This window comes from Argiope bruennichi, chromosome 9 (genome assembly GCF_947563725.1).
Source record: "Argiope bruennichi chromosome 9, qqArgBrue1.1, whole genome shotgun sequence".
Classification (NCBI taxonomy): Eukaryota; Metazoa; Arthropoda; class Arachnida; order Araneae; family Araneidae; genus Argiope; species Argiope bruennichi.
This window is the reverse complement of record NC_079159.1, coordinates 38,412,542-38,526,407: the sequence shown is the minus strand read 5'-3', so window position 1 is coordinate 38,526,407 and position 113,866 is coordinate 38,412,542. Positions and strand designations below refer to the sequence as shown.

Sequence of the window (113,866 nt, the reverse complement as noted above, 5' to 3'; positions counted from 1 at the left end):
AACGACACTCTAGCAACGACAGGACTGGAATCGTCATTTGTTGAAGGATTAGTCGTTAGAGAAACATCTTTATGCTCGCTAGTCATCTTGATGCGTTAAAGTTTCTTCTATCCGGGTGACCCCTTTGTGGATTAGTGCTAGTTTCAATTACCTAACCTACAAATTTGCCTGCCTAATTAAAATATGCTAGAGCTAAGAAAACAAGGTTTAAGTTAAAGAAAATTTAATTACAATATATTTACAAGACTTTGTACAACTGCGAGATTAGTGAAAAAACGCTTAAAGATTCAGTCAAAATCGTTCCGTTCGCGGCAGCGTTTTTTTTTTTTTTTTTTTTTTTTTCTTGCTTCGCGAGCTTAAGCGTGTAGAGAGCGTGCGCATGAGACTGAAGAAGTCGTTCATTTGCATACTTGCCGAGATCAAAAATAACCACAAAGCGGCCCTATCAATTTGATTTGAACCTCGTGGCAAATGTCAGTTTTTAGTTGCACGTTGTAGTACCGCTACACTTTCTTTAGAGACGATTCGAAAATGTGCCTCAATTTTACATGAATAAATATTTCAATTTTAAAACTGTGCTAATCTAATTTTATGCTTTTGTTTTAATTTGTTATTTGCCGATGACAGCTCATAAATGATATAAATTGTGTTCTAAAACCATTTTATTTTTATGTTCTTCAAGAATTACGCTGTCCGTTATGTCAAGTAGAAAAAAAATTAAGTTTACAAAACTATTTATGAACAATTTTTTTTTGTAATTTCATTTATTTATGCAGTGTTTTGAACAAATATTTAGTTTATGTATTTTTCCAATTTTTTAGTATTTTTAAGTTTTAATATGTTCTTTTAGCATTTTAAGTTCGTTTTTTTAGGAACGTTTAAAGTTTTTTTAATTAAAATATTTTGAATTATGTATATTTTAAATATTTTTCCAATTGATTAGGCACCATCTGCAACTAGTAAACTACTTTTATTAAAAAAAGGAGTTTACAAATTACTTTTTTTTAATAAAAACCCTGTAAATAAAAAATATATATATTGTTCTACCATTTTTAGAAAATCTCAGTACGTCGATTCTAAAAAAACTTATGATTAACTTTATTTTAAGTTTTATCCATAAATTTTAGCGGATTTTTAAAAAAATTGAAAAAACAAAATTCCTTTGAGCATTTCTGAAAGGAAAAGCCTCAAATGGACGAAGCCTCAAAGCTATTCTAAACTTGATGTGAATTCAAGTAGTGTTTATCTGTTACACGTGGAAACGCGTATTTTGTCATTTTTGCATAAATCTCGATGTTTCTAAGCATTGCAGAATGCTATTCTCGATATGTGAATTCCCCTCTTGTGAGAAAACACGCTAAGTGATTGGATAGATAAATTTTGTGAAAAAAAAGTTATAATTTTCACTTACATTATATTGTATATTATTTCATAAAAATGCGATATAATATAGGATTATTCAAAAAATTTGCTCCGATTGCAATTGACAATAAGTTGCAAGTAAATAAAAATAAAAGAAAAAAACAAGTAAAACGTCGATTTAGCTTATCCAAACAGTGTAAAGCTGATCACGAATCGGAAAGTAAAAATATAGTATATATTGCACCCATTTTGAGTGGGAAATTAAGTTTAAAAACAAATATATTATTATGAACCTTAAATATGCTTTGCCGTAACAATAATATCATCACTGAAAAAAAAGGTATACAGATTGAAAATTGAAAATTTTTGCCTAATCCATATGCTTGATTAATCTTTTAATCCGTCTGCTAATTCTGAATCATCAAAATTAATCAATATTTTTTTCTGGTCTAATCTAATATTTCTTTTCATTCTGAATTTGATATAAAAAAATAAAGAACCTGAATGTCCATTTCTTCTCCTGTAATGGTCATTATTTTGACGCAGTAGTAATAGTCATTATTTTGGCACACGATCATTACTCATGTTGTCCAGGTATATTTTGACGCAGTAGAAATAGTCATTATTTTGGCACACGATCATTACTCATGTTGTCCAGGTATATTTTGACGCAGTAGAAATAGTCATTATTTTGGCACACGATCATTACTCATGTTGTCCAGGTATATTTTGACGCAGTAGAAATAGTCATTATTTTGGCACACGATCATTACTCATGTTGTCCAGGTATATTTTGACGCAGTAGAAATAGTCATTATTTTGGCACACGATCATTACTCATGTTGTCCAGGTATATTTTGACGCAGTAGAAATAGTCATTATTTTGGCACACGATCATTACTCATGTTGTCCAGGTATATTTTGACGCAGTAGAAATAGTCATTATTTTGGCACACGATCATTACTCATGTTGTCCAGGTATATTTTGACGCAGTAGAAATAGTCATTATTTTGGCACACGATCATTACTCATGTTGTCCAGGTATATTTTCCAGCCACCACGTCAATATTACTTTAAATTTTTTAAACATATAAAATTTAAATACGACTTATAATATTTATAAGTCAGATTTTAGCCTAACACTTATCTGGTGATTATCGGTAAAAAAAAATATTTATTTTAGATTTATTTTTCTAGAATCAGCTGGCAACTAAGCTCATTGCTGAAAATTTAGGTAAAAACAATATATATTTTTTTCAAAAAAATGGTATTATGCTTGAAATTGAAGACAGAAAACCTAATATCGCTATTGATTCCAGACATGTCTGTGTGTGCATCAAATGGATTGCTTGCGAATATGGGATTAGAATTGAATATTCTATCATCGATTGGTATTTAATGGTATTTATTTATTATTTTATTTATTTATTTATTTTGAAAATTTCTTAAAACTGCTTGAGCAGCGCCTATGTCTGATAGTCCATTTGAATTGATTTAGCTGTTAAATATAGTAAAGAATTCCATATAATAGTTAACTATAGTTAAATAGAGTAAAAAATTTAGAACATCATATGAAATAGTTTGATAGAATTTCCAGAATTTTAATAAAAAAAATATTCCATAGACTGAATGGAGCCACTTTGTTCATCTTTCTCAGCCCAGACGCTGGCGTCTCAAAGTAATACTCCTTTAGTCCTCTTTGAATATACCAAAATTTCATATATTTATTTACCTATTTTGCAATTCGTTTTGATTTTTCCACTAAAATTACTTTTATATATAAAAGCTTTTGAATATAATGATAAAATATGAGGGGGCTTTCTCATTCAGTGTTGAATACATAAATTGTCCAATTTTTTTTATCAGAACTAATTTTTATCATTCCATTAAAATCCTTTGTATGACTAAAGGTTTTTGAATATCAAAATAAAATATGAAGACATTATATGTAAAGACAGAAAACATTTAAAATCATTTCTAATTTTAATATTAAAATTACTAATTTTATAATATTGAATTTCGTTTAAGAGTCGTTTTATTTTTCTTGGAAAATATACATGTAATTATTAATCTAAAAATAATTTTTGAAGCATTTCCTATAATAGATTTTTTTTAATTTAACCTAATAAAAAAAATTTGACAAAATTGGGTTACTATTTTCCTTTTTGTCGTTCCTGGTTCTGCCATGTGTAATTAGTGTCAAATAGTCAGCAAAAGTATGGATTAAAGAAACCAGCATTGAACGCAACAACTTATTCTTTCAGACAACTTTCAAAATATTTATATTCGATATCCAAATAGTTATCTATATATATAAATCAAATAATAATAAATAAAATTATAGTAAGATTTAGTAACATTATATTTATTAAATAGATGGAATAATATCGACTAGTTGATGTTATTAAATGTTTATTTATTGCCCAATGACATAGAGCTATATATTGTTACGAACCTGTGAGGCGGCTTCCCAGCATAGTCAGTTCCATAGGGGGTCCCAGAGCTTGGCGACGAGTTTGGCGAATTTGGCGCCAAAATAGATTATAAACGAAACATCGAGAATTTTCCCGATCCGTCCAGTAGGGACCGAGTTAGGCCTCGAACGTTCCTGATTGGTTGAGAGGCTTCTAGCCCCTTCTCCTAAGACCTATAAAAGGAGCTGCAGCTGCCGGGGAGTAGACGGTGAGTCGAGTGGTGAACCAGCGGTGGATTGAGTCGTGACCCAGAAGTGGTGAACCGGTGGTGAATTGAGTCGTGGACCAGTGGAGTCGAAGAGTAGTCGGAACCGACCTTCCAGAGATAAGCGGAGCAGCGACGGAGTGAAGCGAGTGCTGAACTAAGCTGTGCGCTACTGTCTGTCTGTCTTGTTATATGCTGCTGTGTATGCTGTTGTTGCTGCACGTCTCGGCTGAAGATAATCGTCTTATGTGCTGTATATAGTTGTCGTCTTTGTGCTGTCCTGTGTGTCTTCGTGTAAATAAACGTCGTTGTTTTATTTTCTACTGCCGCCTGTTGATTGAGCGTTCTCCACACCATATAACTCCCACTATCCAATTTCGTGACACTGCAAATAAAAGTGATGATAAAATTGAGAATACTTGGATCAATGATTTCGATGTTTATGTGATATAATTCACCTTGAAATACTTCGATTCTATATCATTTAGGAGATCCCGGAATGAAAAGTTAAGAGTGAATTTTTTCTTACATTTCGATAAATTTGAATTTGGGGCTTAGAAATTCCAAAAATATTAAACACTATTCGAAATATTGTTCGATATTGAATAATATAATATCACAAGATATTGCACACTATTGTACAACAAGCTGTGCTACCTGGCAAATAATCGCGACTCGAAAGTGACTTTCTTTGGTCACATCCCTGCGACGATCCATTTCACTCCAAACATCGTGAATTATTTTCACAATCATTGATACGCATTTTATAGCCGTCTACATCTAGCGTTCTATCGTGTAACGCTCTGTTTTTACTAAACCTATACTATCAGCTGTCAAATGCTTTTTTAATACGATTGCCAACACTTTACTGTACGAATGGTGGCAAATTCACTTATTGCTTGATTTTGGGACACCCTTTAGATGGCTGGTTCTTGTTGTAGATTTTTTCTTAAAGTCTCCTTTCTCTACAGAATATTTGAAAATTTCTGGAAATATTACAATATTATGCCAAAGAATAATTACGAATAATTCCGTTTATTCTATGCCACAAGTGAGTAGCATGGCTCATAAAATTTTATTTTACAACTTTTTTGTTTCACATCATCCGATAGATGGCGTTATGGAAATTTAAAATGATTCATTATGATTAATGTTTTAATGATAAAATTACTATTATGACTCAATGCAAACTCTCCTTTCATTTTAAATATATTTATTTTCACAACATGACACAAAGATAATGAGGCTATTTACAGTAGAGAAAGTTATCCTGCGTAGAATACTTACATAATATTGATGAAAACTTATATAAACACTATTAAAAAGCGTAAGTTAACGTAATCACATCAAAAGCCAAATTTTATTTTTATTTTTTCGTAACCTAAACTAAAAAGAAGTTACCAGATTCCAAGTTGGAATAAGCTAAGAGTAGAATTAAAGAAACAAGAAATACAAAAATTAATGGTGAGTGGCAACAATTACATTTAGTAGTCATATCGTGCTATTTTCAAAATTAAGTTCCTTAATTTTTTTTATTATTATTATTATGGCTTATAGAAAGATTGTGTATAAGTTGGCTTACAGTAATTTCCAGAATTTAAAGCAGCATATCAAAATGCTTTCTGTAAGCGTCATACCAGTTGCAACTCAACTCCACATGATATAATTCATTCAGATTTCGTTTCCTCGATGTAAATATGCTTTCGAAACTTTTTTATGTAAATATTCGCAATTAAAGTGTTCTCTCATATCACATCCATAGTAATTATTGAAGATTTTTTACAAATTGGTGCCCGCGACAGGACCATGGATTATCTAAAATAAGAAAGAACACAACTCAGGCGATTATTTACGAACTCGTTAAAAGAAGTTGAAAATGCTGTGAAAGCGGAACCAGTAAGTAAGATTGAATTGATACCGGTATTTAATATTTTAAGTGATAAAGCTGGCAGGTTATTTGAATTAGATGAAAAAAGAGTAATATGGTCCGAAATGGAAAATATTGAAGAAGAAGAATTTTCTAATGACACTAATTTAACGGAAAATTATCGCTATCAGTGGATTGCGCGAGTTCGCAAATTGTACAGACTAAGTCTATGGCAAAAGATACCGACGTGCTCTGATTGGTTTAAGCCTTGGCATCTTTTTGGCAATGTTTAGCACTCAAAATAGTGTAGTTTTCGCTTATTTGGCTCAAACCTTGCACCTTTCATTAGTATTATGGAAGATACGAGTGAACATCAAAACGATCTAATTTTTATTAATATAATTGATTTCTCTAAATATTACTAGTAATACTACTAATACTAATTAATAATAATAATAATGAAGATTACTAATAATACTAGTAATACAAGTAACTAATGTTGTTTATGCACAGAAGTATAAAAACAATATGAAAGTAATTATTCAACATATGATGCGGCAATTAAATAATTCTTGTTTTTCTATGATTTTCGTGCCTTTATTAGATAATTTATGCAGTCATTGAAACTTGTTGCTGAATGTTTGTTACTTTCCCATCAACTACATATGGGTAGATGATTACTTAATACCCAAAACGTATAAATATGTAAGCTTTAATGGAATATGCGATTTCGTAGCTAATTTTTTTAGTTATATCAAAATAATATTAAGACAAAGCACAAAAATATTTTTAATAAATTGAAATTTTTATATTTCCTTAATTTAGATTTCATAATTTGATCTTTTCTTCTGTATATGTGTTCCAGATTAATATTACATGTAAGCCGTAAAAAATAGGGAGGGGGGGGGGATAAATTCACAAATTTTTATTTTTATAAAAATAGATTTCGGTATGGCAATTTTTTTGGCAAAACATTGCCAAAAAGATGCCAAGGCTTAAACCAATCGGAGCACGTCGGTATGCTTTGTCATAGACTTAGTCTGTACAATTTGCGATAACGAAAGTTGATATAATTTTAGCTACGAAAGAAGAAAATAGCGATACTTCCGGTATATTAAATGAAACAAAACGAACTTTTCTCCTTTCCAAGTTATAATTAAAATGTTTTGACGGCGATATAAAGAATTGGCTCGAATTCTGGGGACAATTAAAAAAAATTCACGGTGATGATAGTATTGATTCGGATGATAAATTTCAATATCTTTTGCAAGCAACGGAAATTGATTCATCGGCAAGAAATTTAGTTGAAAGTTTTCCTCCGTCGGGCGGAAATTATAATAAAACTATTGAACAATTGAAATCTCGTTTTGCTAAAGAATGATTTGTTGATCCAAATTTATGTTCGTGAACTTTTGAATCTTGTTTTAATGCAAGCAAAAGAAGGAGAAAATTTCACTTTACGTGCTCTTTTTGACAAATTAGATACCCAATTAAGAGCATTGGAGACATTAGGAGTGACATCTGAAAAGTACGAACTAATGCTGTATCCATTAGTAGAGTCAGCTCTTCCAGAAAATCTTATAAAAGAGTGGGAACGAACAGGTAGCAGAGTTGTTTGCTAAAGCTAATTCAAAAGGAAAGTTTTGCAGGAAACAAAATGAAAGCATTGAAAAATATGCAAAATTTCAAAGATGATTCCGACGTTCTGAAAGTTAGAATTAAACTCATACTGGAAGATGACGATAAGAATTTTAAGTGTCCAATATTTTTGCCGTAACCATGAAATTATTCGTCGATTGATACAACAGCATGTGAGTTGCAGCATGCCGGACTTCGAACTCTCATTTCCAATTTGAGGGAAAATTACTGGATCATTTCTGTCAGTAAAATAGCAAAACAAGTGAGCTCTCATTGTATTACTTGTAAAAGATTTAAAGCCAAACCTACTGAGTCGCCTTTATCATCTCTTCCTAAAAATAGAATAAAAGTTGCTGCAGCATTTGACGTCACAGGGATTGATTTGGCAAGCCCATTGTTTTTGCGTTATGGAGAAAAGACATGGATTGTCCGTTTTACCTGTGCTATTTATAGAGCTATTCATCTTGAGTTAGTCAATTCTTTGTCCTCGGAAACCTTTATAATGGCTTTAAAAAGATGTTTTGTTAGGAGAGGTCGGGTTATATAATCTACTCTGATAACGGTACAAACTTCGTTGGTTCAAATAATGCCTTGGAAAAATTAGATTGGGAAAAGATAATGTCATTTTCCACTATCAAGAAAATTAAATGGAATTTCAACAGTTGCATGGTTTAATGGATGGTGAGAGTGGATGATCCGCATGCTAAAAGAAATGGTAAGGAGAATTTTGGGCCGAAAGAGTGTTGATTATGAAGAATTGAAAACTCTTATAGGTGACTGTGAAGTTATAATAAATTCCAGGCCACTCACATACATTGATGATAATTCAGAGGGTCTAATGCCATTGACGCCTGCTTGTTTCTTGCAAGGCATTCCTAGTAGTGATACAACTGATTTAGACGAAATCAGCAGTAAAAGCCTAAATAGAAAATTACGTTTTATTCAAAAACTACGGCATGGTTTAAGAACGAGATTTCGCAACGAATACTCAGTAATGTTAGTGCATAAAGATCATCACAACCGAGAGGAATCTTTGAATGTCGGAGATATATTTCTCCTTCAAACTGATGGAAAACGCCTTCACAGACCATTAGGAATTGTAACTGAAGTCTTCCCTGGAGCAGATGGATATTCAAGAGTCGCCAAAGTATGAACAGCTCAAGGGAGAAAATGAAGACCATTCCAGAGACTTTATTCCTTGGAAATCAGTAGTTCCGAAAAATTACCATTTACTGGTCAGCAAAAGGATAAAGTACAGATACTCAACTTCCTGCAACTCCAGTTGTTCCAGATCAAAATCCCAGTGAAGATGATGATTATATAACCAAAGTAGCTCCCGATGTTGTCTCTAAATCTGGTCAACGTATTAAAATTCCAAATAGACTCAATTTATAACTTTTGTTGCAATTTCAGGTACTCCATAAAATTGCAAGGTGGGAGATTGTGTAAGCGTCATACTAGTTGCAACTCAACTCCACATGGTTATAATTCATTCAGATTTCGTTTTCTCGATGTAAATATTCGTAATTAAAGTGTTCTCTCATATCACACCCATAGTAATCATTGAAAATTTTCCTCTTTTTCCTCTTTTTTACCCTTCCCTATTTATAAAGATAAATGTTATGTTTTTTTATGCAAATCTACAGCTAGCGCTCGATCATGATAATACTTGGTATGCGTCCTATTCATGACAAGAATAACGTGACTATATGTTTTTAAGTCCAAAATTTAATTAAAATTTTAGTTAATTAAAAACTGAGGAAATATTCAATATTCTTTAGCTACCACAAATATAGTCTCACAAACAAATAACTTCTACACTATCGTAAAACAAAAACTACAGTTATGAAAAAAAATCTAAAAATGTATCCTTTATATTTATGATTCATTTAAAGCTAATTTCATGGTTCCATTAAACCATTCCCCTGCATGCTTTTTCCAATTAGAAAATTAAGAAAAAAAATGTCACATTATGTCAAAACGTTATCATCGAAGTAGAATTGTTACTTCGATTTTAATTCGTAATACATACACTTCTTAATTTGAATGCGTAGTCATTTGTAATAGGCTGGTTCCATTAAATTCCCATTTTTTTAGTCTTGCATAATAATTGTGAAATTTTAAATAAATGTATTTGGTGTAAATAGTCACCATTTGAATTGAACAGGCTAGCTGCCAAAGCGGAAAGTTTTAAAGATAAAAACTTGTTTTTATCTTACCAAATTCTATCCTTGTGTTACCTAACGTGTTAGAATTATTGTGCTCAAATGGTCAAATAAATTAGAAACCAAATGTTGATGAATTTAAACAAAAAAAAATTCTGAGAAATAATATCTTTAAAAAAAATTTCAATTTTAAAATAGTGCAAAAACCTCTTTTGTAAGATAATATTTTAGGAAGATATAGCTAAAAAAAAATCAAAAATTTAATATTTAATTAGTTTATATTTTAATTAACTCTTGCAACTTGGAAATGTTGGCAATGACCTCCATCTTGTTTTGAAGGTCACATGTGCCACATTTCATCCAGATTGGGCAAAACTTTGTTGATTTGTATAAAAAAATTATTTTTAAAGATTTCACTTACAATGTACTGTTCGTTTCAGTATCCCGAGACGACCAATTATTCTAAGTGGTGAGACTGAAGGATAAGCCATTTTCAAAATTCTTCGTTATTCTTTAACCTTGACATTTGCCCCATTAGATATTTTTTCATTCAGGGGTTGTTGTTTTGTTCTATACGTATGTGAGAATCGTGTTATTTATGACCTTCTATTTTATTTTAATTTAACATTGTACAATGTTAAATTAAAATAAAATTTACAATGTACATTGATTGATTATATATTTAATATAAGAGGCTAAAAAGGTTTCAGTAGTGGCACGAAGAATATTTTATATTATATCATTAAATGTGACAGATTATTTGTTAATCTCCGAATGTTATCAAAAAATTCAATAACAAATAAAAAATTATTATTTTATAAAAAATTAATCTGCCAAATTTTAAGAACAAAAATTGTTCATCTATTCTTTATAATTTAATATTTATACGCCTTACAGTAAATAAAAATTGCCTTAAAATATTTTTTTGCGAATTAGTATTTATTGCGAACCGCAGTTATTATGTCTCCCATTTCACCTTAAATATCTCCTCCTCTCATATCTATTTTGAATTAATAAAGGCATTCTGACGCATGCGTAAAAGTGAGATGGGTTTTCGAATCCGAGAACGAAAATTAAAGAGTGGAATTTAAACTGTGAGGCCTCCGGCAGTTCCAAAACACATTCAAAATTTTATTTGGTTTCTCAGAATTTCAAGCTAGAGATCAACAAAACAGAAAAATTTCTATACAAGTTACTCGAATTTAAAAGGCCCGTTTCTTGTCTAGAACTTACGTTCTTACAGAATTTTGCGTTCTAACCCAATCTAAATTTCAGAAACTGTAGATCGGGTTAGAACAGTTTGTGTGCAGCATGAGTATGGTGGAGCATGCCATGAACGATGTCATACTTCATTGCTTAAATTTGATGTACACTCTTATTAGATTTGCTTCAAACGCAGGCAGTTTAAGTTTTAAAGAAATTCGATATAGAGTAGAATAGAATTTATATCGGAACTGTTTTATTTAGAGGGGTTATTTGATTTTTCGTAACACAGCTATCATACGAATGGGATTCACGGAAGCAAAAAATTCGGTGATCATCGAATGGAACGGAGGATGATTTCAAAGTCTTGTGAAACTTTAAAAATCAACAATTCTCACTAGAAAAAAAATATAAAAAGATGACATTTTTACAGCAAACGTGGAAATAGAGTTGCTACTATTTTTAATAACAAACAATATTTTCTTGGTTGCTTAGTGCGCAATTTAAACCATCTGTTACTTCCACATTTGTTAAAATGGTAGCCTAAATAGGATATAGCATAAAATATAATGATGGCTTACAAATGTTCGCACATTACAGAGGTAGGCCGCGGTGCCCTGATGATAATAGGAAACCATAGGGATCCAACTTCGGGACCTTATTTTACGGAGGCACTATATATATATGGTGATACCAAATTTCATCTATCTAGCTTTTGCGCCTTCTTTTTATTATCAATCTCTTAAATGCACTAATAGATAAGCTAATAAATAGTAGATTAGTTAAAAGATTTTCTCAAAAAAATGAGAATATCCAAAATAAAATGACAAATCTAAATATTGAATTCATTATGAGTGGATTATGAGACTGACGAGCAGCCTACTGTGCTACCGAGGCTTCAAATATTGAATTCACTCTATCTTGTTGTAATTTTAAATTACGTTGTTCATATGCACTCTAACACGCATGCGCACACAATTCATGTAGATGGAATTCGTTTAAAATTTGACAAGTTCTGCAATTTCACATGCCAGATTTTATGCACCTAATTCTTTCCTCTACTCCTTTATATATATATATATAATAATGTACAAAGAAAAGCATATATTGAAAAGTTAATTTTGGATATAATTTTTTTCTGAACAAGGATCACCATCAAAATCTCGAAATTGAATATTTTGTCAATTAAAATACTTCCTTTTTATTATCCTATTATATAAAAAAGTATTCAAAAAAATTATTTTACTACAAAGGTTTAATTAAAGAATAGTAAAAAAGCTTCAAAAGTTGAGATAGGTATGAAAAAAAATCAAAATATAAAAATATAAAAAATTTGTCATTATAATTAAAAAATTGAAACATTTTAACTACAGTTGAAATTTTGAAGTAATTTCACTGAGATAATAAAAAAAATAGTCGTGAAAATATTGAAAAAAAATCCCTTCTTTTCAGCAAATAAATAAAAGAATACATATGCAAATAATTTTTAATTAAAAAATATTACTATATCATAATCGAGTTGGAACTGATATTTTAATCATAATCTTTAATTCATTACAATATTCTTAAGTAAAGTCTGGCATCCTTTTATTTGAGAATTAATAAATTATAGAAAGCAAAATAAATATACGTTAACCAGTTTAATTTAAAGTAGTAAAAATTTTTATAACTAAACTGCTTCTCAAAATCGATAGATTATTCATGGATCTATTGGAAAAAGCTCCTTTGAAATTAAGATATCTGAAAATATTGAATGGAGAAATAAATTTTTAATTGATTTTTTTTTATTTTAAAACTGCGCATGGAAATTGGATGCATCAGTAAGTATCATTTAATCAGTTGAATTTTAAATCACTTGAAGGAGAATATATGCTACACAAGAACTATAAGTCAGTGCATTTTGATTTTTAATTTTATTGATTTTTATTTAATTTCAAGTCATTAGAAGGAAATGCAAAGTGGACAGAACAATATTTTCGACGAAGACAGACACATTTAATTTCAAATATTTTTTTTCTGAATAACGGAGTTTTCTAATATGGAGATTCAAGTGAATCTGGAATGTTTTGACTTTTACAATTCTTTCTTAAACTTTCCCTTGTATGCAAGAAAGTAAAAACTAACAAACGCATCAACAATAACAATTTTGATGAACAGCGCTGGTTGCTTATTTAAAAAAGACTTATTCAGCTTGAATATCTTTTTGGTTTCACAGTTTTGAAAACAAATATAATTCGAAATGTATGATGTTCCGCCTGGAAAATTTTTACTACGTTCTTTGTTTTAGTCATTAATGTCAATTGTTTTGGAATATTTGAAGGAAGAAAGATAAATTAAAAAATGTCACAAATAAAATGAAATTAAATGGAAATTTCCATTTTTTGTAAGAGTAAATAAACCATTTAAAAATAAAGCATTCTGAATAATTAGCTGACCGTATACTTTTAAGAAACTTTTATTTCTAACATATATTTCTAATGTGAAAAAGTTATGCAGGGCATCGACTAAAGTCCATTTATTCCACATTGACAATGGCGATAACTATAGCCACGAACTCGACGTATGATGCAGTGAAGTGACCATGCGCTACAGGGTGAGATCAATTACAGTGCCACATGGTGGTAAACAGCGGAGGCAGCATTCCTATCGCTAAAATATAGGTAGAAATGTAAACGCAAATTTAAATGAAAATTTCCATTTCTGTAAGAGTAAAAAAACTATTTAAAAAATAAATCATTCTGAATCATTAGCTATCTGCTTGCATTTAAGAAAGATTTTTTCTCTAACATATACTTCTAATGTAAAGGATTATACAGGATGTGTACTAAAGTCTGCCTGCTCCACATTAGCTTGAGACTGGAGGCAGCTACAGCCATAAACTCGATGTCTGGTGCAGTAAAGTGACCATGCGAGATCAATTACTACACTACATAATATCAAACACTAAAGTCTGTCTACTCCACATTAGCTTGAGACTGGAGGCAGCTACAGCCATAAACTCGATGTCTGGTGCAGTAGAGTGACTATGCGAGATCAATTACTACACTACATAATATCAAACACTAAAGTCTGTCTACTCCACATTAGCTTGAGACTGGAGGCAGCTATAGCCATAAACTCGATGTCTGGTGCAGTAGAGTGACTATGCGAGATCAATTACTACACTACATAATATCAAACACTAAAGTCTGTCTACTCCACATTAGCTTGAGACTGGAGGCAGCTACAGCCATAAACTCGATGTCTGGTGCAGTAGAGTGACTATGCGAGATCAATTACTACACTACATAATATCAAACACTAAAGTCTGTCTACTCCACATTAGCTTGAGACTGGAGGCAGCTATAGCCATAAACTCAATGTCTGGTGCAGTAAAGTGACTATGCGAGATCAATTACTACACTACATAATATCAAACACTAAAGTCTGTCTACTCCACATTAGCTTGAGACTGGAAGCAGCTACCGCCATAAACTCGATGTCTGGGGCAGTAAAGTGACTATGCGAGATCAATTACTACACTACATAATATCAAACACTAAAGTCTGTCTACTCCACATTAGCTTGAGACTGGAAGCAGCTACCGCCATAAACTCGATGTCTGGTGCAGTAGAGTGACTATGCGATATCAATTACTACACTACATAATATCAAACACTAAAGTCTATCTACTCCACATTAGCTTGAGACTGGAGGCAGCTATAGCCATAAACTCGATGTCTGGTGCAGTAGAGTGACTATGCGAGATCAATTACTACACTACATAATATCAAACACTAAAGTCTGTCTACTCCACATTAGCTTGAGACTGGAGGCAGCTATAGCCATAAACTCGATGTCTGGTGCAGTAAAGTGACTATGCGAGATCAATTACTACACTACATAATATCAAACACTAAAGTCTGTCTACTCCACATTAGCTTGAGACTGGAGGCAGCTACAGCCATAAACTCGATGTCTGCTGCAGTAAAGTAACCATGCGAGATCAATTACTACACTACATAATATCTAACAATAGAGTCAGAATTCCTATTTTGAAAATAGTACAAGATACGGGGAGAATCAATTACAAAACTGTAGAACGCCGATTTAGTATGAAAAGACACCTTCAGGCGCAATAATGTTAAAAAACAAATGTATAAAAAAACACATTGGTTTAGTTGCGATTTTCCAAATCTCTGACTTAACAACAAGAGATATTCAAGATCCACAATTTTAATGCAAGGGAAAGAATAACTCCATTTTTAGGATATGCGAGAAAGCTTCAGAAAGATAATTTCCGCTTATTTTAAATTTTAATATTTACCAGCTTGGAAACGTATCTGAGCATGAATAAACGCATTTGGTTTGGTAAAACGCAAAAATATCCTAAAATTAAGGAATATTTAAAGAATATTAGTCTCCGATTACTTTTGCTGGTGATCCTCAATTCCCCTTTGCAAATTAAATAATCATTCTTTATATAAGGTTTTTGTATCTTATAACCACATACAAAATAATTATTCTTTATACAATGAGTTTGTACCTTATATTAAATGCAAAATCAAAATAAATAATCATTCTTTATATAAGGTTTTTGTATTTTATAACCACATACAAAATAATTATTCTTTATACAAGGAGTTTGTACCTTATATTAAATGCAAAATCAAAATAAATAATCATTCTTTATATAAGGTTTTTGTATTTTATAACCACATACAAAATAATTATTCTTTATACAAGGAGTTTGTACCTTATATTAAATGCAAAATCAAAATAAATAATCATTCTTTATATAAGGTTTTTGTATTTTATAACCACATACAAAATAATTATTCTTTATACAAGGAGTTTGTACCTTATATTAAATGCAAAATCAAAATAAATAATCATTCTTTATATAAGGTTTTTGTATTTTATAACCACATACAAAATAATTATTCTTTATACAAGGAGTTTGTACCTTATATTAAATGCAAAATCAAAATAAATAATCATTCTTTATATAAGGTTTTTGTATTTTATAACCACATACAAAATAATTATTCTTTATACAAGGAGTTTGTACCTTAAATGCAAAATCAAAATAAATAATCATTCTTTATATAAGGTTTTTGTATCTTATAACCACATACAAAATAATTATTCTTTATACAAGGAGTTTGTACCTTATATTAAATGCAAAATCAAAATAAATAATCATTCTTTATATAAGGTTTTTGTATTTTATAACCACATACAAAATAATTATTCTTTATACAAGGAGTTTGTACCTTATATTAAATGCAAAATCAAAATAAATAATCATTCTTTATATAAGGTTTTTGTATTTTATATCCACATACAAAATAATTATTCTTTATACAAGGAGTTTGTACCTTATATTAAATACAAAATCAAATTAAATAATCATTTTTTATACAAATAGTTTGTACCTTATACTACATACAAAATCAAAATGAATAAAGTTAGTTAAAACTTTATACCAGGAGTTTGTACCTTACACAAAATACAAAATCGAATGGAATAATCATTATTTATACAAGGAGTTTGTACCTTATACTACATACAAAATCAAATTAAATAATCATTTTTTATACAAGAAGTTTGTACCTTATAATACATACAAAATCAGATTAAATCATTCTTTATGCAAGGAATTTATACCTTATACTACATACAAAATCAAATTAAATATATTAATAATCATTCTTTATATAAGGAGTTTGTAACCTATAACTGAATCCAAAATTAAGCACACCAATCAAATAATAATATGTTTAGCGCAACTTTTGCAAAAGTTCCAACGAATAACAAAAGTAATCTACTTAAAATTAACGAAGTAAAATATAATAAAGTCAATCAAATTATTTTTTTAACCAGCTGCGATCAGCACCTGATGACACTGATTGCATGCAATCAGTTATTAATCAGACTCAGAAAAGTTAAGAAAGTATCAAAGGAAATGAAATAATTGATTCAGCGAAGATTTCAGAAGATTAAAATTTCAGGGGGAAAGTAATAGCGAATTATTCATTTATTGAGGAAAATTACAAAAGAAGGAATTTGGAATTCGTTGGAAACTGTAATGAGCTATCTGTGAAAGGAATTCAATCCATGAAATTAAAAAAAGGACATTAAAAGGTAATGCATTTCAATTGGAGAAGAAGATAGAAAGGTTCGAGAAATTAGAAAATAAAACAGTATAAGATTATTATAAAAGAACATTTTTTTTTTTTTTACCAATTTTTCATTTTTGTGAGAATAAAAATTTGAGTAAAATTTTTTTTATAGTATGCTTTTTATTTCTTCTGAGAATGGTTCTCCCTGATCTTTCTTGCATACTCTTTAATTAATGAACTTCTGTGTTTAGTGACCATGTCCACAGTTAGAAAAAAAAATTCTTTTATTGCTACCTTTGACGATTTATTTTGGCGATTAATCGACGGAATTAAGCCTGGTGACGCGGTGGTAGCGCTTAGTGCTCCCAACGCAAGGTGTCCTCCCGCTGGTGTGGTGTGGAGAGGGGGCTGCCAGCTCAGGTGTCATCCGCGTCATCTGACCGTGGTTCAAAATTACGAGGTCCGTCCCAAAATATCCCTAGCGTTGCTTTAAAACGGGACGTTAATATAATTAAACTAAACTAAACCCAACGCAAGGTCCGAGGTTCGATCCCCGGCCTGGGCAAGGTCGACTCAGCCTTTCATCCCTTCAGTGGGTCAATAAACTGTGGACCAAGCATGCTTGGAAACTAAACACTGGGTGTCCCGCGTTAAGCCGCGGTCCAACTGCCGGATGATCTTCACAGATGTGGTCATAAAACTGTCACCCTTCCTTCGTGGTTCCACCCCCGCCTGTGGCAGCGGACCCACGACCAGAGAAATCTTCAGACGGCATGCGTTCCCCTTTCGACCGCTCAAAACCCTCAGTTTCTTTGACTCCCTTCCCCCCCCCCTCATAGCCCAAACAAATTTTCCGGTTCTTTGATGTTTATCCATCTACCGACATTTTGCGGGAAGCTACAGGCGTACCACTGGCGACGGGGGAGTGTGGTCCCCCAGTGGGTTGGATGTCCGATTTATGACCAAATCCATGAGGTGGCAGGTCGTTGGACAGCCGCTTTAGGCTGACCACCTAACCGGGACATATGCCTTGCACCCCAAGGCCCTCGGTCAAGAAAGCAGATATGTGCACTGTACACCTTGGCTCACATGTGCTGTCATGCCACTGAGTTTAGCTTAGAATCGCTGGAATGCTATTAATGCAAAATTACCAAAAAACCAAATATGTATTTTGGATGTCTTTTTACCCGATAGATTGAAACTACAGAACTACAATTGCACTAATTTCATTCAATTAAGTCGTCACATTTTTTAATTATTTGGTAATTTTTTTGTCGATGAATCCCTGGCATGCCTTTATACACCCGAAATTCCAATTTGTGCTTTTCTAAAAATATAGACCGACAACCCATATCATAGTTGGTTGATAAGTGTCTATTTTAAATCCATGTACCGAATCTTATTTATCTAGATCTCTTCGTTTTGTAGTTATTGTGTTAACTTATATTCGAACAGACGGACAGACGAACTTTCAATGAACAGATTTTATTTAAAATTTGATAAAAATTTCAAATTTTATGTAAAGACAGTATACAAAATTTCAACAGTCTGGCTCAAAGCGTTTTTGAGTTATCTTTGTCACAAACAAACAGACAGACGGACTTTTTCCAAAAATGTGTTTTTCGAATTCTGGAAGGTCTGAAACGTGGAGATGTGTCAAAATCTCAAGCTCGAATTTTTTGACGATTATTACATTTTCTCTATATTACGTATACGAAAAAGTTAAAAAAAATCAGTTATATAAATGCTGAATTTATATTCGCCACACTTTTATTTTTTCACTATCTATTACTACACTGTCCAATAAAAATACTTCAAACTTAAAATTACTTCTGAGAAAAGGAATCATCAAATTATGTTTGAAAAAAAACACCGTATTTCTTTATGTAGACATTTACAGATCAGGAATACTATGCAAATCATTTGCCTAAATCTATTCAGCTATTTTACAATTTTTTTTCAACAGCACCTCAAATTTCTGTTTTATATTTAATTCCTTCCCTACTCAAAACCTCTTCAAAATCAAATTTTCTCATTTTCAGCTGTCAATAGATCATCGATTTTGATTAAAATATCTTGACTCTTTTTTTAATACTTGCCTACTTCAACTCGCTTGCAACACGAATGAGTTTTCTAAAAATAGAAACCCGAATGACTCTTCCCAAACGATTGAATGAATTCCATAAAAAAGGGATAAAAGGACCGAAAGAATTCCATTACTTAAATTTCCTGGAACCCGAAAGTAGGATTGGAAATTTCCCTAACTTCATCTTAGGGGCAGCATCTTTGAAGGAAGATACTTGTATCCGCTTGACAGGTAATCAGTTTTTCTTTTCTTTCTTTTTTTTTAAGAGAAGTAACCTGCATGGAACATCGCCATGGCAGTGGAGTATTTAGATGCGCAAGAACTGATTGAAGATTTTTCAATGTGTGAATGATCGTTTCTTATTATCATGTGGAAAATGGTACTGTTTGGTTTGAAGTTTTTGAAGCCTCAAAATGCGCGGGCAGAATACTGGCAATTTATCACTTTTGTGGCATAAATTTTTCACTTTTAGGGTTACTAGAAAGGAGATTGTCACATTTGGCGCCATATCACCAACAAAAAGTTACAACTTCACGACAATGCCAGCCACGAACTTAATCCTCATGTCTGGCCAATAAAAGGCAGGTCGTAAGAAATTATCACCCGAAGAAGCACAGAGAAGAAAATCAGAATGAACGCGAAACAGAGCGGCAATTTATCGAAAGTTATATATATAATATATATATATATATATATATATATATATATAAATTTTACATCTCTCCCTTTATATATAACGAAATATATATATATATATATATATATATATACTTTATTTTAAAATGTTCTCTTATTTCCTGATCAAATTCTCGCTTTCTTTTTTATCTCATTAATTCTAACACGCGAGTAGCTGATTTCGTCCTTCCTACACCAAGAACGAAGGGATAAAGATCCCTAGTATTCACTCATACTTTTCAAAGATACCTAAGATTCACTTGCTTGAATCGAAAGGTGACAAGAAATCCCTATCAGAATCTTATAGTAAAATCGCTGAAGGGAAAAATGTCTGCGTTTTTGCTTTTCATCGCGATTTAGGTTGACGTATCGCTTATCATTTTTTTTCTCTACATAATATGATTCCCCTGGTGAAATAAATAAATAAATTGAAGTTAAAATTTCAAAACTTTTTTTTTTTTGGCCACGAATCTTCAAAATTATGTTTACACACATACACTAATATTTCAGACTGTATTATAATGATTAACTTTCTGAAAAAGATGATGATAATCTTGAGGACAATTCAGCTGGGCAAATCAATGGATGTTCGGAGTATAATTCCATTTTACTCCAGATAATAATACGAAAACAACGCCACACTAAACATTTTTCATTACCAATCAACGAAAAAAACACACAAGTTAATGGAAAAAAGACGGGCATACCTAACTAAAAAAATTTCCACTGTTTTCAAATATCAGAGCATTAGAACATCATTTGTTACAAAGTACTGACAGTTAACCAGTTTATAACGATTCAGAAAATGGAACGTCGAAATCAACAGCAGCCGTGCGTGATGATTTACGTCATGCAAAGGTATATTGGACATATTTTTTGATATTCTCCATCGTAACTTCAACCATGATCGATCAACAGCGAATGATGCATAATATCCATAATGCATCATGCGCCATTTGATCAAAGTTGATCCACCAGACTTTCGGACAAGATATTCTAATTATTTAAATGACAACAGCATGACGAAATCTTGTCTGTCTGATGCATGTCTGGACATAATTAATGTCGCTTTAACGTTATTTATGAGATGACAATAATTCAACGGAACGGCGTGCTCGTATCCGAAGGTAAACACGGAGATAAAATGCAGCTTAAAGATGACATTCATTTCAAAGATAGGAAAGAAATAAAAAGTCAAAGGAGGAAAATCCGAAGATTAGATAAATAGATTTAGAGATTATATAAATAAATTACATTCATCCAAGCTAATGAGATAAAAAAAATGTTAGATGTGATGGTTGTCTTTATTAAACACTGTTATCTAATTTGACTTCTTAACAACGCCAAGTAAAAGATAACAAAAGATTTCTAAAGTTTAATCTTATCCTTAATAAAATGATTTTCTGCAAGCAAATATTTTTAATGAAATCATATAATGAATTAATAACTGCTTTTCATTTCTCATATACGAAATATAGGATATAATCCTCTAAAATATTCGAATTTGAGATTTTGATAAATCTTTACGTTTCAGATCTTTACGTTTCAGACTTCCCAGAATTCAAAAAACACATTTTTGGAATGAAGTCTGTCTGTGAACATGATCAATCAAAAATGCTTTGATCTAGTAGGATGAAATTTGGTATATAATATTTGACCAACCAATAGAATTCTATGAAACTTTAAACGAAATGTATTCAGAGGGAGTTTGTCTTGCTGTTCAAGTGAACTCGTTTACTACCAAATGGAAGGGGATGGATAAATAAAATTTGGCATATAGATTTAGCATCTAAAATGTAGATTCTTATCATATCTTAACCAAATATGCCAAAGGATTGATTGTCGTCTGTACTTTCTCATGTATGTAAACACAATAACTCTTAAATGCCAAGAATTATATCAATGAAATTCGGTAAATGATCTTGTGCTTACAAAAGTAATTCCGTGACGGATTTTGTTTTTAATCGATATTATCAGGGATCTGGATAGACTGTATCAGGGGTGATCTTTCTGTGATTCAGGTCTAAATTAAGATCTGCGGGTGAGTAAATGAAATGCATGAATGAAGTCCGTCCAGTAAAAAGAGTTATGAAGTGTGTGTAGCTAAGTCGCACTCCTGGCCCTAGATGGTGCTTCTGAACAAATAAGAGACTCACTTTTGGCTTAAAATCACTGACTCCTAAAGTCAGTGGGCTTGTCTACGACAAGTGCCATTAGAAACAACAACAACAAAAATCAATATTTCGTAAATATTGTCCACCGATGGCAATCACGCTCTTTCCCAAGGTTCAATATTTTACGCGGGGTGAAGGGGGGGATAACATCTTAGTTAGAAAGTAGGAGATAAGAATTTGGGAAGATTACTCCCGCTTTCTTAAATTTTAATTTAGTGTTTGGATAAGCAGTTTTTATATAAGAATTTGGGAAGATTACTCTCGCTTTCTTAAATTTTAATTTAGTGTTTGGATAAGCAGTTTTTATATAAGAATTTGGGAAGATTACTCTCGCTTTCTTAAATTTTAATTTAGTGTTTGGATAAGCAGTTTTTATATAAGAATTTGGGAAGATTACTCTCGCTTTCTTAATCTTTAATTTAGCGTTTTTATAAGAAGTTTTTATATAGCAAATACTATGATGGGCTTAAATAACAAGACATTTAAGTGCAAGCCATAAGCAAGAGAGTTGATTTCAGTGTCTCGCACATGAAAAGAATCTTAAATGTAAAAGTAATCTCAAGCAAAACGCTAAAAATAATGATAAAGTTTAAAAAAAATATATTTATTTTTAATTCAAACTTTGCCGGAGTTGTTGAACGCAACATTGTGGAATCTTAAAAAATAAATAAATAATATCATGAATAATATTCTAAACTTTAAACGATGATTTTAACTTAAATAAGTGGGAGTACATGACTTTGTAAATTAATTAAATGTACAAAATTAAATTGCCCTAAAAATAATAAAAAAAAAATCTTTGTCCACCTCCCACCAAAGTAGTGAATAGGTGGCATTTGCATTTATGTCGGTATTGTGTATGTTTGTTTGTTTTTTTTTTTTGATACTTGCTAACTGTTTGAGTTTTTTTTATATATCGTTTAGGGCTTAGTAATTTTTTTTTCTTACTGTTCGTTTCAATTTTTCTTGTGTTTTAATTTTCTTTGTGGCTTTTGTTGCTTGCATGTTTTCGATTAATACACTCTATAAATGGAGTCAATTTCTGTAATGTGCTTATTTCAAGTAAATAAATATACATTGCACATTGCCTGAGAGAAACCTTGACATGAGAGAAATGGAAAGAAGTGAATGCTATAGACATCTGTCTAGGATGTGCCTGAAAGACAATATCTTGGGGTTTGGTTGACACTTTCAGAAGAGAAACTGAAGAATTAGATTTTGAAATGGACGAAATGAAACATTATGAATTGCATACTTTTAAATTTAACTACGCCACTACTCTCATGTTATCATAGCAATATCACTTGAAGCCCTCTTTAACAAGATTGGCATTATAACCCTGCATTCACAATCATATACTTCGATTTGCATATGATTTTAAGGGATGGTCATGGAATACATTGATATTTATTGTTTGCCAACGGATTCTAAAACCCTCCGCGCTTTTGAGCATGCGTTAGGATGGATTTAATTCGTCAAAATTAAGAAAAAAATTAGAAAAATGTAATTCGTTGGATGATAAGAAAGATGAAAGGAGGAGTCGTTCACATTTAACAATAAAGTTGTGGCGGTTTGAATTGAGCGAGGATAGAACCTGGGACCTTGTGGTTTGCAGCCCCGTAACATGACCACAATACAAAAGCAATTGCTCGTGTAGCGTATCTGTTAACTGGCTTATAAGCTATTCACTACAGACTCTCCCTCCAGTGAGTCGGAGTGAGACGAACGATATGGCTGTTGAGTCTAATGTGCCTGTACCCATTTGAGTAGCGCCAAGTGTTATGGCGAGCGTGTGTGAGTGAGTGATTGCTGATGCCGCGTTAAGTGAATCTGACGACTTTGGGTTACTGCGTCAAGTGAGTCTGATGACTTTGGTTGCGGGTAGACGGCGCCACGACAGCTGTACGACGGTTGAAGGTTCATCGCCCGAGGTCACCAATGTGGCGGTTTGGTATGAGCGAGGATAGAACCTGGGACCTTGTGGTTCGCAGCCCAGTAACATGACCACAATACAAAAGCAATTGCTCGTGTAGCGTAGCTGTTAACTGGCTTATAAGCTATTCACTACAAAGTAAACTCTCTTCCCGGCGATCTTCAAGGTCTTACACCCTTTCGGGTAGGCGGATCGTCGTGGGGTAAGCCAAGACCAATAAAGTAAACTTGAATTACTCGCGGACTGAATTTAAATAAAATAATACGGTCAGAAACACGTGAAATCCCATACACGTGAAATCTAATAGGGTGGAAATCAAGGTCAAAGGATGAAGAATTCCGGAAATGCACTCACCCTTCCGCGTCAGTGAGATAGAATCGTCGAAAAGTGGTCGTTCTTAGCATTCCCTCTTCACTTACTGAAATGAACAATAAGAGAAGGGGGAAATGCATAACAGAAATTTTTATGGTAAAATGTACTGAAAAGAAAAACTCATTCAAATGAAAAAAAGGAGCAGAGAAGACACAAAAAGAGATAATATGTCATAAAAATTCCATGCTTCATTGAAAAGTTGCACCACATGATTTGTAAGATCAATTTAATGATCATTAAGTCTGCTTTCATTGTTTCCAGTTCAGTAAATTACAAATCCTCTGCCCCGATGGATTCTGACTCTGAAGCTAATGGAAATCGGTCCGGCATCCTTAAGATGAGTCAATGATTCTCCTTTAATGACAAAATATTTTTTATTGGAAGCATATTCTTACATAATATTTATCATGTGTCTTTATTGATATCGCAGTTTCGTTTCAACAGACTTTATAAGATAGCGGAACTAAACACTCGATGTGTTGATATTGATTCCAGAGGACACTAATAATAAAATAGGATGAAAAAATGAAATATGCCTCAGATTTCCCGTAGAGCAATATTGAGACATATTAATTTATTAAATAAGTTTGTTGTCAAAATTGACTTCTGCGCTGTCTGAATAATGTTCCAGATATTTTTACTGCGTGAACGTATTATATAAACAAAGAGCACGGTATAAAATATTGCATAACTTGGTATAAATGAAGGGAATCATGCATTCATTCAATAAATTTCGATTATCTTCTTATTTTCTTATATTTATCTTTGCTTGTCTAATGATTGAAAGAGATGTTTACATTGTGGTTTCCAAATATTTAAACTATTCTCCATTTTTAAAAGAATCAAAACTGCCAACAACAAAAAATTTTAAAAGACAATCTTCGTTTAAAATTTATGAGGTTGTTTTTTCAAGAATATATCTACTAATAGTAAATAAAAGCATATATGCTTACTTATTACATTTTTCAGACGAAATGGCTTTTGCATTATCTTTAAAATTTTAGAAATTACCATTCTAATATATCTATTTCATTGCTATTCATTTTTTTTCTCGTTTATACATTTTTAATTTATTTTTAACCTAGAAATGATAATTTGCATACAAATTAATATATTATTACGAATTTCTAACATTGTATGGTAAAAAAGAGAACTCTACAGATAACACTGTTTCCCTATGTATGGTAAGAACGAGAGTTCAACAGCAAAACTAGCACTAACGGATACTGAATGAATATCAACTCAATAAGCCCCGGCTTTGACGACAAATTTGGCGACAGAGTCAGAAACTGCAAGAATCTTAATGATAACTCTGTTAGTTCTTGAATTTCAAATGTCTTTCTCGAAGCTTAGAATACCCTGTCAGGCAATTTAGCATTTTCATTGAATCTATCATGTGATCCTTGGCGAGAGTTTCGACGATTATTCCTTGGCATGCATTTATTAGTATCCAAAAATCGAATTTGTGCTTTAGACATATTTTTCACAACCGACAGAAAAAAAATTGACACAAAACTACAATTGTAATCATAAAATCACATACCAAATTTGATATATTCAAGTCGTTGCATTTTTAAGTTAACATGTTTATAAGCTTCCAAAATTACAGATGCGCAAACATTCAACCTCTGGTTGGATTTGGCTCAAAATGTCTACAGTGTAGGTATCAAATCTGTGTACCGAATTTTATCACCTAGCTCTCTTCGTTTTGTAGTTATCGCTGTAAACTTATATTCGAACAAATAGATAGACAGATTATTTCTGAATAGAGTTGGAAAACCAACTTAGTACAATTATTGTCATCTGATGATGATTCAAATTACAAAATCCATCCTAAAATAACTCTCGTTAACTTCACAACGGGATATTGTTAAAACTAAATTTATTCTCCTGTAATTTCATATTACAATAACAAAAATTCCAAGTTGTATATCTAGTAAAAGTACTTCTTACTGTTGTTGGATTTGCCGCGGTGGCATAATGGTAAGGTTTCGACTTCCAGGATTGAGACCTAACTTCCTTAAAAACCTTTCTTGTGTGGGAACGAAATACACATAATATTTGAGGGAGTAGGTCAAACGTCCTCTTATTGGTATAGTGCGGAAGTTTCGTCAGATGATGCCATCTTAAGCATCATCCTAATCATCTCACCGCGTTTCAAATTTACGAAGTTTATTCTAAGATAATTCTCTTGTTCCTTTAAAAAGGGGCTATAATATACAAACTAACAATACTTCCATAGTAGGATTTAGTCTAAAATTGGAAATAAATCGAATTCTAAAATGTCTAATAATTCTTAACGGCAACCAATTTCAAAAATTCATGATAAAAAAGCAATGCTGGCCTTATTCTGTGTCCAAAGTGATTCACTATTATGTAACAAATAAAAAAAGACTTTTAGGATAAACAGGTCCTCATTTGTGTTTTACTTAAATGAAATCTGATTCAGCTATCAAAACCTGATTCCATATTAAACACATATTAGTTTACCAGTTTCTGAATAATGATTGTTAAAGAATAATTGATAGATCGAGCCTACTTCTCTTGATTCTTGTTCATTTAAGTATACGAACCCCAAATACTTGTATACTTGATATACGAACCCCAAACCAAATGTTATAGATGCTTTTTCATTTGTCACGATTTATCTTGTTCACAAATATACGGAAAGACAGATGCACAGATATTATTTCATAAATCGCTCTCTCTCTCTATCTATCTATCTATCTATCTCTATCTCTATCACTATCTATCTATCTATCTATCTCTATCACTATCTATCTATCTATCTATTTATCTATCTCTATCACTATCTCTCTCTATCTATCTATCTCTATCTCTATCTCTATCTATCTATCTATCTCTATCACTATCTCTATCTATCTATCTTTTATAGATAACAAATCAGAATTTCCGATGTTAAATTTCTTGACTGTAACAGTACTGTTCTGCCTCTGTCACTGTCTCTACATTTTCTTTTTCGAAAATGTAGAAAAACATGCTTCTAATGAGTTCAAAATTTCCTTTGTCTTAATCATTAAGATAATTAGCGAAAATTCATAAAATACAACAATTTCCTAAAATGAAAAATATATATATTTATGACAATAGAAAGTAATTTTTGTAATTATTAAATAGTAAAATCCTTTGTTTATTTACGTTAAGTTCTCACTTTTACATTATATACCTATATGTACTTGGGAACATACAACGAAATAGTTCAAATGAAAGAAGATTGCGATAAACTTATCAAAACAATGGAAGAAACTCAAAGTGAGATTGTTTAGTTATTAATGATATATTCCGGAAAAATTATACGTTTAATTAACTGGTTGTGCAACGAGATCATTAAAACAGTCTTAATGATCTGGAAAACAGATTTAACTATTTTTAAATCACTGAATAATAAATCTTGTCTCCCTGCAGATCTATCTACTTTTGAACGAAATGGAGTTCGACTTCGCCATTTGTATCACGATCTTCACGTCCTTTTAACTATCTTTAAAGGTCTGACTATTAATTAAAATATACATAAATTTAAAATTGCAAAAGGAAAAACCAAGTTTTTCCAAATAATACACTATTTTACATCATCTATACATTTAAATGATTTAAAAAATAGTCCCCAAACGCAACTACTGGTCTGATTTTGCTAATTTTCTTTTATTTGAAAAGTCATGACATGTTGATAAGTCAAAAAATGTCGCCTTCCAGTTCTGAGCACTCATTGTCAAGAGAAATCTCAAAAATACTAATTCATTGTATATTCACGGAAAAAAAATGAGCCAGATACGATAGATACGGATGAAATTCGGTATGCTGTCTTTACATCCAATATTTATATTTCTATCAAATCTAGAACGAAATCCTTACACAAAAAAAATTGTATATCTATCTGTTCAAGTACAAATGAACGTGGTAAATGCAAAGTGTAAAGAGCTAAACGGATAAAATTTGGTGTACAGTTTCAACATCTGATGTAAAAATTTGTACCAAAATTTGGACCAAATCCGTCAAATGGTTACCCATTCTTCGATCTGCCCATTCTCATACATATAAAAGCAATGACTAAAAAACGCAGCGATTTAAATAAATGAAATCCAATATGTGAGTTCGTTGCTTGTAATTCTGTATGAAATTTTGGAAAATTTGGTCGATTAATAAAAAAAGTTGTGAAAAATACCTATTTAATTTTCTTCCCAATATTACGACGAAGAAAATGCTCATGTATTAGATACTGAAAATAAAAATCCGACAACTCATGGCGTTCATCACTTTCGGCAAGGTTCACAATTTTTACGCAGAAAATGACACTTGTAGCACCTCTTTTTCCCCTTGAGCAGAGAGCGCCCTCTTGTGGCGTTTTACAGAAGCCTCTTGTGGCGTTTACAGACAAGTAGTTGAACGGGAGACCTGCATCCTGCGGTCGGGTTTTTTTCTATGCGCAACCCTTGCGCTAACACCGAATGCTTTCGGTTGAAAAGGGTGGAATCCCGCCACTATACTGTTTAATTTAACTTATTTGTCTTTGTGTTTTTTTTTTTTTTTTTTTTTTTTTGTAAATTTTGTAGTGTAGCTGTGTTTGTGCCGATTAAAAATATTGTATTTAAAAACCGGGCTGTTCAGTAGAAAGTCGCAACACACTCACTATACATTTTTATTAAGAAGTATACAGGAAAATCTACTCCTACTCGTTCTTACTATTAAGGGGCAACAAACTAGCAATATTTCAAATCTAAAGAATTCGGAAGAAAGCAGAGAAGGCCTTCTGTTCAAAGGGACCTAAATGCAAGAAGTCATTTGAGGCCCTAATTTTTTTTGGAATGCAAAAAAAAAAAGAATACAAATCTGAGCATATATTATAAATGTATATTTATTTTATGCGTGGTTTTTTTTTTTTTTTTTTTCTTGTTAATACATCAAATATTTCAGAAAAATTACAATTTTTTTGTAATTTCTTTTTCGAGGCTTAGAACAGAAAGTGCATTTAAGCGTTCTGAACACATGCTTGACCGAAGATAAGTCTTTTTTAATTTTAATTTGCTGAAAGAGCGCTCAACACTTGCTGTAGTAACTAGCAACGTAAAGAAAAGTTTTAACACAGTTAATACATTTAGAAATAACTCATTATAATTGTCATTTAGTACGCATCGCAATATGTATGGAGCGTTATTTACATCTCTTTCATTCAAAATCAAATCCCATTGCAAACAAATTTCTTGGATTAGGTTTTCATCTACGTCTGTGTTATAAAGCTTTACAAAGTTTTTGGAACATTTCTCTAATTCATATTTTATGTCTTATGACAAAGCCTGACCTACAGCTACGCAAACACCTTTAATAGCTCTTAATCTCTCACTTAGAATAAATTTCTATTTTCTGGCGTTTTTGTGGTTTCTAGGGGTTTAAGACTGAAATCATGTATAAAGCTTAAAGGAAAAATGTCGGAAGAAGGCATATAAATTATATCATCATTTTTTAAAATATTAAGTTTTTTAATGTATAAAACAGATTCCTAATTAAAGATGTTTAACAGAAAATGAAAAAAGCTACAAAATTCTAATTATGTTTAATAAATTCCTTAGTATTAAATTTTAACAAAGTGAATGATAGCATTTTGCTTTCCAGGTTTTGAGCATTATTTGTGCCATTTGAAGCTTCAATTCCGTTTCTGGATACTTTTTATAGTAAGACACAGTAATTAAAGTTCGGTAAGACTTCAGATCAATGTCCAGTTACTTGCAAAACATGACAAAATCATGCCAACTTTCTGAAAACTCATCAATAGTCAATCAAATAAGAATGGATTCACGGCATGCCTAGCCAGGACTTATAATAGTTAAAAAATATAGTTTATACACAATAGTTTAACTATAGTTTTAGAGTTTGCACTTATAATAGTTTTTAAAAAATTCGAACTATATATTTTGATGAATCAGCACGTTTTAGATCTCCCAGAATCTCAGAAATTTATTTTTTTTAATAAAATCACTCCTATGAGTGAACACAATTATTCAAAAGCATTTTCAGCTTGATGGATGAAATTTTGTATATGGTCTCAACTTCAGAAATTTAAATTTCTATCAAATTTTGAACGAAGTGCATTCAGAAGAAATTTGTCAATTCGATGGTCCGAAAGTAATTTAACACGATAGCAACAAAATGAAGAACGCTAAATGAGTAATATTTGATGTACAGATTTACATCTGATGATGTCTTGTCCGAGTTACAATGGAAAGAGGGGGTCCAGTAGCTTCTGAGGATAAAGACCCCTGAACACCCGAGAGCAGGCTCATATGAAGATGGCACTCACACACTCGCTTGCACAACCCCTTTTTACAGGGGAGCTCTTTCACACACGTCACAGATAGAACACAAGGGGAAGAACAACCATGCCCGAGCAAGAACTCGAACCTGGGACACGCGCTGTCCCTAGACCAGCATACCAGCGACTTAGAAACTAAAGTATTTCATATTTGGATTGACCGTCTGTCGATCTGCTCGTTCACAAGCGTGTAAACGTAATAATAGCGACTTTATCTGATAATTGATCTTATCATTAAAATTGTTTGGTATGGAATTTTGTGTTTCATTTGGTTGACAAAGCGTCTAAAATGCATATTCGGTTTTCTTCATTATTCTACGAAGCACTAAACGCTCATGTAAGGGATTTTGAAAATTGGTGCTTCTTGAATTGATGTTTTTTTCTGAATTAGTTTCGCGTGAATTTTATCTTTCAGCATATTTTTGCGCGTTTCTTCTCTTTTTCTTTCACTTTTCTTTTATCTTTCACTTCCTTTGTTTAACTAATTATTACACTAATATGAGATGACAATTTACCTCAAACACAGCACAGACCAAAAACTTATTTCTTAACATATTAAATAAAAAGGAAATTTGTTCTCAAATTTTACTCAACACATTTTTTACAAATTTTAATCAATTTCAATCTCAATCGAAAATATTCGTTTTAAATCTCTCATGAAAAATCTAGTCAATGTTCGAAAAAATATGTAAATTAAAACCCATATAATTTAATTAAATATTAACTCCTCTCTTTTCCCTCCCCTAGTATTCTATGCTTGATTATTAGATTTATTCCACTGTTAACTTAGTAATAATCGATGGTTATATTTCAGTTGTTATTGGATGCAGAAGGTTTCAACAATCACTCTTATTATTGTTGTTAGCAGAAATATGACTGTTTAATGTTAAACAAACGCACAAAATACAAACAATATAATAGATGAAACAATGAATCCATCTTTTCCTGCTCTGTTAAGAATCATTTCTTATTTTGCAACTGATCGTTGTGTGACTTTTTATTGCTGAGCTATGCTTGGTGCGTTTTGTGAACATTTCAATGAGGCTACGGCCATCATTGGATGGATCGCCCTATGGACGATCTTGGAACTGTTGAAATATTACATGTTCCCTCACTTACCCTCAATCGGAGATCTATTTTTTGATCCCGCTTTGGATCAAGATGTTGATACACCATCTGATCCACCTGCGAGTAGAGTGGAATCCGTCCCAGTGGTTCGCTCCTACACGGTATTTAGGATTTGCCAGGCTTTAGAACTTCCAGCGAAACTGGCTCCATCTGCAATCCAGAAGTCAGATATCCCTGTTGTAGAATCCTATATGGTCTACAAGCTGTGTTCTGCTCTGGATTTGCCTGCACGGATGGCTCCTGTCGGAGTGCCAGTTGTAGAATCGTTTGCGATCTACCAGTTCTGCTTAGCCTTGGATATTCCAGTGTGATACCGGTCGCAGAAGGACGCAGTTTAACATCAAAACTGTCGTCGGCTGCCCGATGCAGTTTTCAGATCAGAACTGTCTTCGGATGCAGCGATGGAGGGTGGGTGGGCGGGGAACAAAAGTAGCCCACCTCCACGTGGTGTTCCCTGGGCAACGGTGCAGTTCTCTGGAATTGCACCGGCTAAGAGGCTACTCAAGTGTGAAACAAATAAACAAAGAACATTGTATTTAGGTTGACAAAATTACACACCTAATTTTGGATTTTAATGCCACAAAATTTGAATACAAGCATCAAATTCAGAACATGCAGGATATGTTTTTATGGTAGCAATATCTGCAATATTCTTTAGATATACGTTAGAATTATATATTTTTTTATCACAAAAATTAAAAAAGAATTTAAAATATGTATTTGACAAATAATTGTTGTATAACTCACACATACAGAAAATCAGTAGCGTTGACAATCATAAATCTGATGGAGGAATCTTATAATGACTTAAATTTGAAAAATTATAGGGACACAAATTTATAAATTGATAACATAATTCGTCACCATATATTTTCAGCCGGTTATGACAAAATAGATTAAAGGCCTTATGGTCAGAGCCGGCCTTCTCTTTAAAGAGGCTTAGGTGCAAAAAGTCATTTGGAACCCTAATTTATAAAGCAAGAAAAAAAAATCTGAACATATATTATTAATGCATGATTTTTTTATCTATTTTTATTCTATTTTCTTATTTGCTAATCCACCAATTACTTCAGAAAAATTACAATTTTTTGCAATTTCTTTTTCGATATTTAATAGAGCAACTGCATTTAAGCGTTCTGAACACAAGCTTGACCGAAGATAATTTTTTATTAATTTTAATTTGCTGAAAGAGCGCTCAGCACTTGATGTAGTAACTGGCAACGTAAAGAAACGTTTTAAGACAGTTAATACATTTTGAAATAATTTATTATAATTATTAATTAGTATGCATTACAATATGTCTTGTGCGTTATTTACACCTCTTTCATTCAAAATCAAATTCCGTCGCAAACAAATTTCCTGGATTAGGTTTTCATCTACATCTTTGTTATAAAACTTTACAAAGTTTTTGGAACATTTCTCTAATTTATATTTTTCTAAAGCTTTTATATTAGTAATTAATTTGAAATCAGAAATACTATTTAGTATACTTTTAAGCCCATCTTCTATTTGTACAATAATAGTACCAATTACAGTGTTAAAAAAATATCTAAATTCCTCTACTGGTTTTTTTTTATAACTTCGGAACATAATCTTTCCTTTTTCGAATCCGTTTTTCAGGAAAATATTCAAATTAAGTGCTAGCACTTTTGCTTCGTCGAAAAATGTGTTAAAGTTTGTTCTTAAATTTTGGATTGCAGTTTTAATTTTATTGACTAAATTGGAAGCCAAGTCAAGAACAATTGTTGCTGTTTGAAATAGTTTATTGATAATGTTAATTTTAGAAAATATTACAAACAATACTATTAATCATAAAATAAATGACATTTCTTCCACCTAATAAACTTTTAGCTTCGGATACCGCTGTATTATCGTTACTTACATCATCTAAACATCAATAAATTCTTCTAGTGCATTACAAGTTCCTACACTGCTTTCACCTAATCTATTTTGGCTTCCCAACGAGTGTCGCATAGTGGTTTAAGAGTAATGTTTACATGCTTTGCAGAATTTCCCCCATCTTTTTCCCATTACAGAAAATAAGCAATATAAACGTTGTAATATCCCCCAAAGTTTTTTTACTATAAATATTGCTGGAAGCGGCATCACAAATTAATAAATTAAAGAAATGTGATAGGCAAGAAACATAAATTGCATGCGGATTTAGAGAAAGTATTCTAGATTTAACTCCTTTATATTTCCCTTTCATGTTACTTCCATTGTCATATGCTTGCCCTCCACAATTCATAATATCTAAATCAAGCTCAGTAAATCTTTTCAATTGAGTTTTTGTTAGTGCTTCTCCAATCACATCAGTTACTTAAATAAACTCTATAAATGACTCGTTTATACTTAGCCTTTTCTCCTCAAATTTTACATATCTAATAATGATTGAAGTTTGTTCCTTATGGGAAATATCAGGAGTACAATCCCTTTGATTACTAAGTACTATAATTAGATTAAACTCTCGTGAGCTTGGATTATAGTTGACAGCTTTCTCCAGTTATTATAGCCACCTATAAATAGTGCAGTTTGGTCATCTTTTCTTCTTTTGAAAAATAGCATATAACAAAAACAAAACACGGGGTCTTGCGTTTTCAAATAAATTAACCATCTGCGAAGTTGGGTTTCACCATTTGGCATTTTTTAAAAGTAGTATGTAGTGGAAAATGATCTACCTTCAGCATTTTTAGCAAAAAAATCCCTTGTGTTCAACAGGTTTGCTTTAACAAAAACATTCTAAATTTATCGATTATGATATTTGACCATAAACCAGGATCATTTATACTCTCTTGATCGTATTTGTTATTGTCATTTCCGTCATTATTTTCCTATTTCGATCATATTTGTATAAACACACGGTTCTTCAACAAATTTCACCGTTTCAACATTTTCATTGCAAGACTGTGTAGTTGGAGTAGAAATGTGTTCTCCAGTTGAAGTTTGAATTGTAATTTCAGAAGTGAAGCAATTTCTTTTCCAGAATTACTTCGAAGCGAAGACAAGCGATCTACTTGTGAAGTATCAGCTTTTCTTCTTTTTTTTCTTTTCTGATAATTTTCTTTTTTGACATCCAGAACGATATTTCATTGGCATGGACACGGTTATATCTAACAGTATTAAGCAGTTTATAGAATGAATTATCAAATTAATATATGCTATACTATACGATATTGCCTAGTAAGTGAGATGAGTGACTGTAAATCTACTTACCTTATATTAATAATATTTGGACACTTGCACTAGACTATAATATATACTGTAAACTTCGTATATTTCCAAATCCGTCGACTGTCCTATTTAAATTTCTCCCTTCATTCTTCTTATTCGATCGTGTCCGGTGAAGAAGTAATGCAGTGTGCATGGCTAGGAGTTGATCGTTTAATTTATCTTCGTTTTACTTTTTGTTTCAACAACTTAATATGAACAAATATACACAGATGCACACATAAAATATATTACATTAGATGTAGAAAAAAATAGATAGTTTATGATTTACAAGTCCATTTAAACCCAACCTCATCCTCGAATTCTGGGAGACGCATTCCTTATTCAAAAATAAACTCCCCCCCCCCCCTCTGTTTTTTTTAGGTATCACTGCGATCGTTGCCCAATAACAGTGTAAGTCCAAGCTCAGCTAGCCATGTCGAAACAAACGTTACTTTCAGTATGTGTAAACGCTATTATTGTTCAGAACACTATTTTAATTCTTGATCATGGTGGGGCCCCTCAATCGTGGGACCCCGGTGCCTAGCATCCGCCCCCCCCCCCAGATGGCCGGTCCTGAAATAAAACTAGGTAGAAAAATCGAGATTATACTCTTGATTAAATATAGAACTCACTTCCTCCAATTCAAAATAGATGATCCAGATTAGATGACCTTCAAAAGTCTTCCATATCTGGGATACCTGATTATATTTTTAGTGATACTGAGTATTAAGATAAGCATTTTGGTAACTAAACTCTGATATTTTCTGTGATGGATATGGAGATATAAATATACCTCCCCATTTCTAAGTTTCCTTTAGAAGTATATTTCGCACAATATTAATTTTGAATCTATTACTGTAATCACATGTTCACTACTCTTTAAAGTCATTCCAAAAAAATACTGAACTAAAGATTCTTCCATGTCATGAAGCAAAGAAAACGCATTTATTCCAACAAATGCATTACAAAATATAATAATACAAAGAATGCCTTCCCTTCATGCCAGGTATAGAAACAGCAATCTATCCAATATTTTATTTAATATATTCATCGTCGGACATTATTTCAATATGTTTCAATGCTATCTAAATAATACTCTTTATCGAGCAAAGAACACAGTATCTTGAATCAGTTTGTAGCGCGGCATAATAGAATAGAAATATGGAGTCTTTTTCATCATATCATACGGAATTCGAAAATGTCCATTATCTTTGCCGAATAATCGATAAGTTTCAATAATTGTGTCCATTCACTGGTATCATTTATTATAGCCATGAATGCTGCAAAACTCAACAGATTGCGATGAAATAAAGCGCAAGAGCAATTGATATAAAAAACAATTTTTGAATTTTTTTTTTTTTTTTTTTTTCCTTCTCAACAATAGTGTAATTGATTTAATGCTACATTTTATCAATTCCACAATTTTTTGTATTCTCTTTCTTTTTATAACTTTTTTGCATATTGCAATCTTCCCAAAAATTCGAACTCGAAATTTTGATACATCTCACATTTTAGACAGCCAAAGTTCTAAAAACCCGTTTTTGGAATTATGTCTTTCCGTTCGTCTGTATGTGAACACGATAATTCAAAAATGCTTTGAGAAATTGCTTTGAGGAATTTTATATATATGTGTTTTTTATATATGTTTTTCTAGTTATATATGTTTTTTCTAGATTTTTATTAAATTTCCAATGAAATCCATCCAGAGGAAGCCTGTCTGTCCAATTACCCAAATATAAGTAAACACTATAACTACGAAACGAAGAAGCTAGGTGAATAAAATTTGTACACAGATTTAACATCCAAACAGTAGATATGTATCAAATTTGGAACCAAATCTGTCAGGGAGTGGCCATTCGTTGGTCTGTACTGTCATAAACATGACATATGAAAATACAATAACTTAAATAAATGTAACTTGTTATGTGACCCTGTTATTAAAAAAATATAGTTATGTCAAATTTTGGTTTTAATAGATGATAAAATAAGACATTGTGGCGGATTGAATAAGCGAGGATAGAACATGGGACCTTGTGGTTCGCAGCCCAGTAACATGACCACAATACAAAAGCAATTGCTCGTGTAGTGTAGCTGTTAACTAGCTTATAAGCTATTCACTACAACATCCAAAATACATATAAGGTGTTTTGGTTATTGTGTATTAACCGTATCCCATTGATTAATCAGCAAAAATATTGTCAAATACTGCACGCTAATAGGTTCTCTCAAAACTGTTGTTCGCCAATGGCATGCAGTCAATAATATACAAGTACATTTATTAGTTTTAATGCGAAAACGTTTCGGAAAAACCATTCTTGATTGTTCTCTTGTTAAACATATTGTTAGTGGTTTGGCAGCCACTAGAATCATTTCATATATAAAGATAAATTAGCTTCCTCGCGTTCAATGACAAAAAAATAAGACAAATTATTTAGTAATATTGAATAAGAAATTTCCCACGCCTGTACAGTAACTAAGCAATCAAAATGTTTAAAGAATTATTGGCTTCGCTATTTCGTGAAGTTAAACAAATAGTATTGCGAGTAATAGTAAATGCGAGTATTTTTGAATATTTTAACACCTTGATTAAATGGAAAAAAAGTAACATTGAAAATATTATTTGATTTGCTTAGCATTCTATTTTAATGATATAAAATTATGTAAAATTCGATAAAATTAGAAATCAAAATATACTAACTATCTTGTAGAATTTAAATTCTGTATCGAGTAACATTTTGCTATGTATAGTTTTAAATTTGAAAAAGAAAAAAATGTCGCTCGTAAATTATTTTTTTATTTGTTATTTCAGATATTATAGTCTCATCTGAGTGAAACATTTCCTTTAAAAAGGATATTCATTACATTTATAAGCTTATGGATTTCGTAAAGCAGTTTAATTATTAAAATTGTTACAATTTTAAATTAAGTTTCAAATAATGCCCCGCTTATATTTATTTTACTTTTTTTCAGTCAACGAAATAAAAAAAAAAAAAAGAATGTCAGATTTTATTTAAACGCAATGAAAATGAATAAAAAATTACAAATGAAATCTGCAATTTCAGCTTAATTATATTTTAATATATTTATTTGATTACATATCAATAAAATTTATTTGCACATGCTTCTTTTTTTATGAATGCATGAGAAGAATGATATCTTGGAAGATTCTAGCAACTAGTTCGTTGATTGCTAAATATTTATTAAAGCTTCTCTCTGACTATTAAGATATTCCAATTACAAGCCTACATACTTTTTTTTATTTATATATATATATATATATATATATATATATATATATATATATATATATATATATATTTACTCTTAAAACTTTTATTATTACTCTTCAATTAAGCACTTGATGCAAGCAAATTTTTTTAAAGCCATTTTCCATATCATGCATATACAGTACTTTATAAATCTGTACATAGTGTAAAATGCGAGTTCGCAAATTGTACAGACTAAGTCTATGGCAAAGGATACCGACGTGCTCTGATTGGTTTAAGCCTTGGCATCTTTTTGGCAATGTTTCGCCAAAAAGATGCCATACCAAAATATTTTTTTTTATAAAAATAAATAAAATATGTGGATTTATCCTCCGCCCCTATTTTTTACGGTTTACATGTAATATTAATCTGGAACACATATACAGCAGAAAAAATTAAATCCTGAAACCTAAATTCAGGAAATATAAAAATTACAATTTATTAAAACTATTTTCATGTGTGTTTCTTCTTAATATTATTTTGATATAACTAAAAAAATTAGCTACGAAATCACATATTCCGTTAAAGCTTACATATTTATACGTTTTTGGCATTAAGTAATCATCTCCCCATATGCAGTTGATGGTAAAGTAACAAACGTTCAGCAACAAGTTTTAATGACTGCATAAATTATCTAATAAAGGCACGAAAATCATAGAAAAATAAGAATTATTTCATTGCTGCATCATATGTTGAGTAATTATTTTCATTTAGTTTTTATACTTCTGTACATAAACAACATTAGTTACTTTTATTACTAGCATTATTAGTAATATTTATTATTATTAATTAGTATTAGTAGTATTACTAGTAATATTTAGATAAAACAATTATATTAATAAGAATTAGATCGTGTTGATTGTTACGTAAGCACGTTGCCCCGCCTCTCACTTGTAACGCCCTCTAGCGGTATGTGTAAAAAACCATCAGTCTTTATAACATCATCGACGTAGCAGCAACGCCGAAAGGCAAGGCTCAAAGTAACTCCCGAAAGCGGAGAAACAATAAAATCTTTAAAATACAAAAAAGGTCCGTCATCATTATCGAACCTCTCCATACAAAAAAGGTTCGTCATCATTATCGAACCTCTCCATTCTTGAATGGAGAGGTTCGATAATGATGACGGACGTTTTTTGTATTTTAAAGATTTTATTGTTTCTCCGCTTTCGGGAGTTACTTTGAGCCTTGCCTTGAATGGAGAGGTTCGATAATGATGACGGACCTTTTTTGTATTTTAAAGATTAAAGATTTTATTGTTTCTCCGCTTTCGGGAGTTACTTTGAGCCTTGCCTTTCGGCGTTGCTGCTACGTCGATGATGTTATAAAGACTGATGCTTTTTTACATATACCGCTAGAGGGCGTTACAAGTGAGAGGCGGGGCAACATGCTTACGTAACATACTCCCGCCTTGAAATTGCACAATTTCAACATTCAAACACTATATGAATTTCACACATTACAATAAATTCGACAGAATTATTATAAAATGAATAAATGTAAAAACAAATAAAAAATACTGAAATAATTCTTATATATAAATTTACACAAAATAATACTGAAATAATTCTTATATATAAATTTACACAAAATAATACTGAAATAATTCTTATATATAAATTTACACAAAATAATACTAAAATAATTCTTATATACACAAATTTATACAAATGAGTTAAAGTCTCTATATATTATGTACAATCATATACACATATACTGAATTACTACAATTACTGAACCAATTAATTTTTTGGGAGTAAACATATTTGACTAATACCTCTTTTAATAATACCATTCAAAACTCTTATTACAACAACTCTGACTAAACCATCTGAACCTTTTATTAATTCTTGAATTCTACCCAGTCTCCATTTATATGGAGGCAAATCTGGATCTTTGATTACAACCATATCATTAAGATTTACATTATTCTTAGCAAACTGCAATTTGTTTCCAAGATGTAAATTATTCAAATAATCACGTTTCCAATCAATACTTTCTGTAGTTAGATAATTATTTAAAGTATCATCAGGATTACTCATTAATTTTTTCAATCTTTTTAATTCTGAATTTGTTCCAACAAAATTTCCTGCGTTATCCGAAAATATACATGCACATTTACCGCGTCGGGCAAAGAAGCGTTTTAAAGTTGCAATTAAAGCATTAGACGTTAGATCGGTAACTAATTCCAAATGTATGGCTTTAGTTGAGAAACAAATGAAAACTGCAATATAAATCTTTTGAAAAATACCTTTTCGTTGGCCTTTGTATTTAATTAAGAATGGTCCACAAAAATCGATACCACAATTTAAAAATGGTGGGCTAGGAGTTACTCTTTCCGCTGGCAAATTTCCTAATAAATGATTGCAACTTACTGGTTTATTTTTGAAGCAAACAATGCATTCATTAACTATTTTTCTAGCCAAATTTCTTCCTCCAACTGGCCAAAATTCCTGTCTGACAAGATGGAGTAAGGTTTGGGGACCTACATGTAAATACCGTTTGTGAAAAGATTCCATAATTATTTTTGTAAGTCTATGATGAGCAGGAAGAAGCTTAGGATGCTTTTCATTTTGAGTTAATGTAGATTTTTGCAAACGACCACCTACACGAAGAATATTATCCTCATCTAGAAATGGTGCTAAATTTTTAATCTTACTTTGTTTAATATGAATACCCTTTGACAAATCTTTAATTTCCTCTGAAAATTCAGAAGATTGCACCTTGCTTACCATGAAGTTGGATGCTGCTTGCATTTCCTTTATTGTTATCTTACCCTTTTTGCGTTCAGCAGAACACTTCAAATTATTAATAAATCTGAAAAGATAACTTAAAATTCGGCAAATTTTAGTATAGTTGTTACTTAAATTTAAAATATCACAAATGAAATCATTAGAAATATTAGTTAGTAAATCAATTCACAAAAAGTTTTAACTTCTTTCATAAAGTCATTATTGATTGCACACACTCGCGATTTGCTGCACAAAAGACTTGTTTTCACTTCACTGGATTTATTTATTGAGCACACATAGATGACTGCAGCGTAGGCCTTATTTGAGGCATCACAGAAGCAATGTAGATCTATGGTGGGTGGGTGGAAACCCATTTGTGAAGTTGCATGCCTCCTTTACTTAAAGGTTCTATTAAATGCTGTTGTAAAGCCTTGGTTTCTGGTAAGTTATTTGAACCAGTTAAAATGTCGTCAACATAAACATCAGTAAGAAGTGCTGCAGATGCTTGAGGAAATTCACTTTTTTCTTTCTCAGCTAATGCCTTGAGTGTTCTAGTGGCTAAAAATGGAGCACATTTTGTTCCATATGTCACAGTCCGTAGTCTGTATGTTTCCACAGAAGCAAATCTACTAGTTTTCCACAGAATTTTTTGCAGGTCTCTATCTGCTTCTGCGACCAAATTTTGGCGATACGTTTTCTTTATATCTGCACTAAATGCAAACTGATATGTTAGAAATCTTGGAATGATGCAAAATACTTCCTGTTGAACTGTTCCGCCGTTCAATAAAATGGAATTAAGTGAAACTCCACTGCTAGAATTTGCAGATGCATCAAAAACGACACGCAAGGGTGTTGATGTGCTTTCTGGGCGAAACACAGCATGATGAGGAATATAATATTCACTGTTGGCAATTTCAGGAGAATCTAAAATTTTTTCCATATGATTCAACTGGAAATATTCATCCATGAAAGCCTTGTATTGTATTGCCATTGTTTTATTTTTATCTAATCTTTCCCAAAGTAAATTTAAACGTCTTTCCGCCATTTCTCTTGAATCGCCTAGAGTAGAACGTTTTTCTTCAATTATTGGTAATTTAACAACATACCTTCCGGTACTATCCCTCTTATGAGTGGAAAGAAAATGTTCCTCACAGTAAGTTTGTTCATATGTTTTTGATTCGACTGAATCATCTGTATTATCACCAGGATAAGATTCTAAGTTAAAGAAATTTTTAACAGAATTCTCAAGATTATCATTTTTAAAAATTAATCCAGAAAAGAAATGAGAATTTCTGCCGTTGATTGTTCCAGTTACTAAATATCCGAACACACTATTTTGTAACAAGAGTGAATTATCATATGATCTAAATTTTTCTGCCTTCAATAAATCAAAGAACAACTCGCATCCGAGTAATGCATTAATTTTACTAGGAATATGAAAAGTCTCATCCGCAAGTTTTATCTCACTTGGGAAGTTAACTTTTGAGATATCAATTTCATTAGAAGGAGTTAAATGTGTTATTTTAGGCATAATTAAAAATGATACAGTTCTGGAAAAATCATTGTCTTCATTAAAAATGGTAGTGGTTAATTTATTTTTAACGAAGAATTCTCCTCCGTTAATACCTGAGATGGATGCATTAACCTTTTGCCGCTTCAAATCTAAAGAATTGGCCAAATCTGCAGTTATTATGTTTACCGAACTCCCTGAATCCAACAGGGCTTTTATTTTTTGACCAAATGCGTCTTCAATAAATAACTGCGCGGTGCATAGAATGGTTGAAGATAGTGTCGAGTTACTTGTAAGCGCTGACTCAGCCTCAGGGGTTAGTTTTTGGGGGAACCTCGACGAGCCAGACGGTTCATTGTTTACATAAAGTTGCTCCCCCGCGTCTGGGGGCGTTACCTCTGCTAGGCGCGTACTTAAGAGTTTAGGATCCAGATGTATCAAAGAATTATGGCCTGATTTTTGACAGCTTCGGCAGAGGAATGTGGATTTGCAGGGTGGCTTATGCAATTTCAAACAGTTCTTGCAAAAGTTATATTTTTCTAAAAGCTCGATTCTTTTAGTAACACTCAATTTTAAAAATTCAGAGCATCTTTGTAAAGGATGCTCAAATTTACATAAAATACATGGCTTTACATTACTTAGTTTATTCGCATCATGAAGAAAGTTTTTCGGCTTATTTATTGAGCCTTGAAATTCCTTGTGGAATTTGTTACTTGTAGGGTATTTCCCTAATTGATCGAGTACCATCGCTCTTGATTCTAAAAATTGCAAGAGCTCCTTCAATGAAGGTATGTGTTTTGATTGGATGGACATTTCATATGCCTTTCTACTCTCTTTGTCAAGTCTTTCTAATATTATATTTACAAATATAACATTTGTTAAGTCATTACATTCTAAATTCAAACTTTTTAAACCTCTCAGACTTTTATTTATTGTGTCTGTGATATTTCGTAAGCCTTTTGCAGACACAAAATTTAATTTTTCTAGTTTTTGCATATTTCGAATGTAAATATCAACAACTGCTCGCTTATTTTCAAAGCGTTCTTCGAGAGCAGCAAACAGTGACTCAAATGTATCGTCACTTGTTTCTATAAATTTAGCTTCACCACGGAGGGCAGCTTTTAAATAAAATAACTTTTGATCATTCGTTAATTCGATATTATCGTTTATTAGACACATAAATTGATTTTTGAAATTACTGAATTCTTCCATTTTTCCGTAAAATAACGGTAAGGGAATTTCCGGAAGTTTCGTTTTTAATTGAATATGATTGATATAAGCGTTCAAATTTGAATTTTGATCATTTGTATTATGCATTACATTTTCCTTAACATTATAATTAGAGAGTAAGCATTTCAAACTTACCTCTAATTCGTTTCTTTCTTCTTCGATATCCAACATTTCTTGATCGCACTTCTGGCTTAACGTTTCATCTTCGTCGATTTCTAAATACTTCTTGAATAAAATTTCTAATTCATTTTTTATTTCTTTCACAATTGCCAGCTTTTGTTGACAGCTTAATATGAATTTATTTTCTTCTTCAACCGTTGAACTACTTTCAACAAACTTTTTAACACTTGTTAGTTTCGCCTTTATCCTTCCACGGATTCTATTTAACTCTTTGGCTTTTTGAGTTTTATTTTTCTCCATAGTTTCGCTAATTCGTCTCCGGATCGCTAGGACCAGAATGGAGAGGTTCGATAATGATGACGGACCTTTTTTGTATTTTAAAGATTTTATTGTTTCTCCGCTTTCGGGAGTTACTTTGAGCCTTGCCTTTCGGCGTTGCTGCTACGTCGATGATGTTATAAAAACTGATGGTTTTTTACATATACCGCTAGAGGGCGTTACAAGTGAGAGGCGGGGCAACATGTTTACGTAACATTGATATTCACTCGTATCTTCTATAAAACTAATGAAAGGTACAAGGTTTGAGCCAAATAAGCGAAAACTAGACTATTATGAGTGCAAAACATTGCCAAGACTTAAACCAATCAGAGCACGTCGGTATCCTTTGCCATAGACTTAGTCTGTATAATTTGCGAACTCGCGTGTAAAATGAAGTCTCCTGAACGCGTCTGTATGTTGAAACCCTAAAAACTCGAGAGATACTTAACCAATTTTGGAGATATTTGTACCATTTTGTAGGGCATTTATTGGGGACGGTTTTAGTATATTGAAGTCATATCAAAATTTAAAAAAAGGGAGTTTTATAATTGAGATTTTAATTATTTTCCTACTACGATTCGCTCATGCGCAAAACAACAGTATCTGTGCTTTGCACTTATCCGCCCGTGAGCGGAAATCTCAAACTTCGCATGCGCAAACAGCAAGAGCTGTGGTATTCATATGCGATACATTTCTTTGTTTACGTCTTATTTTAAACAGCGATTCAAAACTCATTATCCCCAAAAGAAGGAAATTCAACCTTGGCTAGAAGCACATTAAACATCAAAACGCTTCGTTTGTTGCGCAATAATGATAATGTAGAGGAAAGAAACGTTAGGTTAGCGAATATCAGAGAAAGAATGTCCACACTTTTTTCAAAGGAGAGTCTTCTGCTGAGCGAAGTAACCGTCTCTCTTTAAATCGCACTGCAATTAAATTACAGAGACAGAATGAATCTCGCCTGTCTGCTGACAGAGAAAGATTTAAATTTGAGGCCTAGGAGAAGAAGTGAAAAAACAAACGTTCCTGATATTTGGTCCAAAAAGGAGTACACCGCTCTGAATTTCGATCCATGTGTGGATTACAGAAACGATGCCCCGGTTTTAATAGGAACAAGGTATATAGTCTGTCCATATTGTTCAGCCTTAAGAACAGCCGTGATTTATAGTCATTTTCGCCAAAAAAATAATTTACCGCAATATTTTAGCAAAATGACTGAATGTGGCGAGAACGGTAGCAAAAGTGACACCGAAAAATTGCCAACCTCGCAAGGCGCAAAATGACTGTATATCAAAGCTTAGCCCAGCTTTAAAATGGAAAGATGAATCAAAAGGCATGTGTTGTTTATAAGGGAAAATTGAAACCATTGTAATAGGGATGGCGAATATTTTAAGAGCGGTTATTACGCAACCATTATCAAAAAGTCACAAATACCAATGATCAATACTTTTCAAAAAAGGGTGCGATTCAAATCCTTGACATGATCTTACCGGTGTTATTTCGATGAAATGTCATCAGTATTGGTGATACATGATCTGCCCAATGGAAATTCTTAAACAAGAATTCAATCATGCAATTTGTGAATGGGTTGAAAAGTGAATGGACCGGTTATTCTTAGAATTATCGTATTATTGAATCGCATATCACTGAAAGAGGAGCTATCACAGGAAAGTGTTCAAAATTGTGAAGTCACCGCTCCGCTTGACTTTCCGATATTCACATTTGACAATGTGTTATCCCATGAAGATCATTTCTAATTGCCTGTGACATGATTCTCTAATGGCATACATTCCTTTCAATCTCCAGACGCCATCTATTGACACAATATGGAACTAAAGTGAACATTTTAAAGAAATGACTTTTTTTTTTTTAATTCAACTTTTCAGAAAATGGTTTACTCCAATAAATAAAATTAATAGTTTTGAAAAAAATTTAAATTAAAAAGTAAATTGAAATAGATAAATTAATTCAATCACACGTTACTTAAAATAGTAAATTAAGTATTAATTAAATTAATAAATTTTATATTTAATAATAATTAATAATTTTTAATTAATAATATGATTGAAATAACAGATATTTTGGACAAATATTTAAAAATAACAATAGCAAAATTATTTTTTCTCCAAAAAAATCATGGATTATGCATCTCTACATTGTAACAGTATAAATATGGAACAGCATTGCAATACAGACATTTTCACCCAAAAAGTTTATCGCCAAATTTTAGCCAATAGCGGCAATAACGTTTCTAATCTAAAGGTTCCGAACTACGTTGCAGCAAATTAACGGAAATATAGAAAAAAAAAGTCAATAAATGCAGCAAAATGAAATGTATGCAAAAAAAAATGTAATCGAAAATAATGAAAGTAAGCAGAAGTATGTGCAGCAGGAAAAAATCAAGCGAAATGAACAGGAAAGGGTAAAAGTGAATTTTAATGTGCCCCTTGCTGCACCAACAATGCCAAGTCACCAATAAAGATGGCGGACAAAATAAACAAACACTTCAGCGGAACAATTACGGTTACCATTTCCCACCATATAATTAAGACGGATTACTGATAAGTATTGTTTTTTTTTTTTTTTTTTTTTTTTCCAGACTGCCCGGTGCCTAGAAGCTAGAAGGCACCTGGCAGAATTTTTTAACTTAAAAAAAACATCCTACGGCTTCGCTAGCAGCTGGAGCGGGAACCTAGTAGCTTCGTTAACACATTGAACATAAGGACTGTGTGGATAACAGAAACAGTATATAACCAAAAGAAAAGAAAGAACGGAGGAAAAAGCAATTGAAATATTCTCCATGCAAAATTTCAAACAAGCATTCTTTTCCCAACTTCATCAACTCGTAAAAAAATATATATTCCACTCACCCTTCATCCATTCTGCCATTTCGATATCAAACTATTCTTCATACAAAATTTCAAACAAGCATCCTTTTCTTAACTTCATGAACTCGTTAAAATATATATATATACATATTTCATTCACCCTTCATCCATTCCGCAGGTTCGAAATACTGTCTTCCATCCCATTTATCCGGCATCCATTCTTGCACAATTCCCGACATAACAAATTATGAAGGGAACCAACCGTTAGAACACCAAGAGAATTATGAGAACTGCGAAAAATTCCATTGCAGCTGTCTTTTAAAGTGAGAATGCAAACGATTTCGTAAATTAAGAATTCAGACGATTTTTTAAAGCGCATACTGACAATTAAAAATTGCAAAAGAATAAATATTTTCTCTTCGTATTTACATTAAAAAAAAAAGAAAGAAGAAAATAACTTTTAATTATAAGCTTAACTTTCTTTATTTAATAAACTTTTAATTATAATAAAGAACAAAATTAAAATCATTAATCGATATTTTTTTAATATTTTTAATTTAACATTTTTCATAATATAGTTGTAGTTTATGTACAACTCAACCATTGCAAAAAGTAGTAAACAAAACAGCATTAGGGTTGCTAGAAGAGCATTCCGATGGGTTGCCATATTGGCGACAAACTCGGGGGCACACTATTCTCCACTTCACCCCAAGAAAGATCGAAATAAAGTAGCATACAGTAGCATAAAAAAAAATGGAAGCCATGTAACTCCCAACAAAGTGTCACCGAAAAATTACCAACTCGCAAGGCGCCAAATGACTGTATATCAAAGCTTAGCCCTAAATATTTCTGAATATGTGCTATAAAAATTGTTTTGTAGTTATTGTTCCGACCTGTCACTGTGCTGCCCTCTTGCGGCAAAAGGAAAAACACTTCAGTGTATCATGAGCCAGTGTGTGCGCGGCAGCAAGAGCGTGCTGCTAGCAATGATGACCAGAATAAAAGGAAAAAGAGTCCAAATTTATTCTTGTGTGGTGATTTTTTAGTAATGTGATAGCTATCGACATAAATTTAGTGCGTGTGTGTTCAGTTATTTTTGATGATTTCTAAATATATTTTTAATCCCGCATGACATACCCATGTCATATAGGGTGGAGGCTAGACTTAAGTCTAAAGCTAATTTTTCCTCTTAGATGTTATGACACAGTCAAAGCTGTGCGGGTACTGCTAGTCTTTTATAAATTCGACATCGAGATTTTGATGAATCTCCATTTTTAAACCACTCTCAATCCCTCAAAACTATTTTCAGAATTTCTAATGATTACCTATCTTTGCGTAAATACAACTCAACGCTGGAACAATGAAATTTGGTATGTGATCTTCATATGATACGCATCAAATTTTAAATAAAATATGCTAAAAGTAAATACATCTGTCAGTTTGTCCTTTGCATATGGATATATTTTTTTTCATTGATCTTAAAAGAACAACGATATATGTAAAAACTCGATTTGATTTTCAATGAATATTTCATTTTAAAGGTTTAAAAAAAAACTTAAACATTTTTACTTTCTGGCATAAACAGTATTGAAAAGTATAGTAATTGTCGAAAAATTCGAACTCGAGATTTTGACGAATCACCACGCTTTAGACAACCCTGATTTAGAAAAGCGCATTTTTGGAAAATGTCCATCCATATGTCTGCCTGTCTGTGACAAATATAACTCAAAAACGCTTTGAGCGAGACTGTTGAAATTTGGTATATGATCTTTACACCACATTTGCCGATTTCTATCAAATTCTGAGTAAAATCTGTTCACAGGAAGTCCGTCTGTTCGCCTGTTCAAATATAAATCAGCAAAATAGCTAAAAAACGAAGCAAGATAGATAGATAGATAAAAATCAGTACATAGATTTAACATCTATAGTGCAGACACCTGTTCAATTTTGATCCAAATCCACCTTTGGGTTGATTGTCTGTCGGTCTGTACTTTCAGAAACATGTAAACGCGATAATTCAAAAATACAATGACTTAAATAGATCACATTTGGTATGGGAATTTGTGGCTACAAATGCAATTAAGTGTTAATTTTTTAATTCAATCGAATGAGAAAAACGTATCTAAAACAGAAATTCGATTGTTGGATACTATTAACATGTAGCGGGATTAATCGCTAAATAACTCGCCAAGGATGATTCAATAGATTCAGTAAAAATGCAAAATTCATGCCAAATGTTACTATTTCGTAATTATGTACGCCAGTGCTATGTAAGATATCCTCTGGCATGACAAATTTATTACAGAGTATGCGAGAAAGCTTTGGGGTGATCACTGCCTCTGGCTTTCACTAAATTTATTAAATATCTTGACTATATTTTTCCATAATTTGCAGAAATTTAATTTCTAAAAATCAAGCATTAATGATACAAACAAAATTGTAAATTATTTTGACTTATCAATAAATATAACACAATATATCATAACTAGAAAAACATCTGAAGTTTAATAAAAATATAATTTATTTATCATCATCGTCTTCGTCTTCGCTCTTTTCATCCTGATCTAACCACAGATACACATTTGCTTCTGCTGCAGTAATCATCACAGGTTTGGAGGCATGAAATGCAATTGAATGTACAACTTTATGACCCTTATGTTTCAGAGTGTGCTTGATAGTTCCCTATAGAGAAGAAAAATGCACTGTGAGAAGACTGCAGATATTGAAATAAAAAATAAATTAATTTTTATTGATTTACCACAAAAGGATATATTTATAACTCATACATAATGAAAAGGTTTGATTCATTTTTTTCCTAGCACTAATGTATAATTAATGTAATAATTTGAATATATATTGTTACAAAATTTTTCCACAAATATCGCAAATCAATTAATGGTAATAACGCAGCACATTTAATCGCTAGTTCAGCAGCTTGCTTGCTCTCCAAATCTTTACTTGTCGGCGACTCCGACTCTTCTCACACACAACTTCTTCCCTGCAACTTCAGAGTGCCTGTCTTTTATACTTCCGGGAAGCGGGACTAGAATCTTCAGACCAATCAGGACGTATCTGAGTGTATCTTGGTTCCTACTGGATGTTTCGTGAAACTTCTCGAACTTTCCAATATGACCCATTTAGTCGCCAAACTCGCCAAATGGTCGCCATACTCAGCACGCACAGGACAGATCTTACAAAGGTTTTAACGGTTTTTCCAGGATGACACTATTTGTGCCGGGTAGCAAAATTACAGATTTGTAACAATATATATATAAATATAATTATTATAATCTCATCAATACAATATAATATACATTCATCAATGATCAATCGTTTATTACCGTGCCTGCATGTGAACATAAATACTCATTAGTACTTCCACATTCGATCGCACCAAAGAAAAGATCACCATACTGTTCACTTTTTCTTTTAAAGATTAAACTTATTTGTCTTTTAATTACAGTTAAAATTTAGCATTAATTATTTTACATCAATTCTTTGAATTGATAAATTTTCTTGTATAAATTAAAGATCTTAACTAAGCAGAAATTTGTTTTTTTCCATACAAATTTCTTAGGTTCCATTTTCAACATATTGCAAATTTTTGCATGATTACTTTATTATCAGTTATTCTGATTCTATCTTATTCAATGGTTTTTCACAGCATGTATTCTTAAATATATTTATTTGGTATATATATTGTTACGGATCACCGGGTTTGCATATAGTGGGTATATGGTATGGAAACAATCAGCAGGCCTAAGTAGAAAACAACAACGACGTTTATTTAACACGAAGACACTAAGACAAGGACGACGTATACACAGACGACAAATATATACAGCCAAGACGAACACAGGGCAGCACACTACAGCAAACAGTAGCCCACAAGTAGTAATCGACCACAACACACAAAGCGGCCAGACAGAATTCAGCAGGAGAGGGGATCCTCGGAGCTTTGCTCTACGTTTCTCCAAATGGCTGAAATTCTCCACTGACTCCTCATTTTAGCTGTATTCTACTGCTGACTCACTACCACACAACTTGCTACTCCACACACAACTTGATACTGCTTCCACAATAGACAATAGGACTCGGCACAAAACTCAGTTCAGCAATAGTTTGGGCTCCACACAACGCTGGCACTCCGCCGTTGCTCCTCTATCCTCTCAAAGACTCGTTACTTGTCTACAATTCCGCTTCATTGCGGCTTGAGATTATCAACTTTTTATAGTTCCTGGGTGGCACAACAAGAAGGTTCTGGGTGCATCTTAGTTCCTATTGGCTGGATTATTAAAATTCTCAAAGTTTTCAGCATTATCTATTTTGTCATCGAATTCGCCAAATGGTCGCCAAGCCCTATGATTACTGGCTTGGCTCCGAGCAGCATCCAATACATATGATTATAAATAGGTATTTCCAGTGATAGAACTAACCATGCTGGGAAGCAGCATTACCGTTTTGTAACAATATATAGATAGATAGATAAAAAGATATAGATATATGAATGTAAGTAGAAATATTTCTCTTTCTGAAAAAATAAAAGCATAGCCTTCTATTCACTGTTCAGTAACAAAAACCATTTCACCAGAAATCAGCTTTTAGAATACTTTGTCATATACATGTGTGTAATATGCATATACATGTACATATACATTTACATATAACATACATAATACATGTAATATTCATGTATGTAATATGTATGTTACATTTTAAAGTATATGCAGTAATAAAACTTATTTAATGATTGCTAAATGCTCCATTTAAAAAATTCAAACAATGTGCGACCACCTCTGTCACCTTTTAAGATGTGTGTATGTGTGAATGCATGCTTATGTTACTATCTGTCGGCTAGACCACCTACAGGCTAACCTTCATGCATGTCATGATACAGTAACTAAAGAAGCAAATATTATCAACAAATGATTAGAATTACGTCATATTATCAGTATGAGAGAAATGAAATCTTAATGACTAAGTAGTACAGCAAATGTGCATATTTCTAAGGAAAGATAAAATATTAATTTGTACAGCAAATACACTGGCTTGCAAAAATAAAATATCAATTGGTATAACTCATAAGATACAAATACAAATGTACCCATATATACCCCATACAAATGTACCCCTACTATATTTAAAATACAAATGCACTAATTCATAAGCAAAAGTGAATTATTTATTAATATGATACAGCAAATATACTAACTCATAAGCAAATGCAAAATATTTATTGGTTCAACAAATGCATTATTTCATACATTAAAGTAAAGCTTCTATCGGTAGAGTAAATTTATAAATTCACTAGCAAAGCTAAAATATCCATACGTAAGCAAATACACTAACTTATAAACAGATATAAAATATCTGTTGGTACAGCATCTGTATTGCTTATAAGGAAAATGTCAAATATAACAGAGAATGATATTTTCAAGACTTAAAGGAAATATACTTTAATATTAAAAAAAAATATAATAGAAAAAATAAATAAAATGAAAAGACAGCTTCATAAATATGACTTTAGCTTACTTCGATTAAATCCCAAGCATATATGCAACCATCTTCAGATCCAGACACAACAAGTGAATCTGTATTGTTTAGACAACTGTCTACTCTGTAGCTTTCATTTTTATGGCCAGTATACCTATAAAAGTAATAAAATTTAATATTTCAAAAAATAAAATATATATCACTTTTAAGGATTTTCAGTATATTTTTCACAATTATTAAATTTCAAGAATTTGTAGAATTAAGAATTAATTACAACTTTCTTATTCATTTCCATATGGTAATAAGAAAAGAATTCGTGTATAAAGCACATTAAAACAGACAGAATTTTATTTTTATAATTATTATTACAGATTATACTGTAACTTAATCTTTGTTACAGTATTTTTATTGTTGTTTAGTGCAGCATTTTATTTTTTTGGTATTTACAAAATTTTTTAAATATTTTATATTATCTATTTTAACACAAATCTTGCACAACTGCTGTTCCTAAATAATACTGTTAACAATCAATTAGGTAGGGAAATCAAGACTAAAGCTTCTAAAAAACAGATACTCACTCTGAAAGGACTTCACCGCCATCTTTATCAACAAGTCGCAATGTATTATCTAAGCAGCTTGTCAACATACACTGCCCATCTTTTGTGAAAGTTACACAGTTCAGAGGACCTAAAAGAATAAGCCAATGAAAAGTTCAGTATTTACTCATTACCATAAACTTTTATCATTCTTCAGTAATAAAATATATGTGTGCAAACAATAAACTTCTCATGAAAGAAGAGTTCATATTTTAATCCATTCATTAACCTTTCTTTATGTATGTCATTTCATCCAAATTATCAACTGTTTGCCTAACATTTCAATTAATATTTGACATCTCTAAGAAACATTATAATCCTTTTTCAGTCAAAGTTAGAACAAGAAAGAGAAAGTGAAATGCAATTCATCACCGTATTTATATAAAAGATAGTAGCAAATTTATAAATTTTAGAAGAAGAAGGGGAAGGGGTATTTACTTAAAACTTAAGTACAGATTGAAATTTAGCCTTAACAGAAAGGAATCCTAAATACGAATGTCAAAAATTTAAGGATTCAATTTTGTGTTCAACTTCAAAATAATCATTTACACATGTGCACACACACACTCACAATGCACACACACATGCACTCATGACGCACACACACACGCAAAAGAAATGAATTATAAATAACTACAATCAGCAAGAAACTTTTTTTTTAATTTTTGATTGATTTTATATGCATTTGTCATCAAGAAAATGTACTCTTCTTAATTAAACAACCTTTTCTTTTCCTGAAAAAGTAAGTAAATTCAGAATACAATAATTTTAACATTAACATGCAAGTATAATGTTGCATTTCTTTTTTAAAAAAGTAGTAGTAGAAAAATTTCAGATAAATAATTCTGAATAACTAATATTAAAGTTAAAAAATAAATAAACAAATAATATTGAGCATGAAGGTGGAATAATTCAGAACTAATTCTAGCAAGTAAAAGATGCTTTATATAAAACTTTTAACATATTTAATTAAGAGTATTAGTGAGACATTTATATGTAACAAGAATCCAATAACAATTAATACAAAATTCCAAAACAAGATTGTAATCTAAACCTTCTTAGATATAATGTGCATTTGTAATATTTTAATGCACCTAGATAGTTTAAACTACTTCATTTTACTAAAGACAAGAACATAATACAAAAATAAAATTTTAATTTTAAAATAAAAACATGCTTGATTAATCAATTTATTATAAGATAATACTTTAAAAATATACTAATTTTAAAAAATTAATATTTTACACTCATAGTAAAGACTTTTACAAAGCAGTCATTTTCTTAAAGGTGGCTTTTGGTTTCAATTAAAACTATGAATAAATAGCACAAATTAACATTTACATTGTTATACATAAGGAGAAAAAAACCTTAACAGCCAATATATATCCCAACTCAATCAGCAGACCACTAAATAGTTATTTTACTTGAATGTGGTTTGAATTTCAGAACACTAATTCAATCCAAGGATTGAATATTATTTTAATTCAAAATAATATTTATTTATATTCCAGGGAATTCAAGATCTTTAGATTTCTAGATTAATCTCTCTTTGTATTCCTTAAATAAATATATCAATGCCCAATTGCATAAACAGTGAGAAAATTCTCTGTCTGTTTGTGTTAGACAATAGCTTTGAACTAATAAATTAAATTATAGCTAATTTGTGTTCCATAATTTAATTTGTATTGCATTTTTGTGATAATTTCATGATAAAATATTTAAAATTTTATTGTCATTGATATATAGATCAGTATTTTTTTTTTTTTTTTTCAAATCAATATTTCTTTTTTAGCAGAAATTTTTTTTTAATCAAGTTATTTTTTCTTAACATTAAAAAAAATTTAAGGATAAATATATTTTTAAAAAAACAAGCAAAATATAAAGAATCTTACATCCCAAGTCATCTTGGTGCATCTGTCCCTTTCGAAGATCGTACCTCCGAATACATCCATCCAAAGATGCTGTCAATATTTCATGATCAGAAACTGAAAGCGATGTAACCGAGTCCTTGGCATCTCGAAGAATCTAAATAATTTAATACAACATTCTAGCAAATGTTTAATAAAATTAAATTTAAGCAAAAGATATGAACAAAGATATTTATATACTAAACTGATTCTATTGCTAGTTAATTAAATTCCGAGTAACTACTCAAAAAACTAAACTTAAAAATAAAATTTTTCAAAAAAAGGCAAGGAGTAATTCAGAAAGTATATTTTGCTACAATAAATATGGAAATTAAATTTAAGGAAATCCAAGAAGAATCCTAGTTTAAAATCCTAGAAGAACAAAATTTCAGAGACAAAAAATAAAAATTTTACATAATATTTCAGAAATTTATTATTGTTATTAATTACTTTGTTGGTAAGACAAAGCCATCAAAAATCCACATTTTTTTTTATTTTATTTTATTTTATTTATTTATTTTTTTTTTTTTTTTGAAGTAAAGTAAAACATTTTTTTGAAAATGTTATCGTTTACTCATACATATAACACCTATGATATTACTCATCATTATTTATTTGCAATTTAGAACATTTTACTAGTCAGAATTAATTTCTACCCATCAAATTTAAACCATCTTTTGAAAATAAAATCAGCTTTTTTTCAAAATTTAACATACTTAATTGTTAATTTTAATTTTGATAGATTGTAAATACCATGAATTAACACAAATTCATATTATGTTATAGTGAAAATTAAGAGGCGCAAAGCATGTAAATCAAATTCCCAAATAAAACAGTTTAAAATAAAAACAGTTTTAAATTTGGTTGTCAAATTTATTAAAGTGAAATTAATGACTTTCTGTATATTTATTAAAACATTCTAATTTTAAAACAAGGCAAAATTTATTTTGCTCTTACAATATAGTTTTGTTTCATATAAAAAAATACAGGCTAAAAACTTTGTAGAAATATTTTTAAATCCATTTTTATTAAATTTAGGGTTTTTTAAAGGCTATTTTGCTTACTCCAAATGTTTTTTAATTAAATTTTATTCCAATGTTTCTTAATTATTATTAAGCATTAATAAGCATTTGTGAGAAAAAATTAGGAATGATTGCCTATATATATTGACATATAAATATTAAAAATAAATAAATAAAATTATTTTCTAATTTTTCAATTTTTTTTCTAATTAAAATAGTTATTAACTATGGAAACAATAACATTCCAAAATAATTATTACTTTGCTACTTAAAAATATTTGATAGCTGTTGAGAGAAATAGCTTCTTTAAAATAATTTTGGTTAAACAACCATATTTCTGTGTCTGAATCTTTAAAACCATTTTTCTCAGTTCCTTATTTTTCCCAAAGTCATATTTACTGCAAAAAGTAAAGCACATTTCATTCAAACTACTTGATACTTTTTCTGAAAACTCAGAAATATCAACTTAATAGAATTAGCCATCAATTTTTTAAAATATTGCTTAGAAAGTTTTTTATAATTAATGAAAGCAAAAAACAGAATATTTTTCAAAAAAGCCACACAAATTTTAGTGAAAACATTCCCTCAAAATTAATTTAGATATGCAAAATTAAATGTCTAACTTGAATAAGTTCATTAAGAGGATTCTTGAAAAAATATGTAGTTAGCAAATATTAAAAATTGAATGCAAAGAAGAATTTTTTAAAAAATAGTAATTATTTAAGAAAATTTTAAACTTTAACGTTCTGAATATACAAAATATTTTTAAAATCTAAATTACAAAACATTTTATATTCAACCACAGCAAAACAAAGTAGATTTCGTCGAATTGGGATGGTACTTAACAGTTTTAATGAAAACCAAAAACATCGAGAAAAAATTTCGTCAAATTATAAAAATATATATGCAAGAGCATAAATATAGATTAAATCATGTTCAAATCACATGTTGCCAACTGAAATCGCAAAATTGGTAAACCTTTTTCTCGTCACTATTTGGTTGCTGTTACAACCGAAAGTATCATTTGAATTCTGAGTCGCTAAATTTTACTACCTGTATAGGTTCACGAGATTTGCTTCTACAATCCCAAGCACAAACTGTGTTATCTACAGAAGCAGACAGAATGACAGTGGATTCTTCATTGAATTTCACTGCATTAATGTAACCTAATTTAAGGGAGAAGAAAAAATGACAGAATTTTATTTAGATTACTTAATAACATAAAAATTCTAGAAATTAAATTAAATTCAAGAAATCTCTGATAAGTAAAATAAAAAGTAAAGAGAATAATATAAATTTTTGAAATATTTCTTCCTTATATTGATAAAAGTAATCACCAAGTATTAAATATTAATATAAAATTTCAATTTCAGATAAGCACAATAATTTTCAAAATATACATGCCCAAAATATAGCAGCCTAAGTTATAAAAATCAGAGAAATCAATTACAATACTAAGCAAGATTGTAACACATTTTGGAAGTAGCCAATTTAATGAGAATTATCAATTTAGAAACAAAAAAAAAATTTACAAATAAGCATAAAATGCACATAACATATTTATTATTGTTAACATAAATTAAAAATAATTAATTTGCACACACCATTACTAAATCTATAGAAATATTTATATCCATAAAAATTCCATTATAATAAATAATCAATAAATTAGTAAAAAATTTGTAAGGAAATATTCAAATTTCACTAGAGGGTTTTAGTAAGTATTCAAACAAAATGCTGATGATGAAAAAAAATTATAATGGATATTACACAAATAATAGGATACTTATTAATAAATGGGGAAAGATTGACAATTCATTGGCACTAATTTCATTGACAAAAACAAACAACAACCAAACAATCGATTAAAAAAAAAAAAACATCATATAAACAGCATTAAGCGATGTACTAGTTTTCTTCTTGCAAGTTAGAAACTGAAAGCAAGTTAGTCATAAAGTTGCAATGCTAATTTGGTTTTGGTACTACATTTGTCAACACTTTCACCATTAATTAATAAATACTACTAATAATAAATATACTAATAATATATAAACACTTCAAAAAAATTATATTACTTATTTCTAGATAAATGACTCAATACAAAATTAACAAAACATTTTATTCTCACTTGCATGACCTCTGAATTTTCTCACAATTTGAGCAGTGCTTACATCCCAGTAAAACACACATTTGTCCATCCCAGCAGAAGCAATATGGGAACTATCTGCAGAAGATTGAACATCCAGTACTTCATAGCCATGTCCCATATAAGTCTGAAGCAAAGTTTGTTTATAAGGATTCCAAAGTTTTACAGATTTGTCTGCACCAGCTGTCATACAATAATTGCCATCAACTATAAGAGAGCAAAAAATAATAAATACAAATCATAAAGAGGAAAGTCTCTATAGAATCATTGCTAAATGCTAATTCACTTCATCCTTTAAAATAATTCTCTTACTTAAGAATCTGAAAAGTGGAACCAATTTTACAGAAGGAAGTTTATTTATTTATTTATGAACTGGATTTATTAAGAATTTGATTACAAATCAATTTTCAGAAAACTACAATAATAAGAAAATGTGTCCATTCTAAATTTACATATGAGAAATTATACTTTTCAAAATTCACTAAAGATACTATTTGTATGCAATTTAAGAGACTTTAATTTGTATCCAATTTATAAATCTCTGTATAGAAGCAGAAAAGTCTATCCAGAACTATTAAGAAAATAAAAAGCTGATTTTTTTTAAAAAATGATTTTTTCGGATTAAAATTTTGTGGCACTTGAAGTAACAAATATCTTTTGAAAATAAACAACAGAATTTTAAACAAAACATTGAGGAAAATAAAAGATATTAAATGTGAAAATAAAGTAAAAATTTAAACAAATTTTCTATTTAATTTAAAGATTGATAAATGCATTGCAATTAAAAGATTTATCGTCAATGTAAAAAAAAATCGCGCCAAGGGTGACCGTACAGTAAATCTGATCCTACATTTCTTTCACTTTATCTTAGCTTTATACCAAATATAAATAACTTTATATATAAATGATTTTCCCATCGCATGAACACTTTACCATTGAAACGAACAGCACGGACTGCTCCTTGTTTACAATATATTTGGTTTTTCTGTATAGTAGGAAAACTCATTACTTTTAAAACACTTTTAAAAATATGATGAAAATATATGTCATAAAATGTGATTTTTTTCCATGACAAAAAAAAACCCCGCTTATCTCAAAGTAGCATTCAAAATTAAACCGCGTGAATGTTGTTTATTTACATTTTTGTAATACAATTACGATTTAAACAACTGACCTTCCGATAGTGTAAATGCTGAAAGTATCGATTATTTCATCGGTTTCATTTTATTTCTTGTAAAAAAAAATCAACCCATTTTTTTTCGGAAAAGAGATGAAAAATATCAAACATTTATTAAGCCATTTAATTTAAAACCTTCAGGCAACAATAACAGAACAAATTTTCTTGTTCGTTATCGACGAAAGAGTATTGATCCTCCATTAAAAGCAATCGTCCAATAATTTACCATCTATTTCGAAATCCAAATGAAAATGGCATTAGCTTCATTTTATTTGCACATAAAAGATGACATTTGATTTCAATACAGATCGAAAATAGTTTTGTTTTATATATCACTGAAAAGAGAAAATAATCTTGGTAGCCATTTAGTAATTATGGAAGTGTGCATTCCTTTTTTGAGCGTGTATAAACCAATTAGAGGCAAAATTTAACACAATAGTCTTTTAGTAATCCCACAAATATTAGATAAAAAGACTTGACAATATGTCTTGTGTCTCTCACGATTCCATACAAAGGCCAATTTAATAGAAGCGCTGGATTTTTGGATATTTATTTTAAAAAGGGGATTTTAATATCGAAATGTACAAATGTTCCCAATCATTTCAACTTTTGTAGATATCGTAAAATGAAACAATATAGTTCCTAGACTTGACAATTGAACCAATTTCCCCACTTTGCGTGGATATTTCACAAGTCGAATGCTAGATATTTATAACGCAAATGTATTTTTAAGTAATGCATCCTTTTGTTAGAATAAGATGCTGTTATTTAAATGTCTTTGACATGGCTAAATCAATAGTATTAATATTCTGGACCAACAAATGGTCACAAAACACAGCTGTTTAATTTTTAAATACATTATTGTCAACAAAAAAGCAATGATTAACAAATTGCTGCATTCATTTTGTACAAAAAATATAACTTGATCCGATTCTTAAAATAACACGCTGTTATGGTGCATGCAATACAAAATTATCTATTGGATGCAGCGGAACTTGAAAAAGTTACAAATATTTTTGTTCAAGAGCTTCTCTTTTAAAGTAATTCGTACCTCCAATTTCTCACTGTTAATAATAAAAGCATATTGTAATGACTTGAAAATTACTATTTAAAACAAGCGGATACCCATCTATTTAAATTAAACTCAGATGCAATTCATGATGCTTGAAGTATTTCCATTTATGATATGCAGCAATTAAATTTAAGATAAAAAATTTATTCCTAATTCCTAATAGTATAGAAATAACTTCAGATATTGGTTGCTCATGATTAGAAAAAAAAAATGACTTTCCTTTGCATAATTTAAAGAAGTGTGAAAATTTATAATAAAATTATCCATTTCCATCTCAAAAATTTGCTACTGAATTAAAATATTTTCAACAATGGCATAACGAAGATAACTGACGTACGGGATTTTGCCACCTTACCCTGCTATCGCTACGCCACTGATTCTCACACATTTTAAACTTAATTGTATTTAAACCTGTAGAATTTTTCGTGTTTGGCGTCCACGTCAAACAAACAGAGATATCATAAACGGATCTTTTGGAAAATGGTTCCAAAATTTGTAAAAGATTTATAATTCTAGTGTCAAAACCGCACAATAGATTATAAACTCATTATGTATTCGAATTATCATATATTTACGGTTAAACAGTCTGCCTTTTCATAAAACAGACAGCAAATTTAATAATATAGAAAATAGTGTATGAATCACGTTTAGATTGACATTAGCCTACGAATCCCAATGGCATTCATCCATCCAACTTGGTGCGTTTTTGAGAAATTGCATTCACACAGAATGGACAGACGGTCATGTGATGTAAAGATGCGGCTTCTCTTTGAATCAGTATCATGTTGATTGATTTTTTTTTTATTTTTATATTCACATCCACAGGAATAAAGATCTATCAAATTCTTCACAAATCAAAAAAAATTATAATTTTGATATTACCACCACATATTAAATTGCATTCACCATTTTTTCTCCGTCATGATAGCATTTTCAGTCAAAACAAGACTTCTTGTTTCTTTTTTTCAGATTAAGGAAGGTTTAAAATACAGATATTCATCAAAGTCTTGATGTTGAATTTTTCGATTATTAATATACTATCGCTCCGTATACTGAATGAACTGAACTCCATACTGAAATATGAAAAAAACTACAAAATACTAATTTTGTAATTTTGAACTAAATTTATTTTCCATACACAATAATAATTTTTTATATTAATTTTCTTTCTGTACGGGAGAGGGGGGGGGGCAAAATGAAGAGAATTATTTCAACACATTCATAATTTGTTATTAATAAAACAAATTTAAAAAGCTTTGATCATAAATTTCAGAATTATAACAATATTATAAATTTGTTAGAAAGCATTTTTTTCATTTTCATTTACTCTACTCTGCGATTTTAATCCCATTAGTTGCACAAACCACTTAAGTATTTAATATAATTTTGATTTATAAGATTTTATTTTTCTGTTGGAATTTGAAAACTAATTTTCTATTTTCAAGCAGAAATAAATTGAAAATATAAGGTGGTTAAGCAACATTGCAAATTATAAAATAATATTTAAGAAAAAAATGGGACAACATTAATTGCATCTGACTATGTAATCAAATATTCAACATCCATTTTATTTTTTTTAACTGCCAAGTTATACAACTTAAATTTAAGAAATGAAAATAAGTATGCCAATATAAATTTCAGTTTGGCAGTTAAAATTCAACTAATGTGAAAGAAACTCAGGTTATTTGCAGCTAATTCAAGCATTTTTTTTAAAAAAAAAGATTTATATTTAAATTTGCAATATTTGTTCATTTCTTAACACTACATTTATGTGATGCATCATTTTGACACATTTCGAATTTAAGGAAAATTACAAAAAATGTTCGCATTTTTATTTTATCTTTTGCACTTTTATCTGTTGAAGGAGGTAAATATATATTGAAATCTATTTTCTTCAAAAGTTTTGAAATTCTTTATGGTATAACTATCTTAACAAATGTGCATCAATTTGATGTGATTGTAAATAAAATTTTTAGTAAATTTAAGTTTTACCCATGCAAAAATTACAACAGTAATAAATATGAATACACAGACTATCCTCGATCCCTTTATCTCAAATGAAACAAGCCCGATAAGAAACAATAGAAAGAATTTAAAGCAGAATGTGCATTGCAACAGAGTTAGAAAATGTTTTGGAAGTTCTAGTTGCTAGTAGTTCAAGTATTCAAAAATACTATTTTTTTAATAGTAATATTAGTGTGAAACTTAATTTTATACTATTTTGACAGCAAGTCCTTCTTTATCATTTAAATGTCTAGAAAAAGAAAAAAAAAATTGAAAAACATAGTATTAGAGAGGAGTGTTCTGTCACTGAAGAGTCATGCTTCAAATTCATGTGTGTTCGTAGAGCTAGATATATAAGAAATATCCATAAACCTAGTGTTAAAGCATTTTTGATATTTCAAATGTTGTGTGCTCTAAATAACAATGGAATATTTTAATTACTCAATTATCAATTGCTTTTAATTATATTTTGAATTTCAATAAGGAATGCAATAAATTTCAGAAAAATTATTAAAATTCAATAAAATCTGTCATGATGCACCATGGCATACATTTTTCAGCAAAAATGTATGCAATTCAAACAGAAATTGACATACATTAAAAATATGCCATATATCTAATAACGAGAAATTAATTATTATTATTGAAATGTAAGATAGTGTAGGCAGCATTATACAGCTTTTAAGAAATCATAATAAAGAAACTTCTTAATTTTACAATATGATTAAAATATCAATTTGCTCACATAAACACATTTCTAATAAAATTATTTTCTACTTTATTAATAGAAGTATTCCTTTAAAAAAATCATTTTTAGTAAATCATTCATGTTATTCACGACTTGTTAAATTTAATTTGTAATAAAGTTAATTAAATTTATTCAGTTACACATTCCAAGCCAGCAATGACACTTTTACCACACATTTCAAACAGTTAAGGGAAAAGTAAGTCACAGATTAAAAATATCCAAACACTTTAACAAAAGTCTTTATTTTTTCCTTTACTTGGCAAACTAACAAAACATCACAATCTCATGTATTTAATGTACACAGAAAAGATATATACAAAAATGAAGAGAAAAAAAATATTTATCATCATATTAAGTTATACAAGTTTAGGTAAATCCATTTAACTTAAAAGTTGAATGTGTCATTACTAATGAAACATCCAATGCCAATATTTAATTTGGAATAAGGGCACTTGAAAGTGGCCATTAGAAAGGGGAGGGGGGTAGGAATTCACCACTGTGAGGAAAAAAATTTAATTATAAATATGAATAAAATTTATTCTTGAGCAAAAACACAGCATAATTATTAATTAAAAACAATTGTAATTAGAGAAACAGTTAATATTTAGAAAATACAGATACTGAATCAAATTTTTGCAGTTATTTGTAATAACCATAAATAACTAGTGCAAAATCAAATCTAACAATATTCTTTTATTTTACATAATTTGGCAACGAATCTTTAAAAAAATTAATGCATTAAGTTTAAAGGCATATTGGCCTAGAAAACATAGAAACAAATATAATTCAAACATTCATGCTAAGTAACATTTAGTGAAGATCTGCAAAAGAAAATAAAAAATCTAATATTGAACATATTTGCACAATACAATTTACATAACAATATTTTATAAGTAATTATTTTGATTTGAAATTTAATATTTAAAAAATTAGTTAAAACTAAAACCAAGAATACAAAATCACTATAACAACAAGAAATTTTTTAACACCTAACTGAATAATTTGGCACAGCTAAACATAAGAAATTTACAATTTCTTTAGATATAAAAATTCAAATACAATCAGAATAAGAATATATTATCAATAATATAATATAATGAATATTAATCAAATAGATTCAATGTTAATAAAAAAATAATGCAAATAACATTCTTATAAAAAAGATTGTATCTTCTCAATCAATACTGATATATTTGCTCATACAACGTTGAAAATAGAATATTCATTTCGAAAGGCACGTTTTAGTTTAGAATGCACTTTGCTTTTCTTTTAAAATTATTACATTATTTACAAAACATCAGAATCAATTAACAAATGCCGAGAGAAAACATCCACATCATACGTATTTTACAAGTACAAAGAAGACAAAAACACTAAAAAAACCATTCACATTCATCATTAAAAATACAAATTCTTCTTTCTTTAACTAAAACCTTCATTGACTTTGAGCAATTGTTCATTACATTAGAACCCTGTAGTACTGACTTGAATTAAAATAACATCATTAAAAATATTATTAAAAAATTACTTCAGGCACAATGCATAACATTCTTCGACATTTCTAATTTAATTCATCAAATAGAGGAAAACATTCAGATAAGGGGAGGAAAAATCATTTTGGAATAAAAAAAATAAATGCTGATTAAATTTTCAGAATATTAAAAATGCTTAGCAAGATTCATTTAAAAATACTAAGGAAAAAAAGGTTCATAAGAAATTTCACAAACATCTATAACACAAGATATTTGCCTTTTATATAATACAAATTTTCACATATAAGAGAAGGAATCCATTCATCAAGATTAATAAAACTTATGCAAAAAAGTTAAAAAAGAAAGTAAACAAAATGAAAATTCAGATTTTATATAATTTATATCAATAATTTAAGTCTTAGTGACAGAGAGGAAAATAGTATATTGGAATTCAAACCTTATAAAATAAAGTTTTAATTGCAATTTTTTATTTTATAAAAAAAACATTGATATTAAGACAAACTGAAATTTAATTTATAACTTTGAAAATTAGTAATATTCTCAAAAACATTTATTAAGGAATATATTTTATGCAATTTCTTTTTGCATATAAAAAAAGGTAAAATTTTAAAAATTAATTTATAAAAGTGTTATGATCACAGATCATACAAATCTAGGGAGTGCACATACTTCATTACATCACAACACAAATAAACATACAAATATACAAAGCTCTACAAAATCCTTTAAACATTCTTAATAAAGGAGAAAAAAAAAATCAACTACAATATACATAATCTGGTATTTACAAAATAAGAAATTTCTATGTGGCACTTTTTTCCGATTTCTAAAAAACAATATAAAAATTCAACATGAAGCCTTCTGAAGGCACCAAATCACTTTAAAATGATTAGCTCCAGACTTCATTATGATGTTGACTTGCTAAATTTACGTTAATTTTACTCATACAACTTCTGATTATTGTAAGGCACTTGAATTTGGCAACTAACCATAAAATTATATACATATCAAACAACAGTTATCGTTTATCAGCTGGGACAAAAATTGAAGTTTGGAAATAAATGGCAGTGCAAGGATAAAAACCTGCAAAAGAAAAAAATAATTAAAAGATCTAATAAAATTAAAGCATTATATTCATTTTTTGATACTTGTTTACATATAATTTAAATCAAAGACTTCCAATTTTTGATTTGTAACAAATAAATTAATATATATTGGACTTCTTTAAATTTTGGCTAATATTAAAAACTGCAAATTTGTTTTGAAAATTGATTGACGATCCTAATACAAGCTCTGCATTCCAAAAGACTTAAAAATTATAAAGGAAATAATAAATTAATAATTTTTCATTTCATTCTTTTATGATCTAAGATTCTATAATTAGATTAAAATATACCATGAACAAATTTTTAAATCATATATGATAAAATAAAATAACATTGTTAAGACTGAAAATGTCTGCTCACTCCCTTAAATAAAGTTCAAGATCAGTCATTGAAGAATACGAGAGGAATAATGATACACATATTATAAAGATATTACAAATAAACAGAATTACATATGCTTATTATTAATAATAAAGAAAGGTGATTTCAGAATTCATATCATTGACATAGCCTTCATTATTAATTTTGCCCATGCCAAAATATTTAAATTCCAATAATATTTATTAAGAGCATAAATTACAATTTATGACTTCCTACAGTAATGGAAGATATTATTCAAAACTCTAATCTTTAAATGAATTTAGAATTTTATAAGGATCAAATTACTAATTTACAACTACTGAAAAAAATATTTTCACATTTAATTCCAATAATGGGATGAATTTAAAAAAAAAAAAAATACATAATTATATCAGGAATACAAATATTCCCTTTTGTGTTAATTTAAGAAATATGTCAAAATTTCTCATTCCTGAATTTATATATAATTATTGACAGCACATCAAATACATTCTCATTGATTATTTTCAAAAATGTTTCATTTATTATTAAGAGTCCTACCATTTTTTTTTTTTTTTTTTCAATTAACATTGACCATTAGATCAATTACATACAGTACGAAATATTTAAATAAATTATTTAAAAACTACATTTTTTTTCTGGGCCAGAGAAAAATGTTGCAATAAAATCAATTTATTATATTTTAAAATGATATAAGACCAAATTCGATGAAAATACATTTGAATAGTGATCCAATGATACCCAATTCTACAGTGTACATACCTTGTTGGATCAGCTTTCTCATCAAATCCATCTATATGTAAAACATTCATTTCATGACCAAATCTCGAATAACTGAACGAAACCTTAAGAATAAAAGTATAAATATAATATTAAGAATAAGAACAAAAAAATTATTTATAATAAAGTATACTCACAGAAAAATTTGAAATATTTAAAAATTATTATTATTATTTTGTATTGTGAATTCATAAAATAAAATTAAGCAAGCAAGTTAACAATTATATCTAGCAAAAGCACCAATAATTTTTATTTCACTTAATTACATAATTTACTTAAACATTTGTGTTTTTATTTATTCACTCATTTTGTTATTATTCTGCTTCTATCTGTTCTCGCATAAAATATCTGCATTATAAGGCTGACTATTTGACTATTATATATTATATTTGACTATTATTATGACTGACTATTATATATGAAGTATATATACTTCATATATAATATAAACTATTCAAAATAATAATAAAAAATGTATGTGTATATTTTAGAATCATACTAGATAAAATTTCTCTATGTACACAAAAATTGTTTGATATTTCTTGAAATTCAAAAATTTATATATATTTACACACATATAAGAAATACACATTATTATCAATTATGAAAATAAGAAAGATGATTATATAATACTATTTTAAAAGGTCATTATATGCTATATTTTAAGGTGGAACTATAACAAAAGTATTGAACATTCTCTAACTTCCTAAGCCTATCAGTACCATTTCCAACTGATCTCGTATGAATCATTTCATTCAAAATTTCATTTATAATCTATTCTCTTCTTCATCTAATTTGTAAGAAATAATATATGAATTATTTACAGTAAGCTTTTTTTTTATGAGGAAAAATTATTTTATATGAAAACTAATATAGCAGCCAGTTATGCTTTAAAGAGAGTGAGTGATTGCTAGCAATCAAGAAAATACTCTTTGGCAAAATTAAATTCATTTATTAAAATTCTGGTCCTTAAAAACCTTGTAAATAAAAACCTACAAATTAACCCTTCATGTAGAACTCTTATGTTATTATTAACTCTTATATTACTCAAAAACAATATGTTTCCATTGACTCTTTAAGAAATATACAACACTATATACTTTACATAGATATTGCAAGCATCCTTTATATATAGATTTCTAGGTAATTATAAGAAATTAAATAAAAATTTCTTAGAATATGTATATATATTATACATATTCTATTTACTTAGTATATGCATTTTTTTTATCTGTCTCATAAATTACTCAAAAACAGAATAAGACATTGATTTTTAACATATAGAGGATTCAAATTACTTACAATTTGAAAATAATCAAAGATTTCTTTAAAAAAAAAAAAAAAAAAAAAAAAATTCATTTACTTGTTCTGAAAAGCTGTCTTGTTTTAAAAATTTCATCGGTTCAAAATGAGAGTGAAACAAATCAATGACTGTTAGTTTCTTTTGTAAAATGTGCTCTGAAATAAAAAAAATTAAAAATTAATATCCAAAATAATGCATTTTTTAAATAATGAGAAAGTTATAATAATAAATATTTAAATAAAAGTTCATTGAATTTAATTTTTTAAAAATACCTATTATATATCCCATTGTGACATCATCCGGCAATCGTATTTTTTCTCCAATACTAATGAATTTTCCACCACTAAAAAATAAAAAAGCATTGTATGGCAAATGAATAAAATGGGAATGTCCAAATAAAAGCAGCAGTGACAGGCATGCTTATTATTATTATTATTTTCTTTATTCCATTGCAATTATTGATTTAAAAAGTACAAGTTCATAAAAAGCAAAAAATTGTACTAAGTTTTAGTATTAAACTTTCCCTTACATTTTATTTTAAATGCATATATATTTTTAATTTTTATCCTACAAATATCATGATAACAGATGCATTTTTTCATGGAATATACATTTTTGAAATTGTTGAATTTTAAGAACCATACATATATTTAATTTTTATGTTTAATGCTCCCTCTCCTCCTAAAAACTTTACTTCCCTAACAAAAATATTTTTATCAAGCTTATGTAATTTTCAATCAATGCTGCATATATATTTCTGCCATAGACAATGTAGAATTAAATATGAAATTCTTAGCTATTGCAGTACATTTAGCAACCTCAATAGAAATAAAATTTGAAAAATGAAGCAACTTAAATAATAACAATATCTAAGCATGTACAGTTTCAAAAATATAATTTTGCCATTCTGAAAATTTATAAAGTTTGTAAGCATCTCAGTGATGAAAGGGAGGTAAAAGCAAAAACCTGAAAATTCCTTCTAAATTTATTACAATATTTGACTTTCCAAAATTGATCATACATTAACCACATAATGTTTCTTTCCAAATAGCTCTTGTTAAGACAATTCCCACTCAATGTATTAAAAAATAATAAATCATGTAGGATACATTTTTATACTATACAAGATGTATCAAAACTCTTTTAGAAATTTTAAAATTAAAATCAATAAATTGATTTAAAAGCAAATAATTTGTTCTAGAATTCTTTTTATAATGAATCCTGCCCCTCCCAAGACTGATAAAATAAGTGATAAACTATTTTGTCCATAGATGAAGAGCACTATGGTCAAAAGCCAAAAAACAAAAAAAAGGGGGTGGTGAAAGAATAAAGCCACTACAGATGACTATATTTGCTTACATGTTTTACTTACATTCATTTTGATAGATACTAGATTTCTAGATGATACTAGATTTTTAGATTAAACATGAATTTATAAATTATCCAATTTTTTTCACAATCAATGACTGTTTTATTTCACAACAAAAGGTTGACTCTTAGGTTGAATTGGAAGTACAATTTTGGATGCAATTTGTGCTATAAAAAGTATACATATTGAAAAATGGTAGTAGAGTGCACAAGATAAATGTTCAATCATTCCTTGCAAAGAAATACATTTTCTTCTTGAATTATTATGGCATTTTAAAATTCGTCAATGTGAAGAATCTGATGACAATTTATTTTTTCAAATGCAGAAAAAATTACATTAAGAGAAGAATTTTAATGAAGGCTCTGCTTTTCTATATCAATAAAGGATTTTATGGTAAATTTTAAAATGTATCAAGACTTTTATTACACTATGTATATAGATGGAAAAAAAAAGAATTATATATTTAAAAAACTAAACAGTAAAAATGTATATTATATATATATAATTATAAATAAACTACAGCACATAATTGAGTATCCAGTCAAATGGTACAGAAGGCCAGGCTGGATAACAAAAAACTCAAACAGGCTATTCCATAAACACATTTCTTCGTCCACCAATACCAGAAATTTTTATATTAAAACTCACTGTTATAATACATATTTTTTCACTTCTTATTAAATACTAAGTCTTCCATTTATTTCAAATCTTATAAAATGCGGGCACGGAATCATACAAGCAATTGTCTGTAACATGTTGATTTAAAATAGGAAGCTCCGTGCTGATAGTTCATGTATGTTTATATACTGCACTGCACATTTCAAGAATTTATTAGAGGAAAAGTTAAAAAATATAAACCGTTCACATTTTAACATAAATTCTTCAATGCCTAACTTAAATACAGGAAACAAAATATTAATGTAATTTGTAGGCCCAATTCTTAAGAAAATTGACTCAAGCAAATTTTAATATTCACCGATAAATAATTGCACAAATGAAAAGGTAGCCTTAAGATAAGAGTCAAAACTTACAATTTTTAGTTTGTTGTTTGGCAATGTTGCCAATTTAATTACGATAAAAGAAAACTAGACCGGATAATACGGAAACCAGGCACTCAGGAGTGTACTATACTCTTAGATTTGTGATAAAAAGAAGCAGTGCCATAAAATTAAGAATTTAAACTTTATGTATATTTTTAGAAAGCAGATAAAAGAAACTATAAAATCTAAAATAATATATCAGTTATTTTCATTTAAAATACATTTAATACTATACCTAGCAATTGGTAACATTTTCAGAGCTAAAGCACGGCTTATACAAAATCCAGCCCCTCCAGTAGCAAACCAGAAGGATATATTTTGCTATGGAAAGAAAAGTTTCAAACATTTAATAAAATTACCCGATATATGATACAGATTTCTAGTGTAACACACATTTAAATCTCAGTACATACTTGTTTATCATATCGACTAATTATTTCAAGTGGTGACCTTATACTTGGTTTCCCTAGATACCAATCTTCTTGTGGATTATATGTTTGTAGAAGTTTCACAAGTCGTGGCACATTTACATAATTATCATCATCAAAATGGCAAAACCATCTAAAAAAAGAAAAGGAAAATTTATTTGAGACTTTAAGCATTTGGAGTATGTTTTGCTAATCAAGGTAAAAGATTAAAACTATACATACTTTTTAGAGCTCTCTAAAAAGGTATCAAATTCAACAGACATCTTACAACATAAAGCTTTCCTGAAAGTTAAAAAAATAATAATTAAATAACTAATTAATTCATGAGATTATTGATAAAATTGCAAAAGATAACTAAAATTATTAATTTTTATCCAAAAGTGAGCATGATAAGTATGTGACCAAAATTTTTAATTAAAAAATTTGATAAACAGTTGTAAAAAAATCAGAAAATTAACACTAAAGATTTCTATGGATTTCAAAGTTACAGCCATATGCATAACTATTTTGACAAAATGCATTTTAATTTGATATAAGATTATATATAAAGGCTTCTTAATCTTAAAATGTTATAGTAATAACTGAGAGGAAACTCGAAAAAAAAACAAAAAACATTTAACAAAGCTTAATACAATAAAAATGAATCTTGAAAAATGTATCAGAATTATTCTTTTCTGGTTGTTTCTTCCCATCAAATTTTAGAAAAAAATAGGAAAACGTACATAAATTTAAGTTTTTCATATTGTTAAGTATATGCAAGTTTTAAAACTGTAATATTACCATCTTTTTTTTTTTTTTTTTTTTTTTTTAGTGCATAGATTTAATTACTGATCCAATTCTAATATAAAACTTAAAATACATTATTAATAACATAACATTGTTTCTTTTCTCATGTTTTCAAATTCTATGGTAATAATAATAAAAAAACACTACTTTTTACTCATAAAAAAAAGAGCAAAATTCTAGAAGTGTATATACTAGTAGGCATAGCTTTAAAAACTGATAATAGTACAACAACCTAATCTACAATGTCATTTTATTGTGCATATGCCACTGGTGATGATATTTTAACCTACTCAAACAATATATCAAAATACTTAATATTTTGTCTGAAAATAAATTAAAAGCTAGTCAATTATTGAGAAGAAAAAATAGTTCAGCAAAACATAACTATTTTTTTCCTACATAACAGGTTTTCAGAATTTAAAATAACATCTTTCAAAAAAAAAAATAATTAAAGCTAATATTTACCTATTATGTGATGAAGAACAGTTTGTATTGATAAAATGGCCTCCTGAAAAATCAAGAATATATTAATTCAAATAGCTTTTGATTATCATTTAAAAATATTTGTATAAAAGCAAAATAATAATGTTTTTAAATAACATATTTAATTGCATGCATTTTTTAAATGATAAAATAAATGCTTTTATGTACCAGTTTAACAGAGAATAAATATAAAACATTTCTATCCTTAAATATTTATTAATAAATATATATACCACAAAATAAAAATAATTAATAGCAAGAAAGTAATGTATAAATCAGGAAGAGAAAATAGGATAAAATATAAAGCAGTGAAGAAATAAATTTAAATTGTACCAAAAAAAATTTAATTAATAAAATATCTCAAATATTTCTAACCTTCTTGGTAGAAAAAAAAATATACCCTACTGGTATTTGCTTCTCTAAATCAATTTAGTGAGTTAAAATCATGGCATTCCAAAGCAATTTTATACTTCCTGGACATTACACTTAAGACATCATGGCCAACTCTTTTTTGTGATCAATTGGTTAGCACTTCCTGTTCAGAACAGTTTATGTCACAATGATTTATTTATTGAATGATTTGAGTTTCCTCTTTTGACAGGGCTCATTTTTCATTTTATTTATTACTCACATTCTTCTGTTACCAAAATTGTTGTTAAGTAAAAACAATTTTTTCAGTCTAACACCTACTTGCTTTTATGAACTGTTTAAAAACACATTAATGTAGTTCTTTTGGTTAAAAAAAAATTTAGAATTTTTACAATAATGAAGTCAAAAATATAGGAAATATATAAAAAAAATTTAAATAAGATTTTAAAATGCAAAATATTCTTTTCAAGAAGTCTTACGCAGAGTATGCAATATGTAATAACAGATACAGTGATTCATCAAATAAGTGATAAAGAAAATACAGAGTCTCATAATTCATAAATATGCACATCTTTCGTCATTAATTATAACAAACAAGTTTTTAATTTCTTATAACAATTTTTGATAAACCATCAAGAGAATACTATCTAATAAAAGGTATTATCCTAGAGAACGCCTTGCATGGCAATGACGTATAAATGTTACGAAATATTAACCTTTGGTGTGAATTTAGTATTTTTTACTAAATCTATTGTGTCATCCTTGGCGATTAATCCATGGCATGCGGTTAATAATATCCGAAAATCGAATTTCAGTTTTAGACGAGTCTTTCCCACCCGACTGAAACAAAAATTTGGCACAAAACTGCACTTGTAGTCACAAAAACTCACACCAAATTCGATATATTTCAGTTTTTGAGACTTTGAGTTATCACGTGTACATGTTTCTAAAAGTACAGACCAACAGACGATCAGTCCCTAGTTGCATTTAACTCAAAACTAGATAAGTGTCTAGATTATAGATGATAAATACAAAATGAAGATAACTAGATGGATAGAATTCGGTATACAAAATTAACATGTTAAAATATATTCGAACAACGGACAGACACTTTCCTGAGCGGATTTTTTTTTCAAAATTTGATAAAAATCTGCAAATTTGATATAAAGAACCGTATGCCAAATTTCATCCGTCTAGATCAAAGCGTTTAAGAGTTAACTTTGTTACAGACGGACAGACATTTCCCAAAAATTGTGTTTTTCGAACTCAAGTGGTCAAAAAAGTGGAGAATCGTCAAAATCTCGAGTTCGAATTTTTTCACGATTACTACCCTCTCTCTATACTAAGTATACAAGAAAGTAAAAAGAAAAAAAGAAATGGATGTGGAAATCAACTTTGATGAAATAGCTTGTTTTTTATTATTATTATTTCTTGCATTTCTCTTATTTCTTCTAAGTTTCAGGTATTTAATCTAATATTAAATTACATAATATTTTTTTTATTTTTGAATGAACAACCTGAAATTAAAAATATAATGCATGCAGAAACAATAGATGGAAAAAAAATCAGCTTACTTGTTCTCGATGACAAAACAGAATCATCGGCGTCACTGAAGAAATAAGTCTAAAGAAATAGAAAAAAAGGTAAGTTAGGATTAAAAATTTAAAATCCTATAAAAATAATTAATTTTACTAATAAAACAGAATAGGTCAATGTATACAAGAAGCAGAAACAATTCCAAACTAATCAAGAAATTAATCATTATTTTGTTTATTTAATAGAAATTATAAACTAATTTAGAATACTACTGACTATACACAACAATAGTAATATAAAAAATTAATTCATTTGTAAGGATTAATCAGTAAAAATATAATATAAAATAAGTAATTTTCATCTAATAATATATATATTTCTGGAAATTTAAGAAAGCTTATTAAACAAAAGAGTATTTTAAAATGAAAATGTCTAGCTGTATAAAAGTTTCAAAAAACGGTTCAAATTCGGCAGTGTAAAATAATAAATGCATCGAAGGCAATTAAACAACAACTCATGCACTATTCGCAAAATCATGAAGCATTATAACAATCGAACAAGTTTTTTAAAGCTGTGTATGATTTTTATAATGCAACATTATTGCAAGAGATGCAATTCACTTGTTCCTCTATATATGATGCAATATAATTAAGGACAATTTCAAGAGTAAAAAGGCGTTTTCTTTTTTAAAAAATCACAGATTTTGAAATGAAAAACAAACAATATCTTCAGCATATTGGATGATCAATATACACAATGGATAATTTTATATTGGCATACAACTATATGCAAGTTTTACTGCAAGAATTGCTTTAAGTTTAATGCTCGGACAGTCATTCCTGTAAATGAGAGTTCGATGGTTGGTTAAAAGAATTCTTCCAAAATTCTTAAAAATACTAAATTTTTAATTCTTCCAAATTTTAGAGCAAGTACAAGGCATTTCTTCGGATATATTTTAATATCACGCTTCCTTCACAAGTCCTTTTTCTTTCAGAAATAGTCAATTTCACTTAACCTGGACATGTTCCTGGCGGTTCAAGCAAGAGAATGCATTTTCTCTTTGACAAATATACTGTGATAACCTAAAATGTTCTTTTAATATACAGTTATTAAATGCCAGCAAATGAAAAAGCAGTAAATAAACATCCCAAAAGACTAATTGGAATTATATTTAGCCAACCTCAAATTAATCCACATCCAAAGGAAAAATTGTTCCAAGAAATCTTAATTTCAGAGGATTTAAAAAAATCAACTCAAATATCAGCAGTAAAAAAGTTGTATCGCTCGCATGAAACATTTATTTGTATGAACAGGGCATTTTTGTTAATAAAAATTTCGTCGTTATTACTAATAAATGAGATTGAGTATTTGCTGAAGCTTCACAGATAATTTCGTCTACAGATTCGGTACAGATAGATATATTTGAAAAGTAAAGTGAGTACATTGGTGCAATTTTTTTGAAATTTTAATAATATTTTTGATTATTTAAAAATTAAACGAGATTTCGGAAGGATTTTTTTCCAACAATTTTAGGAAATATTAGCGCAAAAAACTATTTTCTATCATCTCATTTTTAAACTTAAAAGAATTGACTTTTTAAATATTATTAATTTAGCAGTCATGTATTCATTTCCCCACCTCCCTCCATTTTGAAAATTTTCTTTGTTAGAATTTTTCATTATTGTAATGAAATTCAAGTAGTTTTTATTTTTCTGTCAAATATTTAATCCCGCGATTCTCTTGAAAGCTGAAGAAGAAATGTTTTGATCATTAACTTGCACAGTTTACACGAAGAATAAGAAAATGAATTTAACTGTACGAAGAAAATCAACGTACAATTAAAAGGCAGATTATCTAGTGAATTACTTTTTCCTCGGCACATTGATGTCAAGGGATTTTACTCTTTTAAGAAGGTTCTTGATTACAGAAATTTCAGTCTATAATAACTAGATATTCAAAGCGAACCAGCTTGTCGCAAAAGGCGGCTACCCAAAAATTAAAAATACAGTAGACTCCCGATTATCCGCGGGCGGTTTATCCGCGGTGCGGATTATCCGCGCCTGCCGCACAAAGTTTTTTTTTTTTTTTTTGGCTGATTTTTTCAAAAAGGTGCAGTTTTACAGTTATGCTTTTGTAATTACATTATACATTACAGTATTAAAACAGTACATATGTATTAATTTTTCTGTGTATCCTTGACGCCTCTCGTAAATACTAAGCACTTTTCTGTTTTCATTAACAAAATGCATTTTAGGTTAGTTTTGAGTGATATACGAAAATATTAAGCGTTAGTTAAACATTTCCTGCTGTTTATTTTACGTTTTATTGTACATAAAACGATTTTTCAAAGTTGGAATGACTGTTTTCTTTTTTGTTATACCCGTTTTTAGCTCTTTTCGGATTATCCGCGATTTTTGTTATCCGCGGCGGTCGCGCCACCCAATTCCGCGGATAATCGGGAGTGTACTGTATTAAAACCCTGTACATTACTAGACAACAAAGGGAAAGCAAAATAAAAGTATGCGCTTATGAATGCGAGAATGTTATTTAGTAAGAATTCGGAGTGGAGTATATCAAATGCAATAGACTTCTAGGGAATCTAACACAAAAATTTATGCAATAACGATTATAATCAAATGCTTTATTGTATAAATGCATATTGAACTGTATAATTAAAGTTAACAAAAATTTTCACTTTAATTTTTTTAAAATTATTAATAAGCAATTATTATTATTAAGCAAATTATATAATTGTTTTCCTCAAAAAATCTCATCTTTTGATAAAATCCTTTTATTATCATGTATTCAATTTCAAAATTATATGGGGTTTTTTTTATTTATTTATATGGGTTTTTTTTATTTATTTTTATATTTTATAGTATATATATTATTTTATAGTATATATATTATTTTATCTTTTACATAGATTATAATGAGGTGAGGGGAGTTCGGTATGTTTCCATATTTGAGTCTTCAATCTGATATAACTAGTTTTCACTACTTTGATATAACATTCCAACTGAAAGTAAAGAAACAAACGAGAACAGGGAAAAAAAAAAAAAAAAAAAAAAAAGATGGGTGAACGAATAATTAACATAAGAAAAAACTATAAAACGATTATTCGAAACGTATGTCTGTCTACGTGTCAATTTCGTTAAAAATTGGTAACAAAAATATTAATGACCTAAGTGGGGAATTCCTGCACTGTAACATATTAAGAGAGACGGGAAAAAAAATGCATATCACATAAATAATTGAGCATTTTCATAAATTTCTCCATTTTTTTACATTCGTAATGAATACTTCCTTTGCTCTCATTCTCGGACGGTCAAATCAATTCTCTAGCTCTAAGCCAGCATTTTTTTTTATCCCCATCTCGAGAGCTATTATCAAAGGGGGTCAGTGCTATTACCTAATCCCTCGTCAATTCTCCCTATTGAAAGATGATTCCTTCTTCATCATCGTCATCCAAAGAAAAAAGGGAGAGGGGGGATAGAAAAAAAGAAAAGAAACTAAGAAAGAAATCCGTAAAGGAAAATGCAGGGAAAAAAATAATGACAGCTTTCGTACAGGATAAAATTGACACAGAACGACTCCCATGCCTGTCAAAACACAGTACAGTTGTTGAAGATGTCAGGAGATTCCCCCCCCCCTTCTCATAATTTAAAGTGATTCAGTTTAATGTTACGTTTGCAGCGACAGAAAGGAATACGTTATTTGGTTTAACTCAATCGAAGAGACAAATGCAAACATAACCTACAAACGAGAAAAAAAGGGATCGAATGACACATTCAAACTACTTTGTATCGCATGACAAATGCGATTTTCGTTTTAAAAAATCATATAAAACTACAAAGAAAGTGAAGATTAGAAAAATCTATCGTCCAATAAAAAATCTTTATAGATTTTTTTAGAAACAAATGTACAAGAATACTGAGCCTCAGACGAAACTAAAAACGACAGTAGCATTCTTTCGTAAAGAGGAAGAGATAAATACTTTAGATACAATTACAAAGGAATTACGTAACGAATTTTTTTTTTAATTGGAATGTCTTCAATGATTTCTTGAAATTTCCTCTGAACATAATGTTCAAATATCACCAATGATTTGCATTTGACTGCTTAAAATGCCAAAAGTTTAAAAAAGTCATTCCAGAAATATTTTTACTAGCAAATACATCCGCACTTTGTATCCCAATGGCGTAAAATTCTCGATTTATTTGAGAACTTTACTGTTGGATAATCTATTAAATATAAAAATCAATAAATAAAATCCCACCGTCTTTCGTTTAAAAAAAGAAAACAAAACTCCCCAAAACTTTCTCGCATTCTCTCTAATAAAGGTGCTATCTCAGTGACCGCCATCATTGGCATCGGCATGCAATAGTTACGAAATAAGAATCTTTGGCGAGAATTTAGTCTTTTTACTGAATCTCATGCCATCCTTGGTGAGTTATTTGGCGATTAATATCTGTCATGCAGTTAATAGCATCCGAAAATCGAATTTGTGTCTAAGAAGCGTTTTACTAAACCAATTGAAACACTCATTCGACACACAACTACGCTTTAATCACAAAATGACATAACAAATTTGATATATATTTAAGTCATTGTGTCGAGTTATCGCGTTTACATGTTTCTAGAAGTACAGACAGACAGATGGTCAACTTCTAGTTGGATCTGGCTCAAAATCTGATCGGCGTCTACATTATAGATGTTAATACTGTGTAATGAATGTTATCCATATAGTTTTTCATTTTGTAGTCATCGTGTTGACTCATATTTGAAAAACTGGAGAGACAGACTTCCTCGGAACGAATTTTGCACACAAAATTTAACAGAAAACAACACATTTTGTATAAATAACGCATACCAAATTATCATACCAAAAGAACGCATACCATATATCATACCAAAGAAACGCATAAGGCATTGTCTAGCTCAATGCCTTTTTAAGTTATCTATCACAGACATACAGACGGTTATTTTCCAAAGATGTTTTTCGAATTTAGCGTGGTTTATAAAATGAAGATTCGTCAAAATATCGAGTATTTATTAAATCTAACTAGCATGACTAAATTATTTTTATTAATATTCGCCTTATTTAGCGATTATTTCAATGTTATGAACGTTATGCCGATCCATTTTGATGAAATATATTTTATCAAAACAAGGGGGGGGGTAAATTCAGTTTTAATTTTTACATATCTCAGATTATATGTTTTTGCTTCCTAACATTTACATATATATCTTGCTGCTACACTAAAATTTTAATTTTAGAAATCGATTATTTCATTTTTAGCAATTGATGAAAAATTATTGATAGCAGTTAATACAATTTGAATCAATTTAAATTTACTTTTAATGGTGAATATATTAATAATTTTTTTATTACGAACAGACATGTATAGCAATATAACGAACGAGTGAAGTGAGCTGGGATGGCATGATGATCCAAAAAGAATCGCAGCGTAATTCTTGAGGGTTGATGAGAGGAGCGAATAGGGGGTGTAACCTTCTAGTTACATTTATTTAACTTTAGTTTTTGAGATACTGTATTCACGTTTTTGTATTAACGCCAATTCACAATCAATTCTTTGGCAGAGCCAGCGCAAAATCTGATGCATATGTACAATTCTAGTAATAAACTATACACCATATCTAATCTATTTATCATGATGGTTGTTTTAATTAGCACCTTTACATGCATGCGGTTGGACAAATAGATAAAATCTTCCAGGAATGAATTTTGTTCAAAATTTAAAAGAAATCGACCATTTTAAAAATTACGTACCAAACTCCATTCTTCTAGTTCATTCCGTCATGAAATTTTACCCCCCCCCTCCCCCGTTTTATTTTCTTACTAAAAAATGTGCGTGTTTTGAATATCTGCATATAGTTTAAGAAAACTGTTAAAATAAAGTTCAAAATTATTTTTATTCTTGAAATTTAAAAAAATTAAAACGTGCCAAATGACCACATTATGAATTAAACCATATCCCAGTGACACAAATCATATTATAACAATTCTAGTCCTTTTATCGATATATATTTTTTACAATGCAAAAAAAAATCTTGATATTTTTAATGGTAGAACTATTCATACAATAGCTTTCTTGATATTCTTCCAAGTTTCCAGTTTATATCTATTTCTACGACCATTATTGAAATATACAGGTCTTTTCTACAAATGTTTATTAAAAAACATTTAAAAAAAGATTTCCAAACACTCACTGTTGCCCTTTGGAAAATTGAAGCTTATAAATGGCAACAAAAACATGTAGCCAAATGGCTACATGATTTCACTATAGGATAAAGTTACTGTGATTAGATAGATATGGAACTGATATTTAAGGTTTCAAAATTTTTTAAAGCAGTGATCAAACTCTCAAGGTCTAATTTTCTGAAGATCATAAACATGCAAGGAAGGAACAATCAACTGAAAATATAAGAGACAAAAAGCTGTCCATTACATTCAGATTTTAATAACGATTTCAAACAGCAAAAATATAAAGAAGCTTTAAGAATGCACATAACACGATTCAAATTTATAGTGGAAAATGTTCTTGCTTCAAATAGAGAAATAAGAAAACAAACAGTGCATTCAAAGCAAAACATTATTAAGTAACCATCAGCTTTGGATAGCTACACAAAAGGGGGGGGGACCTAATTTCAAGTGTGCTTCGTAACACTTAAAAAACAAAACAAATTAAGATAGAATTAATTGATTCAAATCGCACAGAAAATAAATTAGATCCTTTAAATCATTCTGATAAAAATGACAATCTGACGTCCTTGCTTTTTCAATTGAAGCAAGTCTGAAAAGGGGGGGGGGAGAACCATTAATCTCTCCTTGTTTAAATCATTTACTAACGAAGTCTTCGTACGAGCAATTCATAAGGTGACAAAATACTGACATAAAACATGTTGGAGATGAGAATTATCTAAAAAAAAAAAAATGATGGCGCCTGATTTTTGAGTGACATGACATTAAGAGATGTATGCCTTCATAGTTATAGCAGGAAAGACCAGTAAATCGAAACAAAAGAAATTTAAAAGGACATGAGTATGTTTCAGACATATAAAAAGCACTATGATTTAATACAAAAACACTTCACAGAAAGGAAGAACACCATTAGTTTTGTAATGCTCTTGATTAAAAAGCACATAAAATTAATAGTTAATTAGTACCTTCCAAACAGAGGGTCATTTCTCCCCTCGACTCTGTCATACACTAACACAATATAGCGCGCTTGATGCTTCAGAATAGAAAGAAGATTGAGGGGGGTGGGGAAAAAAAAGAGTATGGATTTTAGGATCTACAATACTGGTGACACGATTGCATATTAAATCCATCAATCTAAGTTATTATGTTTGAGTTATTGTGTTTATATACTTGCAAACATACAGACAGACGAACAACCCTTAGATGGATTCTAAAGGTTGATCGTCTGTCTGTAATCTGAAGCCGATTTATAATTCTAATGATAAATTTTTGTACTTAATATCATTTATCTAGTTCTATGCGTTTTTGAGGTATCAAATTAATATAGACGGAAGGTCAGATAGATTTCCTGCTGCGATATTTAGTCCAAATTTCATGCTTGTTAACTCGTTGTGTTTTTGAATTTCACTAACCGATAGACATAATTCCGAAATGTGTTTTTTGGTCTTAGAGAGATCTGAGACTTGAAAATTTATCAAAATTTAGAGGGCAAGTTTTATTTTAATATATTTTATTTATTTATTTTTGGCAATTACATGACTTTGTTATATTATATATTATACACACACACACACACACACACACACACACTTTGTACATGTGAAGGGGAAAAAATAAGGCTAAAAATAGTTTTACAAGTACCAACTTATTTATGTATTATATTTTTTTACTTTTTCAAGATCGAAATAACCCAAGAGAAAGTATAATAACCGTTAAAGAACCTTCCCAAAATACGGAAAAGAAAAACATTTTTAGAATTATGTCCACCTGTACGATTACGATAAGGTCAAAAACGCAAAAGCTAAGTGGATCAGATTTGGAATATGGTCTTTATTGTGAAATTATTGATTTCATCACATTTTGTGCGAAATCCTTCAGAGAGTAATAAGTCTGTCTGTTCGTGTGAACAAAATAATGATTCAAAAGCAGAGCCATCTACAGCCAAAAAAATGTTTTATTATATCAAACTTTGTTAAACATGTTAATTTGTATCAAACTTTGGAACAAATACCTCAATGAGTTGACTCTTTATTTATACGCTCGCGAATGCGACAGTTTTAAAGGTAAAAAAAGTTAACAACTTTTTAAAAGTTTACCACAACTGTTGATCCTAATCAATTTTTAGCACCATATTATTTTCCGTCGATCTGTCTGTTCGTGTACACGCAATAATTTACAAAAAACATTAAACTAACAAAGTAAAATTAGGCACGATTATAGATTTTTGATTGATTGTAGATTGTAAAATTGGAACAGATTGCAGAAGTTCATTTAAACTTTTTTGCTATTGCTATACATACTCCACCCCTCCACTCCTATTCGAAATTAAATACGAAACACGCCATGCTATGTAAGTATTTAAGAACAACGTGAGAACATTCCGGGTATTTCAACACGTATTCGAACTTCAGTATGTACTTGTAGATCATTTAATATTATGAAAAAAAATACACTGTACAACTACTGGAGGAATGCTACCTTCGGCCTGATCCAAGAAGATAAAAAAAAATTGGGATTTGTACTATACTTAAGTTTAGGAAGCCATCTTTGAATATTAATCAATTAGATACCGTGTGTGCATATCATTAAAGAGGATGAATAACCGTTTGAGGTCATATTTCTGGTCAATCCTGTTCAGCTAGTAGTTAAATTTGGTGACATTTTTTTCATTAATCTAATACATGTATTTACATATGATAAATGATATCTCTTATAATTACAGATTCCTTCGCCGTACAAAGATTTCTTATGACCTGTAGTGATTTGAATTCGAAAAAACTTTTCAGCCTTTAAAAAAACTATTTTTATGAATTTTTTTAATGAACGAGGTGGCTTTAGTTATATTTTTTCGTTATAAAACTTGTTATATTGAGAATTTGCACAGGATAAAAATACAAGAAGAATGACTGGTAAATTCAGTTTCCTAGCACGAAAAATTCTAAGAGAATTTCTAAAGCAATAAAAAAAATCTTCACTGAGATTTCTTCGTACTCTGGTTTAAAATGAAATGTAAGAATGCGGTCAATTCATGCTTCAATGATACGCTTCAAATTTAATTTAGCAATTTACAGCGTATTTTGTGCATTAACAACAACAAAAATAAATAAATGCGGAGTTATATGACAAGTCTAGGACGATGCCAACTAGATGTTACATAATATGTGTATGGAACTTTAGTAAATGAATGTAAATTGGACGGAATCATGTAAATTGATTCAATTAAGGATAGACTGAATATAAAAACACCCAAAGAAAGTAGGAAACATTAAGAAAGACCTTTTCAGCTGTTTCAAAATGTTCATTTATATTTAGATATTGTTAAAAGCTGGCCAATATTAGATTCTACGCGGTATTTACTATATATATTAAAGAAATATAACTATATTATGCCTCCGCCAATAACTGCATACTAGCGCTTTAATTCTGCGAGGAAAAAAAAAAAAGTCTGGATATAAATTATAATAATGAAGTATTATAAAAATAAAGCACTGGTAGCATACTCGAGTTTTAATTCTGCAAAAAACAAAGAAATAATAAAGTATTGTAACAAAAAAGCATTAGTTATGTACTAGTGATTTAATTTTGTGAAAGAAAGAAGACACTCTGATATAAACTTTATGAATTAAAGAATGTTAGGTGAAAAAAATTAAGATGGCATCGTTGTTCGTAGTCCATGTTCGTAGTTATACACTTAAACATGGCACGGATTTAAAGCCAAAAAAAAAAAAAAAAAAGTTGAACTACATAATATAACGAATTTTGCCAAGCATAAACACCGATAAGTAAAATATGATTAATCGAACAGTAAAATGAATAAATTTATACAAAAAGTGCTTGAAATTATTACGTAAATAAAATTAATCGACCGCAAGTATAATAAAACTCGAGTTTTCGGGTATATATGACTTGTCTGTATAATAAATATATAGTGCATCATTTAGTGATTTAGCCATAATTTAAATTTAAACCTTTTTAAAAAAATTTGTTATTAATTAAAATAATTAGATTTTACATTTGATGCAATTAGTGTTAGATTATACGCGATATTTAATAAATACAGTTTAACAAAGCAATAATCATACTTAATCCGAAATTAATTTAAAAATATTTTTAACTATGTTCTCTGTAGTTCTTACACACATTTACGAATATTTATGCAACTTTAGTTGAACAACAATAAAAAAGAAACATTCAAGTGAAAGCTAAAATACGACATATACATACGGAAAATTAACTTCATATTCATTAAAAAAAAATTATAGTGTACATTTTTTAAATCCATTTATCATAAAGTGTCCGTTATCTTTTTCTTTTCAAATTTCAAGATCACAAAAAAAACATTTTCCTCGACGTAAAGCCGCCTCGATCTGACTTTGATAATTGTGATATTGTATTTTGGGTAACAATATCTTTTCCTATATAAGCCAGGTAGTGGAAGCAAATATACTTTGTTAATGTGCATGCGCAATAACGAGAAAACTGTGGCGCTTAAAGTTTATACTTAAAAAAAGAGGCAAACCGTCCTCTTCTGCTATGCGCTTCATATCCTTCTTAATAAAAAAAATTTCATTAAATTATGGATGAAATTAAATAATATGGACGAAATGACATAAATTAATAATTATTATGCTACCACTCTCTCTCCGAAAACTGTGAGAATGGAATATTTTACAGAGTGTCTATGTATGAACTGCTCTTGATTGCACGGGACGTCGACAAAACCGAGTAGTACCGACAGGAATACAGGCAAAGCATTCTTCCACCTATAATCCAATTTCTAAAGCGTTTTCCTGTGAACTCGTACTTTATGAATACTCTTTGGGTAAACTAGATCAGTATGGTAAATGTGGTTTCAAGCGTATCATCATAAATAGAAATAGTTTTTTTTTATATACAAGTGGCTCAAACAATTGAGAAGACATCTTACTTTTATTTATTAATCCAGCTTTTAATATAAATAACACATTAATTACCAAGAAGTACAAACATGTTTTTACTTTTATGCATAACAAATTGTACTGGTGTACTTTAAAAGTAAAAACAAGTAATATATGGAACAAAAATTTTTAAGTCAATTCCTACTTAGGTTAACAATTTTTTTTATTTTTTTATTTTAGTTACTTTTTATTAAATAATTACAACATTGGTGACAAACTTGGCGACCAAATAGAAATTACTGGACAAATTTAATTAATTAATATTTGAAACAAAATTGCATTAACATCAAGTGTCATCCACTACAAGTTTAAAAAAATGTATTTGAACTTGAGTAGATGAATAAAAAGTATTTTATTAACGATTGAAAATTTGAACAAGATATATGTATATAGAGAGAGTGTGTGTGTGAGCTAATAGTAGGAATTGAATGAATGAATAAAGAGCAATAAACGGAAAACCTCCAAAATGAAAAGTTTCAGAAACAATTTTAAATAAACATATGCAGATTTTTGCCTCTAAAAATCGGGAATACATTAAAGAGATTCTTTTAATATCTCATATACAAAAGAAAGTGTCAGTATTTAGCTGCATATCATTCGGCTTATATATAAAGTCCCCCAAATGTAGCAATACCGATTGGACCAGCATTTTGGTAGTATCTGAAGATATACCGCTTTCTTTTTGAACACTCGTTTTAAATAAGTTTTGTTTCTATTTTTGTGTTTTTCGTAGTATTATTTCGAGTATAGCCCACTATTTTCTAGGACATTAGTTTCGGAGGTTTGTGGTGTGCTTATAATTGCCGTTTAAAAAAAAAATTACAAAATTAATATCAGTGATATTTTATGTCATAAAAATTCAATTTTAAAGTAAAGATAACCACCTGATGGAGAATTTACAGCTACATACGATTACGGACTTTTGCAGATTTGATGTATTTACATCCGTTCTAAGCTTATGAGAAAATTTCCTATTCTAATTGCCAGAATTTTTTAAAAATAAAATCAAAGAAAAAGATTTAAATCTCACGATGCTGCAATTCTAAAATTTCCATTGGAAAAAATCATATTTAAATCGAAAATAAAGTTCAAAAAGTCTGCATGTTTTCAAATTTGCTGACATGCTTGAGTGCACAACAGTTGGACCGACACGAGTTAACAAGGATCAAAGAAAATGAGCAGCGCATGGGAAGAGAAAATAACAGTTACTTCCCGTTTAGTGAAAGGATTTATCACGTATGCATGCAATTGAGGCGAGAGAAGACTGCATAAAGAACTTGAAATAAGGATGATCCAGATCAATCTAAATGCCAATTAGATAAAATCGGGCAAAGCCTCGACTCATTGCCTTAAAGTAATCATCTAAGCATCTGCCATTTTTTTTTAACCCTGCAAGAGAGAACGATGAGCAGTAACACTTGCATTATAATTGACGATTTACAGAAAAACAATTCAAGAAGTATTTGCAGTAAATTTAATGTAATTTTACCAATACTTAAAAAAACAAAAAACTAAAGTTTAGAGGAAATCAACTGAAAAATGTTAGCAAATTTTGCTAATTCGAGGGGGGGGGGGAGAGAACAACATGTCATAAAACAATTTTCCATGGCGTCAAAAAAAAAAAAAAAGTTCGCATAGTCAGTTTTATCTATAGAACAAGCGGATTCGAGAGTCGATTCTATCCTTAATCAATCATATATTCTACCTTGGCGCAAGTGAGAAAGATATGGTGGGAGTTAAAAGATCACACACTCCAGGGAGTAAAAATTTGGAGAAGGAAAGACTGATCAGATATCGCTCGCGTCATTTAAAATTGAGAATCCGCAGTTTAGTTTAACACTAGAACTACTAAGACAGTCATCAATCCGTATTTACATTCATTTATACATCGCTTTCAGACATTTCTTAGAAAAATTTGAATTACCTTCTATTTATATGAACTTATATTGATTGATCCAACGTGTTCGGCAGCCATTATAACTGGATATATTTTATTCCAATTATTTCGAACTAAAAGCTCTAACAGGATATCCTATAAGTACAAATACAAACTGTTTTTCTTGGGGTTTTTTATTAATAATTGATGAATTATATAAAATATTGTTTTTGTTAAATTTTATTAACAGAAACTAAGCCAAAAGTTACAATGAAAGCCATAATAAAATATTTAACATCGGTAGTTCTAGTGTTAAAAAACACTGCATCCTTAGTTAATTAATCAACTCAACATGAAGTTAAGGAAATAGCCTTTCATGATATAAAAAAAAATTAATTTCTGATATAAAAAAAAATTAATGCTAAACAGAACAAACACAAAAAATGTTTAGAATTATTTTCTGAAGTCAAGTAAAAATATGATGTCTAAAATTCATTTTCGGCGTCTCGTGCACAAACATCTTCTACTTGAAATAAAAGATAAAACCATTTTCAGCTCTAGTATGTTCAAAAAAATATCGTTCAACCAAAAGTTCGTTACTCAAGCATTTAATCGTCAGGATACGTTATGATTTGAGGTCAACATAAAACATCTTTTAATGTTTTTAGTAATTAACTTCTTTCATTGCATAAATATCACAAATAAGATAAAGTAAGTAGAATATAGAATAAGAAAGAAAAATTAATAAAATATAGAATTAGGTTCACCATTTCCAATACGCAGTGTCTGGCATTAATTATCTATTGCTATGGTCAGTTAAATATACCTTTTATTAAATTATTACTTGGTATTCAAAAAAACTAATAATTAGAAACAATTATTTTAAAATTAAGTTTTGCAATTTATAAAACTGAATTTAAAAACTCACGTATGGAAAATCTTTCATCTCATATATAATTACAGATTCATACCATGTAATTTCTAATGAACTGAATTTGCCCTGTTATCTTTAAAACTGATAATGAAATTAAATACCTACAAAAGGAGTCAAAATTCTAAATTTATTCGTGTAACAGCAAAATCTAATATGTACTTGAATATAAACAGTGAGGGATATAGCGATAAAGGCTGTTCTCCCATAGGAGCGAAAAAGTTATAGTTCATGGATGTCAAAATACTTGCGGGCTTGAAAAATCGAATATCTCTGAAGGAAAAAGTTGCAACAAATATGTAAACAAAAATTGATTGCCACAAAAATAAAGCAAAATTTAAATATTTAATATTTCTGTACAAGTTATCTTAAATCGAAAAACTCTTTGGGGGGGGATGCATTTAGAAAAATAATAAATCTCACAGATGAGGAAATGAAATAATTTATATCAAAAATAAATTATTTTTAGCAATAAACGCGTTCCGAATAACACAAGTACTTTTCACTTTCTCGAATATAGAGTTAAGCATTGCAATAGTCAAAAATATCAAAAATCAAGACTTTGATAAATCACATTTGAGACTTCACTCAGTTTGAATTTTTTTTTTTTTTTTTTTTTTTGCTTTGTGTCTGTCTGTCTGTCTATGACAAAGTTAACTCAAAAATTCAATGAGATAGAAAGATGAAATTTGGTATACGATCTTTATCAGATTTGTGGATTTCAATGAAATTTGCAACAAAATCTATCATGTTCGGCTACTCAAATAAAAGTTAAAATAACTACAAAATGAAGAAAATTAAATGAAGCACACAGATTTAATATATGAACTGTTAGATATGAAATTTGGAACGAAATCCAAAAAATTGATTTTCTGTCCATCTGGACTTTTACAAGCAACTAAACGCTATAATAATAAATAATTGGATGATGGTGGTATATGAATGAATGAAATGAATTATGGTACATGATATTGTGACTACAATTATAGTTATGTGACAAAATTTGATTTTAATAAGTTGGAAACAAGGCATCTAAAAATAATATTCGATTATCGAATATCTATTGCTAAATGCTAATGATTAATAGTCAAACAAAAATTGCCAACAAGGAAGATCATTCCCTCAAATTTAAAATAAAATTTTACAATTCATAAATTTAACCAGATTCAACGGGAGTGGTCTCTCCAAGACATTCACGCATACTTTTTCATAAACTTGTCATGACAGAGAACACCTGACAATGGCACTGGCGTACAAGAGTTAACGAAATATTAACCTCTGGCGTGAATTTAGCATTTTTACTGAATCTATCGTGTCATCCTTGGCGAGTTATTTGGCGATTAATTCTTGGCATACAGTTAATAATATCCGAAAATTGAATTTGTGTTTTAGATGCGTTTTTCCCAACCAACTGAAACACAAATTTAACAATTGCATTTGTAGCCACAAATGTGATATATTTAAGTCACTGTATTCTTCAATTATCGCGTTTACAAGTTTCTAGAAGTACAGACAGTGAATTCGTGGTTAGATTTGGCTCAAAATTTGACAGGTGTCTTAACTATATATTTTAAATCTGTTTACAGAATTGTATCTGTATAGCTCCCTTCGTTTTGTAGTTATCGTGTGAACATGTATTCGGACAGCCGGATTTCCTCTAAGTCTATTTTGCTGAAAATGCGATAGAAATCTATAAATTAAGTGTAAAGATAGTATGTCAAATTGCATCCGCATAGTTTAAAGCCCGTTTGAATTATCCTCGTCGGGCCGCGGTGGGCTGGTGGTAAGGTCTCGGCTTCGGAACCGGAGGGTTTCAGGTTCGTAACCCGATTGCACCGAAGAACGTCGTGTAAGGGGGTCTGTTGCACGTTAAATCCGTCATGACCAAAAGTCCTCCCGCTGGTGTGGTGTGAAGAGGGGGTGCCAGCTCAGGTGTCGTCCTCGTCATCTGACCGTGGTTCAAAATTACGAGGTCCGTCCCAAAATAACCCTAGTATTGCTTCAAACGGGACGTTAATATAACCAAACCAAATTATCTTTGTCACAGAACAGACGGACAACAACAACAGAGCAGAATGGCATGATTAGATTATTTACTAAAAAGTGCACAACTGATAAAGAACTACAATACGCATGAAACCATAAGTATAAGTATTTGAACCATCATTCTAAATTCAATTCCTACTCAATGGAATAAACAGAAGTGTACAGGAATATTCATTAATAGAGTGAATGAAAGAAAGCGATACACAACCCTAGATACTCAAAACCGCCAACGAAAGTAGGACGGAGAGGGGAGGCTTGGGAGGAAGAAGAAAAAATATTCCCCAACAAAACAAGCTTCCAGCTTAATGGAAGCCGAACACGAGATATCTTGACAGGCGGGAAGATGAAACGCTGAATATGTAACTACGGACACGCTAATCTTTAATTAGAATACAGGAACACAACAAAATCACAGAAAAAAAAGACATGACCGAGGTCATACGCCAAGGAATAAAAACAGGAGCAATAGTTCATGAAATACAAGACCATTCAGTAAGTAGTTCGATAAAGATTTCTGAATTGTAAATCACATGATAAATGTTATTCAGAAAAATAAACATTTGAAAGTATAATGGAGTCAACTCAGGCAATGTCATAATCGTGTGACAAATATAAAAGCGCGCTGGCGAACGGTTTGCTGTTAAGTCCAATGGCGTAGGCTGGCGGGTGCGACAAGCACCAATTCTTAGGAGAGATGACAAGAAATTGCCGGATTTTATGTTAATGCGCTTTTTTGTTATACAATGTAATGTCAAATCATTTAAAAGCTCCTTAACATTATAATTTAATTTTAGTTATAATTTTTCGAGTTATAATGACAGCAAAATGCGAATGAGCGATGTGATATTGCAAAGATTTAGCATTATAAATGGGAGTGCATGGAAGAAGGGGGGGGGGATATACTTATATTCCGGATTAAGATTTTTTTCTTCGTTTTGTATTTTTGTTGCATCATGCGGATTTTCCGAAATCCAACAAATTAAGAAATATCTAAGATCTATAATGAACCAAGCACTCTAGCTCTGAAAATAATGTCGTCAAAATCGATACTTTTAGCTACATTTTTTCAAAATTTGCAGAACAAAAAGTTAAAATGAAGAGATTCTAGGTGTCATGGTAAAGTTATAGTTTGTTAAATTAGAAACATGAGAAAAAAAATTGCAACAATTGAATATGTATTATTATTGTAACACAATTTAATAAAGTATGCACTAGGAACTACAACACACACAAAAAGAGATTTCTCACATTGTACATTAAACTGGTTTATTAATAAAATGGAAGTTTACTTGCCTTTTTTCCAATTCATAAAAAATTGTTACAAAATAATTAATATTATGTCATCCTTAACAAAACAAAATAATAATTTTAAAAATCTGCTTCCATAAATCTTTATATTTTGGTGGACATAGGGATGACAAGTTAAAACTTCACAAATAATGCCACCAAACCTTGCTATGACTCGTCATGTACTGTCTCTATTTGCAAACTATGCAATGGATTCAAAAATTAAATTGTTGCATTGAATTCGACATAATAACATGTGAATATGAATAGATGCAGTTAAAAAAAGGAACAATGCAAAACAGGAGAAATGAAGTCCAAAACTACAAACCATGCACTTGCAAATATTTCAGGCGATTACGATACAGCAGAAGCAAGAAGGAAAAATCAGTGGCATCATTTCGTGATAAATGTTATTAGGAAAACACACTATCATACTTTTCAAGACATCAACTTGATGCAATGAGTTTCGATAAAATAGCATTTTAGACACAACTAAGAAAATTATTAAATTATAATGTACACCAAAAGAATCAAGAGATTTCTAATTTTATAAGCTTGAAATTATTTTCTTAACGTAATGAATTTAGCCCAGTAATTTAGATTTTCCATTATAACTAAAAAATTAACTAAGCTTTATTTTACCACATTTTCTATCCGGATCAAAATTATACATATAGTACTTTTTTTTTTAATATGAAGAGGCTCAATGATTGAACTACTTGATCTGGAATAATCTTGTAAAACTTTAATTCAAATTCAGAAATCCTTGTTTCACTTTTAATCAGATAAAGAAGTTTCTCCTCTTCGACTTTTCGAAATACTTAAAAAAAGTACTTTTTTTTTTTTTTTTTTTCATCACATTTTGTAATGGAGAAAAGTACGAATGCCTGCAGACAGACTGGACCCAAAATTTGATGCCTATCAACAGTTTTAATATCAAGACAGCAGATTTAAATTTTCATTGACAAGCCTGCTATGTTTGCATATATATGCATACGTTGAAACTGCGTAACGCATGAATAGGCAGTTTATCTATAAGGAGATTTTTTTTTTTAATTCTTATTTTGAACAACTTTAATATCAGAAATATATGTCAAAGTTCATCCATCCAGCACGCTGCGTTCTTGAGTTACTGTGTTCACAAACACATTAACGAATAAATAATATTCTGATTTTTAAAAAAATCGGAAATTTTGGTAGAGACCGATTGCATTCCAAATTTTGCTGGCCTTATTTGTTGCATTTTTGTATAACTTTGCTCAAATCCTATTCAGAAATAACTAAAGTATACAGATTCATCAAAAACTTCAGTTTAAAATTTTTGGTGAACCTTTTTCATTTCACTTCACAAACTTAAAAAAAGGGGGATTAAGCTGTAAGAAAATTTGCACCCGACATAAAAAAAAAGGGACATTTTCTTCAGACCGAGAGCATTTCGCTTCTATTTTATAGCTCACGTTTCTCAAAATAAAATCGTAAATTTTCTAATGTGCTTTATATTCTTAGTATTCTGCATGAAAAAAAAATGTTTTTTTTTGGGGGGGGGGAGGGGGAGAGGTGAAATCCATCTGAACGACCCTCCAAAGCAAGAAGGCAAAAACAAATCCATTGGCCGTTTTAAATAAGTACTATATATTTTTTTCGTCGCAAGGATTATTCTTTTAATTTGCTTCTTGGAAGCGAAAGGGAGAGTGGGGGGGGGGATCATTTTGGAAGCCGAAGTAAACATTTCCGGAAGCTACGGTTTTTTTTAAATCACTCAAAAGATCCGGTTCATAACCATCGTTTAATTACAGGTGAAATCGTTACATTCGTTGCGGCTTCACGATTTACAGGAGTGCCTCACGAAGCAATGCAAGGGACAATGAATTATTCAAACTCTGAAACCTTTTTTCCAATACCTTTTCGAACTTTTTTTACAGCCGCCAGACTCCATCAGTATGAAAACTAAATTATCTTTGAAAAAAATGTCGAGTTAATTCTGTTTTAGCATAGCAAAAACTTAAAGTTGTTCAACGAACCGCTCAAAACAAGACATACTATCGATTCATAATTCAAAGTGTGATTAATTATTTCATTCATGTAATATATTGGGATAAGCGCACTTTTTAATGAGATATAATCATTTTAGTACAATATTTAAGTTAATATTTTAATTCGGACAAAAATAAAAATATACTTAAAATATTTTTTTATATATTTGAATAACACGAAATAACATAATTTTTATTGAAACAACACTAGCTGAATAACAAGCTACAAACATTTCGTCATCATTGAATCTTTATGAAACGCATAACAAAACGTAATTCAAATTAATTTCTGGATATACGAGGGCAATTCAGAAACTAACCTCCGGTTGATTGAAAAAAATACACCAAGTTAAGTAAAAATATTTTAATATATACATCTTACAACTACATCTTTGCACTATTTTTCTACATAGTCTCCATAACGATTGAGGCACTTATCGTATCTCTTCACAAGCTTTGAAATTCCTTCTGCATAAAAATCACCCGCTTGTGCCAGCCTGTGACCGCATCTTTGAGCTCTTCGTCGTCATCAAACCGCTGGGACCCGAGCCATTTCTTCATACGCATGAAGAGGTGATAATCGCTTGGCGCCAGATCTGGGCTGTAAGGTGGATGGTTGAAAACGTCCCACTTGAAGGACTCAAGAAGGGCTGTTGTTCTGCGAGCAGAGTGAGGACGGGCGTTATCGTGCAAAAAAACGATACCGGAAGTCAGCATACCACGGCGTTTGTTCTGTATAGCCCGTCGTAATGTTTTTAGTGTTTCACAGTACACGTCTTGATTAATGGTCGTCCCACGTTCCATGAATTCAACCAACAACACCCCTTTGGCATCCCAAAACACCGTTGCCATCAGTTTTCTGGCAGAAAAATCTTGCCGGGCTTTTTTTGGTTTGGTAGGCGAATCTGAATGTGCCCACATCTTTGATTGTTCTTTTGTCTCAGGGTTCACGTACTTAATCCAGGTTTCGTCACCGGTCACGATTCTGTTTAACAATGGTTCTCCTTCGTCCTCATAACGTGACAGAAAGTCTAATGCAGAGGCCATTCTTTGACTTTTGTGGTGGTCAGTAAGAATTTTGGGCACCCATCGTGCACAGAACTTACGGTAACCCAATCTTGCTGTCACTATCTCGTACAAAAGAGTCTTAGAAATCTGTGGAAAATCAGTAGACAGCTCCGCCATTGTGAAACGTCGATTTTCACGAACTTTTGCATCAACTGTCTGAACGAGTTCGTCAGTCACCAAGGATGGTCTACCACTCCTCTCTTCATCATGAACGTTTTCTCGTCCACTTTTAAATAAACGTACCCATTCACGGACAACTCCTTCACTCATAACTTTTGGTCCGTACACGGCACAAAGCTCACGATGAATAGCTGCTGCAGAGTATCCTTTGGCTGTAAAAAACCTTATAACAGCACGCACTTCACATTTGGCGGGATTTTCTATTGCAGCACACATTTCAAACTGCCACAAAAACTAAACTAGCGCAGGTACGATGTTCACTCGACTACGGCTTGATGCCGACTGACCTGCTGAGCGTGTGAATGCACAGATGGCGCGCTACTCCCCCCACTACCCGCACTGTGACCAATCGGAGGTTAGTTTCTGAATTGCCCTCGTATATCGATATTTTAAATCATTCCATTAAAATAAATGGAAGCCAGGGAAGTAATATTTATTGAAATGAAGATTTTAAATATAGCAATTATGCTTTAAGAACTGAATTATTGTATTAACTGATTAAATTCGAAAGAGTCATTCAAGGGTTGCCCCCCCCCCCTCATTTTAATGATATTTCTAAGAAAATATTTTTAAATTTGTTTTCCGATACTAAAATTATTTCTGATTGTCGTAGCATTTGATTAAGGACTCTAAATAGTAATGGATCGAATTTACATCTTTAAAAATCGTATTTCTTGTAATTTTAGGTGAAATATCTAACACATCCAATTTAATAGTCTTTGGGGGGGGGGAATTGAAATGAAAAAGAACGAATTAGGACCGAATAAAACAAAGGACTATGTGTGTAAAAGCAATATCAAAATTCAACTATCAAGAGAATATAGTTAATACTGAATAAACCAGTGGGAGTGATCCCTCCAAAACTTTCTCGCATTCTCTAATAAAGGTGTTTTCTTAGTGAACGACTTGCATGGCACTGGCGTATAATAGTTATGAAATATTAACCTTTGGCTTGAATTTAGCATTTTTCCTGGATCTATCGTATGATCCTGGCGAGTTTTTTGGCGATCATCCCATGCATTGTAGCGAATAGAACCCGAAACTCGAATTTCTGTTATAGACGCATTTTTCGCACTTACTACTATAAATGTTAAACTGTTTACATTATAAATGTTAAATGTGCATACAGAATTTCATCTATATCGCTCTCTTCGTTTTGTAGTAATGGTGTTAACTTATATTCGAACAGCTGGATAGACAGACTTCCTCAACATGGAATTTGCTCAAAATTTGACAGAAATCTACTAATTTGATGTAAACACCGTATACCAAATTTTATCATTCTAGCTCAAGGTGTTTTTGAGTTATCTTTGTCAGAGACGGACAGACAGACATTTTTCAAAAATATATTTTTCTAACTCAGGCAGTTTCTAAAACGTGGAGACTCGTCAAAATCTCGAGTTCGAATTCTTTGACGATTACAATAAGTTTTCTATACTTTGTACACGAAAAGGTAAAAATAGTTATAATTATCAACAAATGATTTACTTTCGAGTCTTTAATATTTTATAAGCTACTCATCTGTAAATGGAATATTACCAACTTGTCTTCAATATAAAAAAAAAAAAATTAAAAATTGTATAATTATATTCAAGATAATGAAAATAATATGCATAGATTTTTTTTATTGTTGTTTCGGTTTTTTTAACATGCAGATAAAAGGTTTTATGCAAAATAAATTATATTAATTTAAAATAATTATAAAATAGATACGACAATCTATAAATTCCAACAGAGTATTTACTAATCATGTATAGTAGAAATCCAGATGTCTAGATAAACGGAATCAGATCAAATATCCAATTTATTGAATAACTGATGAAAAAAAGGATTACTTAATGAAGGGAAAAAAAATCTAGCTATAACATAAATTTAATGACTATAATAACAATGTTATTTACATACCAATTGTGAATATATAGAAGATAGTTGTTTCCTGCCTTTATTCATACTTTCGTAATAAGCTTTTGGCTGCGAATTTCATCACAAAGCGATCCAGATTGCAATTCAGATTATATGAATTTTACAATATAATAACGATTGCTATATTCAAATATTTAATCAACCGTATCAACTTCTTGAAATCGCCCGATTTTAGTTTGTCTTTCATACTAGGAGAGAGACTTCAATCAAATTTATTTCTGTTCTTAAAAGAAATCGGAATTTACTATTATACTTTTACTTACTGTTTTGCCAGCTTTTAAGACGATTTTTATGAAACTAATGCATATTCATACCGAAATAAACAAAAATATCCACATCCTTTCTTCAAATGTTTAATTAGAACAAAAAATGATGGAACAAAATTCGTAGTATTACAACAGGAAATTTTCCGTAACTACCAATTATTTAAAATAATACATCTTGAATAACACAGCTTGGAGTAAAAACTATAAAAAAAAATACGCAAGACAAAACACAACAGAAAGAACATACGGATTGACAAAAACAAAACGATTTCTTCCCTGGTCCAAAACATTATTAAAACTTGACTACAATAAATATCGCCAAATGCGCAATGACTTTAAACTATTTTGAACAAATTATCCCTAATACTGCATGGGATTAATAAACCGGAAGCAATAAATAAAAATAATTTGAAAAATAAAATATTAGTAGTAAAATAAACACACAAAAAAAGAAAGTATGAAAAAAACACCACAGAAAAATCCAACAAAAGTTCCAAGCATCGATAATGATCAATAACAAATTACTTGATACAAATTATTTATTCCTAATATTTTTAGATAAAGTCTTACAAAATACAGAATAAAGGCAATATCACAAACATATGCAAGAAAGAAAATGGGAAGCAGAAGAGAAAGCGAAGGCCCCACATGTTTTTTTGTTTTGTTTTTTTTCTTTCAGCCCATCAAAATTCCACTTCTGCGAACCCCGGGATCGTGAAAGGCAAGACGGCGAACACAAACCTTCACATATAAATCAAGGGGTGGGTAGAATTGCAGAATGACGCCAAGCTAGGAGGGGAGAAAAAAAGTATTACCCGAACTGGCTCCCACAGCAGTAGCTGCGGCGCGAAAAGAGGCCCAGTTAGTTATTTTCCTCATCCAACAGACATATTTAGAAGAAATCCAGACTGCCAACCCGTGGGCGCGGGGAGGGGAGGATTTCAGTAGCAACAAGTAGCCGAGTCTGTTGCCGCGGGGTCAAATACCAAAGTAATGAAGGCACTAGCCGGTTCCAATAATTTTGCTCGCCTTTTTAATTTCGTTTTTCTTGTTTTTTCAGTTCCAGGCGCGGGCAGGACTGAACTTGAATTCGACCTCTACGACAGGTTTTTGGAGTTTTCATTTTTCTAACGCGGCCCAAAAATTAATTCCGATAATATTGCTTCTGAAGGGATTGTCCCTCCCCACCCCATGTAGAGAAACAACCGGATCCGAAGAAATTGCTTTGGCGATTTAGTTGGCGAAGTATTTAAGCGTGGTATTTGCATAAGTTCTTACCACTAACATATGCTTAACAGTACTTAAAATCTTCTTGAAAGTATTTTTTTTTTAATTTCTCTAGCAAATGCATTTATTTCTTAAAATAATTCCGAAATTAATAATCATTAAATTAATTACTCGTTAATTTTTCGAAAAATTACACCGGATTGTTTCAGAGAGAAAATTCTGTATTTTTAGTATATTTAATCGTTAACAGTATTGCAGATTTAAATATTTAAAATCAGATAAGGTGACAACTAATTTCAACATCAAGATAAAATTATATACATATATAAGTAGATTTAGCTTTTTTTGGAATTTTAAAATCTGCACAAATAAGAACAATGAATATCCTTCCTGAGATAATTTATAAATAACTATTGAGGGTAATTAATTTATCTGTCAGATATGCGAGTGCGTAAGTGCGCGTGTGTGTGCGACATGTTGAAACATGCCACAAAGAGAATTATGAAAATGCAAACGCGAAATACAACCCACTTAAATTTCTTCCCTCTGGCACCAACTATATTAAAATCGCCAAAAAAAATAAAAAATCGACCTGAAGATTTTAATGAAGTTTGGAAGAGGAGAAAATGCTCTTATCAATTTGTCCATATCCGGTATCCACTGAATTGTTCAATAAATGGGCATTGGCATTTAGTTATTGGATGACACTGTATCTACCCGTGCTTATAAGAAGAGCTAGATGAATGAAATTTGATGAGAGATCCTTCCACTAAAACTGAAGTCATAAACTAAATTTCCATCAATAAAATGAGATTTTTTTAAAAAATTAAACAATCGACATTTTTTTCACTAAAATGGTCCCAATTATGATGCTTTAACAAGCCTCCAGTCATTCAAGTTTATAAAACATATGTTGTAACTATCTATTGCATCACGCTACTTACACCCATACATTTACAGTTATTGTATTAATTCCCAAGTGCGTAGATATTCCTACCAGTGAAAATATTAAAAACATTTATAAATTAGTTTTTTTTTTTTCTAGAATAAATTTGGTCGAAATTGTAAAAAACAAATTTGCAGTAAAAAAACATACACCAAATTTTGTGATTGACTATACTTCAAAGATATAATATAGAAATGAAGGAGGTGGGATCATTTATGAAAAAATTTACATCACTGAAAACATTTTAAATGTTTAATTATTTATTAATTCATTTTTTAAATGGTAATGGTTTAATGTTTTGGAAGAGGAAGGAGTGGGAGTAATAATTTCTGAAATAATGATCAAAATTTATTACCCCTATGCTTATCTATCAAAACCAGAAAATAATAAAAAGAAGACAACCTTTCGGTAGAAGAGTACATTTCCACTCATTGTTTTTTTTTATTATTATTTTTTTAATTTTAAATTTTCGAATGGTGAAATTTTTATAATTTTCTGCTATAACGGTTCAAAATGTCACAATTCAAAAACAATTTTTATATCACATCAAAAATAAATATCTCTTCAACGTTATTAAGACAGACGATTCCATAAATTTGTCTAATATCAATTAATTTGTAAGCATATTAACAACAATATTTCCATTACTGTATAAAAACTAAAACCGTTTTCATTATCTGCACAAATGTTCCAATCCGGAATTTTCTCACATTACTGAAGATAAGACGGCTTAGTTTACTTTTCTATATTTTCATTTAAAACAACTTATGCTATCCACCCTCAATCTGTGGCAATTACAATTAAGATTTAATTAAACAAGTAAGCAATAAAAAAAAAAACTTTTTTTCATTTGCCCATTTTTAAATATTGTTGGTCTTTCCTCTGACTTAAATGAATTATAAAAATAGATTCTCTCTCTATTATCGTACACAGGAATCAATTTTTTTATTCAATAATCATCTGAGACAACATATAAATCATGAAATATAATCTATAGCACACACAAATTTCAATGCTGAAAGATACTATTCTGTATCTTCATATTTTCAATGAACCGATTTCATTCATCAAAGCATACTCTTGGATTAATAGTTGAAGCTTAATCACTTCCTGTTTCAAATTTTAGGCCAAATGATTATAAAAAAAGAAGCGTATAAATAAACATAACTGCGTAAATAGGACGAGTCACATCTTTATCGAAATATAAAGTTTAATAATATTTTGTTGAAAAAGTTATTAATACTGAATTAAATATTAAAAACTTAATTGAAAGTTTTCTTCTTCAATAATTTAGGCGAGTCAGCTGGCCAGCAGTGCAGATTAGTTCTGAAAACTTTTAGTGTATTTTTATAGGTTCTGACTACATGTTACAAATGACTTTCGTATGTAAAAGTATATGAAAGACTCGAAAGGAGGAAACATTCCAGGTTTGTTTGTTTTTTTATTTGCTGAATTTTTAAGCAGAAATATGTAAATTTATTTTCAACGCATCGGAAAAAATTGGAGAATTGAAAAAAATTTATCACGGAATTACAATTCAAAAAATACCATAGCAACGTGATTTCCTTTTCGCATTTTTCTAATTCCATATTTTCTCTATTTTTATATGCACAAAAACATTATTCTATTCCCACAAATCAAGTCATTTTCGTTTATTTATTCAGATTTTTTTTTTTGATTTTTTTTTTTAAAGGAGATATATTGCTGAAATTTTATAAATACATTCACATTTTTTTCGACCTCACAAACTTGTTTTAAAACTCGTATAATAAGCAATAATAAATAACACGCTTAAGTGAACTTTTCTGGCGACTATGGGATGAAATAATGGCAATTAATTCTAATCCGTCGGTAATTCGAAGTAATCATAACGTTGATCAATAACGTTTCCGGTTAACGTAATGACGAAATATTGTCTATAATTCGATTTTTTTTTTTATTAATTCACAATCAAAACAGGAAATTATTTTTATCTTTTTATTGTTTCCGTTAATCCCTGCCTTGCATCCTCAGTGATCGAAAGGGGATAATTTCTAAAAGCCCATTACTCATTCCATGATTTAAAACTTGCACAATCAATCAGAAAAGTAATAACACCATTATTTAGCAATCAGAAAAGCATTATAAAAATTATTACATTGTACTAAAAAACACGTTAAACATGTTAGTTGTGAATTTGATTATTTATTTTGAAGTTTTATAGTACAACTGTAGCATTCAAAGCGATGTATATTGTTAATAAAAATAATTTATTGATGATTTATATATTTTAAAAATTATTGCAAAGCAACTTTAATTATTATCATTTAATTTATTAAAACACTACTTATTATCAGCTCATTAAGTATTTATTATTAGAACTGTTACGCATTAAAAACAAACCTTTACTAACTTCATAAATTAAAAAATTATCGTTTGTTTCTAATTGTACATTTTTCTCTTTATTCGAATTTAAAGAAAATCAAATAATAAATAATAATCAATTTTTAATCGAATAATAATAATCGAATTTTTATTGTGAATATCGAATTTTTATTGATATTCACAATCGATTAATATAAATAAATCGAATTTTTATTGTGATCCCGTTAGCGTCGCATTAGCGAGGTTCCATCATAGTTTATTACACATTTAGTTCGATGGCTTTCTGTCAAATAAGGACTTTTAAATCATCATTTTTCAAGCATGTACATCCTGAGAAAATGTCATACTGAATAATGTAACAGCATTTCATTGGCTCGAAATAAAAAGAAATATGTGGATTGAGGAACAGATGGGGTCATTCAATCTCCGAATGACGTCAATTTTCTTTCAAACTGAGTATCCGGTTTTACATTGATTAAGTCTTTTTTTTAAAAGAAAAACTTGCAATTGAAGGATGATCAAGTTGGAATGGAACGCTATCAATAATATGCAATTAATAATTAACTCTAAAGACGCTAATTAATAACAACGTAGATTTTTAAAAAATTAAAAGCACACTAATTTAAAAATATTTATCGAGTTAATTATGAGCGCGATTAGGAAGCCATTTTTGGACTTGAAAGTTATTCTAAAACTCAATTATTTCACTCTGAGGGAACAGAGAATTAATCTCAAAGTAGTATTATATTAATATATTATAAAATGTTCTTAAAATATTGTACAATAGCCGCCTTTGGCAACCAGTTAGTTCACCAAGAATATAGATTTAATTAAATCTCTAATATATTACATGATTTTTATTCAACAAAATATTTTTAAGCATAAAAGTGTAATCAATACTGAAGCCATATTTTTCTAATAGCCTTGCATCTGTTCTATTTATTATGTACTAAAACATTCCTAATGAAATTTAATCCCATTAGTAATTTAATTTTCATCATATTTCTAAATCCCTTTGTTGTTCATCAATGTGAGCGACAAAGGCATTAAATAGAATACTTAAATTTAATAGGCTTTCAACAATAAAAGAAAATCATACGCCTAAATATTTGACCGATCGATGAAAACGGTTTGTATTTCAATCAAACAATGAAATCTATTGTAGAAAATTATGCAAAAATAATAATGATTGTTTTTAATATTGTCAACATTCAGGAAAAAAATTGCATGTTCATTAAAATCGGCTCATATAAAAAAATAAATTAAATAAAATAAAAATTACATTTGTTTAAACAACATCGAAGTTTTCGCGTAAAAAAACACCAAAATCCCGCTTAGTTTTCAATTAAAATTCAAATCAACATATTTTTTTAAAAATCGCTCCAAGGTGCACATTCTCACTCTTCAAAGTATATCTGCTTCAAATTCGGTGGCTCTAGATCTAATGATATGGTTTTCACAATGTCAACAAGCACACATATTTTCCTTTAATATAAGTAGAGAAATTACGTAAATTTACAGATACGCGACAGGTTCATTTACTTTTTCTTTTTTATTTCTTTCACTGAATTATTTAAATATCAAAGATGTGGTCTGAGATAAAATTCTTTGAAAAAATTTGATAAATTCTATTTACTTGCCCATTTGCATTCATTTGCTACAGCAGAAAATTGGCTTTAACATGGAAAAAATTGTTTTGCATTAAAACATTACTATTTCAGCAAAAAACAAATAATAAATACCCTATTTAATGGATTAAAATAATCGACAAAAGAAAATATATTAGTAGAAAAAAACCTGACGGATGATGTTCAATTTTTTTGAGAAAAGCATGCTCAGTTTTGAAAAGATAATTATCTTCAAATAAATAATAAATTCCGTGTATCATTTACGAAAAAAATACTTTTATTAGTTACTATATTTCGAATTTTCACATTCTTTTATCCAAAAGGCATATGTTCGTTATACATTAGAGATTGCAATATCGAACCAAACGTTCAATACCGGTAGCAGAAATTTTAGAAAAAGAAAGAAAACACAGGAGTTTGTTTTATTTGCCAGTTTTTTTGCAATTTTTTCGCAATTAATCTTTGGCGCACGGTCAGTGGTGTATGAAAATCGAATTTGTGTTTTAGACACGTTTTTCACGACCAATTGAAACAAATCTGCACTCTTAGCCACAAAATTCCATACCAAACTTGATATATTTAAGTCGTCGCGTTTACATGTTTCTAACAATACAGACGACAGACGGTCAACCCATAACTGGATTTGACTGAAAATTTGGTAAGTATTTACACTATAGATATTATGTTCTGCATCGAATTTTATCTCTCTAGCTCCCTTCGTTTTGTAGCTATCGGGTGAATTTATAAACAAACAAACGGACAGACAGACTTCCTCTGGACGGATTTTACTCAAAATTTAATAAAAACCACAATTTTGGTGCAAAAAACGTATATCAAATTTCATCCGTCTAGCTCAAAGCGTTTTTTTCGGTTATCTTTGTCACAGACAAATATTTTTCAAAAATGAGTTTTCCGAATTCAGGAAGATCCGTCAATATCCCGAGTTTTTTTGACGAATACTTTCTCTACTTCTCTTGTTATACTAACTATAAGAAAAAGTGAAAAAACCCGAGTATGACAGACTAATACAAAGCTAAACCCAAACCGCACCTAATTGTGTGAGTAAATTAAAGAGTCGTAAAAAGGGCACTCAAATTGCAAACCTATAAATGTAACTGAAGAAAGTAAAAAAATTTTCATTCTGCTTTTACCACACATTTTAAAAGTTAAAAAAAAAGTTCATAGTTGTAACTATTGAAAAACACTGCTCATATTTTGAAGAAACATGGACAATCAATTTTTTAAAAAATGGGACTATGAGGGGTCTTTTATTTAATATGACAAAAACAGACCTGAATTAGGATATCGTACAAAAGATAATAGACAAAAGCTTTTCTATTCCCTTTTTAAAATAATATATTAGTAGAAATAGAAATTATCGTCGAGAAAAAGTTTTTAAATTTATAAAAAATTAGCTTTAAAATCTACTCGAAAATATTAGTAGAATTAGACGCACACAGCTTTGCAAGATTATCAATAGTCCCAGCTTTAGACCCTTTGAGTAAGTTATAAATATTATTAATAACAAATATTACAAGAAATTCCGATGCGTCCCAAAGGAGGGAAACTATTTAAAACCTTTTTTATTTTATTTTCATCTAATAAAAACAAATGTTTCATCACATGATTGTTTCCATTTAAAATACAAAGGCTATAATAGCAGAATTTAGCAGAGAAATAACGCAAAGTAACAAATTTAAAGCACCAAATCTTACTTTATTTTTTTCATTATATTATAAATGCCAAACTGATAGTCAAGAATTATTTTACGATCTAGATGGTCTCGGTTCGCGGTTACACGATGCATATTAAATATGCAGCACCAATTTCAGAATCTATTGCATACCTAAAGAATGGGCCATATCACAAAAAAGTGCAAAACATTGTATTTTAATTATTAGATAAAAACGCATAATTATGCTTTCGATGTAACGTTGATTGACTCCAAAAAGTCGAAAAACATTCCAGGAATCTCGTCGTGCGCTATGCGTATAAAATAAAATTATTCGCTAACATTTCAATACAATATACGAACATTATATTACCAAATCTGATCGACGATATTAATTACAAATTTTATTATTTTAACAGAAAGAAGTATATACGTGAAACAACGCTCTGCCTGCCAGGTGTCTATCACTTAAAGCCAAGCAAACAAGATATTTAACGGCGAGTTAACGCAAACATATTTTCAAGAAACCAGGCGCCAAATCCAGTTGAGAGCACAAAAAATAAGATGAGTCGCATGCCTTCATGGGTGAGTGAAGCGGAAGATGTGTTTACATTTCAATTGTAAAGTTCATAGCTCATATAAGCAACGATGCATATGTGTGAAAATTATTTGATTTTTATGCCGAAAGGGCATACACAACGGTCTGAAAATCACAATAACCGATGCTTGATAAAATGCATGTCATCAGAAATGTGCTTTATTTAATAAACAAGAGTTTGCCGATGCTCCGAATTTCTCGCGAAGGATCTGTAAAGTTTATATGGTAACAACTTGTAGTATTTCTTAAAATCGCATTCATCAATTCATATTTAAACAAGTTGCTCGAAGGATATAATTGATTAACAATTTTTTTAAATATAATTTTCGCAAATTTTTTAAAAAGGCAATAGGTTTTTAAAAGGTATTTTCAAAACATTTTTTTGATTGGAATAGTTGGCTATATATAAAGGGAACGAAGGATCATTGAGTTATATAAGTAGAGAAAAACAAGGGAGAAAATGAACAAGGTAATCAATAATTCCGAATTTAAAGATGAAAAATTGGTTTTACTTTTCGAGTTGCATGATTTTCAGAATTAGTAAAAGTGCATCTAATTGCGATTATTTTCTTCTATGATTCAATAACCTAACTGTTGTATATTCTATTCTCTCGCAATCTCTTATATTTTTCGTCTCAATTTATAAATCCTTAGATTTGGTAATTGAAAATATCATCTGAATAATTAGAAATACAAAAGAATGCGTCGGTTTTCTACTCCACTACCAAATTTTTAGTATGTTAATAAAAAATGGGAGGAATAGCGTAATCAGGTGCAACTATGGAATTAGAATCAATTATCAACGAGTGAATTTAAGGTTTACTATTGAAAAGTACAATTAGCAATTTGATATCAAAAGTTAAACTCATTGTAATTCGTTTTATAAAAGGCTACTTCTATAATACAATTACTGATTTTTAAAATATGCTTACTTTAGATTCCCTCATTCCAGCATTGTGACATTAACTAAATCTTAAAATACCATTCTGGAGTACTTACTATATTTTTTAACAAAAATAAATAAATAAAACGCTTTAACATTAACATTTAAATCATTCTGAACAATTGAAATGTTAGGGAACTATCCAAACCTACAGGATACTGAATCATTTGGAGCAAATTCAAAACCTGTCAAAGAATCATGGATATTTAATTGGATGCTTCTTAAGTGTTCCAATTTTGGACAATGGCGCAAACATTACGCACAAATGGTGAACCAACATAAAATGAAATCACAACATAAATTAATTCAGTCTAATACAAAGGCATAAGATAAGCAACAAATTTTTTTTAAAAAATTGATAAAATTCGATTGTTTTAAGAAATCTAAACAAACATTTTTAAGATTTGACTGAAGAGTATTGTTCAATTTTCCGAAGTCATATCACTAATAAAAAGAAGAAGCATATCTCGACACTGAATTTGACACACATAATTTAAAGGGCACTTCTAAACGGGGTTTTTTTAAAATTTTAATTAAAAAATAATCGAATTTTAGGCGTTTTTCTTCTATAACTCCCAGGAACATTACTGATTAATATCAATTTTTATACCATTTTAAAATTTCAATAACTTTTTTTCTAATGATAACAATTTAATTCTAAAGTAATTTTTCGAATAATATTCAACTATACCAATTTCATCATTACAACAAAATTTAAAACTGTCTTCATCATTTCATCGAATTTCAAACGCATAATTTTCTTTCATTGTTGAAAACTAAAGAAGAATCAGTAAAATATTTGAGCCATTTATATCACCGCATTATTGCAAAGGACAAAGTGTAATTTGAAATTTTGCTCGAGTACTTGAGTATTTAATGACATTATGAGCCCAGGGGCTTAAATCTATTTGGAAGATCCATACACATAGTCAGAATCGGATTTCGGTATTCTGTGGCATACAGTAGTACTCATCATGAGACTTCTCTTTTTAATAAAATAGGCAATTTAGGTTTAAATTTCTGCACATTTTCTTTTAAACATCTTTTTATCTTTAGCACATCTTCAAATTAAAAATAGAGTACGGATTTATTTTAAATCCATATTTCATTACCTTTGTGAGCATATATATTTTTTTATTTAGTTAGTTGGTTCACCGTGGTTAATAGCTTTTAAAATTTTTAAATAAGTATTTTGTTTAACTTCTGTTTAATGTACTATGAATTTCTTTAATTTTCTATATATCCAATTATATCACAGGGAAAAAAAAGCAGTGCTTAAAAAGAATGCATTAAAAAAATTCACCAATAATTTATTCTGAAACTAAATCTTAATTGTAAGCACAAAAGAATTCCAAGATTTTACTGAAAATATACTTTAAACAGAAACCTATTCATTACGGAAGAATCTTGATCATCAATAATGGGGAAATAAGCAAAGATGACAAAAAGCCACAACGAAATGATTTGAATTTCAATTCAACAATGAAATATATTGTTGTAAAATAAGTTTAAAATATATTTCCATTAATTTTTTTTTTTAAAAATTATCTACCAAAAGAACAAATATCATTAAAAAGACAATTCTTTGAATTTTAAGATGATATAAAAAAAATTGTGTTATTATATTATCAGGAATAAAGAAAAGGAAAGCCCCAAAATTTCTCTTTTAACTTTGAATTAAAATTTTAACTAAAACTTCATGAAGGAAAAAAATTCCGATGCACACATTTCCACTCCCCAAAATATACTATATGTGCCAAATTTTGAATCTTAGGCGTTCTGTTAAGCGTCAAATAAATTCATTTGGCAGCTAAGAATATAGTATTTTTAATCGATCTGCATGCGATCCTGACTTGGCCTGGCGAACAGAGGCCAGTCTGGCCTCTAGGCCATATAGTTAGAAATCCGCCATTGTACACGGTAAACAAAACTTGAGAAGGCTATAAAAAGATCACCCTGTCACAATTTGCTGCTTAAAAACCCTTCGTTAAAGGAATAATGAACATCAAGTTATGCATAAGTAGTTCGTCTGAAATTAAACATCACTAATAATCAAGGCGAACCAGCAAATCGTAAAAAGGAGGCTAGAACAAAATAAAATTGTATCGTTCGTTATACAGCTGTTAACAATTTTAAAAAAAAATGGAGGACATTCATGCCAAGATGATTAAATGGGCATTTAATTTTTTAATCTATTGCACATCTGGCAGGTGGACAAAGAACGGGATGTCCCAAACGAAGAATAGGCTGTGTGATGACACGTGTGGTTACGTTTGTCAAATAACAGTGGCACACGACAAGTGCATGTGTTAAAAAAGCCAATCCCTGCTTCTGGGAAATCTAGAAATTCGTGTCATAAAATGTAGAGCAATGGTTTCTTAACGGAAGTTTTATTGTAATTCACTAGTGGAATTTTGTTAATTCTTCTTTTAGGAACATCGTACAGAATTCAGATAAAATAAACAAAATCGGTAATAAAAGAATTAAATCTAAAATCTAGTTCTTTTGATAATGAAATGTTTTTTAATAAATAAAGAAAATAGATTTTGAAACTTAAGATAAAATCTAAGTTCCATAAACCATAGAAAGCAAGAAAACGATTAAAAAAAAATGTAAGTATCCTAAAAGTTATATATGTAAGGGGGGTTACCTTACTTATAATTAAACATTGGATAACAATGACTAATAAAAGAGAATTAAATTGCTTTGCAATTCTAAGAAAAGTATTAGTAATTTCAATCTCTCGGTTGCTAACTTAGTAAATAGAAGCATAGTGTGAATTTAATCGCGGTTTTTTAATTTAATTTTTTGAAGTTGCATGAATTTTTTACGAATTTCTTAAATAGAAATGCTAGCAATCCATAGATGGCATAACCCTGAGAAAACGGTATGCTACTATGAAGTTGAAATAGCACATCAAAAATATAGAGAAATATATTTGCTTTTCATATTTATAAAATCCTTGTCAAAACAGTGAACTCCATCTTTTCCCAATCTAAAATTAAATCCAACCATTCATACAAGAAGTTGTCTCCTTTTGTAGGCAAAATTTAAACAAGAAATTACACCAAACAATAAATTGTTAATGAACAAAAATTTTTTTTAACTAAACTGATCTTTCAAATTATAAACTTTACAAAAAGCTTATGCATATTAAATTTTCTGATGGAATACTCCACAATTTAAAAACTGGCCCCTGTTGCCTACAAAAAATAATAAAAAAATTCAGTAAGATATTTAAGCAGAATTAAAAAGTGATGAAATCAGGAGAAATTAAGGAAATCAACAATATAAAAGGAATCATTCTTATAAGGAGGAGGATCATTCTTAAATAAAGTCTTCTATTTTTTTAAAAAAAAGGCCATAACATGTAATAAATAGAAGATATTTTAAATAAATAAATATTTTAATAAATAGAAAATATTTTCGAAAATAATTTCTTTTACTGCTGCATATAAATTTACCACATCATACCTATTAATTATAAAAGTGGATATTTTAAATTGTATGGATTTATACATCAGATATTATTCAAAATATGAATTCTCTTAGAGGAAAAGTGATGCAAAATGCATTTCTTCTACAAAGAAATTCATACTTCTTTAAAGATTAACTTTACCAATATTTATTTTATAGTTCTTTAAAAATAATGCAATGATTTTATTTGTATTTCGAAACATTTTCTGCACATAATGCTATTTTTTTATTAAAAGAGCAAGTTTTTATTCTTGATGAAAAATTATCTTGCTACTATCAAAGTTTTGAAGAATATTATAACAAAATGTTAGTTTAAAGAATAAGTTCCTCACAAATACTAATTAATACAAATTTCTTAAATATAAAAAAAAAATGAAAAAACTACTTCTGAAATCATAATTTTTTTTTTAGTTTCAAATTAAAAAAAAAAATAATTTCAACTACAGGCTTATTTAAGGATATGCATTTTGTTAATATTCACAGCAAGTTTTTCCAACAATAAGTAGAAATTTAGGGAAGAATAAAACTTTAAAAAAAATCAACTATCCCTCTTTACTGCTCCTAGGACATGTAGTTTTAAAGATAATTTAATCATATTTGCATCCCATTAAAAAGTAACACGGACAGCATGGGCTCTTTTAAAGCAAACTTCATTATTTTTTAAATACAGATAAGTGACGAAAGCAATAACTGATCTGGTATTTTCACAATTTCTTCACATATCAAGATTTTTAATCCTCAAGATCAGATTTTATTTGTACCAGGATTATAAGCATTATGGTTCTGGTAGAACAGAGGTTATAAATCCAAAATCAAGAGATTATTACTATATTATCATGAAAATAATATTTGTAAATAGGGATAACTATCAAAAGTGACACATCTATTGCATAACTAACTCGTTTCAGTTTCTACACTAAAGTTTAATAATGAATTTAAGTACCTTGTCCCCTTTCCTTTCATGGAAAAAAGTTATCGACAACTTAAAGCACAAAACAATCTAAAGTTAAAAGACATAAAGCTAAATATGCATTTTAGTTTCCTAATTTTTAGTAAGTTCCAGTAATTAATGTTTCACCATTTTCAGACAAAAGAAATTGAAGAACGTCATACTATATGGAAGACAATCTAAAATATACCAGAAGAATTTTAAAAAGAATTAACTTCTAACAGTAAAACTAAAGAACACAGAACAAAAATTCTGTAAAATTATGTCAAACAGTAAAAAAGCCTTGCCAAATATGAAGTAAAGAATACATTTATATTATCATATTTGTAAATTTATTACCTTTAAAGTTAGTTTGGTGATAGCATCATATTCCTTAATTTAGCCTTTATATCTAATGAGCAAAATGAAATATCTTGAAAAATATGAAAAAAAAATGTACTTTTCATATATAAATTGATAATATGATCATTCATCTGTTTTAAGTTACTATTCCGGGTTTTTTCTACCTGAATAATCAGTGTGAGATAGTCACTTACAAGATCAATAGAATGCAAGTGAAATTACGTACTGGGTGATTAGAGGAGACATAAGTTGCATGGGAAGAGTATAGTACTGATATAATCATAAGAGTAAGTCTCACATGATAAAATTAAAACAGCTTCAATGAAAAAAAAAATTTACGATTAAAGTATCTGTATTGCTGTATGGGAAAGGTAAGTCTATGTAAACAATGAATTCAATTTGCAAACATAACAAAACAATCTCAACAAACAGAAAACATCAATGAGCATGTCTTCGTCTAAAAAGTTTTATTTTTCAATTAAAAAATCTTTTAAATAAAATATTATAAAATTCTGGAATATCTACAGATTTGAATCTTAATGATTATCCACCAGCATTCCAACCAACTTTTTCATATCCATATATTAACTGAAACCGTATATCTTGGGTGTAACGGTAATATATATATCTGTGCATATATAATAGCCAATACTGGCAATAATTTTCAGTACTAATTCCTTCATGTCAGCATAAAACAAAACAAAAACACCTTTGTTTTGTTTTTAAAGTGGTTCAACTTGTCCACATACTAAAAGAAATTCAAATGCATATGTAAAGTTTCATGTCCTCAACCAGAGTATATGAAAATTACTGTTTCATTATTTGTAATTTAAGAGTCTGGGAATAGTAAATAAAAAACAATATATTATTATTTATAAAAATCAGATAATGGGTGTCAGATGATTTATAAAAGTTCCAATCATTATTTAAAATTGTTTGCCTTAAATAAATAGTATATATTTATAAACTCATTTAAGCATATAATATACCAAAATATTTTTAAATAAAATTAAATATATACCAAAATTTAACTAAACTTTCTAAATTTGTATATCAGCAAAAATTTTTATTTAAATAAATAAGCATTCTTTCTTTTTAAATAAAGGATAATATCACATGGATTGCTGTACGTCCTTGTATACCTTTATCAAATTCTTATGAATAGAAATAGTTTTTTCTATGGTTGTAAAATAATTATGTTCTTTTTTTCATATTAATCGTCACATTAAATTAACTATTCTGTAAGACAAACTGCAATATAACATTTGATTTTATTATTTTTAAGCACTTTAATAAATGAATTACTGATACGAATAAACTTTAAATTTATCGCACATGTAATATAAACCAAAATTTGAACTTGCTTCAATAACTCACCAAATAAAATATAGTTTTAAGAGCTTCTTTCAAATCATTTAATTCCCATGTTATTGATTTTGACAGTTTGAATATAAAATTTCACTTCTCAAAAAGTAACTTACCTGTTCTCTTGCCAAAACAAACCACGTCCGTAGAATGACATTTAGTCTGCTTTGATGAAAATTTTTCGTCGTTTTAACACTTATGAAAAGATCATTCAAGTTTGTGCTAAGAGAAGTGTTAAAATTGTCTTTGGCAGTGCTAGTGACTTGTGCTGGAATTCTTAGTTTGAAATTCTGATTTTCGCTTTCCAAGTCCAATATTGAACGAGGCGCTCTTTCTGGTAAGAATTCACGTGTTTTGGCATTATTTTCATTGGCAACGCCATCTTTGCTCACATACCACTGAGACACCTGATTTCTTGGGACGTCGACCTGCCACAGAATTATCAACAAGGTGTAAAAAATTATGAGAACTGCGGCCACAATCCATCTCAGAAAATTACGGACATAACACCTCATTATCGAACCATGAGGATATCATGACAAAATCGTCCAGCACATACTCTCTCCTGTCATAACTTCATTCAAACACTCGGTACCAAGAGCGAGCGAAAACTTTTAAGAGCTCTGTTCTTGGGGTTGCAGTGATTTAGAGAATCAAAACATAACCTTAGGCGTGGAGAAGGTTGCCATTTATAAGACGTCATGAAATGGGTAGATTGGCGTAGAATGAAGAAACTTTTTCTTGAAGGAGGACTACTGTATTTAAAATATTTTTTGGATGCAAATAATTTTCATATTCTGAAAAAAAAAACTTTCATGTGTATGCTTTTTCCTTAAACTAAAATAAAATTTAATATGTAATAGAATTAATTTTTTAGTCAAATTTCAATAACATATTTTTATTTTTAACTTCCTTTCAACTTATTTTTAATATTAATATTTTTGTAGTTTACTTTTGTATTTAATCCTTTTTTGCTCTGCTTAACATATATGCTAAATATTCATTCATTGAGAAATTCTTGGACATTGAATGATTACTAAAGTAGTGAATTAACAATAAATTTAAATAATCGTAAATTTAAATAATAAATAATTTTACTTTAAATAGAGAAGTGCGTATAATTTTTTTTATTTAATTTTCTCGTGTATCTTGCATTTGTTTAAGTGAAACAAATATTTTAAGTATGACGTGTTCGAAAACTATTTGACGAGACGGAACTAAGTATATTACGTCATTTAATAAATATGATAAATTATTCTATGTTGAATCAGTTTAACCACTAAACTGTTTCATTTTCTTTACTATCTAATAAGATGACTCCTTCTATTTTGGAAATATTTTCTTATTTTGATTCAAATGGAAATCCATTGAATACTTGACTTATCTATGTATTCGAAGTAATTTTAATATTGAATTATAATCGTTATGAATGGTTTATTTT

At 29.8% G+C, this 113,866-nt stretch overlaps 3 protein-coding genes across 3 annotated transcripts in view; all 3 read right to left on the bottom strand.

The window, feature by feature from the left end:
* Positions 1-86, bottom strand: part of LOC129984925 (uncharacterized) — a 417-nt gene extending 331 nt beyond the window's left edge. The window contains exon 1 of the mRNA XM_056094873.1: positions 1-86. This exon is cut by the window's left edge and continues 331 nt beyond it. Coding sequence (XP_055950848.1) covers positions 1-86 — 86 coding nt within the window.
* Positions 87-49,426: 49,340 nt separating this feature from the next.
* On the bottom strand, positions 49,427-59,227 carry LOC129984386 (WD repeat domain-containing protein 83-like). The gene is made up of 7 exons (XM_056094265.1): positions 59,021-59,227; positions 58,070-58,294; positions 56,995-57,107; positions 54,905-55,037; positions 52,995-53,103; positions 52,456-52,570; positions 49,427-49,605 (listed from the first exon to the last, which is right to left on the bottom strand). Exons 1-7 carry the CDS (start codon positions 59,091-59,093, stop codon positions 49,444-49,446), a joined length of 930 nt encoding a protein of 309 aa, XP_055950240.1. The 5' UTR covers positions 59,094-59,227; the 3' UTR covers positions 49,427-49,443.
* A 4,084-nt stretch (positions 59,228-63,311) lies between these two features.
* On the bottom strand, positions 63,312-113,070 carry LOC129984599 (fringe glycosyltransferase-like). Its single transcript, XM_056094526.1, has 10 exons — positions 112,542-113,070; positions 74,180-74,228; positions 72,219-72,261; positions 71,190-71,249; positions 70,953-71,100; positions 70,775-70,860; positions 68,403-68,473; positions 68,191-68,285; positions 66,810-66,892; positions 63,312-65,664 (listed from the first exon to the last, which is right to left on the bottom strand). The coding sequence occupies exons 1-10, from the start codon at positions 112,938-112,940 to the stop codon at positions 65,610-65,612; spliced, it is 1,089 nt and encodes a 362-aa protein (XP_055950501.1). The 5' UTR covers positions 112,941-113,070; the 3' UTR covers positions 63,312-65,609.
* Positions 113,071-113,866: the final 796 nt, after the last annotated feature.

Excerpts from the sequence above, each read along its gene's own strand:
- LOC129984386 (XM_056094265.1), bottom strand. The coding sequence starts at position 59,093 with ATGAGTTTTCCTACTATACAGAAAAACCAAATATATTGTAAACAAGGA. Across the intron at positions 55,038-56,994 it reads AATCTCGTGAACCTATACAG|ATTCTTCGAGATGCCAAGGA; the intron begins GTAGTAAAATTT and ends TAAATTATTTAG. Across the intron at positions 49,606-52,455 it reads ATGCTTGGGATTTAATCGAA|GGAACTATCAAGCACACTCT; the intron begins GTAAGCTAAAGT and ends TCTTCTCTATAG.
- LOC129984599 (XM_056094526.1), bottom strand. The coding sequence starts at position 112,940 with ATGAGGTGTTATGTCCGTAATTTTCTGAGATGGATTGTGGCCGCAGTT. Across the intron at positions 72,262-74,179 it reads TGTTTTGTCATCGAGAACAA|GAGGCCATTTTATCAATACA; the intron begins GTAAGCTGATTT and ends TTGATTTTTCAG. Across the intron at positions 66,893-68,190 it reads AAGACAGCTTTTCAGAACAA|GTTTCGTTCAGTTATTCGAG; the intron begins GTAAATGAATTT and ends TTTATTCTTAAG.